Source organism: Lepidochelys kempii, chromosome 8 (assembly GCF_965140265.1).
Source record: "Lepidochelys kempii isolate rLepKem1 chromosome 8, rLepKem1.hap2, whole genome shotgun sequence".
NCBI classification, from domain to species: Eukaryota; Metazoa; Chordata; order Testudines; family Cheloniidae; genus Lepidochelys; species Lepidochelys kempii.
Window position 1 is genome coordinate 72,637,231 of NC_133263.1, and position 105,730 is coordinate 72,742,960.

At 43.1% G+C, this 105,730-nt stretch overlaps 1 long non-coding RNA gene across 2 annotated transcripts; it reads right to left on the reverse strand.

The window, feature by feature from the left end:
* Positions 1-11,570: 11,570 nt before the first annotated feature.
* On the reverse strand, positions 11,571-104,866 carry LOC140916056 (uncharacterized). Of its 2 annotated transcripts, none has more exons than XR_012160406.1 (3): positions 104,701-104,866; positions 75,430-75,507; positions 11,571-11,784 (listed from the first exon to the last, which is right to left on the reverse strand). It is a non-coding gene; the product is annotated as an uncharacterized lncRNA (long non-coding RNA). The 2 variants fall into 2 exon arrangements; XR_012160407.1 differs by lacking the exon at positions 11,571-11,784 and adding an exon at positions 74,780-74,895.
* Between the last annotated feature and the right edge of the window lie 864 nt (positions 104,867-105,730).

Below are 105,730 nucleotides of genomic sequence, written 5' to 3' on the forward strand. Positions count from 1 at the left end.
GCCACCACACCCAAATACCAGCTAAGATCCCAGACAAGCCCACATGTGTGGCAGGATAGACTTTCTCCTACTACTTTCTAGCCCGCAAATAGCTAGCTGCTTCTTCTGGTATAACACCCCATGCCATTTATTTACAGTGGTCTTTTCTATTACCTTTACAGTCTATGCAACCTATTCCAACAGAAACATGAAGACCCCAGCTCCTGATGTAAAGAGCTGAAATAGCACTCACAGCTCTGACTCTACAAGCTGCTCTTTTCTTTTCCTCCCCTTTATGCTGCCATCCTATGCCTTTTGTACCATCTGAGTGAATGAGTTAATTAGCCTTTTAACACCCACCCAGCCCATCAATTGGGAGTAGTTCCCATACTCAGGTGTGCTCTGAGGTAACTAACTGGAGTTGCAGTGATCAGACTGCTGCCTCAGGTGCTGTTGCTCAGCACTCTGTCACAGTATCATAATATGATTGTGCAAAGACTTAAGTAAAAAAAAGTTGTGTGTGTATGCACGCATGTGCATAAAAATATACATGGAGGTTATTGACAAAAATGCGGCAGTAAAATTAGTATTTTGTACGATAGTTAGCTCAAAGTCCCTTAAATTACCTATAGTTCTAGGTGTCAAAATATGCCAGAAAATTTAGTTTTTGCAGAATACATGCCCATTAAATGTTTTACAAGAAGATAGACCCTGAAGATTCCTCCACAAAATGAATTCCTGAAAGCTGATCAACAGCAATTTAGTAGAAATAAGTCAGGAGTTCTAAAGTGGATAATGCCACTTCCTGTTAACCATACGAGAGGATAAAACTAGTTTTATGAATCACAAGTGACTGTTGATTGATAAAGTGTGGTTGCAGCCAATCTCAAAATCAAAGTTAAAAAATTAGATTGGAGGTATTTTAAAGTATTTGTTCTGTAATACAATGGTCCTGCTTTCCTCTGACAGAACACTGATTTGGTGAGCTAAGTACCTGATCAAGTGCTAATACCATGTAGGAAAACGTAATTTTATTTACTTACATGCATAACGTTAGTTGCGGGGGAGGAGGTAAGATCAGTAAATTTAGTGCAGCTAGGGGGATATTTGTTCAGTTAATGTACTATTTTCTAAAATGATGTCTGATTACCAAAATGCATAGTACAAATGGTAATCAGTGCCCCTTTCAAACCAAGTGCTAATGCTGAGTACCTCCTATCAGTTTAATCACAGTGTGTGATTCATACAGTAATGTGTCATAATTGCCCATCCCCAAAGTTGGCTTGAGGGTCCCATTTCATTTTAATATCACTGGACTTTAGAAATTACTGGAACTCAACATGGTTTCCTTGAATGTTGCATCCTTCATTGAGAGTTCTAGATGCATAATTAATCTTAAATAAGGTTATCATAAGAAGGGTGATTTTTTTTATTTAAAAAAAAAAAAACCTTTTCTGTAATAGGATAAAAAATTAATAGTAATGCTTTTAAAATTTCATATTGCTAGCTACTTTTCTTTTACCTTAAGATCTATTCTGATTGCAATCTCTTCAGATAATTAAATCTATTCTTTCAGCAGGGGTAGATTACCAGAAATAAAAAGCTTTCTGATGCAACTGTACACAGTTTCAGACACCAGGGGGTTTAATTCTCATTTTGATGCACAGGGAGTTGAACATATAAATCATTGCACATTGAGATGAAACTATAAATCTTTATTTATTTGTTTTTGAACAAACTTTAAAAAAAAAAAACAGAGAAAGCTAAACAACATATGGACTTGATGCTGTGCATTATTTTGAGAAACTACAGCCAAAGAGGCGATTTAAGATGCCACTTGGCATGCAGAATTTTCTTGACATTACTGAATATAAAGTCCCAGACTTCAAATTTTCAGATCCACTCACAGAAGTTAATGTACAGTTAGCTAGAGCAGATTGAATTATTCATTGTGAATAAATTCTCCCACAAACTGAACCCTTATTGCCATTTGTGAATTATTCGCTAACTAGTACTGGAGTTTTCTTATAAACATGTTTGTTATTCACAAAATGTTCAATGAATACTTTATGGGAACAAATCGTTTGGTTATCTGTGGATTTTGGCTGTTTGAATTCTCTCAAGGAATAGAAACTATACAGCCACACGCCACAGATAACAAAGAGTGGCTGCTTAGGAGGCAGAAGAGAGAATGCCTTTGGGAAGGTAAAGATCCATGCCCAGTGGTCACTAGAATAGCTGGATGAAAGTTTTCATGCAAAGCCTTTTTTTTTTTCTTTGCCAAATAACACAGATTTGGGGTGACCAAAACAATTCATAAATGTGAGTTTAATTAGCTTCATTGTCTACAATAAGGTTGCCAGGGATTTTAGCACTAGTCTCAATTAAATCACTGGTTGCACTGGCTGGAATTTTTGGCAAAATACCCTAGAGTAGTCAGAACTCAGGACTTTATTCTTTTTTAATAAAACTGCTGAACGATTCCATTATTTTATATTGCCTCTCTGAACTCCCTCAGGGAATTGCCTGTTTGCAGTCTTCCTTTTTAGTGGATTCACTGTTACACCAGATTCAGGTCTGTCCCTCATTAACAATAACTCACAACCCTCCAGGTGTGCTCCCAACCCTGATAGAAAGCTGCAAAACAAAGCTTGTTAAATAGATTACCAACCAGTTTTGAAAACACACCAAGCTCTAGTTCTAAAAAACACTCGGCTCCATCAACCATCACTTGGTTTTCAGCCATGCACTGCAGAATCTAGCACAGAATCTGTGCCTGTTGCTGCAAGCCCTCAGGAATTTCACATTTTATCACACTGTTGCCTTTCAGACCGGATCTTTATTCAGCTCTTTAATGAAAGTATTGTACTTGAAGACTTAGCATTTGTCTTTCACCCCCAGATGCAATGTGTCTGCCAGTCACAGATTTATGTTACTGGGGCTAGGGCTAGCAAACTAAAAATAGCTGTGTAGACATTTGACATATTGACTCAGACTAGAGCTTGAATTCTCAAACCCGGGGGATGGGATGTGCTTGAGAGCCCAAGCTCTGCCTGAGTTGGTACATCTACACAGCTATTTTTAGTGCACGGTCGTGAGTCTGTGGACTGGGCTGGGAGGCTCGCTCCCAGATGCATTATATACATACTCTGATAGGCTTCCCTATTAATTAATTGTATTGTGCAATGGGTAGGTTTTGCATCAGAGCTTGTCAAATGGTGCGAAGGGTGTTCTTGCTAGCACAGGTCAATTGTGTAGTATGTAAATGATCACTGGAAAGCTACCAAAGAGGGTTCAAGTTGCTTTTGATTCCGTTAAAGAACTGTCCTAATGAAAGCTTAACAAAGTAGAATACTTATTTCCACAGTAAAATGTATTTCCATACAGTGTTTGTGTATGAATAAGAAATATGTATTAAAAAAAATGTGACATGAGAAAGCAGAAAAAAATCCCATGAAAATAAGAAATCCCAAGAACTATCAGTTTTGGTCTCTTGGGAAGATCACTTCCAGATTCATGAACAGGTCTTTGGAACAAATGAAGTAGAGACACATATTACTCTGAACGAAAGACTTTTCAAATGCAGAATCTCCTAGCAAGGCATTGACTACACTGCGGTTATGCAAGGAAAGGGGTTGGGGTTAATAAGTTGATGAGTCAGATGAAACCATCAGATTTAATTTCCTTTCACAAGTTAATATACAGAATGAATGCAGCATCGGAATGAGTCCCATTCATTCAGGTTTGGGTGAGTCTTCTGGTTTCTTGTCAACATTGCCTTGCCTGTCCTGAAAACAAGAAGTGTCATCTTAAACATCTATCTTAGAGAAGAGAGAGGGTGCAGAGTAAGTCAGCCAACATGGTACTCAGCCTTAAGATTTGAATTTGAGGACCAATTAAAAGTGTTGGACAGATTTTCACTGAGAAAAAAGGCGACTGCACATTTTCAGCCTTAAAAGTTTACACAAAATGCAGAACACAAGTAGCTATCTTGCGGAGGCTCAGCTTGCAACTCCTGTGTCTTCTGTCTCTTTTAGTGTATCACAACTGGGCACCTTGCTCAGTCTAAGTGTCATGTCTCAAGCCATGCTCCTGGTGATAATGCACAACACTCTCAACAAATAGAAAGGTTACCAATTCATTTCCACAACTACTGTACATACCACGAACAGAAGCCAGGTTTTCTTTATGCTTAAAATGATAGATAGATGTGGGTGGGGACGGGGACGGGTTATCACTGGACAATTTGTTATGCAGAGGCCTTATTCTAAGCCCTGGTCTACACTAGGACTTTAGGTCGAATTTAGCAGCGTTAAATCGATGTAAACCTGCACCCGTCCACACAATGAAGCCCTTTATTTCGACTTAAAGGGCTCTTAAAATCGATTTCCTTACTCCACCCCTGACAAGTGGATTAGCGCTTAAATCGACGTTGCTGGCTCGAATTTGGGGTACTGTGGACACAATTCGATGGTATTGGCCTCCGGGAGCTATCCCAGAGTGCTCCATTATGACCGCTCTGGACAGCACTCTCAACTCAGATGCACTGGCCAGGTAGACAGGAAAAGAACCGCGAACTTTTGAATCTCATTTCCTGTTTGGCCAGCGTGGCAAGCTGCAGGTGACCATGCAGAGCTCATCAGCACAGGTGACCATGATGGAGTCCCAGAATCGCAAAAGAGCTCCAGCATGGACCGAACGGGAGGTACAGGATCTGATCGCTGTTTGGGGAGAGGAATCCGTGCTATCAGAACTCCGTTCCAGTTTTCGAAATGCCAAAACCTTTGTCAAAATCTCCCAGGGCATGAAGGACAGAGGCCATAACAGGGACCCGAAGCAGTGCCGCGTGAAACTGAAGGAGCTGAGGCAAGCCTACCAGAAAACCAGAGAGGCGAACAGCCGCTCTGGGTCAGAGCCCCAAACATGCCGCTTCTATGATGAGCTGCATGCCATTTTAGGGGGTTCAGCCACCACTACCCCAGCCGTGTTGTTTGACTCCTTCAATGGAGATGGAGGCAATACGGAAGCAGGTTTTGGGGACGAAGAAGATGATGAGGAGGAGGAGGTTGTAGATAGCTCACAGCAAGCAAGTGGAGAAACCGGTTTTCCCGACAGCCAGGAACTGTTTCTCACCCTAGACCTGGAGCCAGTACCCCCCGAACCCAGCAGGTGGAGAAGGGACCTCTGGTGAGTGTACCTTTTAAAATACTATACATGGTTTAAAAGCAAGCATGTGAAAGGATTACTTTGCCCTGGCATTTGCGGTTCTCCTAGATGTAGTCCTAAAGCCTTTGCAAAAGGTTTCTGGGGAGGGCAGCCTTATTGCGTCCTTCATGGTAGGACACTTTACCACTCCAGGCCAGTAACACGTACTCAGGAATCATTGTAGAACAAAGCATTGCAGTGTATGTTTGCTGGCATTCAAACAACATCCGTTCTTTATCTCTCTGTGTTATCCTCAGGAGAGTGAGATATAATTCATGGTTACCTGGTTGAAATAGAGTGCTTTTCTGCAGGGGACACTCAGAGGAGCCCATTCCTGCTGGGCTGTTTGCCTGTGGCTAAACAGAAATGTTCCCCGCTGTTAGCCACAGGGAGGGTGGAAGGTTGAGGGGGTAGTCACGCGGTGGGAGGAGGCAAAATGCGACCTTGTAATGAAAGCACATGTGCTATGTATGTAATGTTAACAGCAAGGTTTACCCTGAAAGAGTGTAGCCACTGTTTTATAAAATGTGTCTTTTTAAATACCGCTGTCCCTTTTTTTTCCTCCACCAGCTGCATGTGTTTCAATGATCACAGGATCTTCTCCTTCCCAGAGGCTAGTGAAGCTTAGAAAGAAAAAAAAAAACACACTCGCGATGAAATGTTCTCTGAGCTCATGCTGTCCTCCCACACTGACAGAGCACCGACGAATGCGTGGAGGCAAATAATGTCAGAGTGCAGGAAAGCACAAAATGACCGGGAGGAGAGGTGGCGGGCTGAAGAGAGTAAGTGGTAGGCTGAAGACAGGGCTGAAGCTCAAATGTGGCGGCAGCGTGATGAGAGGAGGCAGGATTCAATGCTGAGGCTGCTGCAGGACCAAACCAGTATGCTCCAGTGTATGGTTGAGCTGCAGCAAAGGCAGCTGGAGCACAGACTGCCACTGCAGCCCCTCTGTAACCAACCGCCCTCCTCCCCAAGTTCCATAGCCTCCACACCCAGACGCCCAAGAACGCGGTGGGGGGGCCTCCGGCCAACCAGCCACTCCACCACAGAGGATTGCCCAAAAAAAAGAAGGCTGTCATTCAATAAATTTTAAAGTTGTAAACTTTTAAAGTGCTGTGTTTAAAGTGCTGTGTGGCATTTTCCTTCCCTCCTCCACCACTCCTCCTGGGCTACCTTGGTAGTCATCCCCCTATTTGTGTGATGAATGAATAAAGAATGCATGAATGTGAAGCAACAATGACTTTATTGCCTCTGCAAGCGGTGATCGAAGGGAGGAGGGGAGGGTGGTTAGCTTACAGGGAAGTAGAGTGAACCAAGGGGCGGGGGGTTTCATCAAGGAGAAACAAACAGAACTTTCACACCGTAGCCTGGCCAGTCATGAAACTGGTTTTCAAAGCTTCTCTGATGCGTACCGCGCCCTCCTGTGCTCTTCTAACCGCCCTGGTGCCTGGCTGCGCGTAACCAGCAGCCAGGCGATTTGCCTCAACCTCCCACCCCGCCATAAACGTCTTCCCCTTACTCTCACAGATATTGTGGAGCATACAGCAAGCAGTAATAACAGTGGGAATACTGGTTTCGCTGAGGTCTAAGCGAGTCAGTAAACTGCGCCAGCGCGCCTTTAAACGTCCAAATGCACATTCTACCACCATTCTGCACTTGCTCAGCCTGTAGTTGAACAGCGCCTGACTACTGTCCAGGCTGCCTGTGTATGGCTTCATAAGCCATGGCATTAAGGGGTAGGCTGGGTCCCCAAGGATACATATAGGCATTTCAACATCCCCAACAGTTATTTTCTGGTCTGGGAATAAAGTCCCTTCCTGCAGCTTTTGAAACAGACCAGAGTTCCTGAAGATGCGAGCATCATGCAACTTTCCCGGCCATCCCACGTTGATGTTGGTGAAACGTCCCTTGTGATCCACCAGAGCTTGCAGCACTATCGAAAAGTACCCCTTGTGGTTTATGTACTCGGCGGCTTGGTGCTCCGGTGCCAAGATAGGGATATGGGTTCCGTCTATAGCCCCACCACAGTTAGGGAATCCCATTGCAGCAAAGCCATCCACTATGACCTGCACATTTCCCAGGGTCACTACCCTTGATATCAGCAGATCTTTGATTGCGTGGGCTACTTGCATCACAGCAGCCCCCACAGTAGATTTGCCCACTCCAAATTGATTCCCAACTGACCGGTAGCTGTCTGGCGTTGCAAGCTTCCACAGGGTTATTGCCACTCGCTTCTCAAATGTGAGGGCTGCTCTCATCTTGGTATTCATGCGCCTCAGGGCAGGGGAAAGCAAGTCACAAAGTTCCATGAAAGTGCCCTTACGCATGCGAAAGTTTCGCAGCCACTGGGAATCGTCCCAGACCCACAACACTATGCGGTCCCACCAGTCTGTGCTTGTTTCCCGAGCCCAGAATCGGCGTTCCACAGCATGAACCTGCCCCATTAGCACCATGATGCATGCATTGGCAGGGCCCATGCTTTCAGAGAAATCTGTGTCCATGTCCTGATCACTCACGTGACTGCGCTGACGTCGCCTCCTCGCCCGGTATCGCTTTGCCGTGTTCTGATGCTGCATATACTGCTGGATAATGCGTGTGGTGTTTAATGTGCTCCTAATTGCCAAAGTGAGCTGAACGGCCTCCATGCTTGCCTTGGTATGGCGTCCGCACAGAAAAAAGGCGCGGAACGATTGTCTGCCGTTGCTCTGACAGAGGGAGGGGCGACTGACAACACGGCTTACAGGGTTGGCTTCAGGGAGCTAAAATCAACAAAGGGGGTGGCTTTACATCAAGGAGTATTTCAGGCAGGACTTCACGGAGGGTTCCAATAAGAAATGGTGCACCTAAGTTATCGTTCTTATTGGAACAAGGAGGTTAGCCTGGCCTCTGATTGATACATGGCTAGATTTACCTCGCTGCACCTTCTCTGTGAGTGACTGCAGTGTGACCTAGAGGAATGAGTCCCCTAGACAGGGGAGGAGGCAAATGAGTACAAAACAAATCTGGTCTATTTCTTGTTTTGACCCACTCCATCTATCTTTTACATCTTTGGCTGGCAGCAGATGGTGCAGAAGGACTGCATGCCATCCACATCTCATGGCTGCTCGGCAGAAGATGGTACAGTACGACTACTAGCAATCCTCATCTCTTGCCTGCCTGGCAGAAGATGGTACAGTACGACTGCTAGCAGTCCGTATCGCCTGCCCGCTCACCATAAGACGGTTCAATAGGACTGACTGCAGGACTAAAGAGAATGACCTGGTCAAGTCACTCCAAATTTAGTCCCTGCACCCATGTCTGCCCAGGCGCTCCCAGCCGACGTGGCCAGGAGCACCTCGGACACGACAAGGACGACTACCAATCGTATTGCACCGTCTGCTGCCAGAAGGCAATGGGTTGCTGCTACTGTGCAGCAAAGCCGTACCACGTCTGCCAGCACCCAGGAGACATAGGGAGACGGTTACCTGAGCAGGCTCCATGCTTGCCGTGGTATGGCGTCTGCACAGGTAACTCAGGAAAAAAGGCGTGAAATGATTTTCTGCCCTTGCTTTCACGGAGGGAGGGAGGGAACGGGGGCCTGACGATACGTACCCAGAACCACCCGCGACAATGTTTTAGCCCCATTAGAGTGCTCCATTGTGACTGCTCTGGACAGCACTCTCAGATGCCCGATTGTTTGCCGTTGCTCTGACGCCGGAAGGGGCGACTGAGGACACGGCTTACAGGGTTGGCTTCAGGGAGCTAAAAATCAACAAAGGGGGTGGCTTTACATCTAGGAGTATTTCAGGCAGGACTTCACGGAGGGTTCCAATAAGAAATGGTGCACCTAAGTTATCGTTCTTATTGGAACAAGAAGGTTAGCCTGGCCTCTCATTGATACATGGCTAGATTTACCTCGCTGCACCTTCTCTGTGAGTGACTGCAGTGTGACCTAGAAGAATGAGTCCCCTAGACAGGGGATGGGGGTGAAGCAAATGAGTACAAAACAAATCTGTTTTGATCCACTCCATCTATCTTTTACATCTTTGGCTGGCAGCAGACGGTGCAGAAGGACCGCATGCCATCCTCATCTCTTGCCTGCCTGGCAGAAGATGGTACAGTACGACTACTAGCAATCCTCATCTCTTGCCTGCCTGGCAGAAGATGGTACAGTACGACTGCTAGCAGTCCGTATCGCCTGCCTGCTCACCATAAGACGGTTCAATAGGACTGACTGCAGGACTAAAGAGAATGACCTGGTCAAGTCACTCCAAATTTAGTCCCTGCGCCTATGTCTGCCCAGGCGCTCCCAGCCGACGTGGCCAGGAGCACCTCGGACATGACGATGACGGCTACCAGTCGTACTGTACCGTCTGCTGCCACAAGGCAAGGGGTTGCTGCTACTGTGTAGCAATGCCGTACCGCGTCTGCCAGCACCCAGGAGACATAGGGTGACGGTTACCTGAGCGGGCTCCATGCTTGCCGTGGTATGGCGTCTGCACAGGTAACTCAGGAAAAAAGGCACGAAACGATTGTCTGCCCTTGCTTTCACGGAGGGAGGGAGGGAACGGGGGGCCTGACGATATGTACCCAGAACCACCCGCGACAATGTTTTAGCCCCATCAGGCATTGGGATCTCAACCCAGAATTCCAATGGGCAGCGGAGACTGTGGGAACTGTGGGATAGCTACCCACAGTGCAACGCTCCGGAAGTCGACTCTAGCCTCGGTACTGTGGAAGCGCTCCGCCAAGTTAATGCACTTAGAACATTTTCTGTGGGGACACACACACTCGAATATATAAAACAGATTTCTAAAAAACCGACTTCTATAAATTCGACCTTATTCCGTAGTGTAGACATGCCCTATGTTGTCCAAAGTAACATAACATAACATCAAGGAAAGCTGAAGACAAACAGATGGGTACAAAGTGGACTGCTTAGGTTAAAGGGACTTGCAAGAAGAGTTCTGTAAGGCAGGTAAAGTCATAGGTTGGCATGGCAATGAGCTGAAAGTTTCTAGAAATGGGAAGAAATATTCATAATTGAAAGCACCAAAATGTGTCTGGAATGGTTAATGTTAGTGAGATTAGTGACCCTCAGATAAGCAATATCCAGGAAAGGGTCACAACCTAAATGGAAAAGGGGTGACAAGATTGGACACAGCAAGCTTTACTATCGTGACTGACATCCCCACCATCTCTGGGACCCTCGGATCCACCATGACTCCAATAGGCCTTTGCCATCCTGATCCTGAAAGGCATCCTGACTAGACCAGGCAAGAAAGAGGAAACTGTTGACATCACCCCCTCCACTGGCTTTGGCCAAATCCTGAACACTTGGGATATAAGGATAGGGTTCTTATTCTCCCCAACGCCTCCCATTTAGTGACCTCCAGATAAATGTCCAAAAACACCCCCTACCTTATTTCTCCTCTTTCCACTCTCTCTTCTTTTGTATTCCATGTAATAAGAATGTGGTTGAGCCACCCAAGACAAGCCCACCTTTACAACACTGCTGTAAGCCTCTGACCAAGAGGAAGCTAAAGCAACACTCTGGTACAAGTTTACTAGGTCTCAGAATGGCTGATAAGACCATGTGCTGAGTGTCAATGTTTCTCTAGCAGCAAGGTTGCAAGTGAGAGTCAGCACCAGGGCTAGAAGCTGCATTTACTCTTTGCTGTTCTTCTTTTTGTCTTTTTGTGTGTTTCTTTGGTTTTGTCTTTTTTTAAAAAAAAGGGAGGATCAGCATCAGCAACAACTGTTCTAGATGAGCTCCAGATCATCTCAAGTAACATTTTCACTTTACCCCCAAAATAAAAGAGTATCTTTGATACCATCTAAAAAAGCCTGTCAAACAGCAGGTTTCCCCCGACAAAAGATGTTAAACAACAAAAAGGAAAAGGGAATAAGGAATGCCATTGAATTGAAAGTCTTACTTAATATTTTACATTTCACATGTTTAAAACTGTTTTTCTTTTTCTGTATCTTTAATAAATTAAAAAAATTAACGGTGGTTGTTACGATGGAAATAAGCTGGCATAACTTGACACAAAACCCTGGACCACACTTAACTGTTTAGTGTTGTAACAGTGAACAACAACTTCATTAACATCTCCCTAGACAACCTTCAACCTCCCTTATCAACGCAACAGATACCCCATACCCCCAGATTTTAAAACAACCAAAAAAAAAAAAAAAGCCACCACCAAGCTAAGGACTCCATTTCAGGATTTACAATGTGCTTAGTACATGGTGGAAGTTTAAGGCAGGACTTTATGAGAGTAGTTAATACTCTGTAGATACCCAGGACACATGTGCAATAGAGATGACTAAGAATCAATACTAATGTAAACCTCCTTTTATTTATGAAGCCCTTGGTAACCTGAAACAATATACAAAATGCCAGTTTCTATTTTAAGAAATCAGAGTTCAATACATAGATGTGTAAGTTTTAAAATTTCATACCCAAGGACTATTTAAAATGTGAACTTCATAAGAGATATTTCAGGGATCTCATAACCATTGTCATGGAGCATTCATGTTTTCAAAAATAATTAAAGCCAAAGTTCTTGGATATATCTTGACAAGGTCATCTGAAGATTATTCCCTGAGCAGCATTGCCTGAAAAAAAGAAAGAGTGTGAATTGTAATTACTCAAAGCACTGCAGAATAAAGCTACAGTAAATTCCTTCACAGTTGAACTGAACTGTTTAACACATGGAAACTCTAATTGACAATTCTGTACCAAAGTGTAAATTTGTCAAGGAAGGATACACAAGAAGTTTTTTTTAAAACATCTCAGTGAGTGCTGTTGTGATTTGGATCTATTACTTCTGAATATTGCATGAAGCTGACAAGCACTTGTCATTTAAAGACCACATGGAGGCATTTAGTTTTCCATTTAGACATAATAACACATTATGCAAATAAGCTTGCCAAGGAAAGCTGGAGGCTTACATGAAATAAACTGTCAAACACCAGTTGCTAATAAATGAATATTTCTGTATAGATTGCCTTAATTTGGGGAGTTGAAAAATAAATGTGGTAGATAGAATATCTTACTTTTGTAAGCTGTATAGAAGTTCGATGCAGAATTACATGTAGTGAAATTTTAAACACAAAATGAACACTCCTTGCCAGTGATGAAATTTGTCTTTTCTGGAAATAAGTTGAAATTTTAATAAGTCTGTAAAACACTTCAAATACATGACAACCTGAAATCAAACCAAAAAAAAAGCATTTTGAGTTCATGCCATATGAATAAGAAAATCAGGAAAATCACTGGGTTCATCTGTAGTGCTCACATAGGACCCAGTTTAGCCAACCCCCGATGAAGCCAACCTCTTCACTTTGAGCGATCTCTCATTCCTTTATGAACTACCAGCACATCTTTTTTTTTTTTTTTTTTTTGCCAGCCAATGAGGCAGGATCCTTTCCCTTTTGTTATTTTTTTAAATTTGTCAGTGTTTTCAGTGCTAATCGAACTAGCAGGATCAGGCACGATGCCTGGCCATGCGCTATGAAAGCCAATAGGAGTTTTTTCCAGTGAGTACAATAGAAGCAGGACTCATAGTTCACGTTAGTGTAGATTATGTAAACTGTCCCGCTGTTTTTACTAGTGCATCTTGATTCTAACCTGCAACATCCCTGATACTTCAGTTTTGGGTCTTTCTTGAGCAGAGGACTGCCAGTCATGCCTAACTGCATGGCATTTCTCTGATATGTGGAGATCATATTTCTGTGATAAATGGAGACTAGGATGAAACTATCAAATTTATTATTTGTGACATAAGCATAATTCAAGAACTCAGATCTCCAGCACCTGGACCTCAATCCTTGGTAATGGAGACATCAGATAAAATTATTTAAAACAAACACCACGAAACAAATAGTTCAGAAAATTTGTAATGGGATCAGAGTCTTTCAGATCCAAGTAAATGGTATGTTTCCAGCCCACATCAGCAGTGAACGAATGAATGTTTGGAAGAAATTAATCAAAGACAGATTACCTCTTTAAAATCCTTGCAACCTCACCCTAACAAATGTATTTTATCAATATGGTAGAAAAACCAAATACCTACCCATAGAAGTGTGGCTGGCAAGAACAAGAGAATTATGATACGGTAGGAATGACTTACTTCCCATAAGCCAGATTGTATAATATTAAAGTGAAGTAACTACATTCATATTTGTTTTTTTTGGTTAGTATAAGTTCCCAAGCTGAATATTTCTCTAATGTGATGTCAAAACACTGAGGGATTAACTTATTTCTGTATTCTATAATTTAAGAAGAATACAGATGGTTCCCGGATTCAGAGAACATTCTATGTAGTTAAACCTGTGTTTTGGGGTGTAGTGGTATCTCATTGCTATTATTAGTTTTATTCTTGAAGCAGAAGTTGCTAAAAAACAGGTCTTAACTAAAAACAGGCAGTTGTGATCAGGCTCCATTCATGCAGGGCAAAAGCTTATTGAAGGATATTGATTTTCAGCTCATTCATTGCAGAAATAGCCTACTTACTAAACATTTAATCTTGTTTTTGAAGGCAAATTCAATTCAACAGACAGTTTTGGTGCTAAATTTAGAACTTCTCTCCTTGTTTCTATTTTTAATAATGAGAATAAAATAGAGTTGTTTCTATGTTGGCACCTTCTTCACCCTTTAGGAAACTACACTCTAAACTAATACTGTGTGTCAGAAATCCAGTCTTAATTAGCCTAATCAAATAACATTTCCACTTTAGGGAAGAAGGATTAGAGTCTAATCTACTAAAACGGTTTCAGACATTTATATTTGAGTAACTGTTTGGGATGTGACCAATTTTTTTTGTGTGTGCTTTTTAAATTAAATAGCTCAAGGATAATTTTCCTCTTTTCTGGAAACTGAACTGAAGGATTTGATTTTCCACTGGGCACTTTAAAAAGGAATTCATTAAATTTTACTTTACAAACTAATGTGCATGTGGTTTAAGGTATGGTACAGGGGACGCTTTTATCAAGTAAATGGCATGGCCTCCTCTGGTTCAGGTAGGGTGGTTTGGAGAGGCCAATGGCTTGCTAGTTAAAGATATCACATGATGAAGTTGATGCTTGAAGTGATCCAACCAATCTTTAATCACTAAGAAGTTTGAGGATTACACTGTCCTCCCTGCTGAATGATTGAGGAGGATGTTAGCTTTCATTTGAAACCAAGCAGGCTACGCATTTTAGAATCCCATTGCAAAGGAATCTTGATACACTTTAAGACTGTCACCATCTTCAGTTATTCTATTCAAACAACTTTGTCAATTATTCACATTCATTCACTCCCAAACTGCAAAGGATTTAAATAAACTGCCAACTATTTGCAGTAGGAACTCATTACACACAACTGGAATAGGACATTTTTGTTTTATCCAATGTATTTTTTGTGGTCCCACATACATGAAGGACACCATTAACACTCAGAGGCATTTGAAAATGTATTTCCTTGTGGGGACTTTGATGGCTATCAAATAAGCAGGGAATTTATGCTGTTTCATAGCTTGGAAGCGCCATCAAATTGAGTCAATGAAAATACATCCATTTGTATAATATTCTCATCACTTTTGGTACAAAGCAAAAGTTGTCTTGGAGTTTTCATTTAGCTACTTTAGCTGTTTCTCATTTATTCTGAGATAACAGTCCACTCCAAACTAAATCTTCTGATCAGAAAAAGATGATGATTATTTCTCTTTCCAAGAGACAATCTTTTCTTTGAAGCCAAAGCTGAGACAAGCTGGTCAGTTTTCGAGCAGACTAAGTTTTCCTTGACGAGGCTCTTTGGTCAAATAAATGAAAAGAAAAAAAACCCTGTTGGTTCCTGCTCATAGAACATGGCATTTATTTTCTGTGGTAGTCAAAGTCTATAATTTTGCAGACAATTCCCTTCAGGTTTTGCCAGAGTAAATGCAACATTTGAACACTAGAGGAGAAACACCAGGAAAGTGGTCTTTCTGCTGCTTGCAGGGTTGTTACTTCTGTGAAATATTGAGGGATTATTAAAATGGAAATGTAGTAAATGGAAAGCATAAAATACTGATATCAGAAGCTGAAAGCACAGTAAGGATCACCATGAACAATTTTTCCTAAAAGGAGATAAACATGGGCTTGATTCTACAAGTTGCTGTGGTTCTGATCCAGCAAAGCATTTAAGTACCTGCTTAAACACCAGTAGTCCTACTGAAGTCACTGAAGCTTTGCTGGGCCAGAGACAGAGGGTTCAGGACATTTCATGAGTTAGCTTTAACTTAATTTTTCTTACCTTTGACTTAGTGCACATTAGCTCTCCAGATTCATGTATCTCAGTTGTGTTTTCATCCAAAGTTTTTTATATATGTTTAAGAGTTTACTGATATTCCTAAAAGGCCTAACCAAAACCACACTGTGAAGTCAACGGAAAGGTTCTATAGGTTCAGGATCAGGGCCCACGTTGCCTCTTGAGGGAAAAAAAAATCATTCAAATTCCTCACTGATAAAATAGTTGCAAGTTTAGAATCACACAATTTGTATTTATACAAAGTGCTTCCTAAATTTCAAAGCTTTCCATTTCTTTTGGAATGCTCCAGATAAACTTTTTTTTAACCGTCATATTGGCCAGCCCTCTGATGAATATCTGGCTAGAAATGTAAACAAATGGCCAAATGCAAGCATGAACCTTTCAGTCATCCTTGTGAAGCCCAGTATTTATTAAGCCAAGATGTTGCTTAATGTGTTTATGTATAGGCTATATACCATGTACATGGTAGTAGTAGCAGCATCACCATTCTGAACACGAGGAGGAAAATGTAAGAGGCCCCTACATAACACTGATGTAGTTGTGGGGAGGAGAGCAAATCTTCCCGATGTGTATTACACTGTTCATTTCACTCATATGACAGCTGATTTTAAACAGCTACCAGCAGCCTCACTAACCATAATCCTCATCATTGTGTAAATACTGAAGAACTGCTATAGGCATATACGTAGAGCACTATTGACATGATCAACTCTCTGATCAATTAACAGAAAGAGAGACTATCCTAATGGAATGGCTAAAGCCTGTTTTTATGTTCTTAGCACAGTTAAACAAAAAACTGTGCTTGAATTTAGGAATTAGTGTGTGACAAAAATACAACGACTGGTTCTCTCAACTTGCCATCTGACAAGAGCAGCCTTGGTAGAATTTTATTAGGTTATTATTTCACTGCTCTACTCCTGATACAGCCAATCCTCTTGGCAGGGTTTATATTAATAAAAAATTATCTGTGACATGAGGGAAGAGATGCATAAAAGACATACAAATGTTCTTTTATCACAGGCAGCATTTTAACAAACAAAGATAGAATTGAAAGTTGTGTTACTCCTAGCCTTCTCATCTAGAATGCTATTGAAATAACCCCTTAAAGCACTGTAGAAAGGCACAACTGAATTGCACATGAAAAGAGGATCAGTTGACTTCTAGCTTATACTCTCTCTCCTTTTAGGACATATCTTTGTTATAAAGATTTAAAAGAGGATACATCTTATACAAGTGCCATTCAGCAATTTTACTTTTTTTGTGATATAGAATGCATTATTAATGTGTTATTCTTTTACATTTAACATTTATAAAACACATGGAGTGAAAAAAAAAAGTTTGTAATTCTCACAGTCTAAACAATAAACAAAGTGCCTCCAGGATTCATTTTTAATGAGAAATGCCAGTTTTGCACAGCAGAAGTCTTGGGATAGGCAATGTGCACAAGCAGATTAATTATCATTTCGGAGATAAGAAATGTGTGAATTTTATAACAGCTCTTGTAAAAAATAAATATATTGTTAATCACTGACAGTTTTATGTCCTCAAAGGTACTATTAACCTATAAATATATGTCACATACATTTAGGAGTTTAAAATGCTGGATTTTATTTATTTATATTTGAAGGCTGCTAGTGTTTTTCCCCTTGTAACTAGTAGGGTTTTTTTTTAAGTGTGGAGTTAGTACAGGGTTTCCAGCACATAGTGCAGAATGCATCAAACATGCAGCATAATTACCTATTAGTCCTGTTCACATCTGACGAATAGAGATTTATAATCATCAACATTCTAGCTAAGCTACGACTCCAATCTGTGCTGGAATAGTTGTTTCCAGACTTCTATGGATCAACGATTAAGGGGTTTCTCCAAATACCTCTACTGGATTTCTGGAAGCTGTTTGCAAGTTAAAGCTTCTTCTCCACCCCAAAGTGGAATCTCTCTGCTAGATAATTCACTTTTCAACTTCCTCCAGCAAATCCAGTTGGCAGCTGATTGCACTACCAACATCAGACTACCGATAGCCTTCAAAGTGGTAGGTGATAAAATTCTAGTCTAATAGCTTAAGGAATTGATTTACAAACTATTTAGCATATATGATAGTTAATGTATAAATTTTTATTGCAATTCAGAGACTGACTGCATTGTTTTACAAGCTAAATATATTAATCCCTATTCTTCAATGGTGGGTATATAGGAGATTTACCAAATTGCTGAATGGGTGGATGTGTTGGTGACCAAAACTTGTTGTGGATACAAACTATATCAATGATTTTCTAGGAAATCTTGTTATGGAAAACCTCTAGATACAGGTCCATAATATCTGGATAATTATACCAGCATAATTCCATTATTTGGAACTACCACCCAGAGTAAAAGGAACATCACAAAATCCATGTAACTTGCAGCATTTCTCCTGTTTGTTCCAACTAACCTTAACTCCTAATTTTCCCTGATGTAGCCATTCCATAATGACCTTCAGAGGATTCAGAGTCACCACTGATGTAGATTCAGACTGAAGTTGAAAGACCTCTTTGAATAAGACTGAGGGTTTAAAATTCCATGCTTTTAGGGATTTTGACATGAAATCAGTACTTGTGAAGCAAAAGTATTTTTCCATTCACCAGCAGAAAAGATAGAAATTTGAACTTTTCCCCTATGGGGTCAAATCTGGCAGATCTTGCTCATCCATTTCTGTGGGAAATTAGTATATGTTAGTAAAAGATTTAAGTGTGTAAGAGTCCTTTGAATTAGAACCAATCAGGGAGCTGTGACAAAGAAAAGAATCCGTTTTTCCTGGATGTTCTGCTACTTAGCACCAGTGCACACGGTAGTTAGCGCTGATCAAACTACTTATTGCAAATTTAGCACTCCCCGCTCTCTCCATTTGTAGGCTGATCTCAGTTCCTGCAAATATATTTGTTATTTGTTAGCATCCAAATAACTCATGCAAACAAATTTAGGTTGGGTTGACTTCAAGTGTTACTTTTGTGCTTATGATTGGTCACATGGTATTGTTCCTGGTCTGATTATTATTCTCCTGCTTAGAAAATTTAATCTAAACACCGAGCAATGCAATTTATTCATCCAAAAATTCATATTAAATTTACTTATGCTAAAATTTGTAAAATCTTTAGGAGTCATTAGCATTTTAACAAATTGCTGGCAACTGTCTTCTTGCTACTGGCAAATCATATTATCCCCAAAATAATGGTGAACCACACTCAGTACCATTGTTCATGAAAATATTCACAAATCACTTCTTGTGTTATTCAGCCAAGTTTAATAGCAGTTATAATTCAAACTATCTAAATAGATCTCAGGCACACAACACATTTTATCCCCAGTAAAAATGTTGTGTATCTTCAGAAAAAAAGGGGAACAAATTTTGTGGCTTGAGTCCATCTTTCCTGAGAAGACTTCCCCTCCCTCGTGTTGGTTATGTTTTGGTTTTGCCAGTCCAAAAGCAGGGTTGTTTCAGATTCAGATCTCATTTTCTTCAAATCTTCCAATTTCAGGAACTTTGGGTTCTGGTTTTAGCTAACTTCTTTTTCAATTAAAATGAAGTATGAACTGAAAGGGTGGTTTTGGTCTTGCAAAAATCTAATCAGCTTGGGTTTTGTCTTGCAAAACCAGGAGTAATTCAGATCCATGTCCTACTTATGTGCAGTCTGATTGACTGAGCCACCTGACTGGCTGTAGGAGTCACCAGAACAATACTTAAGCTCAGTAGCAGCAGCAGTCTAGTGGGTGCTCAATGTGCTCCTTACCTCCCCCAGCCACAGCCCCATCCCCATCCTGACCCTCTGGGTTAGGACAGACTCACAGCATTGACTTCCAACTCTTTGCTGTTGCTATAAAATCCCATTGTTGGGTGGTGGAATTAGAACAAAAGCAATCAGTCATTAATAGAGTACACCTGATTTTTGTTCAATGGTAGCCTCCAAAAGATGCAATTTGCATACAAAAATAACAATTCCAATTATTAAAGAGATTGGATGGTCTTGTGGCTAATGCCCTAGACTATGACTCTCATCAGTTCAATTCCCAGGCCTGGTACAGTCTTCCTGTTAGATAGATATTTGAACAGTCCTATGTGCAGTCTAATACAAAAAATAATTGGTGAACAGTTTCATGAAATACCAAAGTTTGGTTCACCATTATTTTGTGAATATTATTTGCTATTTGCAAGTATTAAGACAGCCACTAATGGGTTTTGAGCTAGTCACTTCCTCTCTCTGTACTTCAGTTCTTCATCTATAATGTTTTTCCACACTTTGTCCATCTTGTTTATTTAAGCTGTAAAATCTTCCGGACAAGTATAAGATTTTCAATAGCACCTAAGTGACTTAGCACCAGTGGAATTCATAGCTCTGTATTAGGCACACAGGCTCCCCATGCATTGAATCCCTAGAAGAGGGGTTCAGAGAAGCCAGCAAGCTCAGCAGGGAGCTGTCTAAGGTAGCCCATAGGAAATACTAAGGAGAGGACCGAGCCTTCTGAGGTAATTAGGCACCTCATTTTGGGCTGAAGTGAGGTGTTTCCTTGCACTCCAGATTCTCAACTGTGAGCCCTCTTCTGGAATTTGAGCTGGCCTGGCTAAGATGCAGAGAGAGCGTGAGACAGAACAGACAGACTTCATTATAGTCAATAGTCCAGGGGGTTGGACACTTGCCTGGGATGTGGCAGCAGGGACTTGAACCTGATCCTCCGACAGAAGAGATTGAGACCCCCCCCCCCGAATACTCTAAGGCTCTGCTTTAAATCTGGGTGTCCCATATCCCAGGTGAGCGCTCTAACCACTGGGCTATTGGGGAGCTTGGGACACCGACCCATCTCCTCCTTTAGGTCACTGTACAGCAGTTCCCTTTATTGGAAGGAAGGGGTTTCAGAGTTGCATTTGTGATGGATAAGACAGTAATTCCAAGCACAGCATCTGACGTCAAGTCCCACTCTTTTGTGGTGCTCTAAATGTGTGCGCTGACACCCAGGTTGCTGCTTTGCAGACGTCCATGATGGGTACATTCTTGAGGTAAGCTATTGATGTAGAAAGTGATCTGGTGGCATGTGCGGGGGGCCCAGGTGGGGATTATAGTTGTTGGTGGTGCAAAGGTTGATGCATTCAGAGATCCATTTTAACAGCCTTTGCTTGGATACGGCGGCTCCTTTGGATCTTTCTGTGACAGAAAGATCTAACTTTGATGACTTTCTGAAGAGTTTAGTCCTTTCAGTGTAAAATGCTAGTGCCCTTCTGACATCCAGGGTGTGGAACATCATTTCTTGTTTGTTCCCATGAGGTTTTGGGAAGAACGACAGGAGATGGAATGAGAAAACTAATTTTAGGTAAAATTTTGGATGTGGCCTTAGAGTTAGCTTGTTTTTGAAGTATATTTCTTAAGGGAGTGTGCCACAACAGCCCCAAGTTCTCCGACTCATCATATGGATGTGATGGTGACAAAGCAGCCACCTTCACTGAGAGGTGGAGAAGAGAACACATCACGAAGGGTTCAAATGGGGTACAGTGAGGCATTGTAGCTCTAGATTAAGGTTCTATGGGGGAGTACGGGGCTTGTATTTTGTGATAAACGTTACAAACACCTTGGATGAATTATTCAGTGGTAGCATGACTGAAGATTGAGAACTCGTCAACATTGATGGAAAGCCATGATTGCCACAAGATGTACTCGGAGGCCTGATTTCTTGAGTTCTAATACCATTGGTAAAGAAGGAGTCAACACTGTCCATTCTGGCACCATATGTGGAATCTCTTCCATTTGTATAGGTAAGTATATCATGTAGTAGACTATCTGCTGTTTAATAATATGGCCCTTACCTCCTCTGAGCATGACATTTCATTGCCTTGGAACCATGGAGTAACCATGCCTTCAGGTGGAATATTTCCAGATTTGGGTGGCAGACCTGGCCTGCATCCTGGGACAGGAGATGTGGAAGAAGGGAAAGAGTACATGGTGGGCACACTGCCATCTTCAGCAAGTTAGGGAACCACATTTATCTGTTGACGTGAGAGCTATCAAATGACTCTGGATTTTTCAGTCCTTATCTTGTGTATGACCAGGGATAGGACAGGGCTTGGGGGAAAAACGCCTGCAGTAGAGGTGCATCCATTTGATGATAAATCATCATCCAGAGATTGGGGTCTCAAGCCTGCTCTTCAGCAAAAGTGTAGGCACTTGGCATTTTGGGTTGTAGCGAAGAGGTCTATAGTTGGGGAACCCCAGCATTTGAATGTCCTCTGTAATACCTTGGTGTTTATTTTCCACTTATGGCCCTGAGAGACTTTTCTGCTCAATGCATACACAGTGGCATTTTGGCATCCTGGTTGGTAGGAGGTGGAGTTGTTGTGTGGAGATGATGCACCAGTTCCATAATCTCATTGCTTCTGTGCATAGGGAGTGCGATTGTGCCCCTTCTTGTTACTTTATATAAAACACACAAGCATTGTCGTCCATCAACACTTTTATGGTTTGGTTCCTGATCATGGGCAGAAAGTGTGAGCGTGCCATGCAGACTGCTCATAGTTCCAGTAGTTTTAGATTCTGAGGGGGACAACCTGCCCTGTGTGATTGTGTAAGTGTGCCCCCCAACCTATTAAAGAAACATCCATTGTAAGTATCATTGACAGACGAGATCTGTGTGAAGAGAACTGCTCCACAAACATTGTGTGGTCGAGTCCATGGTTTAGAGTTTATTTGGATTGTCATCATAAGGCACTTGTTTATACTGCGTGTGATGGGTTCGATCACAGAGATCTCCTTGGGACTGTCACCTGACCTGCTGAAACTACCTCTGAGCCCATTTTCCATGCCCAGCTTGGGACTCCAGAACCTTGTCTTGTTGAGCCAGACATGCAAGCCTGCTGCAACAAAGACCTAGGGTCTGAACCACAACCCCGAAGCTGCAGGCTTTAACCGAAAACCACTCAGCAGGTATTCCCATCTCCAGCACCCAGACACCCAGCTCCCAATGGAATCCAAACCCCAGATAAATCCGTTTTACTTTGTATAAAGCTTATAAAAGGTAAACTCAAGTTGTCCTCCCTCTAGAACACTGACAGAGATATGTACAGCTGTTTGCTCCCCCAGGTATTAATCACTTACTCTGGGTTAATTAATAAACAAAAGTGATTTTAAGTTTAAAAAGTAGGATTTAAGTGGTTTTAAGTAATAACAGACAGAACAAAGTTACCTACCAAGCAAAATAAAACAAAACAAGCAAGTCTAAGCCTCATACATTTAAGAAACTGAATACAGGTAAACCTCACCCTCAGATGTTCCAATAAGCTTCTTTCACAGACTAAGATTCCTTCTTAGTCTGGGCCCAATCCTTTCTCCTGTAGAGTTCTTGTTAGTCCCAGCTCAGGTGGCAACTAGGGGATTTCTCATGACTGGCAACTCCCTTTGTTCTGTTCCACCCCCCTTTTATAGCTTTGGCACAAGGTGGGAATCTTGTATCTCTCTGGATCCTTCTAAATGGAAAAGCACCAGGTTTAAGATGGATTCCAGTACCAGGTGACCGGGTCACAGGTCCTGTGAGACCCCAAGCCTCCATTCTTTCCAGCCTGACTCACAGAAACACAGGAAGGCTTACAAGTAAACAGAGCCATTTACAACCAGTTGTCCTGGTCAGTGGGAGCCATCAAGATTCTAAACCACCATTAATGGCCCACACTTTGCATAATTACAGTAGGACTTCAGAGTACTTCATATTTCTAGCTTCAGATACAAGACTGATACATTCATAGAAATAGGATGAACACACTCAGTAGATAAGCTTTGTAATGATACCTTACAAGAGGCCTTTTGCATAAGGCATATTCCAGTTACATTATATTCACACTAGACATATTTTCATAAAACATGTGGAGTGCAACGTCACACTGTGTCTGTGCAGAATGTAAAACTGTCCTTAGCCAGCCTTGAAGGCAATGCACGTGTAGCCTGGTATACTTCACCACAAATGTCATTGCTGACATATGGCCTAATAGTTGAAGGCAGGTCCTGGCTGATGTCTTTGGGCTGGTTTGTGTTGAAATGATCAGATTGAATAGAGTGACAAATCTGTGTGGTGGTAGAGAGGCTGTGGCCTCCTGAGCATCAAGGTAAGTCCCAATGAATTCTAGTCTCTGTACAGGTATAAGCGTTGATTTTTGCTTTTTTATTTGTAGACCTTGTCATGTGAAAAGAGCTTTTGTCTTTTGGGAGCTTCTAAGGCATCTTTTCAGGTAGAGGCTTTGAGTAAGCAGTCATCCAGGTAGGGGAATATTACAACCCCTTTTCTGCAGAGGTGAGCCACCACCACAAGAACTTTGGAGAACACCCGGGAAGCCGTAGACAGTCCGAAAGGGACTACTGTGTATTGGTTGTCCCAGAACAAATCTGAGAAACCTTCTGCGTGAAGGGTGTATTGTAATGTGAAAATAGGCATCCTGGAGATCAAGGCAACCAAGAGATCAAAAACCAGTCCTTATTCTAGTGCTGGGATTATTGTTGCTAGCATGACCATCCTGAACTGTTTGGTCTTCACAAATTTACTGGACGTCCTTAGCTTGAGCATGGTCCTCCATCCTGGTTTTTTTCCTGGGTTAAGAAATAATGGGAATAGGAGCCCTAGAGTCTTTTAGGGTGTGAAGTGACTCAGTCTTAGCTGTGACCAGTTTCATTTACTCAAAGGAGACATCCTCTAGGGTGGATTGTACCTCTTTGGGGAAACCAGAGAGGTAGACCCAGGAAGATTGCCACATGACCATGGCTGTGACGACGGATTGTGCTGCTGTGTCCGCCGAATTGAGAGAGGCCTGTAAGGCTGTTCAAGCTAGACGGTGGCTTTCTGAGATGACTGCGTTAAATTGCTCCTTTTTTGTCCTCAGACAGATAATCAATACATTCAGACATCTTTGAATAATTGGAGTGGTTGTATTTGGCCATCCGTGCCTCAAATTGGTGATCCTGAATTGCAGGGTTGCTGATGAGTAGGCCTTATGCCCAAAGAGATCTAATTGCTTCCAGTCCTTATCATGTGGAGTGGATCTGTAGTTATGTTGTCTGTCCCATTCATTCATGGCCTCTACCACCAGAGTTTGGTGTGGGGTGTGAAAACAAAAATTCCATTCCCTTGGAGGGCATGTAATATTTTTGTCCACTCTTTTACAAGTGGGTGGAATTGTTGCTGGGCTCTGCCAGATGGTCTTGGCCAGGTCCATGAGCACCTCAGATATAGAGAGAACAATGCTGGATGAAGTTGACATGTGCAGAATGTCCAACAATTTGTGTTGAGAGACTGCAGCTTCTTCCAATGGTATTTCTAATGGGTCCACAATCCACTTAAACAGCTCTTGGAATTATTTAAAATCATCACGCATCATGGGTGGTGAGGGCAGGATGCCTTTGTCTGGGGAGAGGAGGAAAAAATTGGTAGCTGGGGTAACCTCCTGACCAGAAGTCTCCTCCAGTCCTCCAAGTGCCTCATCCGGAGGTTCAGAGCCCAGGTATTGAAGGTGATGGAGAATGTCTCACTCTTTCCCTGTGGGTACTGGGAGGCTCAGAATAGTGGTGACAGCATGCCATCCATGGATCCAAGTAGGGCCACTGTGGCAGATGAAATCACAGTGGTTGTCGGTACTGAAGATTGCATGCTGTGTGCAACACAGACTGCTGCACCGCATGTTGGAGATGCTCTGGCAGTGCTGAAGAAAGGATGGTAAGTTTCTGAGCCCGCCTGCTTAGGATCTTTGGTTGTCACGGTACCAGAGGGTCCGACCTCTTCAGAAGTAGTCTGCCATGGTGCGCTCGGTACTGATAGCATCTGGGTCAGGGATCATCTCTTTTTAGCATATTCTTGAGAAGAAGTCCTAGTCCATTTTTTTTGCCACCTTTATTAGCAGCGTGCTCTTTTCTGTGGGAGGATCGTGGTGAATGTCTGTCAGATGCCGCTGCTGGAGAGCAGTGCCCAGAAGGGGTCCGTGATCCCAGATTAGACACTGGGCAGAGACTTCTCCACCAAGAGAAGTTTTAGTTTACAATTTTTCTGGTGCATGAATCTTATTATGGCAGTGGGAGCACTTTTGCAGAATGTGTGTCTCACTGAGACAATGGACACATTGCAAGTGTGTCAGAGACTGGGACTGACTCCTGGAAAGTTAGGCAGCATTTCAAATCAGGGGATCCAGGCATGCCCCTTAGAATAATGTTTCTTCCATGAGGGAGGGTATCTACACTATGCTAAAGGGTATAAGAAATTATACTTAATCTAAAGGAAACAAAAATGTTTTTAAAGAAAAATAAATGGGGAAGAGAAAGGTAGCTAACTACTAAATCTGATTCTTAAGAAGAAGGCAAAACTTGGAGACACTGCCCATTGTTCAGTCTCAAGCCAAGGGTGATAGAGAAACAGTGGGGGGTGGGGGGAGAGTTAAGTCACACACAGCTATGTAACCACCAGAGGTGCTGCAAGATGGGGACAGCGCGTGTGTGACCCTACCAGGCACTGCTGCTGAAATTCTCCAATTGCAGGCACAGGGATGCAGATTCATCTAAAGTGGAGCACCCCAGAGACACTTCTTGAAGAACAACAAGGCAGTTAGAATCTAGTCCCTCAAAGTCACTTTTGAAAATTTTACTCAGGTACCATCTCTTACAATGTGTTTTTACACCTCAGCAGGAATGTCAAGGGGCTAATAATAAATAAATCTACCTTGCAGGTTGAGAACACTTGTCTTTCAGATCACTCACAAAATTACTGCGAAAAACTGCAGGAAGTAATTAATGGAAGTTTCTGAAAATTCAGCCTAAGAAGTATATTTTACCAAAAAGACCACAGGAGAAGTATTGCAAACTGAGAGTCTTTCCATTGACTTCAGTGGGCTTTGGATCAGGCCTTCAACAAACTAAACTTCTGCTGAGAGTGGTCATCATGCACCCACAATCCCCACCTCAATGGGAGTAGGTAGACTAGATTTGGTTTTTGCAATATTGCAAGCTAACTTTAAGTGTTTTCAAATCCCTCAACTGATACTGGTTCTTTCCCCATGTCTAGAAACTGACATCTTTGTTACGTTTATTATCTGTAGGCTCACTTTTAGCATCCTGCCTGCCCTATGGACATAGCCAGTCATAGTATTCATAATTATGGCATATTTTTATAGAACTAAACTGTATCTTTTAGTTTCAATGTAAAATTTACAAAGCTCAAGGACAGTGTAGAATTGAATGTGCCATGTAATGGGCTCAAAATCAAAGAAAATAAAGATGTATGTAATTCCAACTGGGGAGGGAGAATAAAAGAGTTTCAGCAATGAAATCGAATGTTTGGTGGTTTTAGTTTGGCCCCTAGTGGATAGTGATTCACATTGAATTGGTAGGCTTTGCTTAAGCAAAAGTCCATGCTGAATAACCCTGGAGACTAAATTACCTCTCAGCTTTGGAGATGGAGTTTGCTTCAAGCTAGAATTAAGAGGAATTTGTGGTTTACTGACAAAAAACTATAGAACATCTGCCCATTCACAAGGATTGCCAATAAATACAGACTATATTCAGAAAATAAATCTTCTTTCTATCTTAACCTACAAAATATTCATTTCTTAATGGAAAGGCTAATAATGTGTCAGCCTTTGTTGTTTAAAAGGCAAGTCATTTACTTCACTAAGAGATCCTTTAATAAGAAAACAGGTGCTTGTATTGTGCGATAGTGATGTATTGCTCATGATGAGAAAGCTTCCACAAATACATTTGGCGTAACAGTTTCTGTAGCATCAACGTGAAGCCTGTCATCTTTCACCCCAATGAAAATGATGCAGTTTGCTTGCGATTATAGACTCCTATCGATTTCCAATTTTCACCAGACATGTTCAAGTCCCTTGGGCTCTAGGCACTTGTAGATTCTTATCAGTCTTGCAGTGAAGAAACAAAGTGGTAATATAATTGGCACAGTGTAGCAATAAGACTCTCCTGTTCTACTTTCAATTTAGTCCTTTATTGCAATATCTTGACAGTAGATTTCTTTTTTTAGTATTAATGGCCTCATATAAGGTTCTTGATGACCAGGCTAAACTTTTCAAAAGAAGTATGTGTGTTGGGCTTTTTAAACTTAATATCCATGCTCCAGAAATGAATCCTATATTTGGAGTACATTATATAGTATCACTTTTTACTAGAGAGGTTGAGTTAGGTTTTATGTATTTGTGTTTTGTTGCACAGCCCCAGTTTGCAGTGCAGCTTCTATTGAAACCAGTAAATGTGCTTACAGAATGATTCCCCCATTTGAGTATTAAAGTGCAACACTGATTATCCCAAGCTTTTACAAAAATAGAATTTATAAAGCCTATTTCAAAAGCAAAGTGATGTAACTTGTGATCTCTCTCTTTAAGATGCTATGTACATCAGTACTGCTGCTGTTTAGACCAGCTACTTTAGTGCAGAATATATTCTGATCCTGTTCCTCCGATTTTGTCTCCCAAACCCTAAATTTTAAACTGACAACATAGACCATGAAACTTAATATGTGCTGAAATGTAATTCACGATAAAGATCAAAGCAATTATGCAAAGTTTGGGAGAAATCAAAGCAGATGCATTTCTATTTACAGCTGGAAAGTGCATAGCGTTCATTGCTTATTTAGAGACTTTATCGGGACAAAAGGCAGCATAATTACATAATGCTTATTTTACATGATTGAAGCAAAGCCAGTGCTTTTTGTATCCCTGGAGGACAATGCTGTTTGGTATTGTGATGAAACTTCTGTAAAAATGAGAGCATTATCTATTCTAGCATCTGCACAGGGAGATGTCCCATTTGTCTAAAGATAGAGTACTTGCAGACATTCCACCCTAATTTAAACACAGCAGCATGGTGGAGGGGCAATTATTTAAGACAAAAATAACTAACTGTTCATGCCCTGCATTGAGTACAACCTAAATGGATTATATTCATTCAACTTATCTGATACATCACTTTTATTATGAGTGAAACCTGTCTTGACCAACCACACAAAGGCTGCCGTGTTATTTAATTAAGGCAGGTGGAACAGAACTGTAGTCCGTACTGGTTCCATTCTGCAAAGGCCAAACAACCTCCTGCAAAGCATCGAGTGCCCTCATATACCATTTAGGCACTTAAATAAGGGCTAAGTGGCTGGCTGCCGAGCATGTTTGATTGTGAGCTTCTCAGAGCAGGGACTGTGCATAAGTGTTTGGAAAGCATCTAGCACATTGTGGGTGTTACCACAAACAAACAACGTGCCTAAATGGTGGCAGAGCTCTTCTGAAAATCTGGCCCCAATTGTAGGTGCTGTGCTCTTGGAAAATCGGGCCCTCACAGTGGAGCACATTAGGAGATGAACAAAGTCGGAGATGAGCCACTTGAGAAATATGAAGATTATAAGTAAGAGATTGAAGAATCAGGAAGATGAGCCAAAACACTGTTACAAGAGTTCAATGGAGGAATTACAGGGCTAAGGACCAAATTGTATCCACATTCAAATAGCCCTTTTATCCTTTTGAAAGATTAGGCTGCTAATAACTGTATGACGTGCTGTTGCTAATATCCCAATATCAGCACTAAGAGAAAAATCAGAATAAAAAGAGGACTTTTCCATATCTAAGGGCCCAATCCAAACCCTGGAAGAGAATAGGGGTTGGATCAGGATTTAAAGAAATAGGATTTTATTTATAATAGTGAAGTGAATCAGGATTTGAATGCTAATTCTGTCCATTGGAGTCAGGAAAAAATTCTAATGTTTTTAACACAATCATAAAATATAATCTTTTACTTTTAAGATAAGATTACAGATATTATCTCAGTGTCAAGACTGAAATCCTCATCCTGACATCTTCAGCCAACAGCAGTAAGCAAATCTCAGATTCAGTAAGATGGCAGTGTATTAAAAACAGTAAGCTTTCACTTTAAATGCTCAGGGAGTTTTCCTGGTCCCTGCAGAACCCCTTAGCCTGCAAGGAAGAAGCATGCAATCAGGGTCTAGTAGTAGTCAGTCTGCTAACAGACAGCCTATAATGAGGTGGGGTGAATTATGCATCTCTCTTAGGGAGCATCCTTCCTTGCCTCTCTCTGATTTTTGGTTCCTGTGTGCTATCATTCTGAATTCTACAAATAAAAATAATGTTATATTACAAAATACTCTTTCTGGAAGGTTATATTTTTATCTAACTTCTCCCTGTGAATGCCAGGAACATAACAAATGGCACCAATAGGTAGTGAAAACAGCAAGAGGCACAATATTAAACCTTGAAATATATGCACATTGTGATGGTGAAAATGGAATAAATAATTCCTCCTCACAAAGCACCAAAAAGGAACCTATAGAAATGTAAGTGCAGAATAACTAACTTGTGGAACCTTGGAAGCCTAGCAAAAAACAACAAATTGTCATCAATTGTACTGACTGATCTAATAAAAAACACTTTCAGTTTCACTCTAAATGACCAATTTCCAACTTTAAAAACTATTTCTTTTGAATTATCAGGTTGAAACCCCAGAAGAGGATCTACTTAAATCTTGCACTGAAAGCATAGCAAAGTCAGAACAACACGCTCAAGTGGTTTGAATACCAATGTATTTTCAAAGATGTTAAGCCTAATGTAAGAACTGGAGCGTCTGAATTTCCCAATTGTTTCAACCCCAGGATCATCACAGGAGAAAATGTCAATGTCTATCACTCTTATAAAAATGATAACAAATGCAGCAATTATAACAAGCAAAAATACTGATGCGTCAAAGACCTTGAGACTTGTAGCTAAAAGCTTGAATCAAATACTCAGTCAAAACTAAAAAATAGCTTAGCAAGGTAAAACATATTGGAAGCTAACCAGTTCAGTTGCCAGCCTAGACTAATGAAGACATTTCCAAAATTCCAATAGTAGCTCAAGACACTGTTCTTAATCACTAAATTCAAGCAAGTGATTTTCATAGAAGGTGGTTATACATTGTGGAAATGAAAGTTGTCCTGAAATCAGATAATGAACTGAATTGTGATCTTAACTAGTATAAAATTAGCCAAAGGCCAGTATCCACTAATAAGATCTAGATCTCACCTGGTGTACTGCCAGGGAGACTACTGCATAAAATCAAAATCCTCAATAAAATAATTTAAAAACAAAACCAAAGATTAAGTGACCAAACAACATTTAAATTGCCCCTGCACAGTCTCTATCCCAGAGACCCTGGCTACAGCCCTTGTTAGCTCCTCCCCCTTATTTCCAATATGCTTCATCCCTTGAACATAAGTAGTTTCAGCAGTGGGAGGTCCCAGTTTGATTGGCATGATAGGGTGCGTCAGAGTGGGCCTTGGGCCCAGTCTGAAGCTTATTCAAATCAATAGCCTCTGGGGAACCACAGGAAAGTTCTCATACAAAAATCCCCCTGCCTTGCAGCAAAGGAACAAGCTTTCCACTTTTCAGATAGCTTTGCCCACAGTTCTTTTCCATTCTTTGCTGCCTCCAACCATATCCTAGTCTAGGCAGTATTTCTTAGTGGATAGAGCCCTGGACTGAGCATCAGAAGACCTGGATTCTATTCCAGACTCTGCCACTTGTCTCCTGGGTGATCATGGAGAAGTCACTCCCCTGCTCTGTGCCTCAGTTTCCCCATCTGTAAAATGCAGATAGTGATGCTAATCTCCTTTGTAAAGCACTATATAAGAGCTAGGTATTAACAACAGGGAGCATGAAGTGAGCAGGGAGAGGGGCAGTTTTGCCTGACAATTGACGTTTGTCACTCCATTGTGAAAGCAGCTTGTTAAGGTGGTTGTCCTACCATGGTTTACTAGAAGGGAGCCCTAGTCTGTCAGATCCTCACTCCTGAATTTTTTACACCCAAGGAAGGTTGGGGGAAGGTAGGCATAGGCAAGGGTGGGCATGGAGCCAGTTAGAAAAAATGGCTGGCAACCTATGGATTCGTTCGAACATGTAGAGAGTGTGGTGTCCCTATGGATGGGGTCAGAATATCAAGGTATGTGATCAAAACTAAATTTTTATAATGTATAGCAGAGCTCCAACCTTGTCCCCATGGGTCCCATGCTTCCAGGCGGTTTATGCTAGCCTCAGAGGCTCACTGTGACCCTCCACATAGCCCTTCTCTCTCTAGGGCCAGGATACAGTTTACTGAGCCCTTTTCATCATAAGCCAGCAAGAAGGTTGGTGAGAGAACCACCACAGTCTCTATGGGCTTATTCAAGAACAGTTTAGCCTTCTGTCCTGACAGGGGCTTGTCTTCCCCTCCCAGGAGGTGTTTCTGTAGTGGCGGGTTGGGGGGGGGGGTAGAACACAGGCCCCACACTACTCTGGGTTCTGGCACAGGGACCCTAATGGCAGCCAGTGTTGGCAGCCAACCTTTCACTGCCAGAGTTGCTACATTTCCCTGGGCCACTTCCCCACAGCTCCCTTGCTTCTCTCTTAACGCCTTCTTCACCCTTACCTTAGGGCTCCCTTTCCAGTGGTTTGAGGGTGCCTTCATTACCCAGCCCTTCAGCTGAGCTTCCTCTTCTATGGCCAGACTGGAGTGAGCCCTTTTATAGTATCAGAGGGGCCTTAGAGTCAGGTGTTCACAGTAGCTTAACAGCCTCACCTGACTCTTTGCAGGTTAATTAGAGTCAGGTGTTCTCCTTAGCCTGGAGCAGCCCCTGCTCTGGTCAGTCAGGGAACAGAAACCTGCTCATCCAGTAGCCCCGCCTTTGACTCCTCTGCTGAACCTGACTGGCCTGGAGGGAGGAGGGAGACTGCTGCTCCTGTTGCTGGGCCTTGGGCCCTTGCTGCTGCCACCACTGCCCCTGCTCCAGCTGCTTCCCCTGGCCGGGCCGGACGCCATCTCCCCTACCTGGTTGCTGGCCAGCTGCTGGACCCCCCCACCCCCACCCTTGGGTGCTGTTGCTACTGTTCCAACTACAGCCCCTGGGGGGGGGGGGCTGTTGGCCCACTTCCCAGAGGGGGGGAGTAAGGGACCCCTACCCCAGCCGTTGCCGCTACCGCTGCTGTGAATACCACCACCACCACCACCTGTGAGGGGTCCTCTCTGCCTGCCTGGCCACCGGGCTGCTGCCTGGAGCTGCTGCTGCCTTTGTTGCTGCCTGAGAGCTGCCGGACCCCGAAGGAGGAGGGGACGAGGCCATCTGCTGCTGGGGGAGCACACAAGGACTCTGCAGACCACTGTGGAGGGGGCTTGAAAGCTGAGTAACTTTCGGACTGTGCTTTTGTGGTGGGAGTGCTGACTGTGTTTGTGGGGACACAGGGGGTGTGGCGTGGAGCCTGCCCCTAGTCCATCAGTGTGTTCCCCCCCCCCCCCAACACTGGCGTTGCCCCCTCCACCACCCCCAGTGGACACTCACCATCTGCCTCAAGCTCCTGCTTCTGAGATTCCACTGCTTGCTTGGCCTGCTGCCCTCTTTCACCACCTTTGGGGTCTGCAGCAGCAGCCAACCCACACTGACCGTTTTTTGCAAGCACAAGTGGGCGCACATGCCCCCCGCCCCATCCTGGACTGACCCCCTTCAGCAGTCCCCAGCTTTGTCCCTGGCTCCCTGCCCCATTTTCCCCTTGCAGCCTTTCTGCCCTCCCCTTTACCCCAGTACTTCGCTGGCTTCAGTTTGCCTGCCCCGCCCTTCTCCCTCTGCAGCCTTTGCTTGTTTGCCCCACCCTTGCCTCTGAAGTCAGCCCCTAGGTTCCCTGTCCTGCCTCCAGCCTGGTTCTCCCCCCACCCCATGTGATACCTCTGCCCTGATTAGGCCCCTTATTCAGTGCACCCATGCCCCCTCCCATGCGCTTGTGCCCTTCCCCTGTTTGAGTTTGCCCCGATCTCACTGCACTCCCTGAATGTTATGACCCCCCTCCCCTAGTACAACGAGAGGAGCCGGTTTTCTACTCTGAGTCGGTGACTGTCCCCCACAAGCCCTCGAAAGCCCCCCTGTCCAGCCCATCCCCTTTGGCGCCCTCCTCCCCTGCCTGCAGCCTAGTGGGGAGGAGTGGTTGACCTGCCTCCCCCTTCCCCTTCTTTCTGGTGTCCTTCCCTCCCTCCCTCCCTGCTCATTATGGCAGGGGATACGATGGGTGGGGCTCCTCCAACAGCCCTGGTTACCCCTCCGTCACCCCCCCCAAGCCTCTACCTCAGCCACCGCTGCCAAACCACCTGTTACTGCCCCTGCTGGGGCGCCGGCAGCAGCGGGCACCGGGGTGACCTCTGTTGCTGCCATGTTCCCCCCCCTTAGATTCTGGGGGTGTCCCCCCAGCCCGCAGGAAGGGCCAGGGTAGGAAGAAGGGGAAGGGCCCTGCTAAAAAGTCCAGGCCCTCCATGGCAGGGACTGCCCTCACTGCCGTGGCCCTGCCACCAGCCGTGGCCTCCCACCCCACTGCTCCTTCCACCAGCTCTGCGGGTATCGCCCAGGTGGCGGCAACCCCCCCGCCTACCGTTACGTTATCTCTCCCGCCTGCCGCCTCCACTACCAGCTATAGCGGCCAGGGCCCCTTTCCCACTATGACCAGGAAGCACGGCGTCCGCTGCCTCCTGGTGCCCGCCTCGCCCCATGTGGAGACGTACGTGCGGGCCTTGGCGAGGGTGGTGGGGCCCACGGCCATTGTGGCGGCCTCCAAAATGTACGGGAAGGTGGTCTTCTTCCTGGCATCGGAGGCCGCCACTCAGGAGGCGGTGGAGGGTGTGTTCGTCCCCCTTGAGCCACTGGACGACCTGGGCGTCCGCCTGGTCCTGACCTCTGTCCCTCCCTTCCTTCCTAATGCTGCCCTCTTACCTGCCCTCTCTACCCTGGGGAAGCCCATCTCTGTTCTGAGCCCTCTCCCCTTGGGCTGCAAGGACCCCGCCCTCTGTCACGTCCTCTCATTCCGCCGGCAAGTGCGGCTGTAACTGCCGCTGGCGGCGCGACAGAGAGGCGCTTGAGGGGTCCTTTTTGATCCCCTACCAGGGGGCCCACTACCAGGTGCATTATTCCACGGGGGAGGCCCCGTGCTACCTCTGCCGGGCGATGGGGCACGTCCGGAAGGATTGCCCCTTGGCCCAGCAGGGAGAGGCATCTGGGACCCCCGAGCCCCGGCAGGGCGCTGGCCCAGTCATCGCCGGCGCCCCTGGCTGCCCGAAGACGCCCCTCCTCCCACTCAGTCCATCATTGCTCCCGCTCGGGCCCGAGGGGCGCTCCCCCCAGCATGCCCAGACGAGCAGGAGAGCCCTGCCTCTGCTGCCTGCAATTAGGCGGGGCCCCAAGAGGAGGGCGCGGCAGGGATGCCGCCAAGCGTGGGAGGGGGCCCACCCCAGGGGGACTCTTACCTCCCGTATTCTGCCCCATCGCTGCCTCCCACGGTCCCTGAGCCATCATCCTTGCCCCCTGACCTGACCCCTGTTAGCCAGCCCCCCGATGATGCCATGGAGGGCTGGGCCTTAGTCCAGGGGAAGCGGGGCAAATGGAAGGCTCGAGCTCCACCCCTTTCTACCGGTGCGGAAGCCCCCCGGAAGACCAGAAGGGGGGCTGCCGATGCAGAGCCCTCTGCCTTGCCTGCAGGTGCACACCATCCCCTGGTGCCGGCTGGGGACAACGTGGCAGCATGGGAGGGCAGTGCTGTCCCTCCCTTCGAAGGACCCCGATGGAGCCCCACCTGCCCCATTACCATCCACAACCCCTGTGAGCCTCGGGGCGAGTGTCGCTCCAGGCACTAGCGGGGAGACCTTCGGGGTGGCGGAAGGAGAGCTCCCCTCCATATACGAGGAGATCGAGGGCCTGGGTCTGACCCCAGACGACCCTCTGCTAGCGGGCCTCGATCTGAGCGACCTCACCCCGGCCCTGCCTTCCCCATGTCCCCTTCCCCTAAGGGCCGCCTTTGCCCCCGCCTCAGAGGGTTCCCAGGGCTCCTCCATCTGCCCGGCCGTGGGAGGCACCCTGCGGTTAGCTGCTGAACCCACCGAGGCGACTGCTGGTGCATTGCGGCTGGGACCTGAGCCCCACGGGTTGCCCCTCGAGGGTGTGGGGCGACTGACCTCCTTCCCGGGCGGGGACCCCACTGATGGTGCTGTGGCAACTATGCTGGCTGTGGTGCCAGAGCCCAGCATCCTGGAGGGCCCCCTGCCCCATCCCCACCTCCCAGAGCCTGATCGAGAGGGGCCATTTTCCACCGGCTTGGCTCCTGGGGCCCAGGGTCCTACCTTTGCCCCTCTCCCCAGCTCTGCACCCAACCCCTGCCCTGCCCCTAATGTCAACCCCACCCCTGCTCCCCCTACTTCCCGTGCTGTCACTGCTGCCCCTGGGGCTGTCATCTCCTCGCTCCAAGCGGATAGCCCCCAAGGAGCGGCTCCTGTATTCCCCAGTCCTGACTCACTAGGGGCTGCTACTTTTCCTCCGCCGCCCTACTGGAGCCAGGGGTTGAGGGGGGCCGTGTGGCGCCAGTCTGCCCCTTGCTTGCCCGTTTCGGCGGGCCACGGGGCTGTGTCAGCCGTCCCTCTGGAGGACAGCTGGGGGCTGGTAGCCCTGGCCCCCCATGCGCTGCGGGAGTTCCTTGAGGACGTCCGGGGCTCCCCTAATAAGGTGCAGCTCGCCCTGCAGCAATGGGGGGACTTCCATCTAATCCTCCGGGCTGCGAGGGCCCTCATGGGGGAGGGTAAAAGGACCGGGAAGCAGGCTGCCATGACTTACCAGTGGGTCCGCCTCTTCCGTGACTCCCTAATAACCTACAGGGTAGGTCATGGATTGTGGCACGGCCTGCTGGGAACCACGAGCGTCCCTGCCGGTGAGGATCCCCCCAGCCCTCCTCATGGAACCTCTTACCATCATCATGTTAAACACCCGGGGCTGTAGGATGGGTCTCCACAGGTGCCAGGTGCTCTCCTTCCTTTGGGAGAAGGGGGGGTACTCTGATTTTCCTGCAGGAGACCCATACGGAGCCGGCCGCCAAAGCTAGCTGGCGGCTGGAATGGGGGGACAGGGTCTACTTCAGCCATCTCACAGTTCGTACGGCTGGAGTGGCGACACTGTTCTCCCCTGACTTACGGCCCGAGGTACTGGGGGGTCGCTGAGGCTGTGCCGGGCCGCCTGCTGCACCTCCGGGTCCGTTTGGAGGGGCTTGTGGTCAATCTTGTCAACATCTATGCCCCGACATCGGGCCCAGAGCGGCTACGCTTCTTTCAGCAGGCGTCCGCCTTCCTCGGCGCTTTGGATCCTCACGAATGCCTGGTCCTGGGCGGGGACTTCAATACAACCCTCAAGGAGCGGGACCGAGCAGTGCCCGGCCGCCATGGACGTCCTCCGGGAGATAGTCGACCATCACTCCCTGGTGGACGTCTGGCACGACCACCACCCGGATGACACCTCGACGTTCACCTTTATCTGGGTGGAGGCCCGTCGGTCGTGCCACTCCCGGTTGGACCGCATCTATTTATCATGTTTTCATCTTTCACAGGCCCACTCCTCCAGCATCTGGCCGGCCCCATTCTCCAATCACCACCTGGCCACCGTGACAGGGTCTCTGTGCAGAGAGGCAGGGGCCGGCCTATTGGCATTTCAATAACAGCTTGTTGGAGGACGTGGGCTTCGTGGCGTCCTTCCAGGAGTTCTGGCTGGCCTGGCGAGGGCAGCGGCGTGCCTTTCCCTCGGCGCGGCAGTGGTGGGACCTAGGGAAGGTGCGCGCCTGGCTCTTCTGCCGTGACTACACCTGGGGCGCCAGCCAACAGAGGGATGCGGTGATGGGGCAGTTGGAACGGGAGGTCTTAGCTGGAGAGGCGTCTGGCCGCCAGCCCTGAGGATCCATCCCTCTGCGGAGCGTGCCGGGAGAAGCGGGAAGAGCTCCGGGCCCTCAAGGACCATTGGGCCTGGGGTGCTTTCATTCGATCCTGCATCCGCCTCCTTCGGGAGATGGATCGCGGCTCCCGCTTCTTCTACGCCCTGGAGAAAAAAAGAGGGGGGCCCAGAAGCACATCACTTGCCTCCTCGCAGAGGACGGCACCCCCTCACGGATCCAGTGGAGATGTGCGGGAGGACCAGGGCCTTCTACGCAGGCCTTTTCTTCCCGGGTCCGACCGATCCTAACGCTTGCAGAGTGCTCTGGGACGAGCTCCCGACGGTCAGCGCAGGCGACCGAGACCGGCTAGAGCTGCCTCTCACTCTGGCAGAGTTCTCGGAAGCCCTCTGCCGCATGCCCACCAATAAAACTCTGGCATGGACGGGCTGACCGTGGAGTTCTACAGCGCGTTCTGGGACATCCTCGGCCCAGACTTAGTTACCGTCTGGGCCGAGTCTTTGCAGAGCGGGGTCCTCCCTCTTTTGTGCATGTGAGCCATGCTCACTTCCTGGATATAAGACTAGTTTGCTGTACCCAACTGGTCTGGGTCCATCACAAATAGCAATGCAATCCCGAAAGGGAATCAAAAACTAAATTAAATGTGCATTTGAAGGGGTAACATGACATGATCAGCCCCTTTGGTAGGCTATGTTATGTGCTTATACATATCCTATGAGAGCCTAATTGTGCAACTGGATCAATTCTCACAATGTCCACTTTGAGTTTTATTGCTGAAAAGTTACCATTGTGAGTGGTCATGACAGTGACCTGACCTCCCTGACATTATACGTTATTAGAGACTGAATGATATAAAGATGAAAACTGACAAGAAGGCATGAGGATATGTAACATGGGGAAATAGATTCAATATGTGTAATGACCCAGCCACTCCCAGTCTCTATTCAAACCCAAGTTCATGGTATCTAGTTTGCATATTAATTCAAGCTCAGCAGTTTCTTGTTGGAGTCTGTTTTTGAAGCTTTTCTGTTGCAAAATTGCCATCCTTTGTTGCAAGGATAGGTTCCTGGGTTAGTGTTTTTGTTGTGTGGTTGCTGGAGAGTATTTGCTTCAGGTTGAGGCAGGCTGTCTGTAAGCACAAATACTCCCCAGCAACCACACAACAAAAAACACTAACCCAGGAACCTATCCTTGCAACAAAGCCTGTTGCCAACTGTCCCCTGAATAGATATGTGGACACCATCATAGGACCTAATCACATCAGCCACACTATCAGAGGCTCATTCACCTGCACATCTACCAATGAGATATATGCCATCTTATGCCAGCAATGCCCCTCTGCCATGTACAGTGGCCAAACTGGACAGTCTCTATGCAAAAGAATAAATGGACACAAATCTGACATCAGGAATCATAACATTCAAAAACCGGTAGGAGAACACTTCGACCTCTCTGGCCACTCAGTAAAAGACTTCAGGGTAGCAATTTTGCTACAGAAAAGCATCAAAAACAGACTAATGAGAAACTGCTGAGCTTGAATTAATATGCAAACTAGATACTATTAACTTGGATTTGAATAGAGAGACTGGCAGTGGCTGGGTCATTACACATATTGACTCTATTTCCACATGTTAAGTATCCTCACACCTTCTTGTCAACTGTCTAAATGGGCCATCTTGATTATCGCTACAAAAGTTTCTCTCCTGCTCATCTTAACTAATTAGCCTCTCACTGTTTGTATGGCAACTTCCAATTTATCTTCTTACTAGATGTTCCATTCTATGCATCTGATGAAGCACGAAAGCTTATGCTCTAATAAATTTGTTAGTCTAAGGTGCCACAAGTCCTCCTGTTCTTTTTATAAAGATGAAGAGCTTGGCACACTCCATGATTACAAGTAAGGGAGGGAGTAATGAGTAAACCATTCAACACATGGACCATTCCCCACATATCCTCAGAGCAGGTTCTCACTTTGAACTGAGACTTTTTATTCAGCCATTTTATTAAAACGTTATCTGTTAATTTAACACTGTCCCCCAGTTTAAAATATACCCACCTATTCAAGGGCAGTCTATTTCTTTGTAATATTAGTAAGTGTACATAACATGCAGACCCCCCCCCCTTGCAGAAAAGCAAAGAGAAATAGAACAATCAAAGTACTAAGTTATGGTTCCAGCATTAACATCAGAGTAAGGACATCAACTTGAAATTGAGTTTATTTTTAATTTGATTTTTGAAATTGTTTCAGGTTTTTGTAAAACTATAGAAACTGGCATCGGGACTCAATCACATTGTCCTATTTCTAAAGATATTTCTCTCCTCCTATGTGGAAACTCCATATTAAAAAGAAGAATTGATTGACCATACTATGTTAAATATACTTTTAAAAAATTGCAGAAAATAATTTTTCCCCTCTAATCGCTTTCAATTACAGTACTCTCATACAGAAGTGAGATTTTTTTTATGTTGATAGTAACCCTCAGTTAAGAGACAATGTTCTATTATATGTTTTTCTGGTTAAATGTATATATTTTAAAATATGAGTGATATATAGCAAGCCACACATTTAACCAGAAAAACAAAAATATAAAATAAATACATGAAAGGGCCATTGCTGTTGGAAGCTTAACTTCTCTATTTCACAACTTTCCTTTGTATAACAAGGATTACAGCATTTAATTTCCCTTTAAGTATCTTTTACTGTAATTATGCAAGCATTTACATGGTCCCAATTGTGGTCTGAAGTTCAAACCTCAATGAAGTGAATAATGAGGTTAAAAAAACCCCAAACAAGTGTCCACCTTTGCTCCTGTTATGGGTTAGTTGGAGACAGCTTTTTGTAAACTGGATTAACAGAGGCAGGTTAAAAGTTTACATTGTGATGCTTGTATCCAAGACAGCAAAACTTCTTTAAATCAGAAATCTTAGATTATGAAATGCAGCCAAAATTTATGGCCATACCCTAAAAAATTCTATAAGATTCCCTCCCTATCCCTACCACAATGTTTTCCTTGTCTTTGATATTAAGGGCCTCCTCTTTTGAGAGGATTTTGCTACAGGGGTTTCAGTGAGATATTTCAAATCAGCATTTTGTGGGGAATGGTCTAATGCAGTGGTCTCCAACCTTTTTATGCCCAAGATCACTTTTTGAATTTAAGGATCTACCCCGCCCCTTCCTGGAGGCCCCACTCACTTAATCCCCTCCACCACCACCCCGTCTCTCCATCCCTCACCTCCCACACTCATTCACTGTCACTGGGCTGGGGCAGGGGTTTGGGAGAGGGTGTGGGCTCTGGGCTGAGCCTGGGGCAGGGGGTTGGGGTGCAGGAGGGGGCATGGGGTGCAGCCTCCCACTGGGCAGTAGTTACCTCCGGTGGCTCCCAGTCAGCAGCAGGCACAGCGAGACTAAGACAGGCTCCCTGCCTACCATTCCCAGAAGGGGCCAAGGTGCCCCTGGGGTGGAAAGGGCAGGGGGCATGTGGCTCTGCATGCTGCCCTTCTCTGCAAGCACCACCCCCGCAGCTCTCCCAGCCAATGGGAGCTGCGGGGGTGGTGCTTGCAGGCAGGAGTAGTGTGCATGGAGGGAGACTCCTGCCCCCCAGGACTGCAGTGGCCACTTCCAGGAGCAGTGTGGGGCCAGGGTAGCCTTAGGCAGCCACAGTGCGCTGCCGCTAGAGATCCCAATAGACTGGGAAATCCTCTAGGATCGACCAGTTGATCGCAATCGACCGGTTGGTGACCACTAGTCTAGTGGAACCAACCTCCTTCCCACTCACTATCAGAAACAGCTAGAAGAGTCAGCACCATATGACCATGTCAGCTGTCCATGACAAGCAAGTGCTTCACAGACAACAGTTTGGGAACTTAGTCCTAATGCAAAGTGCTCCAGCAACAGTCCCTACTGTATATCTTTGAGGCTGTGCCGAAAGAAAGAGTGCTGGTATCACAAAAGTAACAGGGCTTCCCTGAGCATTGCTAAAATAGTTCACAAACCATATAGTCCATATCCACAGTTTCAAACTTCAGCTGTTTTTGCTGTAGCTCTGTTCAAAAAAATGTATTTTGATTAATTTTTCCTTTTGTAATGGCCTCTGTAATTCACAAGCAAGTGTTGTGGATATACATCCCATTTGCAAGCAGAAAGCCTGTGTTTTTAAATACAGTTTGCGTACACATACAGTTACCCTAATTCTGTTAATCCATGCCTGTTGATGTGACAATATGGTATTTTAAAAAAAGAGTCATATACATGCACTCTTCTACATGTAAAAATAGCTGAAGGGCTATTGCTTATACTTGCCAAAAGCGTGGACAATTTCATCCCCAAAGATGAATGTTTTGGAAACACCGGAGCATATGAAAACAAGGGGCTAGCATGTAAGCTGTTTTAGAAACTGAAGTTGCAATAGTGTTGGAAGCTTAACTGTGGGAGATATACACAGCATATATCCAGTGCAGCGTCCAAGTTAAGCACAAACAATACTCTACAAATATAATGGATTTCTACCTGTGTGTCTTAGGAAGGTTTTAAAAATTAGACCAGTTTTAACACCTTCAAGCCAAAAAGCTCCTGCTGCCTCTGACTGCACTAGCAATAGAACAGCTCCTTGATAATCTCAGAATTAAATATACCTAGATATTTGAACTGTTCAAGCTTCAGAGCTGTAGCCCATGGCATTTCATGATACTAAGGTAATAAATGACCAATCTTATTTTATATGAAAAAAGGGAATGTGGAGATAGTAGTGCCTATGAGATGGAATCCACAGTCTCAGACACCAGGTCTCATTAATCTTACTAATGAATAGGGTCTTTACAAAAGGAGACCTGGCCGCAGCAAGAATTGAGAGGAAATATGGAAAGTGAGGCAGCTATTTCTTAAACTAGTTCTTATGTGTTTTAAATTAAGTGGCTTTTGTAAGTGCTTGAGTAAAAAAAAAAAGTCAGTAATTCCTGCTAGAGAATTGCACTTGGGAAGGTATTGATGTTTCTTTTGCTGCAAAGCTTTTCTGGCAAGGAGATTAGATCAAGACTGCAGCCAAAAAAGGAATGGAAATAGTTTATGATATTCTACCCTATATATAGTGTCTATTTGGCAAACCCTTCTGCAGTCTTGTGTTTTTCATTGCAAGTAGCTTATATCAGTATCGACAACTTGCAGATGTTAGTAGCTATGATCCCCCCCTCCACCCCCTTTTTGCAAAGAAGTTGGCATGGAAACAACTCTTTTCTGGCAACATGACATATGATTCAAGGCAAAATGCATTTAATACAGATGAACAGTTCAGGAATATGCCTATAACAAAAGTCATCTTGAAAGCTGCTTTGCATTTGTTAGTGTTTATGACAACTTTTTCAAGTCATGGTCTAAAACCCAAGTGTTTTAATGCTAAGTACTGAGGCAAATTTCTCACTGCTTTAATGCTTTGCATGTCAGCGGATCCCTCACATTTATTTGCTCAATAACAGAGTACAAAGCAAAAAATAAAAAATCCTGAATGTTCAGATTTAATAAGTGTATTAAATTAGCCTCTGAGTTTGCTAAAAATTGTCTATTTCAAATGAATTAACTCCATACCCTGCAAGCAAACCAGGTAAGGAGGACTGCTGCATCAAATGATAGGCTACGCTATCCCTACACTATAGACCTTACAGTTATACAAGTATCCCATGTAGCTGCTCTTTGCCGGCAGGAGAGTGTTCTCCTCCTGGCATAATTAAACCACCCCCAACATGTGGCGTTAGCTATGTCGGCAGGAGAGCCTCTCCTGTTGACATAGCGCTGTCTACATCAGCACTTTTGTTGGTGAAACTTATGTCAGGAGGATGTTTTTTTCACATCTCAGGCTGATAAAAGTTTTACCAACAAAAGTGCTAGTGTAGACAAAGCCTTAGATGGTCATCCTCATAAGGAATATTTTCATGATAGTCATGTGAGCTAGTTTGCTTAAAAACCAAAATTTCCCTACTCTTTGCATCTCTGACCATCATTCAAATGAAAACCCAAGAGAACCTGTTCATAAACTGGGTTTAGTATGGGTTCAGGGCAAGCTTCCTTCCAAATCTGACCCACAGGAGGAATACCTCTTGGGGAGAGAGGATTAGTGAGACATTCCCTACTCTTCTAGCAGTGGGATACCCCTGCAAAGGGCAGTCTAGTTTAGCTGAAGCTTGCACAACCCAGAGATGCCTTTGCAAGTGTCTACTACTTCATCACAGAGCATGGGGGAGGAGGCAGGCAGCCAACCCCTTCTTAAGTCTACCCACAAGGCTTGTAGAAAAGTTGAGCAACCTTTCCATCCTCTAGTCATGTATTTCGGGGCTTGAAGGGAGGCTGGCTGGACTTCTCTTCCTTCTAGCAATAGAGTGACCCAGTAGCCTTTCCTTCAGCCAAGTTGTTTTTCAATGGTTCCTTTTAAAGGCCCAAATTTCCTGCAAGGCTCCAGCAACATTCCCACAAAGGACGCACATGCAGTTCACAAATGCCTGTTGGTGTGACAAAATAAGGTAACTGCATGTCTACACAAACTGTGTATTAAAACAAAGGCTTTCTGCTTACAAATAGGATGTACCCACAATATTTGCTTGTGAATTACAGAGACCATTACAAAATTGTGCCCTTAAAATGTAAAGAAAATGTGCAGTTTCTTTTCAATTTATATACTTGAGTCTAACATGGGCTTTTAAATCCCAGGAATAGTGAAGGAGGTCTGTAAAACAGTAGAGGATGGCCCAGTGGAGAGAGTCAGAGGGAAGTGAGATGGAGGAAACTCCATAATTTTAAATTAACTGGGATATGGATCTGGACTTTTGGTGCTTAACCAAGCCAGACTCCAAACTTTTTAAAATGTAACTACGTCTAGAGGAATCTGCCATGAACTCACCTCACTACATTAAAGGAGTCTGAATTAAATAGAGTTAACATTTAAACAAATCCAATTAACAAACGCTCCACACTGAGCATGTGAGAATAGAACATGGGCTTCTCATCTTTGTAGTGAGATTTGGAGATCTGCTAATTCACGAAAAGACAACCCCTTACTACAATATACGTAGGGGAACTGCATGCAGATTAGGCTTGGTTGAATGCACTGGCTTTATTAGCCTACGTAGGTACATTTCACATGACAATCTCAGATTGAAGAAACTTCTGCCCTATTAAAAATAGGAGAGAAATTAATTGGCCAATGGTGGCACATAAAAACATATTACTGGCTGACCACTCCATGTTTCTGATTTGCCATCTATAAGCTGTTCACACTACTTTGCAAAAAAAAAAAAAAACAAAAACAAAAAACCACACACAAAAAAACCAAAACACGACAATAAACATAAATGTCTAGCATATTATGAGGGTGTATTTAAGCATCTTTTATATAGTTAGTTTCCATAGTCTAGAACATCCCAATTACAGAAACAAGGAATCTGAACAGACTCCATTTATTTTACTGATATTTGAATGCAATTTTTTCCTAATGAATGCATATGTTTCCATGATAAATTGTCCATGAGACAAAGCTCAAGTGGGTGTTTTATGCTATCTGTTTTGATTATGTGGCTGTTAATGTAGTGTTGCATCCACTATTTAAATTTTATCATGGTTTCTGCCATCAGTGTGCAGTACAGACAAAAATAATATTGCTAGAATGAACTTAGATTCACTAGTATTTTAATTTATTTAATAAGACCTAATGGCTCACATCAGGATCTATTTTAGTTCTCTCCCTTGACCCTATTGAGAGTTAATCTGTTTCTTGGTGCTAATTAGATGTCAGCATTAGTAGCCTGCTAATACATAAGAGATAATGACACCATCACACAAGACACAGTGTCCAACACATGACACTGTTCCCTTAAACTATGCCCTAAGGATTCCCAGGGAAGACTGAAGTCTTTGTAGTTTTCCAGCACTGGTACCTTGTTGTGTTGCACTACAGGTTCAGCACAGAAGGTGGAGAATTAGACACACATTTCCTGCCACTGTGAGGGTTTTTCATGGGACTTACAGCCCTTGTTCCCCCATCTCACTTTGGGAATTTTAGTATGTAGTGTTAGTTCAATATAAAAATGATGTAAAGAAAACTCAGATAATGACACAGTATTTCAATTTTATAGACTACCAAACTACCAGTTGGAAATTAACACATACATCTTTCTTTTATGACTTAGTGCTCCTGACCTATATGTTCCGACATACTGGTAGGATCAGCAAATAGTATTTCTGGAGAACATTTGCTCTGTTTTGAGTGCTGGGATACCATAGGCTAGCAAAGTCAAGTTTCATCGGGTCTCTTTGTAGGACTCTACTGTCCATAACTGTGACAGGCTGGTCAGAATCAGGAAAAGATTCTCCACATCTAGGCAGAGCTTAAATACATTTGTGATGTGCTTTACTGTAAAACAGAAAAATCAATATAAAAAGTGTCCTGTTCTGTTAAGGGCCAAATACCAGAGCTTATTTCAGCCACTCTCTAAAGAAAAGGTTTTAAATAAGGGTCTTTCCAGTCAACTGAGAGAATCATCCTCACCCCATCCATCTTCCCAGAGTCCTTTCTGCTATAGTTCTGATTGGTAAATGCTGTCCCTGACTTTTTACAAACACACTGTAAAGAGGATGGGTTACATGGACCTAACGCTCCACAAGCGGCACAGTCCTGCCCCCAGGATGGAAAGTTTTGTCCAGAAGTCCAGGACAAGTAAAATTGCTATCTGGCCAAGAAAAAATGGCAAGTTTCATGCCTTCAGGGAGTATATCTAATGTCAGACACAATAGCACTGTGATGCATGCCCTCCTGACCAACACACCAGGGATTGAACTGGGGACCTCCAGAGCCAAAAGCCATGAGTTATACTGACAGAGAGGAGGCCGAGTGGGAAGCAAAGGAGTAGGGGAAAGAAGCAGCTCAGCAGAGCAACAGGTCAGAGCTGCCAGTCAAAGTGGAGGAGGATGGGCCTAGCCATATAAATAATGTCTCAGGGCAAGGGTGTGGGACTAAAGAGTAAGGCTGTTGGTCAGAGGTGTGAAACAAAACAAAACCACCCCTAGCCAACATAGGCTATGTCAGCAAAACCACCAGTGTAGATACAATATGCTGACACTTGCTTCTTTTGACAGAGCTAATGTCATTTGGGGAGGTGATGTTATTAAACCAAAAGAAAAATCCCTTCTGTGTTAGTATAGATGCAGTTTATGCTAAGGGGCCCAGCCAGTTTAGCTATGCTGGAATACCAGTCCCAGCAAAGCATTTTTATTGTCAATAAGGCCTAAGTGTGCTGCTGAGCATACAAAAGGCTGAGCCTCAGTTTGCTGCAAAATCTCCTCTCTAGTCACCAGAGACCTCTGTTTAGAACACAGATACATAACAGGTTCAAAGTTGTCCCAAAACATTGCTTTTGCCAGGAAAACAAGCAACAGTTCCATTTTCCAACCAACCCCAAAATGGGCCATTTAGCAACTTTCAGAGCTTTGCAAACTTAGTGACTTGATTTTGTCTTCTGAAGAAGAATAAAAGACTTGCAAACAATAAGACTGCAGCCAGGGAATTCAAAAGTAGGCATTTAGGGGAGAGTGGGGTGTAGAAAAGTAAATAAAAGTTGAAATTTACCAACCAAGCCAGAGTAGGCCTTGTAATAAGATAAAGTCCAGGTTTTGTTCCTTGTTGCTGCAACAAAAACAAAAACTTAATTCAATTTTAGGAAGGAGATGGTCTCCTAATTGTTACAGCCTCACAAATGCAAGCCTAACTGCTGCTTCTGACAGGGCCAGGCTGATTAGTTTTCATTTTAAAAATAGACTTACACTAATTTAAGCATATTCATATGAAAATATTAGACAGATAGAGTTGGCTGATTTAAATAAAATGGGGGGGGGGTGGAGGGACAACTGGAGCACTTTTTTTTTTTAAATAAATCCCTCTACTCCCCATCAGCCTGAAGCTTCAGAAGTGATACTGAAGGTCCTAGCCAATTAAGCATAAAGCACAGACAATTATAAAAAGAAATGAGACATCTAAGCTAGGTTTAGACTAGAAAAGGTTTGTCTGTACAGTTATAGGATATGACAATGTATTGGCAAAAACACTATTTTGCTGGTGTAACTGCATGTAGACTAGGGCTTTTGCCAGTAAGGAATGTGATTATTTAGGAGACATTTTATGTGGCCAAAAGCAACATCTTCCCACCTGGTGGACAGCCCCAGAATCTCACGCCCTGGAAGCCCTGGTGTCCCTAACCCTGAGGCAATTTGCCTGGTAGGCTGCCCCAAAGCTGGGCTCCAGTGAACTTCATTGAGTGAAGCCATCTCCACAAAACATTTAGCTTGAAATTTGCCTTTGTCAATAAAAATGTTATAGTTTTTCTGACCAGCTTTAGTAAAAGCATCACCACATTCTCATTAAAAGAATGTGTGTGGGGACAGGACTCAAGCTTGGACCAACACCTAAGTTGGAACTTGTGTTAAGTTTGCAGTGAAGACAAGTGCTAGGTTGCAAGTCAAACCAGAGTACTGAAGACTGATTAAAAAAATAATAGACCACCGGACCAGGGGGATGAGGTGGACGAGGCTCTCTTCCGGCAAGTCGCAGAAGCTACTAGATCGCACGCCCTGGTTCTCATAGGCGACTTCAATCATCCTGATATCTGCTGGAGAGCAATACAGCAGTGCACAGAAAATCCAGGAAGTTTTTGGAAACTGTAGGGGACAATTTCCTGGTGCAAGTGCTGGAGGAACCAACTAGGGGTGGAGCTCTTCTTGACCTGCTGCTCACAAACCGGGAAGAATTAGTAGGGGAAGCAAAAGTGGATGGGAACCTGGGAGGCAGTGACCATGAGATGGTCGAGTTCAGGATCCTGACACAAAGAAGAAAGGAAAGCAGCAGAATACGGACCCCGGACTTCAGAAAAGCAGACTTTGACTCCCTCAGGGAACTGATGGGCAAGATCCCCTGGGAGAATAACATGAGGGGGAAAGGACTCCAGGAGAGCTGGCTGTATTTTAAAGAATCCTTATTGAGGTTACAGGGACAAACCATCCTGATGTGTAGAAAGAATAGTAAATATGGCAGGTGACCAGCTTGGCTTAACAGTGAAATCCTTGCTGATCTTAAACACAAAGAAGAGGCTTACAAGAAGTGGAAGATTGGACAAATGACCAGGGATGAGTATATAAATATTGCTCGGGCATGTAGGAATGGAATCAGAAAGGCTAAATCACACCTGGAGTTGCAGCTAGCGAGGGATGTTAAGAGTAACAAGAAGGGTTTCTTCAGGTATGTTGGCAATAAGAAGAAAGCCAAGGAAAGTGTGGGCCCCTTACTAAATGAGGGAGGCAACCTAGTGACAGAGGATGTGGAAAAAGCTAATGTACTCAATGCTTTTTTTGCCTCTGTCTTCACGAACAAGGTCAGCTCCCAGACTACTGCATGGGGCAGCACAACATGGGGAGGAGGTGGCCAGCCCTCTGTGAAGGAAGAAGTGGTTCGGGACTATTTAGAAAAACTGGATGTGCACAAGTCCATGGGGCTGGATGCGTTGCATCCGAGAGTGCTAAAGGAATTGGTGAATGTGATTGCAGAGCCATTGGCCATTATCTTTGAAAACTCATGGCAATCTGGGGAAGTCCCGGAAGATTGGAAAGAGGCTAATGTAGTGCCCATCTTTAAAAAAGGGAAGAAGGATGATCCTGGGAACTACAGGCTGGTCAGCCTCACCTCACTCCCTGGAAAAATCATGGATCATGTCCTCAAGGAATCAATTCTGAAGCACTTAGAGGAGGGGAAAGTGATCAGGAACAGTCAGCATGAATTCACCAAGAGAAAGTCATGCCTGACTAATCTAATTGCCTTCTATGATGAGATAACTGGTTCTGTGGATGAAGGGAAAGCAGTGGACGTGTTATTCCTTGACTTTAGCAAAGCTTTTGACATGGTCTCCCACAGAATTCTTGTCAGCAAGTTAAAGAAGTATGGGCTGGATGGATGCACTACAAGGTGGGTAGAAAGTTGGTTAGATTGTTGGGCTCAACGGGTAGTGATCAATGGCTCCATGTCTAGTTGGCAGCCGGTATCTAGCGGAGTACCCCAAGGATCAGTCCTGGGGCCGGTTTTGTTCAATATCTTCATTAATAATCTGGAGGATGGTGTGGATTGCACCCTCAGCAAGTTTGTGGATGACACTAAACTGGGAGGAGTGGTAGATACGCTGGAGGGTAGGGATAGGATACAGAGGTACCTAGACAAATTGGAGGATTGGGCCAAAATAAATCTGATGAGGTTCAACAAGGACAAGTGCAGAGTCCTGCACTTAGGATGGAAAAATCCAATGCACTGCTACAGACTAGGGACTGAATGGCTAGGCAGCAGTTCTGCAGAGAAGGACCTAGGGGTGACAGTGGACAAGAAGCTGGATATGAGTCAACAGTGGGCCCTTGTTGCCAAGAAGGCCAATGGCATTTTGGGGTGTATAAGTAGGGGCATTGCCAGAAGATTGAGGGACATGATTGTTCCCCTCTATTCGGCATTGGTGAGGCCTCATCTGGAGTAGTGTCCAGTTTTGGGCCCCACACTATGAGAGAGTCCAGCGAAGGGCAACAAAAATGATTAGGGGACTGGAACACATGAGTTATGAGGAGAGGCTGAGGGAACTGGGATTGTTTAGTCTACAGAAGAGAAGAATGAGGGGGGATTTGATAGCTGCTTTTAACTACCTGAAAGGTGGATCCAAGAGGATGGATCTAGACTATTCTCAGTGATAGCAGATGACAGGACAAGGAGTAGTGGTCTCAAGTTGCAGTGAGGGAGGATTAGGTTGGATATTAGGAAAAATTTTCACTAGGAGGGTGGTGAAACACTGGAATGCGTTACCTAGGGAGGTGGTGGAATCCCCTTCCTTAGATGTTTTTAAGGTCAGGCTTGACAAAGCCCTGGCTGGGATGATTTAGTTGGGATTGGTCCTGCTCTGGGCAGGGGGTTGGACTAGATGGCCTCCAGAGGTCCCTTCCAACTCTGTTATTCTATGATTCTAAATCATTTGTCTGACACCTATTCAAAATTGCAGAAACTGAGCAGGGCCTGATGTAGTCTAAGTTAATGAGTGCAAGACAGAGTCAAGGTTGAGGGCACTTTGTATTTTATGATGGACAACTGATTCTGTAACTGAAATCTCTCTCTTTTCAGTAAAAGGAAGGCTTATTTGAAGCTTTGCAGAAGTAAAAGTGCTCTGCTGTCCTTCACAGCAGTGAAAGAATGTTCTGGCCTTTATGTCTGAATATTTACCCTGTGAGAAAAATGGGGGCAAGTTGAAAGGGATAAGCATTTTCTCATTTCCAGAGGCGAAGCTTCAGAAAACCATTAATGAGGCCATGAACAGTTAGTGCTTCTGAAATGCAGGTCACTTTCATTTGAGTCTCTAACAATGGATCTAGGTTCCTATCTTTCAGGACTTGTCTGAAAACTTTGGTCTCATATTTCCAATTAATAGGTCTCAAAGGTACCCCACAAAGCTATTAACTTAATATGGTTGCCAAAGAACCAGATGATGACAGTTCTGAAATCACAATATATTCATTCCAAAGTGAACATGTCCACCTCACAAATGTATATCAGGCAAGGAACCATTGATAGGTTAATAGTTACTATGGGATGTCATGTATAGATAGAGATAGCCCTATAGTACTATGGGAAATAAGAAGATAAGCAAGTGATGGTCATGGGATTACAATGCAGGATGTCAGTTTGGAAGATGCCATGAAGCACAGGTAGAGACTGCTCCATGGAAAGCTAGAGATAAAGTTTTCCTTAGTTAAACTGATAAAAAAGAAGTCTTAGGCTAAGGTCCATAATGTTAGGGCAGGGGTGGGGTGGGGGAAAAGAGGTAGAAAAGCACAGTCCAGGAGAAGCCAAGAAATGTTATAGATTCATAGATACTAAGGTCAGAAGGGACCATTATGATCATCTAGTTCAACCTCCTGCACAATGCAGGCCACAGAACCTCACCCACCCACCCTGCGAAAAACTTCTCACCTATGTCTGAGCTATTGAAGTCCTCAAATCATGGTTTAAAGACTTCAAGGAGCAGAGACTCCTCCAGCAAGTGACCTGTGCCCCATGCTACAGAGGAAGGCAAAACCCCTCCTGGGCCTCTTCCAATCTGCCCTGGAGGAAAATTCCTTCCCGACCCCAAATATGGCAATCAGCTGAACCCTGAGCATATGGGCAAGATTCACCAGCCAGATACCCAGGAAAGAGTTTTCTGTAGTAACTCAGATCCCACCCCATCTAACATCCCATCACAGGCCATTAGGCCTATTTACCATGAATATTTAAAGATCAATTAATTACCAAAATCATGTTATCCCATCATACCATCTCCTCCATAAACTTATTGAGTTTAATCTTAAAGCCAGATAGATCTTTTGCCCCCACTGCTTCCCTTGGAAGGCTATTCCAAAAGTTCACTCCTCCGATGGTAGAAACCTTTGTCTAATTTCAAGTCTAAACTTCCCAATGACCAGTTTATATCTATTTGTTCTTGTGTCCACACTGGTACTGAGCTTAAATAATTCCTCTCCCTCTCCGGTATTTATCCCTCTGATATATTTATAGAGAGCAATCATATCTCCCTCAACCTTTTTAGTTAGGCTAAACAAGCCAAGCTCCTTGAGTCTCCTTTCATAAGACAGGTTTTCCATTCCTTGGATCATCCTAGTAGCCCTTCTCTGTACCTGTTCCCGTGTGAATTCATACTTCTTAAACATGGGACACCAGAACTGCACACAGTATTCCAGGTGAGGTCTCACCAGTGCCTTGTATAACAGTACTAAAACCTCCTTATCTCTACTGGAAATACCTCTCCTGATGCATCCCAAGACCACATTAGCTTTTTTCACGGCCACATCACATTTCGCGGCTCAGTCATCCTATGATCAACCAATACTCCAAGGTCCTTCTCCTCCGTTACTTCTAATTGATGCGTTCCCAGCTTATAACTAAAATTCTTGTTATTAATCCCTAAATGCATCACCTTACACGTCTCATTATTAAATTTCATCCTATTACTATTACTCCAGTTTACAAGGTCATCCAGGTCCTCCTGTACGATATCCCGGTCCTTCTCTAAATTGGCAATACCTCCCAGCTTTGTATCATCCGCAAACTTTATTAGCACACGCCCACTTTTTGTGCTGAGGTCAGTAATAAAAAGATTAAATAAGATCAGTCCCAAAACTGATCCTTGAGGAACTCCACTGGTAACCTCCCTCCAGCCTGACAGTTCACCTTTCAGTAGGACGTGTTGTAGTCTCCCCTTTAACCAATTCCTTATCCACCTTTCAATTTTCATATTGATCCCCATCTTTTCCAATTTAACTAATAATTCCCCATGTTGCACGGTATCAAACGCCTTACTGAAATCTAGGTAAATTAGATCCACTGCGTTTCCTTTGTCTAAAAATTCTGTTACTTTCTCGAAGAAGGCGATCAGGTTGGTTTGGCATGATCTACTTTTTGTAAAGCCATGTTGTATTTTGTCCCATTTACCATTGACCTCAATGTCCTTAACTACTTTCTCCTTCAATTTTTTTTCCAAGACCTTGTATACTACAGATGTCAAACTAACAGGCCTGTAGTTACCCAGATCACTTCCCCCCCACCCCCTTTCTTAAAAATAGGAACTATGTTAGCAATTCTCTAATCATACGGTACAACCCCTGAGTTTACAGATTCATTAAAAATACTTGCTAATGGGCTTGCAGTTTCAGGTGCCAATTCCTTTAATATTCTTGGATGAAGGTTATCTGGGCCCCCCGATTTAGTCCCATTAAGCTGTTTGAGTTTCGCTTCTACCTCAGATATGGTAAGATCTACCTCCATATTCTCATTCCCAATTGTCATGCTACCATTATCCCCAAGATCCTCTTTAGCCTTATTAAAGACTGAAGCAAAGTATTTGTTTAGATATTGGGCCATGCCTAGATTATCCTTGACCTCCACTCCATCCTCAGTGTTTAGCGGTCCCACTTCTTTCTTTGTTTTCTTCTTATTTATATGGCTATAGAACCTTTTACTATTGGTTTTAATTCCCTTTGCAAGGTCCAACTCTTCTTGACTTTTAGCCTGTCTCACTTTATCCCTACATGTTCTGACCTTAAGAAGGTAGCTTTCCTTGCTGATCCCTCCCTTGAAAGCCTAGATTTGTGCTGGACATGGCCCACCTTGATTACCATGCACATTGTGTAGAGAGTTGTCACTTTGGATGGGCTATTACCAGCAGGAGAGAGAGTTTGTGTGTGGGAGGGTGGAGGGTGAGAAAACCTGGATTTGTGCTGGAAATGGCCCAACTTGATGATCACTTTAGATAAGCTATTACCAGCAGGACAGTGGGGTGGGAGGAGGTATTGTTTCATGATTTCTGTGTGTATATAAAGTCTGCTGCAGTTTCCATGGTATGCATCCGATGAAGTGAGCTGTAGCTCACGAAAGCTCATGCTCAAATAAATTGGTTAGTCTCTAAGGTGCCACAAGTACTCCTTTTCTTTTTGCGAATACAGACTAACACGGCTGTTACTCTGAAACCTGCTTTTTCTTAATCACCTCTCGGAGATGCTTGCTCATCCAGCTTGGTCTACAACTCCTGCCTATGAATTTTTTCCCCTTTCTTGGGATGCAGGCTTCCGATAGCTTCTGCAGCTTTGATTTAAAGTAATCCCAGGCCTCCTCTGCCTTTAGATCCATAAGTTCAGTCCAATCCACTTCCCTAACTAATTTCCTTAATTTTTGGAAGTCAGCCCTTTTGAAATCAAAAACCCTAGTTGCAGATTTATTTTTGTTAATCCTTCCGTTCAGTTTGAACTGAATTAGCTCATGATCACCTGAGCCAAGATTATCCCCTACAACCATTTTTTCTATGAGGTCCTCACTACTCACCAAAACCAAATATAAAATGGCATCCCCTCTAGTCAGTTCAGCAACTACTTGATGAAGGAATCCATCAGCTATTGCATCTAGGAAAGTCTGAGCCCTATTACTATTACTAGTCCTCCAGTCTATATCTGGGAAGCTAAAGTCTCCCATGATCATGCAGTTTCCATTAGTATTTACTTTATTAAAAACATTAAAAAGGGCTCTATCCACATGCAAATTAGATCCCAGCAGTCTATAGCACACCCCAAGCACTATCCCAGGCAAGGCTCTAATAGTTTCCTTCCCCAATGTAATTTTTGCCCAGACGGACTGTCTTATCCATTCCAGAGCTTCTTATTTCTTTACGTTCTACTTCATCATTGATATACAATGCTACTCCACCACCTTTACCTTTATTTCAGTCTTTCCTAAACAGCACATACCCTTCAATACCTGTAGGCCAGTCATAAGTACTATTCCACCATGTTTCTGTTCTCCCTAGAATATCTGGTTTCACTTCCTGCACCAGTAGCTTCTAGTTCCTCCATTTTGTTACCTAGGCTCCTCGCATTCATCTACAAACATCTTAATTTTTGCTGTTTGGCCTCACTCACATTCTGTACCCTATTAGGCACAGTCATTCTACAGCCAGTATTACCTATTAGACTGGAATCCACACTGCCCTTCCTCCTTATATACATTCTCCTACCCATGGCTGTATCCTCTCTTACTTTTTCTTCCCTCTCAATGCTAAAATCCAGTGTGGAGATTACCTGGACATCTCCCAACCGTCTCCCCCAAATTCCTAGTTTAAAGCTCTCTTAATCAGTTGTGCCAGCCTCCATCCTAGAAGTCTATTTCCTTCCCTACTCAGATGAAGTCCATCCCGAGAGAACTGTCCTCTGTCCATGAATGCCTCCCAGTGGCCATACATCCCAAAGCCCTCCTTATAGCACCACTGCCTGAGCCATCTGTTGATAGTCATAATCTTGTCACACCTTTGTTGCCCTTCTCTAGGAATAGGCAGAATCCCACTAAAGATTACCTGAGCCTCGATTTCCTTAAGCGTCTCCCCCAGCCTAGCATAGTCTCCCTTAATACTTTCCAGCGAGAATCTAGCCATCACATTTGTTCCCACATGAAGGATAATTAGGGGATACTTTCCTGCTCCCTTTAGGATCCTTTTCAACCTCAGGTCTACATCCCGTATCTTAGCACCTGGAACACAGCATACTCTATTCTCTGGATCAGCTCTGGTTACAGGCCTGTCTAGTCTTCTCAGTAAAGAGTTCCTGATCACATAGACCTGCGTTTTCCTGGTGACAGTGCTATTCTCCAGTCTATCCCCTGTTCCCTCTGGCTGCAAGTTCTTTCCATTCCTATTCTCCCTTGTAATCCTCTTCAACCCATTCTGTATCCTCCTGGGGCTCATATTTGGTGTAGTCTCCATTGACTCTTCTCCTTTTCCTATAGGGCTAGCTGCTCTTTTCTTCCTTGCCCTTCCACCTTCAGTGACTACCTGCTGAGCCCCTTCTTAATTTTCCAGCTCTGCAAACCTGTTCTTGAGCTCTATTTCTCCTTCACTAGCCTGTCTTTTCCTCTGTCTGGTTCTTTTAGCCACATGCTTCCACTGACCACTTTCCTCACCCAGTCTCCCCTCATAATTCCTCAGTCCTGCTTCCATCTGCAAGTCTGAGCTTTTCCCTTCAGATACCTCATGTCTTTGCTCCATAATCTGCTCAAACCCCTTCCTAAGCTCAACCAGACTTTCCATCTGCATCTCCAAACCTCGGATCTTTTCCTCCATCAGCTCTGGCTCAACGGAAGAGAGAAATGCTCACCTCACTTGCCAGTGAGAGATTCTGATGGGGTCAGAGGCAAGGAGGACATTTCCCAAATCTGGTTGGGTGGCAGGGAGAGAAGAGATTCCCAAGTGGTAGCGCTGCCCCAGTCACTCCATGCACTCTCGTTAGTTCCCCCTGCCCACAGCATGTGCATAGGGGAGAGCAGGGCGCTGGTCCTTTCTTGTTCCTTCCCCTCCCTCCCGCTGGGCACTATCCCATATGGCATCCAACTACTGCACTGAACATGACCCACTTACTCCTGCTGCCATTGGATAGCAGGGCTGTGAGGGGCTAGCTGATTGGCTCTCACCTGTCAGGGTGGGAGAATGGGGTAACTTCTCCTTGCTCTTTCTGCTGGTGAGTTGCCAGTTTGGTTCTGTTCCAGCCTCACTCATACCTAATGAGCTTAATCTCTTATAACATCAGGGGCTAGGGTGATCATTAGAGTTTGTCTGGGAGTCTGGAAGGGATTTTTTCCATCTGGCAAAACTAGCAAATGGGTGAGAAAGTCTGTCCCACTTTCCATCCGGCATCTCAGAAGTCTAGTTTTGCGGGATTAAACTAAATTGGAACACACTAGAGTTGCAACAGTGTGGGTTGATGGGACGTTCATGCAGCCATGAAAATTGTACAATGAGGGGGTCTGTCTCCATCTCACACACAGTGTGGGGTTCCCCTCATCTCTTCTACCTCTGGCATTGATGGGAGCAATGGTTTGGGACTCTGGCATCTGTTTTAAAAACCTGGACAGATACATACTAAATAGCAACATTTACATACAATAGGGTGGGCAGGTGCTTTATCTCTTATTAGACTAAAGCAGTTTTTAATGAGGAGCTGTGGCAATGGTGAATCCCTAGGCTCAGATTATGCTCAACCCCTGTGAGGTGTGCAGAGAATACACAACTGCAGACTTTGCATTCAGTCAGGAGCTTTGTCTATACTCGTTTTTTCTGGGTAGCTCCCATTATTGCACCACCACTGGCAGAGATGCACCCGTGGTAATTTGATGGTGGGAATTAATCCTAACAATACATTCCCTGTTTATAGTGGAAGATTATAACTGCACTTGAAAACCTGGTCCAGCCGTAAATTATTCTCACTAAATATCTACTATATTTAACTGAAGAAAAAAAATATAAACCTAAAAAGGGAAAATAGCACCATGTAATGCACTTACTGAAAATGAAAGGCAATACAAATTACTAGAGAGTCAATAGAATAAAAAACATCCTACTAATTAACAAGCTGCTGTATTTATTTACAAGTTGGGTAGTAATTTAATTGATACAAATGCCTGGCTTTTTAGTCCTATGTCTAGCCAGGAAAGTCACGGCTATTAAGTGCTACTGGGGTGTCATGGGATTCGTGTTCAGAGGATTCCTTTTCACTTTGTTATGTAGCCTCTCATCTTGTATTGACATTATGCACCACTCATCACTATCAGCATCAGAAGCTATAACAGCAGCTGTAGCAGTGGCAGCATCTACTGGATGAAGAGTCTCCCCCTTTACCTTGAAGAATGAAGGACATTCTTTATTTTCAGCATTCAAATTTGCTCATCAGTTGGTAACAACATTTCCAGCTGCACCAAAACAGATTGCTGAATAAACACTGGACTGAGAACATCCTAAATGATTGACAGATTACAAGACAGACTTTTCATTTCAGACACTAGTATGCAAGAGCATTCTATACTACTACTACTACTACTACTTCATTGTCACTTAAAAGTAGCTTCCAATTGAGAAGCTAGATTTATTACATAAGCCCTTTCAGATGGCTTCCTGTGATAACAGTGCTCTTTTACTAGTAGCCATATTTTAGAGGAAGAACTTCAGAACATGGTTGATTGGTCCATCTTTCACTCTATTTATCAGACTATGTGTTGGGGCCCAAGACTAGAATCACTATGCATATAACTTTTTCTAGAATGTCACAGAAAGGAGTGGGAGGTAGAATGGTAGGGTTGAAAACAGCTTTGCCAAGTTTACATGTGGCACAATTGAGAAAAGCAGAACAAAAATCTGCTTCTCTGATCTTGGTCTGATGGCTCGGAAGCCAAGTGGCCCTGATATAACTTAGAGCTGCCTCAGGTCTGCAGAAGCTACGTGAGGGGAGAAATGAACCTTGTGGGGAAGTCCTCAATTGTCCCTTAAGGGCATCTTTTCAGTTGCTTTGCCTCAGCAACAGAGCCAGAGCAGAAGCCAAGGAGTCAACCCTTAAGTTCTTGATAGGACACTCATGTTGTATATGCTGATGTCAAATTTCACACAGTATCATGTTCCAAACTCTGTTTTCAGTATTTTTAAGAAGGCTGCTGCAGGGGATTGAGTGACTCTGGCTTTACATTTCTAATACAGCACATGGCATCAGCCAAATACTCAGGCACTACACTGATGGGAACACCACATGTACTAAGTTCTCACTCACTCTCTTTCTTTGGGATGTCAGATACTGATTATTCTGACCATAACTTTTCCCACAACCCAGAGAGAATAACCAAATGAAGACAGTGAAATAAGCATACCTCAGTCTAACAGTGTTAAATATCGCTCAGTGAGCAGGTCTTGGGTTACCCATCAATGTACTGACCTACCCCAACCCTTCTTAATCTGTGAGAAGTGACACAATACATCCACAGACGCATGACTGCAGACTTAAAAAGTTATTTCCAAAGTCAAAGCAAGTGGCACAGATCAGTATGGATGGAAGAGACAAGAAACTGCCACATTCTTGTTTTTATAATCTATTATTTCCAGGGAAAGAAAGTTTTCATTATTCTATGCTGCTAGCTAGTCTTCTACTCCACTACATCAAGTTGCTTGCTACTACAATGCTATCACTGCTCCTCACCCTCTCTTCTCCACACATTAGAGACATTGATTGTTTTACTCCCTGTAATGGCATGGCACCCACCTCTCAAACATCCCCTTGTTCAGGTGTGTGTTTGCACCTCTTTCAATCTGTGGTGACCCCTTCTGGCAGTTTCTAGTGAGTCAGCCCTCTGGCCAAGTCACACATAGTCTGTATGGAAACAGCTCAAACAAACCCCTTCTGGGGTATTAGTCCAACAAAGTGTTTAAATGCACCTGGCCCTAGTAGGTGGCCAAGGTTCCCCCCAGAGGCTTTTTGCCCACTCTGGTCTATTCTGGCTCCAGCTGAGCCTCTAAACAGTTCAGGTCCCTTTCTGGGGGTTTATTACTGTCCAATAGTAGGCAACTTCCCCAGAGGCCTATGGGGAGGGAGGGAAGGAAGGAGCCAGAGCCACCCACCACTTCAGCTCAAACCCCATGGACCCTAAGAATAGCAGCAATGTGCCTCCATGTCCCTTTAACTAATCTGCTTTCAGTTCCCTGGGTCACTTCCCCCCCAACCTTCACAAATACTTTACCCTTAGCTCTGGGCCCTTCTATGTTCAGGCCCAGCAGCCATCCAGGAGTTCTTCCTCACTCCCCTAGGTCCTGCCTGCACTGTGGTCCTTCAGCCTACGAGGAGCACCACCATCATTCCTCAGACTCCAAGCAACAACTAACAGTAGTCTGCATTGCAGCTCCTTTTATACTAACCTGCAACCCTCTGAATGGCTTGCTCCTTGCAGCCTCCCCCTGATTGGCTGTGTCCCATGCAGCCTCTCTATGCAACTTGGAGGACTCATCTACTACTCTTTTCCTGGTATGGGTGTGGCAGGACCCTGAGGCCTTCAGCAGCAGGCCTCTGGGCCTAGTCTACCCCAACACACTCCCTTAAAATATTATCTAGGCTTCTTAGACCAACTTCAGCTTCCACTGATACCCATGGTTTCAATAGGGTTAGTGTGGCATGAGTGACAGCAGGATCTGGCCCACTGAATCCAAGCTTACAACAAAATTGTAAAAGATAAAAAAATAAAGAACGAAACCTTTTACACTTCTCTGCCACTCCACTATTTACATCTATGCTCTAATGTAACTCATGAGATTTGAATTTTTTCAGGCTTTTCCTGAAACTTTGCTGGCTATCAAGAGCTGTTGTCACATATAAACAAACCTTGAAATCAATGCAATTTACCAGAGTTGTGTTTACCTTACAGGGGCTTTGCTTTTGATATGTTATTGATTAGTCAAGTTATTTCCTCAGTGGGTGCTGTCTACTCTTGTTAATTAGTTGTTGTTCACACTAATTCTAAATTTGTGCTGTCATGATCCTATACCCTGGAACAGTTTGTGGTTGTTTGAGTAGCCAGAAAGTCGCAATAAAAAACAAAACAAAAACCACAAACTCAGTCCAAAATGAGAAAGAGGACATGTTTGATAATCTTATAAAAGCTGGGGCCTTAGGAGTAAGAGTTGTTACTTAGTGACATTTGCTTTAGATATCAGAGCCCAGATACTCAGCTGCAGCCAAACGGTGCTTAGCATAGTTGAGGATGGTTTGGATTTAAGTTGCCTTTGTGCTCTACCAGTCCTGGTACTTCTCTGTATCACACCAGTTCTCCATGGATTGCTCTAACTTTCTCTGCACGCTAATAGCCCTAAGGAGTTTATGCAGCAGCCAGAAATCACCAGGGTGTAGGGGATGCCCTAGCAAACCTTCCTTTCCTTCAAACAAATCAGGTTTCAATCAAGATATTATTAGTAACACAATAAAGAGGGGGATAATTTTTTTTTAAAAAATGTATGAATTTTAAGTTAGCATTAAGGGAGGTCTAGGTATTTCAGAACTTCCTTATCTGTACCATTTGGTGTTTCCATGGTGTTTTTTCCTCTGTTAATCTGGAACATGGTAGAAAGTTGATAATATTTTTATTGAGTATATGTATTTTTAAAAGACAAATGATTTCCTAGAAAATTACATCCTATTTATAGTGCAGCTTTCAACACAGGGAAATGAGGAAGTGGGTGGGACACTGTCCTCTGTAGCACATTCCATAGCATTCATAAACAGCAAACTGATTTTTTATGTTGAACCCAACCCATTGTATACTAACAACTGTCCTTCCTCTCTTGCAAATAGTGGGGCAGAACCTCAACTGATGTAAGTCTATGTAGTATTGACATCAATGGGGCTACTCAGATTTACACCAGCTCAGGATATGGGCCATTAATTTATTCTTTCCCAAAGTGAGCTAGGTGCTTCATAACACAGACCTCTGGAGAAGGCACCAGTTTTGGGGAGTTTTCCAACATAGAGCATTAGCACAAAGAGTTGGGTTTGACAGGGCTACATCATAAGGTTCGGAGGTTTGCACACATTTCTTAGTCATCAGAAAGAAAAGTGGATTTTTTTGTTGGTATGACCAGATAGAACTTCCTTAGTAGAACCACTTGGAGCCTCCTGTCCCTATCTAGTTTTTCCATCTAGGAGAATGCCCTAGCACTAGATAAGTACATGCAAATTAACTGCAGCCCTTGAACTCCTCATAAATTGCTAATGTGGCACCCTGACATGTGTACTTACTTACTGTATTATCAGATGTGGCTGCTATTTCAGCTTCTCCTCGCTTCGAGTAGTCATTGGTAGCTTGATGCTTTTGGCCTCTAGTCAAAAACAAAACTCCCCCCCTTCCAAGGTGAGCAGACAGCTCAGACAAATCAAACAAGCCCCTTCACTCCTTTTACTAATCAGATTTTCCACTCACTATCTCCAAGTAATTAGTGCTGAGATACAGAGTAGCCTCTCTTTACCCCAGCAAACTGCAGAGAAATAGCTTTCTGCTCCAGGGTCAAAATACTCTACTTCACTCTTACGCCTCAAGTAGGTTTGATTCCTAGCCTGGCTGGCCAACTTCCCAGTCCCGCCTACTGTTTTCTTTCTCAGTTCCCTTTCAACAGGAATCCCATTATAGACCCTACCCAGGCCCTGATTATTTTCTCACAGAGGACCTCCCACAAGCTTTTTAACTATACCTCTACACTGAGAAAGTAGTTAAGCATCTATTTCCACTTCCTCTTCCAGAAGGCTTTGTGCTAGTCCTGTGACCTTGGAGGAAGCAGGTACAGGCCAATTAGGGGGCGGAATCTCACTTAAAGGCCCAGCTCACCCTTTGTCAGGGCTTCAGTGCCATAAAGAGTGCACCACCACTGCCTTATTCAAACAGGAATAGTATTAAAACAGTTCAGAGAGTTGTAATTCGTAAGGAAACATAGGTCAGTATTCTGCAGATATATAGAAGTGCATTTAAAAATCTCCTATCTGTCAAGGTTGACAGATGCCAGATACATATTACTACCTCCCTAAACGTAATTTACCTGGAAAATATAAATCTAATATTGAAAAGACTGTCATCCTCCTGCAACATGGGTTGAAGCTGAAACCACTGTAAAACCAAAGAGCTAAATTTTGCCTTCATGCACAGTTGCTAATGGACTCAGTGGGAGTCATAGCCTACATTTATAAAAGTGGCCAGTAATATTGGATGCCTCAGTATTTGGGTGCCCAACTTGAGACCCCTTTAAGGGACCTGATCTTCAGAAATTGCAGGGCACTCACCCTCTGTCAGATTCCTTTAAAGGCATCTCTGAGTGGGTACCCCAAAATTGTCATTTTTTCCTTGTGCAGATTGGAGGTCAGAATTTGGACACAAATATTTATAGAAGGCACATGACAAACACAGCACGCTTGGGATTCCAAATTACTGATGATTGTGTGAGCAAGAGAGTCATAATTAGAGCCTATCAACTTTAAAGCCTTTGAAGGATAATCAAATATACCATTTTTCATAAGGGGAATTATTATGGAGCAAGCTAATTCACAACACCTTTTCTACTAAATGAATCCAGTTGTAAACCAATTGCTGTAAATTGTTATTTTGTTTGCCTTATGATAGCGTCTAGTTGCCCCATTGTGCTGTGCAAAACATACTAAGAAAAGTCCGTGCTCCTGACGGCTCCACTTTTAAGGGTCTGAGCCTGGAATTCAGTGCAGACTCAGTGCAGGAGACCCCTAAACTTAAACGCTGTGGGTGATCAGGGCCTACATAGACAAGACAGACAAAGGGTAACGGTTGTTATTATGGTGAAGACTTGAGAAAGGCTGCGGTTTTTTGATATAAATAGTATATTCTCATCAGATTTTTGGTGTGATTTTTACCCTGCCTGAATGCATAGTTAGATCAAAAGTAATTGCTAAACAAACCAGGCAGGAAAGGCAAAACAATGTCCTAGATAAGGAACATCTCCAACACAATAGCCAGGTTTATAGCTGTGAAGAGGGACTCCCTCAGTCCCAACCCTGACAACAGGGCTGTTTGCCAAGGCTAAGCATCTGGAGATCATAAGACAATGGTCTGTTAAAAGATTTGCCCTACAAAGGTGGAGGGAGAGGTGGTCAGCCCCCTCTGAGGCTGACACACATATAAGGACTGCCTGAGAGTCAGAGGTCTGCAGCAAACAAGCTGTAACATGGTGGCCAGGGAGAACAGAGAAGCACCATGGCTAAGTCAGGTCTATCCTATGGGCTCACGGGGAATGCCAGCCATGGGTAAGAAAATATGGATATAGGTCTGTTATTTTAAATCCACTTCTTTAAGCAATGTGTACCAATATGCGCCCATGTCACAGCATACTGTTACTGTCCACAGGCTCCAGGAGGAAAACTGCTAAATCTCCATATTTCATCATCAATGAAATTTGTGCATGCAAATTAGCTGTACAGTTAGGATGGTGACTGGTTGACATCTGACATCACAAGGGTTTTGAACTCTCTGCATAGTATGGATACATGTCTTACTCTAGCTGTACATCACACAGGGTAATTCTTAAATCGAAAGGGCAAAGAATTTAAAATGGATGGTAACAGACTGTGAATAAGAACGGCCATGCAGGGTCAGACCAAAGGTCCATCTAGCCCAGTATCCTGTCTTCCGACAGTGGCCAATGCTAGGTGTCCCAGAGGGAAAGAACAGAACAGGTAATCATCAAGTGATCCATCCCCTGTTGCCCATTCCCAGCTTCTGGCAAACAAAGGCTAGGGTCACCACCCCTGCCCATCCTGGCTAATAGCCATTGATGGACCTATGCCAGTGATGATTGAACCTGGTAATATGCTGAACAAAAAGAGTTCTCGACCATGCTTGTAGCTGTTTCCATCACTTCCTACTGATACAATAGACATTCTAGGCTTCAGAGTGACAATCCGGGAATCTTATTATATAGATAATTAGCAGAATTTTTTAACTAAGCAACTTTGAGAAATTATGAAAAGTGATATGGTTCAAAACAATTTTATATAGAAAATGATGAAAATTAGGGATGGCATACAACAGACAACCCTGAAAGAAAAATGGAATGCCAAACAAAAAGACGTATAAATAGCATCTATTTTCTGCAACAAAGAGTAGCATGGATCAGTCAAGTACTCTAATTTTTTACCAATACATCATTTGCATGTCTAAATTCAAAGTCTCGGACAAATATAGTTCAGATTTTTAAGGGTTTTCCTTGTTTATTTTCCATTTATGTTTTGCTAATATTATGAGTCTTTTAGGATAGATTAGCTTGCCTTCTGTAAAACATATTCAAAGCAAAAAAATCAAATTGGCAAAATTAGTCATTTTTAGTGAAACAGCTTTCTAGGCAAGAATTACTTGCTGAAGACACAGTAGCTGACAATGCTGCATTATAAATGGACTTCTCTAAACCACTAATACCAGTGGTCTGATAATCCATCTCTTGGTAAGATATATTATGGTCTATTAGCGGAATGAAGGATTAGGTGCACATCAATCAAACATTACAGAGAGCATAAACATGCATACAGCATCCAGTAATACCCTGTTACCATATTTCAGAAAATGTATGTCATCAATATTTCAAATATAACTAGTTAGCTTCATATCACTGAGTTTATCCTTTTCCCTTTGTAAAATAGGAAGAGCTTAAAAAGGCAGCAACAGTAAGTCTGTGAAGTGTTTTAAAAACAGTATCATGGAATCACAGAACTGGAAGGGACCTCAAGAGGTCATCTAGTCCAGTCTCCTGCACTCATGCAGGACTAAATATTTTCTATTCAAATTTCGTTTTCTCCACTGTTCAAATATTGGTATGCAAAGAATGGATAATGAAATCTCCGACCAGCAGATGGAGACAAAAACATACTAAAAGCTTGATGACATCAGCTCCCTGTATAAAGAGCACCGACCTGACTCAATAGCTCAGTTCATTTCCTGTCTCGGGCAGGGAGAAGCTTCTGAAGGGCTGACCTAGGGGTTTTAATTCTGTAACTTAAAAGGGTTATCATATATTTGACAAAAACAATCTATCAAGCCACTAGTTCTTTGTTTATGCTGTGCTGGAAACAGAAGGAATACACTGTTTTAGAATGGTTTCAGAGTAGCAGCCGTGTTAGTCTGTATCTGCAAAAAGAACAGGAGTACTTGTGGCACCTTAGAAACTAACAAATTTATTTGACCATAAGCTTTTGTGGGCTACAGCCCACTTCATCAGATGCATGCCTACGAAAGCTTATGCTCAAATAAATTTGTTAGTCTCTAAGGTGCCACAAGTACTCCTGTTCTTTTTACTGTTTTAGAATAGCATTCACAAACAGCAGTATTCCCGCTGATGTTTACATCAGGTAAATATGTTTTTATCTGATAGTTGTTTATTCATTTCTAAAAAGATCTCTTGGGAGAGGGGGAGAATTAGGCAATCCCATGGCAGCTTTTACAAAATGACTCTGCCAATAGCCACCTTAGTTGTTCCCTAATTCTTGAAGGGACAAGGACAGGTTTAGAGATTATTTGCTAGTGTAAATTAATGTGGCTCCATTGGAATTTGGCTTACAGTACACACTATAACCAAAATAAGCTTTGTTAATACTCTGAAAACCATATCAAATGATTATATTTTTAAATAAGGGAGGCCCAAAGACAAGTTACATTTAGGAAGTCTGTGCAAAAATGTCCAGTTTCAAAACCAATCGTCTCAAGGCATTGCTAAAAGTCAATAGTTGCAAATCTAAAGATTCCTAGTATGGAAGTGCCCAGCTAGGAGTGCGGAGCTGTTATTCAGTTATTTACTATTATGACATTATACTAGCATAGAATGGAACAGAGTTAGCTTTGATAGCAGTGAAAATGGTGTGCTAAGGCCTCAAGATACTATTTTGTGTATATGGCCTACAGAGTCCACAAGATGCAGTATTCCCTGCATTAATTTTGTATTTCCCCTCAGGCTTACACAATGTGTATTTCAACACCTTTAATATGGTGGCACTATATCAGTAAGTGCATATGAGAGTTCAATTTGTGAAGTGTCTAAGGACATTTGTTTCAGAGTAGCAGCTGTGTTAGTCTGTATTCGCAAAAAGAAAAGGAGTACTAGTGGCACCTTAGAGACTAGCCAATTTATTTGAGCATGAGCTTTCGTGAGCTACAGTTCACTTCATCAGATGCATCCGATGAAGTGAGCTGAAGCTCACGAAAGCTCATGCTCAAATAAATTGGTTAGTCTCTAAAGGTGCCACTAGTACTCCTTTTCTTTTTAAGGACATTTGTGTTGGGTTTATAATATATTTGGAAGTGTTACTATGATTTGACTTCACCCCGGCTACCTCATGCAGCTGTAACAAGAGAGTAAGGGTAATTCACCTAATGTCTTTGATATGAATGTAGAATTCCTTTGGACAGTAGTGCTACATGTTTTTGAGCTCAGACAGAGTTTACTGATAGGCACCTTGAACAGAAATGTGATGATACAAAAATGATATTTAGAAAAAGAGCTGAAAATTCCACATTACAATAGGACCAGTGAAAAGCCCTCGAAGTCTAGTACAGGGGTTCACAAACTTCATTGCACCATGACCCCCTTCTGACAACAAAAATTACTACACGATCCCAGGAGGGGGGACCAAAACCTGAGCCCACCCGAGACCCACTGCCCGGGGGCGGGGGGAAGGGGGGTGGGACAAAGCGCAAGCTACACTGCTCTGACTGGGGGTGCCAAAGCTGAAGCTCAAGGGCTTCAGACCCAGGCAGGGGCCGTGTAACCTGAGCTCCGCCACCCAGGGCTGAAGACCTTGGGGTGGAGGGGCTCAGGCTTCAGCCCTGGGCCCCAATACGTCTAAGCCAGCCCGGCTAACCCATTAAACCCACAGTTTGAGAACCGCTGGTCTAGTATGTAGTACACAGAGGCCCAGAACATACCCCCATGCAGGAAGGAGGAAATCTCTGGCAGTATGGACTTACTCTTACCCATGGATATTGGAATGGGGCCTGCTCCCATGCTGGCAGATCTACGGAATCTACAAGAGGCCAAGGCAAGCCACAGGGAAATCTTTTTCCTCCTGCCCCATCTCTGGGCTCCTGAGGGAGCTTGGCTCCCTCCCAGTACAGTTCCCCTGGAGCTTGGCTCACAGCTGCTGGTAGGGAACTCGGCAGAAAAAATAATATTGTATTATCTGTAACAGATGGGCAACTTCCTGCAGTATCTCTGGAAGCCCATATTGTATTAAGTATGTATTATGTATCATTGTGGGCCAGGAACCATGTGTATTCCATGGCAGGGAGGGATTCTACATCTCCTTCAGGAAGTGAAAATAGTAGGGTATGATTAAGGCAAATCACTCAGGTTATAACACCTCCAGAGAGTTGCCACCTCTTGGGGAAGTTCACATATTCTGGTTGAAACTGGATTCTCCAGACACCAAGAAAAAGGGACTTTTGGATAAACAGCCTGAGATTAAACTGACTTGCAGCCTTTGTCCTGGTTTCTGATCTAAAGACTGATATAAAGTTGTAACCAAAGGGAAAACACAGTTGTGGGGTTTGAAGGACTGACACCTATTAGATTCCTATATTGGCTCTGGGGGTGACCTTTAGTAAGCTTTTCAGCATGTCTGTAGGTTCAGCATGTCTCTTTTTATATACCTTCGCTATAATGCTTTTACCTTAATGATAATTGTGCTTGTAACTGCTGGCAATACACTGTTCATAGCCCTGAGAGAGAAAGCAAAACACAGGCACTGGCCTTTTAGGCAGACTGGCTTGCTGGGGATATTGCAGTGTAGAGCAGGGAGATGTGCAGCCTTAAAACCCCTGCTCAGAAGGAAGTGAAATGCAAGTTTCCACCCAGGAGAGGTTATGGCTAGGAGCCAGAAATCTCTAAGTGAGTGCCCTCGAGAGACCACAGAGGGGAAAATCCAGGTGCAGTTACCCTGAAACTGTTACATTATTCTTCTCAGGGAGTCTCTCCACAGCCAGGGGTGCGGGGCAATGGGTACAATCCTAGCATCCCTACTGCCCTACCAGTTCCTATTCTGCCCTCAGTGCAGAGCCTAAACCCATGAGGGACCAGATATGCCAGGAATATAGCTGGCACCTCCACATAAATCCACCTCCTCCTGTGCAGTAGGGAGGAGATCCATGCATGGAGACTTTCCTCTGGGCCTGGATAATGTGAAGCTGGGGATGTGGGAATGATCTGGTCCACAATTTGATTCTGAGATAATAGTAGCAGGTCAGTCTGGTTATTTCTGATACATTCCCCATTTCAACAGCAATAGTAGTAACTTCTCTATAACATAGCAGCTGGTCATTTTTATATAGAAATCTTACTGGGTAAGAGTGACGATGGCAGCACTATTTGTTTCTTAAGGAGAATGTGAAAATGGGAATATAATTAATGTGGTCCATAATGGCAAAAATGTGTGGGGGCAGGGTCAGTAATTATTACTCAGTGTTAAGTACTCTTGGCTTTTCCTCAAAGCAAAACCACCCAGCCGAACTTCTCATAGACTTTAAGGTCAGAAGGAACCATCATGTTCATCTCGTCTGACCTCCTGCACATTTCAGGCCACAGAAGTACACCCACCCACTTCTGTAATAGACCTATAACCTCTGGCTGAGTTACTGAAGTCGTCAAATCATGGTTTAAAGACTTCAAATTACAGAGAATTTATACAAGTTTAAACCTGCAAGTGACTTGTGCCCCAAGCTGTGGAGAAAGGCCAAAAAACTCCAACAACAACAACAACAAACAACCCACACTCAAGGGTCTCTGCCAATCTGACTTGGGGAGAAATTCCTTTCTGACCTCAGATATGGTGCTTAGTTGGACCTGAGCATTTTGGCAAGACCCAACAGCCAGACACCTGGGAAAGAATTCTCTGTAGTAATTCAGAGCCCTTCCCATGTAGTGTCTCATCACCGGCCATATTTCCTACTAGCAGTCACAGATCAGCTACCTGCCATTGTAGGCAGGGCTGGCTCCAGGCACCAGCATTCCAAGCAGATGCTTGGGGCGGCAGTCACAAAGGGGCAGCAGAGTTTCCGCAGCGGCGGCAATTCAGCGGCAGCTTCTCTGTTCCGCCGGCCGTGGTGGCAATTCAGCGGCAGCTTCCTCTCTCTCCTGCCATCCACGGCGGCAAGTCGGCCGTGACAGGTTTTTTCACTGCTTGGGGCGGCAAAAATGGTAGAGCCGGCCCTGATTGTAGGCAGTTTCATCATACCATCCCCACCATAAACTTATCAAGCTCAGTCTTGAAGCCAGTTAGGTGTTTTACTGCCCTTGGAAGGCTGTTCCAGCTCTACTACTCTGATAGTTAGAAACTTTAATCTAATTTGAAGCCTAAAGTTGTTGATGGCCAGTTTATATTCATTTTCTTGTGTCAACACTGTTAACTTAAATAACTCCACTCCTTCCCTGGTGTTTATCCCTCTGAAGTCTTTATAGAGAGCAATCATATCTCCGCTCAGATTTAGTTTGGTTAGGCTCTTTGAGTCTGCTCTCACAGGGTAGGTTTTCAATTCCTCTGATCATCCTAAGCCCTTCTCTGCACCTGTTCCAGTCTGAATTTCTCTTTCTTAAACATGGGGGATCAGAAGTGCACACAGTATTCCAGATGAGGTGCCTTACATAATGGTACTAACACTTCCATATATCTACTGGAAATACCTAGCCTGATGCATCCTAAGATTGCATTAGCCTTTTTTCACAGCCGCATCACATTGGCAGCTCATAGTCATCATGTGATCAACCAATATACCCGGGGCTTCCTTTTCCTCTCTCACTTCCAACTGATAAGTCCCCAGCTTATAGCACAAATTCTTGTTGTTAGTCCCTAAGTGCAGGACCTTGCACTTTGCACAAATAATTTCATCTCACTTATATTACTCCAGTTTTCAAGGACATCCAGATCTTCTTGTATGATATTCTGGTCCTCTTCCATGTTGGCAACACCTCCGAACTTTCATCCATAGATTTTATTAGCACACTCCCATTTTTTGTGCCAAGGTCATTAATAAAAATGTTAAATAAGATTGGTCCAAAGACTGATCCCTGAGGAACTCCATGGGTAACCTTCCTTCAGTCTGACAGTTCACCTTTCAGTATGACTCCTTTAACCACTTCCTCATCCACCTTTCAGTTTTCATATTAATCCCCATCTTCTCCAATTTAACTAATAATTTCCCATGTGGGACTGTATCAAAAGCCCTACTGAAATCCAGGTAGATTAGATCTACTGCATTTCCTTTGTCTAAAACATCAAAGAAAGGTCAGGTTTGTCCAGCATGATCTACGTTTTGTAAAACCATGTTGTATTTTATCCCAATTACTGTTTACCTCTATGTCCTTAACTACTTTCTGTTTCTAAATTTGTTCCAAGACCTTTCATACAATTGAGGTCAAACTAATAGACCTATAGTTTCATAGATCACCTTTCCCCCTGTTCTTAAAAATAAGAACTAGATTAGCAATTCTCTAGTCATAGGGTATGACCTCCAAGTTTACAGATTCATTAAAAATCCTTGCTATTGGGCTTGCAATTTCATGTGCCAGCTCCTTTAATATTCTTGGATGGAGATTATTTGGGCCCCCTGATTTAGGGCATGTCTACACTAGAAACTTAAGATGACTGTGTTAGATTGACTTACAACCACCACAGTAATCACTGTAGATTTCAGACTTCAGAGGGGCAGTGTGGAGGGCTGAGAGCCTAGCCTCTCAACTCGACTCACAGGCTCCTTGCTGGGAACCTGGCTGCCCCCAAAGACTCTCGGCACCTCATCTGCTGCCTTGGCTCCCAGCGGGGAGCTCTGTACCCGCAGTCCGGTGGCTCCCGAGCTCTCAGAGGGGAGTGGGGAGCATCGATGCAGCTGGACTCCCAGCAGGGAGCCGGGACCATCCATGTAGCTGGGCTCCCAGCAGGGAGCGGAAGCCCAGGCAGCAGTCCAGGTTGGAGCAGGGAACCAGGTGGGTGCAGCCCAGCTCAGGGAGTGAAGAGCCCAGGCAGCAGCTGGGCTGGGAGCAGGGGCAGCCCAGCTCCAAGCGGGGCAAGCGCAGCCCAAGCTGGGAGTGGGGAGCATGGGGGGCCACCCCCATCCCATGGTGACAGCCCGCCTTTCTTGTCAATTTCATGGCTCCAGCATGTAGACCAAGCCTTAGTCCCATTAAGCTGTTTGAGTTTGCCTTCCATCTCGAATATAGTATTTTCTGCTTCCATATCCTCCTTTCCATTAGCCACCCTGTCACTGTCCCTAATCTCCTCATTACCCTTATTCAAAACTAAGGCATTCATTTATTTGTTGGGCCATGCCTCGATTATTTTTAATCTCCACCTCATCTTCAGGGTGTAGCAGTCCCACTTCTTTCTTTCCTGCTTTTCTTTTTATTTCTATGGCTATAGAACTTTTTACTATTGGTTTTGATTTCCTTTGCAAGGTCCAACTCCAGTTGGCTTTTGGAGGTTCTCACTTTGTCCCTACAGTTTCTGATCTCCAAGAGGTAGCTTTCCTTGCTGATCCTTCCCATCTTCCATTCCTTGTAGGCTTTCTGCTTTTTCTTAATAACCTGTTTGAGATACTTACTCATCCAGTTTGGTCTGAAATATGAATTTTTACCCCTTGCTTGGGATACAGACTTCAGCTAGCTTCTGCAACTTAGATTTAAAGTAATGCCAAGCCTTCTCCATATTCAGATCCTTGAGTTCTTCAGTCCAGTTCACTTCCCTAACTAATTCCCTTAATTTTTTTAAGTTTGCCCTTTAGAAATCAAGAATCCTAGTTGCAGATCTGTTTTTGTTTATCCTTCCATTTAGTTTAAACTGAATTAGCTCATCTTAGAGACTAACCAATTTATTTGAGCATAAGCTTTCGTGAGCTACAGCTCACTTCATCAGCTGTAGCTCAGGAAAGCTTATGCTCAAATAAATTGGTTAGTCTCTAAGGTGCCACTATACTCCTTTTCTTTTTGTGAATACAGACTAACACGGCTGCTACTCTGAAACCTGAATTAGCTCATGATCACTCAAACAAAAGTTGTCCCCTACAACTAATACTTCTAGGAGGTTCTCACTACTCAAAAATATCAAATCTAAAATGGCATCATCTCTTGTAGGTTTTGCAACTATTTGTTGAAGAAGTTTGTCAGCTACCACATCGAGGAAAATCTGGGCCCTACTATTATTAGTAGCACTTGTCCTCTAATCTATATCTGGGAAGTTAAAATCTCCCATAATTACACAATTCCCAGTACTATTTATTTTACTAAAAACATTAAAGAGGTCTCTATCCATATCCAGATCAAATTCTGGGGGTCTGTAGCATACCCCAAGCACTATGACAGTTGAGTCACTAGTAACTTTCTTCCCCAAAGTGATTTTGACCCAATCAGACGGTCTTATCCAATCCATCACTTCTAGTTTCTTTACAGTCTATCTCATGATTAATATATAATGCTACTCCACTACCTTTACCTGTATTTCTATCTTTCCTGAACAGCCTTCAACCTGAACATATCCTTCAATACTTGTACTCCAGTCATAACTACTATTCTACCATGTTTCTTTCTGTTATCCTTATAAAATCTGGTTTCATTTCCTGCACCTGTAATTATAGTTCCTCCATTTTGTTACCTAGGCTCCTTGCACTGGTGTACAAACATCTTAGTTGTTTCTGCCTGGCTTTGCCCGGATTCCACCCGATTAGGTACAGTCATTCTTCTGCCAATATTGCCTACCTGACTGTTAGTGTCATTGGTATTGGCACTATCTTTCCTCTTAATGTCCATTCTCCTACCCACTTCTCTTTCTTACTCCATTGTTGTATTTTCTTTTTTTCTTGATTTTTCCAGTCAATATTAGAATCAGGAGCATCTTCCAACCCTCTCTCCCAAGTTCCTAGTTTAAAGCTCTTTTAATCAGTTGTGCCAACCTCCATCCCAGAAGTCTGTTTCCCTCCCTACTCAGATGGAGTCCATGAGAACAGTCCTCCCAGTGGTTGAACAAAGTCCTCCTTATAGCACCACTGCCTGAGCCATCTGTTGATCATCATAATCTTGTCTCACCTTCATTCTCCTCCTCTTGGGACAGGTACAATCCCACTGAAAATCACCTGAGCCTCCATTTCTTTAAGCATCTTCCCCAGCCTGATATAGTCTCCCTTGATGCATTCTAATGAGAATCTAGCTGTATCATTTGATCCCACGTGAAGGACAATCAGTCGATTTTTTTCTGCTCCCGTTAGGATCCTCCTCAGCCTCAGGTCCACATCTCATAACTTAGCTCCCAGCACACCCTTCTGTTCTCCAGATCAACTCAGGTGACTCGGCTGTCAGTTCTTTTTCATAGGGAGTCACCAATTTCATAGGCCTGCCTCTTCCTAGTGTTAGTGATTCTCTGATCTTTCTCCTGGTCTTTCTGGCTGAAAGTCCTCTTGTCTTTTGCTCTCACTTGCAATCTTCTGAGAGTCAGCCTCTGTCCTCCTGGGACCCAGAACTCTGGCTATCTCCATTGACTCTTCCCCTCTTCTTGTAGGACTAGCCGCTCTTCTCTTCTTCCTTGCCCTCCCACCTTGTGTTACTGCCTGCTGTGCCCCTTCTTCATTTTCCAGCTCAGCAAACCTGTTCCTGAACTCTATTTCTCATTCACTAGCTGGTCTTTTCCTCTGCTTGGTTCCCATAGTCACATGCTTCCACTGGCCACTTTCCTCCTCCGGCTGTCTACCTTCACAGTTCTCCAGTGCAGCTTGCATCTGCAAGTCTTGAGTTTTCCCTTCAGTCTCCTCTTGCCTCTCTATAATCTGTTTGAATCCCCCCAAAATTCAACCATAGTTTCCACCTGCATCTCCAAACCTTGCATCTTCTCTTCCATCCGCTCTGTCAGGCGGCATGTCGAGCAAACAAAACTATTTTTGGGTATCCACTCCGGAGCAACGTACATCCCGCAGCTTCCATAGCCAGTCATCTTCATTGTCTCTTCCATTCCTTGGGTCGCTACCACTGCTGCCTCTGCATTTGTCATAGCCTTCCTGCCTAAACTCCTGTGAAGGAAAGCAAAACACAGAAAACCCCAAACCAATGCCAAAACAAAACCTGAACACCGCACTCTTTCCCCGAAGCTCCCCTTACAAACTCCCACTCAAACTTCCCTGTTTTCAGCTCTGTTTGCTGGGTCCTGTGCTGCTGACTGGCTGCTTCACTGCCTTTATGAGAGCCCAAAACAAGTAAGCCCTGCCCCCTAATCCAGGCTCTACTGTGATCAAAGGCTCTGCTTCTCTCACAGCACACTGCCCCCTACCAGCTTCTGCAAACTGAAAAATAAAACCCACACAAGAACTCACTGCCCCTAAGTAACAGGGGCTTGCCGCCTCTCACAGAACTCCCTCTCAAACTCCCCTGTTTTCTGCTATGTTTGCTTGCTCCTGTGCCACTTCTCCTGACTGTAAATGCGTCACCCAGTAATATTGATTCAGTAAGCCACACTCACACCTAAGCAGCAGTAAAAGCTAAACTAAAAAAGGAAACACGAATGTTTGGTGTTGAACTGAAGCTTCTCCTGTTTAGTCAGCAATCTCCTTTTCTCCAATATGTTCAGGGATAAACCCATCTGCTATTTCTTTCAGCATACTCACTTCCTTGCAAGTGGGTCCCATGGTGTTCCACTGCCTTCAAACTCTGCTGTCTCCTGTATCAGCAGCACCGCAGCCAGAGGTGTGCAGGAAAATGGCTTCTCTGATGACCTGAAGTTTTGTGTCTACATGTTTTAGAGGAAGTATATTTAACAAAACACAAATTGTGAAATAAATGTAGGACAGTGGGCCCAATGCTGCCATCAGTTAACCCCACTGGTCTTAGTAATGTGACAGAGAGGGTAAGCGCGGGCAGAATCTAGCCCATTATTGATCTAGCCCATTATGAGCTTACACAGAAATCAGTAAAAAGTGGAGGGGGAAAGAAACCTCCTGTAAGAGAACAAAGTATAAAGCTTACTTTGAAATGAGTAGTCTCTTACTTCGTGTCCAAGTGCTAGCAGGAGGCTCCAGCTGTATGTTGCATGATCAGGAGAATTGTTATGACTGTTCTATATGAACAATACCTTCCTTTCATAGTGCACCATAATTGTAAGCAAAATATCCAAGTGTACTGGCCTCTCCGATTTTTTATTTTTTTAAAGCTATATTAGTATTTTTTTAACAACACACTTGTGCACCCCTCACGGTTTATAATGCCCCATTGGAAGCCTGACATTAACATCTTTGTACTTACAGATCTATGGAAAGTTTCTTACCATGAGGATCGGAGGTATTCAACTCTCATATTCTGCATTCCCGACATGTGATCATTCTCTTGATCTCAGTAGCATCTCCTGCATGTGAAGAGAAAGCAGAATATTGAAGGTGAATGTTACTGGGTGGCTTTGGGGAAGAGAAACTGACATTATTTTGCTCCATCAAGGGCCTGCATTCCTTGCTCACCAAAACCTCCCATTGGTCTGACCTGCTAATGCCTTGCACCTTGTGTAATCATGTACAGCTATGCAAAGTGAGTGCAAAATGGATGTATATTGCTACCACTGGTATAAGTGCAGGGAAAATTCTAATGTGGTAACCTTGTATTCCCATTTTGCACAGGTATAAATGACTACATAAGCTGTAAGGCAGTGCAGAATCAGGCCCCATATGTTAACAAGGTGGCATAATACCAGTGGGAAAGGTGATCCCCCCCCCCATGAATAAGAGCTGGCATTCTTTGAGTTATATATATTGATTCAAACTCTTTCCGTATAATAAAGGCTCTTGCCTGCTTTTTCACAAAATGAGGGTTGTGTCTGTTATTAGGCTCGAGTTTTAAAGAGCACCATCTCATTGTTGTGGGTCAGGTAGTCTGCTGAGAGTGGGTATTCTTTCGGTCCTTGTGGGTGCACGCAATTAATGGATGCTACACTTCTACTTTGGTTCCTCTCCACTATTCACATTAGCACTGAGCACACCAATAATCAAGGGAATATAATCTCAGAATTCTCAGTTGCTAAGGAAACCAATTAATCATCATCAGTGTGTTCAGTATGTTCACATGATCCTTCCAAGGCCTACAATTTTAGGTCACCTGCTATTTCTTGTCAGCATGGGAGAAGGGAGCTGAGGAACTGGTAGTGAATGAAGTGTCAGTAGTTAAGGCAGTAATCACAATTTTGAGAGAGGAAATCAACACCTACTGTCCATGTCAAATTCACCTATTATGTGATAATGTTATATCATGCCAGCAACCATGGCTTTATGCCACCATTCAGTGTGGCAGCCTAATTTAGTTTAATTTATTAGACTGAAAATCCTCTTGTACAGTAGCTGTTGATTTCCTCTCCCAAAATTGTGATTATAGTCTTATCTATTGACACTTCATTCACTGCTTCTCATATTGGCAGACACTGGGCTAGATCTTCAGCTACTGTAAATCAGCATAGTTTTATTAAAGTCAGTGGAGTCGTGCTGATTTACATAAGATGAGGAGCTGAGCCATGTCCCTGCAAGTTTTAAAATCTTCCTGGAATAAGCTTCAGACCAACTGAATAGTACCAAAAAGATTGACAAATTGTATAACGCACCAGCATAGTCTGCAGTCATCAGGTTAGTACAATGTAGGGGTGGCAACTTGGCTAAATTTATAAAATTTGTCAATGTTTTTGGTACCACTCAGCAGGTCTAGCCCAATGTTTGCAGACTTCATAAGAAGCCCGGAAGAAGGGAAATCTTTACTATTATACTGAAAGCAAAGAAGGAAAGAGAGAAGTATAGTCTAGTGACTAAGTAAGGGGCTGGTTATTGTAAAATCCTGAGTTTTAATCCTAGATCTCTTAATCTTAGATCTTCCATTCTGGTTTTGAATAACTCTTAACCTCCTCATCCCACCTTTCCCCCAGCTGTACAGTGAAGATACTAATACTACCTCTCTCAGCTGTTGTGAGAATTAAACTGATAAAATTTATAAAGTGCTTTGAATGTTAGAAACAAAATGTAAGTGATAAATATTGTTATAGATGACTCTGGTATCTGACTGTCTAATGACAAATAGGGAGAAAGGGCTTTCCAAATATGATGGAAAATACAGGCCTGATCCTGTAACCTTTGATTCATATGAAAAGTCAGCTGCCTTCACAGGGACTATACATTCACATAAGGGCTTGCAAGAGGAGACCATGTGTTTGGAGACTCTAATTAAAAATATTGGTGGTTAATTTGGAGGAATTGTTTTGTGTGTGTGTATGTTTTGTGCTCACAGGCATTGTTCAGATTTTGGAAGCTCCAGATGGCACCAAAGAAACAATAGCTCCATCCCTGACCTTATGCACCTCCCTTCCAAAAAGAAGGGACAATGTACATTTCACAACAAAAGCAATCAGTTGTTCTCTCTCTGTTTTTCTTGCCTTCCCTCTCCTGTCTAGATTAAACTGGGGCTCATTAAAAACACGGATAGAAATTAGGTTTTTAATCTAGATAAAATACTAAATACCAAAGTTATTTAGAATTACCCATTGTTATGAAATTAAAACAATGTCTGTGGGCTGGTGGGCTGTTTGGTTTGGGAGGGTTTTTGGAGCGGGGATGGAGGGTGGAATATTATGCATAGGTGAAGCTTGAGCTCTCTCTTCAGGCTTTCCTTATAGAGACTGCCTAACAGGAGCCAGAATGTCATAAACAGAAAATCTGTCCCAAAAGGTTCATTGGCTGCGCGCTCTCTGACCATGATTTTCTCTGTCCAAGAGAAAGCTTTACACTGTCATCTGTGTGGTATAGTAGGAAGCCCTGGCATTGAGAGACATTTTCATCTTCTTATTGAAGTGTCTGGGTTTTTTAATCTTTTCTCTCTGTTTGTGGTTAATAACTTAGTGACCAAATGGAGAGAAAAATAACAAGAAAAAAGAAATAAATCAGTTGATGCTACCTGTCTAGATTCGTAAAGCCCTCCAAAGTCATTAGGACTGAGTCTGAGAATTACGCTGCTGGTGCTGTAGTTGCAGTGTCCAGTTACACTCATGCCCCCTTATGGAAAACATCAGAATAGCAGGATGTTAGCACAAGCTCTTACAAAGTATTGTTCAGAAAAGCCAGTCTTCATTCCCCATTTTAAAAACAAACAGTGGCCCCAGAACTGAAAAAAACCCACACAGACCATATATCAGGACTGGAGATGAGCCAATATTAAATAATTAGTGGTAAGGCAACATGCCAAAGCAAACTGCCTACCCCCCTGGGGTATGCTCAATAATTATTCCAGCAGTATAACGGGGCTTGCCAAGGAGTGGAATCATTCTCTGGCAAATTTATCAAGGGACAACTACGTTGTCAGGTGACCCTACTCTACCTCCAGAAATGATATCAGTTTTGTTGTGTTGTCTATATAAGATAGATTCTAAACTCAACAGGGCAAGGACCTTGTCTTCTTACTTATCTGTAAAGCACCAGGCACACATGTGCTGCTATATGGTAATAATAAAATAAACAGTTTAGCTTCAGAGGAATCCAGGACCCTTCTTAGTGGTACCCACACAGAGATTTGATAGCGAAGTGGGAGCGAAAAAGTAACAGTGTACAAAATGGATTCTATCTCACTGATCCATCAGCATTTCTAAAGCACATATCACCCTATTCCTTAGGCAGAGTCACGTGTTTATTATTCAGAGTGAAAACTATCCAAACCAGAAACCTAGTTCACCATCCAGCTCTAGACCTGACCATTGTTTTTTGTGTTCAGAAGTCCTTGCAAGGACTTTGCTCTATTTAGACAGCAGCATGGAGGGCCTGCGGAGGAAAAGAGTGTTTTTTTCCACGTAGGAGAAGAATTTAAAAAGAATAGTTGCCTCGTGTGAGAGAGAGAATAAAAGAAGAGTGGAAGATTGAAAAATTCTAAGGAAGAGAGCCACAAGCAATATGATCTGAGTAGGGTATTCCAAATACCTTGCAGTATCATTCACTCTAAATTCATGCACATTGGTGACTAGCCTTATAATTATAATTTTTTCTGATAAATATGGAACTGCTAACAATATAATTGTCTGTTTTCATGGTGTCTTGTATTATACATGAATAATCAGAAATTTTACACAGATATCCAGAACTAAGACTGACATATTTTCTTTTTTTCAACTCCCCATTATTTATAAAACCCTCAATCCTGTAAATAAATTTTTTTATTTCCCTTCTGAGTTTGTCTTTCGATTTGGCAAACATTGATTTTTTTTTTCCATGTTTTTTCCAGTGAACCTTGAAATTAAAATGTCTTTTTTTGTTTAATTTCTTTTTTGCACACTGGACTCATTGTCAGCACAGCAAGGGCAAGTTGTATTGTTAGCTGACTGCTGCTTCAAAGCCAATGAAGAGAGGAGTTAACCTTAAAATATTGTTTTTGTGTAGGTCCTCCATAAATAGCAATTATTGCTTTTTTCCCCTCAACAATGAAGTATTATTTTAAAAATATAGAGAGAGTTCAGGGAACAGTTTTTGTGACATTATACCAATTTTAAAATAGGTAGTATTCTTTTTCTCTTTCAGTGGAAAAACATCAATATAGAAATTGCTAAGTATAGTGTAAACAAACTTTATTTGTAGAAGCAGCCAATCTCATCATATTATTATTTTAATCAATTATTGACTATGCCTTGTATTAATAGTAAAGTATAATTAGGAAAGAAAAATATTTTGGGATATGTTGAGTTTGACATGGTGCTTTTCAGTTATTACAGAGTAATTATTCAGAGCATTATACTGGGCGATGAGTACTTTTTAAATTATTAATTAGTCAGGAAAAGTGGGTGCACTGCTGGTTACGTAATCAAAGCTTAAATGATGGTAAAGTCGTTGGTCACAGGAACACAGTTATTTTTGTGTCCTTAGCCAGCCTGATGTTATTGTCAGAAATTTAGGCAATTTTGCCATCTTTATAATAGTAGGCGAAAATGAAACCCTCCATAAATTAAAAGGGTTTGCTACAGCTTTGTGACCTAGGGTTATACATTATGCCAGGCAAGTATAACCAAATATGTTCAAAGGGTAAAGAGCAAGTAATAAGTGTTTAAAGCAGCAAGAGTCATGTAAAAAAAGTCTTCACAAATTGACTCTTCTAGGTTATAATAAACTATGAATTGAAAAAGGTTAATTGACAAAATGATATTCGTCTAATGCCATCTTTGCAACAGCAATAATGGTGGAATTCATAATGCAGGGGGCTTGCTATACTGACAATTATGTTTATTCAAAAAGGCTCCAGTTACTTTCTCAGTCAGTTTAAACTATGATAACTAATTATAGATTTACAAGCAGTTCCTGGTCAGATATAGGTATCTGTAAGCATGCTACTGGAACATCAGATCACTTGTTTTAATATAGGAAACAATTGCCTATACATGGTGGCAGGTATTGAAGGCCAGAGCAGGCTAAGCCTCCCCTGACCCCACCCACTCTGTGCCCCGAGATCCCTCCCTCTTTCCCTCTACCCTTAAACCAGCAGGAACACTCAGCTCCAGGCTGCAACCTGGATCTCAGGCTGCCGGCGGCCAGGGGCAACCCAAGGCAGCACTCAGGCTAGGCCGGCCCAGACGGGCGAGGGTTTGGGTCAGTGGCCTGGGTTGCTGCTGGAGTTGGCTGCCTGGGGCAGTGCTGGGACCAGCCTGGCGCTTGGGGGAGCTGGTGGCTTGTCCAGGAGCTGGGGCCAGTGGCTCGACCAGGAGCTGGGGCCGACCCGGCGCTTGCAGGGGGGCGGCCGGCACAGCTGAGGTGGGCAGGCCGGACTCCTCCGGCCGTGGGGGCGTGAGGGGGGACTTGGGGCTCCAGCATCCGGGGGCCATATGCCTAGATGCAGAGCAGGGCAAGTTTGTTATCAGCATGGAGAGTCCATGGCATTAACTGAGCCAAACCTTTGCCTTTATAGGCATCTGAATCAAAAAAAGCAATCAGGGCAATAATAATGACACCTCTCCCCTCCCCCCCCTTTACACTTGGCATTCAGTTTTGCCTTGAATTTTCTCATTTTTGCTGGACTTTTGACCTACAGATATGATCTCCTTTTCCCCAAATTTGTATTGCTTATTCACTATGAGGCCATGTTAAAGGCAGTACCTCAGTGCCAGGCATACTGGGAACATTTTAAAAATAATAAACCTTCAGTGTGGTCTCCACCATGTCCGGAATATCTTCAGTAGCAAAGATAATTTTATCATGATTTGAGAGATTTTGCTTTTGAAAAATGTCCAGAGCTGATATTATGTCAAATGAGAGTTGGTTAAAACAGCACTTCCAGAACAGGTTGAAAATGTAGTTACTGGTATTCTCACTTTCGCAGAAGGGATTTGCCAAAAGCCTGCTGCTGAGTCCGTTAGTTTTGGGACTACAGTGGAATCTCACCAATCAATGCTTTTTATAGTTTACATTTTAAAAAATAAAAGGCACTCCCTGCCTATGTCTTAGAAAAGATTTAATAACAGAGGGCTAGATTAACAGCAATCCTTGTTTTTACAAAACACGCTACAGTACAAACTAGTCAGCGATGGAGAACTCTCTTACTTTTAAAAAAAGACCCTGGTCAAAGTAAGTGAATACAGAATGTTAATTATTTATAAGTGACAGAAAGTGTGCTAGACAATAATGCTCAAATTTCTCAGTAATTTGATAAAAATTAGTAATTCTCAGAGGGTCCCCAGTCACTGGTACAAATGAGCAAGGTTTGACTGTAACTTGGCTTTTGACTACATAGCTGATATCTGGCCAAATGCAGGATGCACTCTCTGTACATGTGTCTGTTCAGTTGTGTGAGGGCCATATCTTACCAGCCAGCTTTGCTGTATTGCTTGGTGGGGTCCTCTCTTTGGGAAATGACCAGAGTACTGTCCATTTTCTTGAATTCTTCTTTGGCTTTCCCCAGAAGGGATGTCTGAGTGTACTGTGGTGCTGAATGAGAGCAAAGAGAATCATAGTTGTTGGGGTTAAAATCAAGGGGAGCTCTGCTGTTGACTTCAATGGAAGCAGGACGGGAGCATTATTATGTACTGCACTGCCAGTAATAACTTGTGGCTATACTTTCTGTATTGCTCCCTTTTGAACAAAGACGCTATACAGCTTTCCAAGACCTTTAGGTGCAGGCCATGTACCACTTGCAGCCCTAGTAGTGGTGTTTCAAAACCCTTTATTACATGTCCTGTTCATTGAGGGTGATTCTCTCCTTTCTCTAGCATTCTTTTGAACATGAAAGAGACCAGCAGCCAATGCACAGTTACTGAACAGTGCAGGATCTCATTCAGCTCTTTGCAGAGCCTCATCCTTGTAGTTATTTTCTGAAATTACCCTAACAGCTGTTACACTGTCCACTTCAAATTCAAGGTTTTGTCCATTCACTGTTAGTCTATTATGTTTACCACAAGATTGTTCCTTTGATGGTATCCCGGATCCCTCTGTTAGTAGCACTCCCACCTAGACAGCTCCAACAGTTCTTCGTAACCATCATGCAGCTTCACTGTGTTTCTATTTCCTGCCCTGCACCTCTTTTCCTGGGCATTGCTACCAGGCATGGCTTGGGGTCTTGCTGATTCTGCTCTTGTTATCTACCATCAGTGTAGAATCTTCAGTCTCCCACAAACCCATTTTGTGCTTGCCCCATAACCTGGCACTAGTCTTCTTCCTTCCTACTTAACATAGCAGCTCTTCTGTTAAATTTTGCCCTTTTGTGAGCAACAAAGGAGAATCAGGTTAGTGAAATCTAGCCGCATGAGGTAGCTCTTTTGGAGTGTCATCCGATTTATCAGCCATGCTACAGAACAGCAGACTTAGATGATAATCTTCTCTTTACACTACTAAACCAAAGGCCATCCAGAATATTTCAGATTTCTGGATCCGCTTGACCCAGCTGCCCGTGTTTCCAAAAACCAAACTTCTCTGCAATAACTATAACCTCCATCTAAGCAACTCCTACAGAATTATACTGTTTCTTCCCATCTAAAAGAGGCAGTGATGGTTCTTTTACTGAGCTGTCACTTGTCTCTTTAAGGCTGAAGCACTTACTTCTGCTGTTGCTGCTGTTTTCTTCGTTGCTATGAAGATAGTTCCCCTCCCTTCTCCATGTTGCTATGCAGCAAGTTCTGAGCTGAAACTGCACTTCTCCTCATGCTTTTGATTAGAGATGGGTTTGTACCAGAACACTGGATCCATGTCCCTCAAACTCTGGGGAGGTTTGGATCTGGATCTGAACTTGGCAGCTCTGGCTCATTTCTATAAGCTGGAGCTGAACCCACATGAATTTTAGAGAACCCTATAACAATTACAAAAGGGATAAATGATTTGCTGAAGTCACCTAGTGCTCCTCCAAGAGATTTGTTAGTCAAACTCATCTGTTTTTAAGAGACATTAAATCATTAAAAGACAAATTAGCCGTTCATATGAGTGTGCACATCTTAAATCTTGTATATTTTCAGATTTTGATTCTGGTAAATATAGTGAAAACAGACACAAAGTAGTGAAGGCTACATTTTTGGAGAGTGATGAAGTGAAAGGTTAAGAGGAAGACTATAGATAGATTGCTGCACAATCTAATTGCTAATTTACTTGTAGTTTAGCAATCTAGGTTTGGATTTTGGCCCAAGCTCCGCCCCTCCTCCCCCACATACTTCCCAGCCATGTAAAGGAGGGCTACAATGGGCCTGGTGCAGGAGCAGCACAAGACTAGGGTGACCAGATTAAATGGAGAAAATATCGGGACACATGGGGGGAAGCCAAAAAAAAAAAAAAATGCCGGAGTGGCCAAAGGCACAATATTGGGACAAATGGCATCCCAACCGTGCATTGGTCAGGACACAGGACAAAGACCTAAAAATCGGGACAGTCCCGATTTTATCGGGACGACTGGTCTCCCTACACAAGACAGATGTTAGCTGATGTAGCCTGTGCCTCTTACAGGCTCTGGGAGCAGGGCAAGGGACGGGAAGGAGTATCTTCATAGTGCTCAGAGTTACAGGGATTCTTAGCTCCAGAGCAGCACACAAACAACTATACAGAGGTGGACCACAAGTTAGAGCAGGCCCTGGGGCTGCTCTAACTTATAGTAGGAGCCAAGTCATAATCATACAAATGTGATGGTAGTGTAAAACTACCTCTGCTCACCCTCTTCCTGAATTGCACCGAAATCTAGCCTCTAAACTCTATGTTAACTAGTTGGGGTTTTTTTTGGGGGGGGAAGGCAGGGGGAAAAATAGATAATTTAGACATAGCTAAAAATATACTGTCATAATAGAGATCACTGCTTGAAATCCTATATGCAGTTGGAAGGGTTGTTTTTAAAATGTCTAAAATTTCAAATATAATTCCAACAATGAAATGTTTTCACTTGCAATAATACCTCATATTAAATGTCTGCGTGAAATGATTGCCAAATCTGTAACTAAACACTTGTTAATCATTAGTTGTTAATGTACAGCATCATTTCCCCCAAGTGTGGGTCGTGCCACTTACGGAGTAGTGAAAGGATCATGGAAGGCAAATTTCCCCATGGAAAGATGGCAGAGGATGCAACTGGTTTTATCTTCCTGGAGTGGGAGTTTAGCTTTCAAAACTTTAGAAAATGCTGCTATACAGCACAGAAGGACTGCATGGCTCTGGAAACTGGTAGTGGAATACAAAGCTTTTCACCATTGGACCATGCAAATCCAGCCCAGGTTGGTAGTGATCAGAAGTCATTACCATTTGATGGTTGCTTTTTGGCATATAGGAAATCAATCTGTGATCTCACTTCAGATTCCAGGAGATGTGCATCCAAAACCCACCACAGGAGGTACTCTTGTTGGCAATCTGATCAGAGGCACAAAGGACTGAATGTGGCTGATGTTGAACAACTCTCTCACTCTTAGGCCATGTCTACACAACGGGGACCAAAGCGACATAGCTATGGTGCCATAGCTATGTCAGCATAATCCCATAGTGTAGACACCGCCTACAGTGACAGAAGGGGCTTTTCCATTGGTGCAGGAATACCACTTACTCGAGTGACAGTAGCTACGTCAACAAGAGCATTCTTCCATCCACCTCAGTGCACCTACATGGGCAGTTAGGATGGCATACTGTAGAGCTCAGGGGTGGGGATTTTTTACACCCCTGAGAACTGTATCTATGTTGAACTAAGTTTTAAATGTAGACCAGGCCTTTGTGATGGTTTCATGGGTCAGGGTTGAAGTGAACTGGTGGGAAAACGTATGGGAGGGTGCACTGCTATCATCAGTCCTGTGTCTGCCTAGAGGATTTTCATTCCCAAGACACCAATCTGGCACCTTTCTCCAGCAATAAATTCACACTTAAAAAAGAAGTACAGTGCAGTATTCATTAATAACTAGCGTTACCATCATGTCATTATATTCAATGATACATAATTATGATAAGCAAGTTTGAGATTTATAGTTATGCAATTACTCATGAGTAATTATTGTCATACTCACCCAAAATAATTCACAGTAACTATCCATGAAAAACAGCAACAGGAAAAAAATTAGGTTGTACTGATCTGTGTTTTCAAGCTGTATAAACAAATTTAGTAAACCACAAAAGGATGATAGAATCCTTTGAAAGAATACATTGGCTGAACAAAACAGTCTCCAAAACAGCCCAATTTTGTTTTAACTGTTTAGGGTCCCTTTCCCATCAAGATTAATGAAAAGAATTCAATTAAATATAATGTTGCCACTCAGGAGAATAGTTCAATGTTGGGTCATACTCCAAAATTTAACACACCCATTACTTTTTGGTATAGATCACACAAATGCTCAAGCCTGCATGAAAACTATGCAGTACCACAGAGAAAATGGTCTCTTGTAAATAATTTATAAATAGATGTAAAGTTTATGTTTGGCTTATTGTACTGTTTAATATTAGAGGGAGGAAGGGATACCACAAGAATTATCCTCTCTGAAGTATCATTTATTTATGGCACCTTATATCTTTACTACAGGCAGCATTCAAATTATTTTCTCTACCACAGTACACGTGCCCTCACAAGTGACAATTAGGAGGGGCCAAACAGGGAGAAGCTAGGTCAAATTTGGGTTAAAGTTCAAATTTTGCCAAACCCAAATTGTGTCACTGTGTGATGGTCTTCATGTCATGAAGTAAATACTTTCCCATTGTGGTTCTAGCTTAGGAGCCAGCACTCTGAGAAGCTCTGAGACCAGAACATGCAATCCTTTGATCTGGCTATGGGGAAGCAGCTGACCTCCTCCTCATGCTCCAGCACTGAACTCTCTGAAACCAGTATGGCCTGGTGTGTGGTGCAATGTTCAGTTCCTAGAACTAGCTTGGTCTTTTTGCTAAACTGTTCACCCAACCCTACTAAAACCTCCCCAAACATGAGCAACCAGTCCAACGTAAATTAACACCATGGCGGATACTATCATTACACTTTAGGATCTGGAGCTCAGCACAAAAAAAGGCTCATCCACAATAAAATGCTTTCTCCCCCTAAATATCTTCCCCAGGCACAAACGAAAAAGCAGTTTGTAATCTGTGGAAAGATGTCCTTTTGATGAGCTGAAGTTACATTTTTCTGATTCACTAAAGAAACCAATGTGCTCTGCTAGCAAATAGAATACAATCTCACCTTGGGAATCATTTGGAAAAACTGAGACATTTTGCAAAATGTTCATGTTTTGGACATGAAAACTGAAAACTAAGTAGAGCTGTAACAGCACCTGCTGCAGCAGCTGTAGCAGTATCTTCTGGAGAAAAGGGGTGGAAAAATTAAAATTGAACGCGGAGAGAAAAAACGGTAAGCTGAGGGAAAGCAAACGTTTTCCCAAAATGTTCCGGTGGCCCTTCTCTCTACTGGATCTCCTTCCCAACCCAACCTAAAGAAAACAACTGGTAAGTTCTGTAAATAGATCACAGTGAACTTTTAAATTTTGCATCTCCCTAATCTACTCTTTCTCTGATTTAGTCATTACTGGGATCTCAAGACTGTTTCACCAAATCCTCTTTCACTCAAAATAAAAAAAATGCTATGAATATGGCCATGATGCAGTGACACCTCCCAGGCTCTTGTGAAACCCAAACTGTGAAACTACTGTGGCTCAGTAGTGAAAATTTAGACCTTAAATGTACAAGCTAGTGCACAGCGCATGACTCCCACTGATTTTTATAGAAGTTTTCTGCGAAATTGTTACCTGCTGTGCATATGGGCAAATATTTTCCCTAAGCTTGCTTCCTTGATCTTTAGTGGAAGCTCAGTGGGTGCATTCAGGCTTGTAATAAAGAAAAGTAAACATGGGGAATGGTAAATTTTTTTGATATAGTGTTCATGATCCCAGAGGAGGCTGTCCATCTAAGCTTACTATATGCCCTGACACCATATTGGTACTCTGCCAAACTTCCAAAAGCTACTGAAACAATGGGCCAACCTCTCCTCTCAAGTGCACCTATGTAAATATGTACTAAATCAATTTAAGTCAATAGCATTACTCTGCGTTTGCACCAATGTACCTAAGAGTAGAATTGGGCTCTAAATCCTCACGGCCTAAGAAAAAGAAACTGACTTTTCAGGTTCAAGTTAGTTTTAATAACCAACTGGTTATTATCCAGTTCTGCAGCTTTGTAAGGTGATGCTGCTTGCAAATATGGTCTAGAATAGATTGTGGGATCTGACATTTAAGCAGGCAGTTAAAAGTGGGACATGAGGAAACTCAAGCATAAGCAGAGTGAGCCCCAGAGTCTTGTAACAAAGGAGTAAATTGAAGATCAATCTGCCATTCAAACAACTGAAAGCAGGTCATCTGCCCTTGCTCTGCATTTCACCACAACCACTTCCTCTCTGCATGCATAGCCAAATGCTTTCTAATTCAGAGGTTCTTTGCAAGCAATCAACGGTCAGGTGGTTTTGAAAGGCTGAGCTCGGTGCTTCTCAGACAAACACTGGAAAATCATAAAATCTCATTTTCAGAAAACAAGCAAAAATCTACAGGTGATCCAGACAAGTAGCACAGATCGCAGAGATATTCCAAAGGACTTGCGTATGCTGGGCTTTTGCTTACTCAGCCACCATGTTCTAATGCTTCACGGAGCTACACCATTCTGCAAAATTTCCTGGTGGATCATCATCACGTCGGCCCACACTGTGACACAGTCACCTTTAAGACACCACATTTGCAGGATTAACATATAAACATGGCTGCCCACCCCAGCATTATATGCCTAATGCATAAGCAGGGGATGGTGATAAGCCAGATATTTCAGTCCCAGCCCATCTCCACTAAAAAAAAAATCCCGTTCATGACTTTACATTCATAAATACTCTCACAATGTCAAGGGATTTTTTCCCCACATCAATTCATTAGATCTGCTCCCATGAATTATTTATATGCAGTGCTAAAAATGGTTCTGAAACATTACAAGAATTCAATATCAGTTTTCACAGTGGGATTTCATCATTTTAGCACTGGAGCATAATAGCCTAATGCAATACTAATACGATATGGTGCTAATAGGGTACAATGAGAGTTGTCTCTAATATGCAAACATTTCCATGTTGCATTATTATTTCTTTTAAGTTAATATGATATGGTGATAATATGATGAAATGAATTAGCTTCATATCATTGTCTGCATGAATTGCGCATATTAAAAGAATATTTCCCCCCTTCCCCTTGAATTCACTTGGAATGAGCTTGAAAATTTACCCTGTAGTTATGCTTATGTTAATGAGGCTGTTTAGTAGGAAACATTCCTGCTGTTGCTTAGCCAAGTGGAGAAAGAATAGATGCATGTCACTTGTTTTTGGAATGAGAATTCTCTTGGCCTGCTTTTAAAGTTTCTGTCCTAAACATGTTTGCTTCAGTGTTTCTCATTAGCTCATAGCTTCACCACACATTTATGGTATAATCCACAATCAATATTTATCAGGGACCACCTGTATGCAACCACTTGTATATTTCCATTAGAGATAAGCCAAACACTCACTCACAAACATAAACTCTCTCTCCCCCACCCCCACCCCAGTCTGGGCACTTTGGATTAGCCACTTAAATAAAAGCCAGGGAAGAGCCTCGATGGTACAGTTGGTTAATGCACTGTGTGCACTAGGGTTGTATTCTGAAAACCTGGGTCCAGATCCACAATTAGACCTAGTGATAGGTGACCCTTAAAAAGGATCAGAAGTTCATTTTATTCAGGAGATGCATCCAGAAGTGCAGAAACTTCTCCAAACTTTAACTGAAACTCCTTACTCATGAATGCTCCCTCCTTTCAAATGAGCCTGTATGATTTTCTTCATTTCAAACTATCCAGCCTATGATTCAATCCATGTGATGCGTCGTAGGGATATCCAGAGTTGTGAGGCTACACCTGCCCTTAGCATGAGGAAACCTTCTCTGTACCTGACAGGGGTCAGTTCCCTGACTCTCCCAGCCACGGGCAACACAAGCACCCTTCTCTCAGGCCACATGGGTGCCGCTGTCCCTCATGAAAGCTAGACATAAGCAAACATCCCCCCCATGATGTCCAGACCCTTATACACTGGAAACTCACAGAATTACTAGGCCCAGTGTTCCCAAAGGAACACTACATCGCTGTTTCCTAATTGTACCTTCAAACACTGCTCCGCTAACACACAGCACCTAGATTTGTTTCTAGAGAATATATGTTTATTTAGCAGAGAACAGAGATTCATATGGAATCAACAGGTTTCATACTGGAAATACTGGAAACAACAGGTTTCATATAAAATAAATTGCATTCTAGAGCCTAAACTCAATTAATAAGAGCCCTTCTTGTCTACTAATGTACTGCTTACCCCAAAGTCCTTCTTACAGTGTTTTTCAACCAGGAAGACTAAGACCTTCCTTTTATGAGCCAAAGCCCACTGTTAACCTGCCTCCACCTGATGAAAGGTACCAGGGCAACCTTCTACATATACCAGACCAGTCCTTTGCTCTTTACCTGTAAAACAGGATTGGTCTCCCTCCTTCTCCCTTGGCTGTTTCCTCTTCCTGTTAATGTTCCTTCTGAAGTCCCCACAATCTCTTCATTAGCATTTGACTGAGGTCTGTTCTACACTACTGACCTATATTGGTATAATTATGTAACTTGGGGGCGCAAAAAATCCACTCCCGGAGTGACGTAGTTATAACCGACCTAACCTCCCTTGTAGACAGCACTATGTCGGCAGGAGGGTTTCTCCCGCCAGCATAGCTACCGCCTCTAGGGGCAGTGGATTAACTACACTAATGGAAGAGCTCTTCCCTGCCAGCATACAGCCTCTTCATTAAAGTGCTGCATTAAAGACTGTTGCATTGGTGCAACTGGACTGATACAGTACAACTGGACCAGTGCAAACGGACTGATGCAGTGTTTTAAGTGTAGACTTGCCTCAGTAGGTAAACCAACTTCCATTGTAAGACATGCAATATACAATGGTCAGCAAGGGAGATAAGTATCTCCCATCGCCTGTCAGGTAGAATCTGACTTAAGCCACGCTACCTCTGGGGGGTGACCTGCCTTTAACTACAAAGCCTTCAGATCATAATTTTGTATTTTTGTACACACACACACACACACACACACACACATTTCCTTACATACTATCCACAAATACATTTTGCAAAGATTATGAAGACCTGTGTGACACAGGTTTTCAATGGAAATCTTACATGACACACTTTGGTGAACTAGAATGTAAACAGCGGACACGGGCTCCCTGTAACATTTATGTGCCCCTGTCCCTCTGCCAGTTGGCACAAGAGGTCCTTGGTCATATCATATGAACCCTGTGTTCATATCATAACCCTTCATCCAGCTCTTCTTCAGCCCAATGTCATCCTCCTTCCCATTGCTATTCCCGATTTTACAGTATGATGGAATGGGCACATTTCCCAAAGTCTGTCCTCGAGCTGCTTGCATGCTGCACATCACCTACCAGGTGTGAAGATTTACTATTTGCAACCACGGGGCAAACATTCACTGGTCCTGCCGAGAAACTTTTTCCTCCTGACGGTAATGAGCCCTGATCTCTCACAGACATACTCTAACTACCTAAGAGCACATTTCAAAGTACCCCTCAGTTCTCTGCTGTGACAGCTGAGCCATTCAGTGAAGTGCAGGCATCATCCCTGAAGTCCTGCTGCTGCTTTGCAGCTCCCTACTGGCATGTGAGTGACACAATCTGGGGCACTGAGAAGCTTCCCCCACAGGGCCTATTTCTCTGGAAGAGCTATTCTACTCATTTAAACATATATACCTGGAATTTCTTTTATTTGATTGTATTTGGTAATTTTCCTGAGTTGGATAGCATCTCAGGAGCCCCAGGGGCCAACCCCCATTACACACACTGTGATATTGGAGACTGTTCCTTTAAGGGCTGAGCTTTCCAGACACGGAGCCTGGGTGGGGCACTGTGAAGCTCTAGTTGTTATGTACAGCCAATTAAAACCAGACACAGACTAAGCAGAGTTCTTGCAAGCACTGAGTGATCACTGAACAACACCACACTATTGTTTAGCTGAAAGATTTTATAGTTACCATTGAGGCTTTTCCAGGTTTTGTCTATGAAAAGGTTGAAACTAAGAACATAGAACATGGGGGAAGAGTGTCCCTAAAGCTCTCCAGCCCAATTTTCTACCTTGCATACCTAGGTGACTGGCTTGAAACACCTGAGACCTACAAAACTTATCACAGACTTCAGTGGGAAGGCACTGTGGTCATCTAATGAAGCAAGCACAGAAGTGGGCCACAGGAACTCCTGGGGCTGGCACTGAGACTCATTTACCAGGGCCAGATTCACAAGGGGGACTTAGCTTGGGCTTTGTATTGTGCCCTCCCTCCAAGTGGAATTCACAGCTCCAAGTTAGGTGCCCAGGCTCCCTGTCTAATGCATGGGGCAAGTTGGGTGCCTGAAAGAGGAATTCACAGATGCTCAGCACACTGAGTAAGGAACTGCCTAAGCCAGCCAGAAGGAAATGCCAAGGCCTAGCCCCTCAGACTGAGTTAGGTGCCTAGCTCCAGGCCGGAGGGCAGCACCTAGCTCCACTCCACTGCTGTGTATTGTGTGGGGCCTGGTCTGGTAGACATGCTGTAAAGCTGTCTCTGAGACACATCTACTAGATCGGGCCCTGGAGGTCAGATGGATGAGGGACCCTACCTTGTGAACCTGCTGGGGTTTAGGTGTGAATGAAGGTGTGAGGCCACGCTGCTGAGTGGTGTCAGGACTGAGGCAGCTCGGTGCATGCCTATCAGCAGAAAGTTAAGTACCTAGGGGACATTATCAGGGGAAACTTAGGTGCCTAGGGAATTAAGGCACCTACAGGATTAGGTGGCAGCTGAATGGGGGCTTTTGAATGCCAATGGTGCCTAAATGTTGGATTTAGGTGACTAAAGGGCAGTTAGGTGCTTAAACCCCCTTGTGAATAAGGCTCTAAGCCCTTTTACATGGAATTAATGTAGACAGGAATCAAGCCCACTTCATTCTCCTATTATGGCCACTTTTGACTTGCTGTGTGGCCTTGAGCAAGTCATTTAGGGCATGATCCTGCTCCCAATGAAGACAACTGGAATTTTGCTATTGAGTTAGTTGGAGTCAGGTATGGATCATTTCCCCTCCATGTTTCTGTTTCCCCATCTGTAAAATGGTGATGATAGCACTTGCCCTTCCACACAAGAGTGTTGTGAGAATTCAACTAGCTGATGTTTCTACAGCCTTGTGAAGATGTAAAGTTCTATAACAACACTTACTGTTATTTCCTCCCTTGCAAAGCTGAGGGGAGGAAGGACTGAGTGTAAGGATCTGTGGACTAGAAGTCGGGTCTGCAGAGCCTGGGATGGCTGACATTCCCACCATGCCACTGGGAGGCCATGAAGATCCCCAGCCAGGGAGTACTGTGAAGAGTAGGCACCGCAGGAAGTACCGCCCAAGGGATCCAGAGTGACAATACCCTGTGGCCCTCTGATTGGCCAAGAACACTATTTAACCATGGAGGGTAGTCCAGGAAGTTGTCTGGACAACCACACAGACTTCTGGTCTGCTGTGACTTCAGACCTCACCTCATCTCCTGATCTCTAGTCTCTGATCCCAGCCTGACTCTGACTCTTGCCTCCTCACTTTAGCCTGGTCTCTAACCCTGACTCTTGCTTCTTTGAACTCAGCTCTAGCAATCCCTCTGACCCCTGCTCACCAACTACAGTCCTTGATGTGTGGACCCCAGCCCAGCTGTGACCTGTAGGACAGACTGCCTACACTCCAGTCCCTTACACTGAGAACCAAGATACTCCCAGCCTATCTTCACATAACCTTCAAATAACAGCTTGATTGAATTTAAGTTCGTATTTATAGGACCGTCAATTCATATGAAGTTGCCCAGTGAAACCTTAAAAGCGAGGCTGGCAGCACAAGGTACAACAATGCTGAAAACTTTCCTTAATGTGATGAGGGTTTAAAATGTCATAAATAAAAGGATCTGGTGTTGTGTATGTGTTTTTTTAATTGTCAGATTTCCAAAGCTACTGTATATAATTCCTTGTATAATCAGAGCTTAAATTTAGAAGAAACTCATATGAATGACATTTCCTCTCTATTTTGAATGGGGATTATTTTTAAGAGGATACAGGACCTGGAAGTATTTCAATGGGACTGATATTTAAAGCACATTTAATGGTATTTATATTTTAATCTTCTTATTGACTAAACTTTAAAGAAAGCTGCAAGTAATTCAGCAATGATTAAAATTATTAGAAATTCTTTAATGGTAATAAAATGAGCAAAGATGATTGTTCAGTTGATTCTTGAATATTATGAAAATGAGACTGATTATTAGGGCATCAGTGACCACTGCCTTCCACATCAAATGTTGGAGAAAAATGATCCTGGGAACTCATTTTCCAAATATTGTTAAAACTTTGTGCTTCATGTAAATCTAGACTTCACCAACAGACACCGGAGCGACCAGCTACAATGACCCAAATGAACAAAAGTCTTTGCAACTGAGCTGATGAAGAGAAATCATTCCCAGAGAGAGAGAGACAGACAGAGAGGTTAGTCAAGAAATTCTTGTAGCTTTCATTCTGTGATTTCTAGCCTGAATGCAAAATGAGATAATGCAGGTTCTCTCAGGAAAGAACAACTCACGCTGAAGACCTCTCAGACAGAAAACACTGTATGGCAACTTTTCCTAAACTTTGAAGATCTAGGGCCAAATTATGTTCTTAATGATATTGCTATAATCCCACTGACTTGGTACCAGTGGGAATGAGAGTGTACACTTCATCCTGCTTCCATTGAAGTCATTGGCAAAATGCCCATTGACTTGAAACAGAACAGGATTGAAGCTTTGTTTCCTAAAGTTTATATGAACTTCTTCTCTGCTTCATTCCTGAAACAGCCTGCAGACAACTCCCTGGTTATTGTTCTTCTCACACACTGCCTAACCCCAGGAGCAAGAAGCTACTTCCTTAGAAGTCTAGGTATTAATTAGCACTGAACCTGTTTAACCCACATGCTCTTTCACACAGCTTCATAATGAATTCCAAACAACCTCAAGTTGTAACAGTTATTATTTTCCTAGATTAGAGCAGATATTAGTTCTCTTGAAATTAGAATCAACGATCTAGCAAATGCCTCTTTCCAAAGAAACCATATTCTGAAGTTTATTGCCACATATGTATGAAGGATTTGGGATACATGACGCAGAAGGTAATATCATGTGTAGGTATCCTTCTCACACACTGCTTTCTAAAGTACTCCCCTAAACAGGAATTAAACTGTGAGGAGGGGGAAGTGGTGATACTCTGAAAACAAAAATCAATTGCTCTCTCTCATATTTGCAGCATTACCTTCCCAGTCTTTTCCAGTTTCTTTCACAGAAAAGCCATATGGCAGTGCCATGTAAACTGGTGGCCACATGATATTTTTGTAATCATAATTTGTCACAATACTTCCACAAGCAGCAATATTCTCTTGCCTATAGACGTTTTTAAAATAAAAAAATAAAAAAGCAAGATGTGTATGGGCAAACCCTTAGTGCAAGTCTCCACTTTGTATGATTCACTTCCTGTTTGCAGAAATCTATGTTTCCAGTGAGGTCCTACAGAGCTAGGTTCTTGGCCCTACACTATTTAACATTTTTATCAGCAACCTGGAAGAAAACAAAACAAATTTTTGATAAAATTTGAAGACGACACAAAAATTGGGGCAGTGATAAATAATGAAGAGGACAGGTCACCAATTCAGAGTGATCTGGATCACTTGGTAAACTGGGTACAAGCAACCAATACGTGTTTTAATACAGCTAAATATAAATGTATACATCTAGGAAAAAAGAATGTAGGCTTTACTTACAGGTTGGGGACTCTGCTCTGGGAAGCAGTGATTCTGAAAACCATTTGGGGGTCATGGTGCATAATCAGCTGAATATGAGCTTCCAATGTGATGCTGTGACCAAAAGAGCTAATGCAATCCTGAGATGTATAAACAGGGGAATCTCAAGTAGGAGTAGAATGGTTATTGTTCCTTTATATTTGGCATTGGTATGAATGCTGCTGGAATACAGTGTCCAATTCTTGTGCTCACAATTCAAAAAGGATGTTGATCAATTGGAGAGGGTTCAGAGAAGAGCCTTGAGAATGATTGAAGGATTAAAAATTATTCCGTATAGTGATAGAATTGAAGAGCTCAATCTATTTAATTTAAAGAGAAGGTTAAGGGGTGACTTGATTACAGTTTATAAGTATCTACATGGGGAACAAATATTTAATAATGAGGATGATATGATCCAATGGCTGAAAGTTGAAGCTAGACAAATTCAGACTAGACAAACCATAATTTTTCAAAAGTGATGGAAATTAACCATTGGAACAATTTACAAAGGATGAATTTTCCATCACTGACTGACAATTTTAAAATCAAGATTGTATGTTTTCTAAATTACATGCTCTCGGAATTATGTGGGGGGAAGTGTTTATGGCCTGTGTTAAACATTTATTTCTACACTAATAGACCTGATTCTGGAAGGCCTTCATCTGTGAGTAACACTAGTTGACATGAGTAATTCCTATTGTCTTCAATGGCTCTGTTAACACAAGTATTTCTTACTTACACAAGTAAACATGGCAAGACTGGACCATTCATTATTAAACTGGAAATCAAAGGTTCTTAGCTTTACCACGGCTATGGCCCCATTACATGTGGAAAACAATTCCAACTATCAGGAATAATTATAAACAAAGCCCAGCTAATTATACAAGGCTTTCTCAGCTGCCCTAATTATGGCTCAGTTCAATGCTATTTGCTTGTTTTTTGTTTTTGCTTTAGTTTTTTAATTGTGACTAGATTTAGCAGAAGCTTGCCTGGCAAACAAATAATGCGATCAGTGTTCCAGAAGGAATCTGATTAATAAAATTATTCACCAATCATTTATTTTCCCTGATTTATATAATTCTTGAGCCTGTCTCTGACACAGAAAGAGAGGAATGTAAATTACATTGTGTACATCTTCAAAAAAGCCAATGTCCCCACCTACCTCAAAGATCCTACAACCTAAAGGCCAGATCCTGCACTGAGGACGCAGAGGATCAAGGCCTTAGTCAGACAACTCTGATAACATGGGGGAACAGTTCAGGTAGGTGAAGAGAATAATGCCCGAATAATGCAGTGAGCTCTACATAGGTAGACCCCTGCACTCACTACGATCCTCATTAACTTCAATAGCACTACTCACAATGTCTACAATTAAACACACCTGTAAGTCTTTGAAGGTCAGAGTCTATCTCTAACGGGGGAATGGTTGGGCATGAGCAGGTGAGGAGATCAAGGCCCTAATACAGTAATGAGCTCCACATATGCATGGAATTCATTGCCTTCAGTAGGGATCCACATCGTTTATTACTGGGTGAAGCTCATAGTTACTGGAATCAACTTCAAAAGCTTCTCCAAAGAAATGGGTTTCTCAGAGGCATTTGGAGGAAGAGAAAGTGAGCATTTGATGCACGGATGTGGGAGGCTCTTCCAAAGCTTGGGGGATAGCATGATAGAAGGTGTGAAACCAAGAGTAGGAAGAAGAGTCATTTATTTTAGATGCTTGTATTTCAATCCCAACAAAGCTCTTTTAAGTTACCGCTAGTTCCGTGATGAATGATTGCACTTTAAATAGGAAAACAATTGCTAAATATGTATTTAAACCATACTCTGCTTGCCTTATATTTGAAGAGTAAAGGGTTTTTTTATGGATTGAAGAAAGAAATCAAGCACGTTTCTCTTCTTGTTGATCAATACCCTTAATATGCTTATAAATTATTGATATTCTGCTTACAAATTAACTGCCTCTGAAGAGGCATAATTGCACAATACTGTTGAAAGGGAAACGGTTCAAAAAGTGGAAGGTTTCTTTGCTTTTTTAAAAAAGTTTTCTGGTGACTTATGAGGGCAGCTGGGAAGCCACATTGTGTTATTTAACGCAATACATTAACTGTGATTTACTTTTTAATTTTTCTTGCTTCTGTGGCAGCATAAAGGGACCTTGCTATATAACTGCTAATCAGTCAAAGGTCCATACCATGTGGCCTTATCACAAGCCTCCTAGAAATGGGACTTTTTCCAAGATGAAAAAGATTTGGGTAGGAAGAAGAGGGCTGAGCTGACAGAGGAGTCAGTCTATACAGATATAACTGCAGGATTGGTCCATAAAATGTTACAAAATATTCCTAATACTAATAATGCTGTACTATTATTGTTTCTTCACAGATACCATTGATTAGTGTCAAAGAGAACATATATTTTGTTTCTACTTAATATCCTGAGCTATTTTCATTTAGTTGCATTTCATTAACTGATTTTTATATTAGATAATAATATACTACAAAGTTTTCTAAAATGCATGTCATTTTTACGTGTCTCATTTTCAAAACGAAGAGGACCGAGATCACAAATCCGTGTCTAGGGACTGTCAAACCTTTAGTATAGCTCTGCATCTGGATCTTTTAGCTATCTATCTAGCTATCAACCATCAAGTCTTCTTCTGTCTACTTTGATAAACTAGAATTCAATATCCCTAGTCCAAAAAAGATCATCAGTATCAGATTTTAAAGTTCATGAATTCCTCTTAAAATCACCAGACAAAGGGAGCCTACCTATCAGTAAGAGACTGGAGATTTGGAACCCCACATATATGTCCAAGAAGCTCAGTTCCATTCCTGGCCGTGTTACAGGTGATGTGGAATTGCCCTTTGTTTGTTTGTACAATGCTGGTCACAGTGCAACCCTAATTTCTGATTGGGACCTCTAGGAACTACGGTAATATAAATAATATTAAGTGAGACAAATTCTGCCCCAATTTATACCCCTTTCAGTTCCATTGTATTGGATTCAATGGGGTAGGACAGAAGGCATGCCTGACATTGTTTTCTAGTGTCTCACCCGGTGATTCTAGTAGTAGCATTCTAGCAGAGGGAGCTGGTGAAGGCATGTGGAGAAACGGACAAGTGAAGGCAGATGAATGGAAGCACAATGATCCTTGGGGCTCCAAGATAGGATTTAAGGAATCCCTAAATAGAAAATGAAAGCTAATGACAACAATAAAAACAATTACACTAAACAACAGACTAAACATTTGAACAAATATTTGCACGACAAAATAGATACTGATGTCTATTATTAGCAGATGGGGACTGTATGTCTCAGGCAACTGCTAAAAAGTATATGTAGCTTTTCACCTCCAAGTCACTGGTTTATATTTGGCTCAGGTTAGTAGTGTTCCAAAGTTATCTGAGTAATACCATTCAGTAATTAATTGTGAAATTAGTTTGTAGTCTTAGTCTGCTTCTCTTGTTTATGTCCGCATTCTCACATTTGGCACCCTGCTGGCACATTTAGCAGAAGGGCCTGACTGTATGTGGATAATGTACTACATTCACCCCTGAAATTTAGCATGCCAAGACTAGGCATGCTGCCAGGCTGTTTTAGGGAAGTATGTACTAGTTCTTTGGATAGATAACTTTAATTTCCAGAGCTGTCAAACCATAGGCATCAATGTCAACTATGGGGGTAGTTTTTGTATTGTGCAATTCTGATCACTAGGCACTGGAAAGAGACACCACTGAAATACTATCCAATGGCAACAATTTTCAATTATTACCATCCTAATTCAAACAAACCACAAAGAATTAACATCCCTTTATCTATAATTTTTCTTTCGTTTATGTCAACTTAGGACAGACCTTGATCAACCTTATTTAACATTCTACAGCCCTTAAAGAACATTTTTTAAAACAGAACATTAGCTTATATCCCAAAACAAATGCTGGCTTTCAGCAGCCTCTTGTGTATTCTAGTAAAATAGCAGGAAGAACAACCTGGAATTAGACTGCTTAAATTTTCCATCTCCAATTTGATCACAATCCTCATTATCACCAATGTAAATAGCATGTTACATGAGCCATAGAATTTTATGACTGCATACATCTTCTAGATGGGGAAGAATAAAAGATTTCCAAGGCAGCTGGGAAGTACAGACAGAAATTGTAGCAGTTGTGTGGGTGGTAAGAACAGAGCAGACCTTTATAGAATTAAAACTCAAGGTTGCATCTACAATAGACTTTTCAGCCATAGCTGAGAGTAGATTTAAATTGTCGGTTGCCCCTAACCTTGTTAGAGACTCATGCTGTCGAGTGGCTGAAGGAATGGAGGATGAAAGGGTCCTAGTGCGTTCTCCTGAAAGAAAAGAAAAAGGTGTCTGAGCTAGAGAAAAAATACAGGAAAACTGCAGAGTTTTTTTTAGAAAGGTGTAGTTTGCAAGAGATGAATTTACTTCATCTAAATTATCCTTAATGAGACGCTAACATGGTAGCTTATGAGTTTAACAAATTATCCAAAAAATTCAAGAGGGAGCTGAATTTCAGATGGATAGGGAAATGTCTCCTTGCAATCCTATCCAACATTGGGAAGGGAGTGGGGATGGTGCTCTCTCATAGCTCAGTCAATTTAATCAACCCTGATTACCTAATGGGATTCTCCATAGCACCCTGTGGTCCTAGAGCTACATGAAACTCTTCTGGGCATCTTCTGAGACTCTTGTGAAACAGAAGGATGTGATTGGCGCTGTGCTTGCTGTGGTCACAGGAGGGTTCCTCACACTGTTCCTCTCATGCAAGTTGATGTGGGAGCACTAAGCAAACAGAATGGAGTTATGAGGATCCCTCCTTAATTCTGCATCTCAGTAGCTGTAGAAAAGAAAGTGGAAGAAAAGAAATGCCAACATTCCTGCCTATCAACTAGGATGGGGGTAAGCAGCAAAGCGGGAAGGAGAGAGAGAGAGAAAAATAGATGGTGTTGAATGGATAACACAAAATAATCATGATGTGGTGTCCAAATATTTGCAACATTTGCATCATGGTGTTACATCAACACATGGTGCAGTCATGTTGAGCATCACAAAACAATGCCAGGGCATCACTTCATGATTAATTCATGGCTCTCTGTGACTCCATTCGTTGATGAAGTGGCTGTTCAGCTCTGTAAGGCTGATTGCCACTGCCCAAATCTTCACTCAGCAATGACATTGAACTGAAATCTTCTGGAATTTTGAAAAATGTTGGTATATTATTTTAAGAGCATGTTTAATACAGCTGTACGCCTGATATTTTAGGATTTGAAAAAAATGGAAATACATAACCGTCATAAGAAAGGCTCTTCTCACAGTATTTTCAAGTTGGACAAAATCAAGTCATTTTGCAAACCCTACTCTAAGGCTTTATACTTACCCCATTTACATGGTGTTTAACCACCTCTGGGGTATCTAAATACCCCATCACCCAACAGGTTTGACTAATTTTTTGGATGCTTATCCTATTGAAATTGGATGCCAAATCTGTGGAGAATCACTTATTACTAACTAGAGCTTGGTGAATAGTTTGACTTTTTGGTTCAGTTGCCAAACCGAAGAATTGAAAAAAATATTCATTTTGGGTTGAACAGAACGTTTTGTTTGTCCTGAAACTAAATGTTTTGTTTCATATCCAGGTGTTTTTTACCCTTTTGTTTTGTTTTGATTGTTTAGATAGAGCTAAACTTTGAAATAAAACATTGTTTCGGAATGAAAAGCTGAAACATTTCATTTCCAAAAAAGTCAAAACATTTTGTTTTGACATTTTCAAATTCTACCCCTCCTCTTTTCTTCACCTGAAAACTATTTGCCAAATTTTACCTAAATTCATGAACAGTGTCAGTCAACATGAAACTGCATTTTTCAATGCAAAAACTATTGGCCAAAAAAAATGTCACCCAGATCCACTTATTACTAAAGAACCTCCTGGTCCCAAGTTATAGGCTTGAAATAGCTGTGCTTGTAGGTATGCTGATTCATTGGAATAGCCACATAGCTGTACATATATATACAACACAGTGTTATTTCTACACATTTCTCATTTGAATGCAACACCCTTATTTTGCCCTGTACAGAGCAGTTATTCATTTCCAAATAGAAGCCTACATTTTCTTGAATTCATAAACTATAAACTATATTAAATAAACTGCAAACTGACTGATGATGAGTGCTGCTCTTATAGGCTAATTTCTCTTCTAAACTGTGCTATGAACATTCTAGCTAATGGGCTGGTGACAAGACTAAACAGGGATAATAGCAGACTTAATAAAGAAAGACAAATGGGATTAATTAAAAACTGGCATTCAGCAGATAATCTTTGGAGAGTTCTCACCTCAATCTACATGACCCCATCAAAAATAGAAGTCTTATGCTGTTTTTATCAGTGGATGTTGAGCCAGTCCAATTGAAATCCATAGCTGAGATATTAAATACATTTGACTTTGGGCTGGAGATTCTCTGTTTCTAAGATATGTCCTCCTTGGAGAAGGGGGTGGGGGGGTTCCGAGCCATTCACAAGGTTAAAAACATACCCACTATTGCTATTATTTTTCCAATTTGTATTGTTTGTACTTCAACCTCTTATATATAGCATAAGAAAACATCCCCAAATTAAAGGCTCTTGGCTAATAACACTCAGTAAAGTCTTTGCACCTTATGTGTAGAACATGTAATGCACTGCTTAATCTGCTGAGGCCCAATGCTGGGGAAAAGAATGACAATGAGAGAGAGAGAGAGAGAGAGAAGAAATCTAACAATTAGATCCCCAGGCTTTGGCAGGTTCAGTGTTTAGAATTCAAATCCAAATTCAGATCCAAATTTTACAGACAGCCTTTATATCTATAATACACCAAGTTAAAACCATAATTCAAACACCTTCAGAATTTGGGGTGTTAAATCCAGATTTAGCTCTGAATTCTCTGGCCCCACCTCTAATAATAATGCAAGGAACTTAAAACAATGTACGTAGGTGAATCAGTTTTCTCCAATAGCTTTCTTTTATCATGTTAAAAGGTAAGATATTACCAATTTGAGCAGGTATTTCCCTAGCCCCTATAACAGAATACATCTCAAAGCAGTAACATTTGACCTACAGGTGAAATGCTGTTGTCTAACTGCACTACTATAACACAGAGGCTTCCATGTTCTGGTTGGCCATTCTCTTAGATTACACATTTGGTCCAAGCACTGGGGAAATCAGTATACTGCTTCTGTTCTAACTTCTCTCTCTCCTTTTGTGCTGGTCAGTTTCAGGATTCTGTCTCTATACCTGAAATCCATGACAGAAATGACTACCTTACTGGGTTTGCTAAGGGCCAAATCCAGGATCCACTGAAGCCAACAGAAGGACCACCATTGTCGTCAGTGGATTTCACATCAGGACCCAAAACCTGTACTCATTCTCTGTTTTGGTAGCCTTCTCTTATTGTAGGCACTCCTCGTTTCTCTGACACCGTAGCCTTTGTTCAGAAAAGGATTCCCCTTCTTCTCATTCCTTCCCTGATAGGGAGCCCAAGATTCTGAGTTTATTTGCTCTCATCTGGCTAGCTAATACCTTGTTCTGCAGTAGCTTATGTACTGCCACCACCACATCCAATCTGTGGGAAGTCACATGGTTTTCTCATTATGTTCTTCAAGCTTTGTTCTGAGCAGGACACATTTTGTTTTGAAGTATACAAATATGTTTCAGCTGGCTGCACCTTCTTCAGCATGTGGCCATACATAGTGCCTAAATTTGCTAAGGCAGTTTGAACATAGTCTGATTGCTAATTAATGTCCTTTAATAATTCTGACCTTTCAAACTTGTCTTCTAGCATTGCTATTATAGAGGCCTGCTGTGTGTATACTTACTTCTGATAGGGTTTATCTCGCCTGTGACTCTTCTATTATCACTGGACCTCCAGCCAGCATAAGCATTGCTCTTTGGATTGGAAATAGTGCTGGCTGGCATTTTAGAGTTGCTTTGAGGCATTTTTGCTAGCTTGGTTTTAAATCTCAGCCATCACAGTTTACCCTTGTAAAGAAAATAGTGATGGTGATGGGTGGTTTGTTAATAAGTGGGAATGACCAAAAAAGCTTTAAGAGTGCTGCAAGTTTAGCTGCTCTGTGTTCATTTGGCTCCCCCGCAAGCCCCATCCATATAATGTGAAGCCTTTTCCTGATAAGAGTATGTCTACACTGGAACTGGAAGCATGCCTCCCAACCTGGCTAGACAGACTCACACTAGTAGGCTCCAGCTAGTGCATGAAAAATAGTGTGAATGTTGCAGCTTGGGCTCTCAAGCCTAGGAGGCCAGGTGGGTTTGAAAGCTCAAGCCACAACATTCACACTATTCACGACATCTGGGCTGGGGGTGTGGGCTCTGGGGTGGGGCTGGGGATGAGGGGTTAAGACTGCAGGAAGGGGCTCTGGGTTTGGGGAGGGTCAGGGATGGGGCAGGGGATTGGGCCGTGGGGTTGGGGCATGGGCTTATCTCTGGCAGCTCCTGGTCAGCAGCACTGTGGAGGGTGCTAAGGCAGGCTTCCTGCCTCTTCTGGCACCACAGACCACGCTGCACCCCAGAAGCGGCCAGCAGCAGGTCCGGCTCCTAGGTGGAGGTGCGGAAGCAGCTCTGTGTGGCTCTCACTCACAGGCACCACCCCCTCCAGCTCCCATTCGCCCGTTTCTGGCCAATGGGAGTTTGGAGCCAGTACTCGGAGCAGGAGCAGCGCGTGGAGCCCCATGGCCCCCTGCCTAGGAGCCAGACCTGCTGTTGGCCACTTCCGGGGCACAGCATGGTGTCAGAACAGGTAGGAACTAGCCTGCCTTAGCCGGGCAGCACTGCCGATGGGACTTTTAATGGCCTGGTTGGTGGTGCTGACCAGAGCCACTGCGACCCAGCGCCTTCCATTCCACAACCCAGTTCTGGGTCATGACCTATGGTTTGAAAACCACTGATCTAGTCCAGTCCCCGGAACTCAAGGCAGGACTACATAATAACTGGAGCATTCCTGACAGGCAGTTGTCTAACCTGTTCTTAAAAGCCTCCAATGTATGGACCTATCATCTCAGTCCTAAATATAATCCTTCCACGTCAAGCTTGAGGCACCAAGCTGCTGGCCATACACAGCTATTCTTTGCATTTAGGTCTTGGATCTCCGAGGCTATTGAGCCAACACCTTTCACAAATACTACAAATGCAATAACACTTACACAAGGTTTGTCAGTTGAGCTTAAAACTTGAAGTTGAGTCAGTTGAGAGGCCTGGTATGGCAGCTAGTATTCTCTATTTTTATCCTCCATCAGTCATCAGGATCCCCAATAATATCCTTGGCTGGATCAATATAGTGGTGTTTCTGGTTTCATGGTTAATTCAGAAAGTGCTGCAAAGGAATAAAAATAGGTGTGAAGCCTAACAATGCTATGATCTTACACTGGAGAAAAGATAGCATGTTCACAAACCAATGTAACTCCTCAACACTTTAAGAACAGGGAATAGGACAGTAGTCTGTCTAGGTTGGTTCTCATATGGCCCTCATTACTATGGTATCTGAGCATCTCGAAAATATTCATGGATTTATCTTCACTTCTATTTCACAGATGGGGGAAAACTAAGGAGAAAAATTAAGTGATTTACCAAGACTTCCAAGGGAACGTATGTCAGAACTAGGACAGGAATACAGGAACCCCTAATTATCAGTCGTAGGCTTTGTCCAGTAGACCATGCAGCTTCTCATGCCATCAAATTGCCCCATTTTGGGGCAGACAACACATTGACTGGTCAGCAGAACAACTGACTCTGCCACTGATGGCTTTATGCCTGCCATATGCTTCCTCCCAGTTGGCTTCCTGTGGCAATCAGGCAGCACTGCACTTCACAGCCACAAACAGATTTGGGGTCTTCTCAAAAAAGGAGGGACTTGTGGCTTCAGTTTTCACACAGCCTAATGGCTAGCCCTGGGAGGCTGCCCTGGGGACTGAGAATAACTTTATCTTTAGGAAAAAAATAGTGACACACCTTCAACCCCAGTGATGGCTTTACATTGATGTATATCAATTCATGTTGTTAAGGTGATACATACGGGAGAGGGATAGAAACTTGTTTGTAACAAAATGAAAGCTGAGAATCTCCTTTACATTTGTGGGCCCTCCAAAACTAGGCTTTAAGGGCTTGATAGGCCCCAAAATCCAGGTCTTATGAACCTAAGATTCATCGTTTCCTGTTATGCACTTAGATGAACAA